This window comes from Episyrphus balteatus, chromosome 3, assembly GCF_945859705.1.
Source record: "Episyrphus balteatus chromosome 3, idEpiBalt1.1, whole genome shotgun sequence".
In the NCBI taxonomy this organism is placed as follows: Eukaryota; Metazoa; Arthropoda; class Insecta; order Diptera; family Syrphidae; genus Episyrphus; species Episyrphus balteatus.
The window spans coordinates 112393912-112514115 of NC_079136.1; the positions used below are offsets into that span (position 1 = coordinate 112393912).

Genomic DNA, 120204 nt, shown 5'->3' on the forward strand with positions numbered 1-120204 from the left:
CCTTTTTGTTATGGTTTGTGGGTGTGGCACCTTACTATATGATTCATATAAACTGAATTGAAAGTGTTCAGAGAAGGTTCATGAGATTTTCGTTGCGTTTTCTTTCATGGTCCGATAGAATTGTCCTTCCTCCATACTCGGATAGACTTAAACTTATTAATTTACCATCACTTTCAGTTCACAGAGAGTATTTGCAATTATGTTTTATAATTGGGATAATAAGAGGCTCAATATCTTCTTCAGTGTTGGATCGACTGAATTTTAATGTTGGGCGTGCTGGTTTAAGAAATAGGTTACCAATTTGTGTAGTTTTTAGTAGATCTAACTATGGCGTCAATAGCTCTATGAATCAACTAATTAATATTTTTAACAAAAACTTTCATATAATCGATTCTATTAATGATAATGTTAAATCCCATAAATTCAAAAAATAGCTTCTTTAATCAATTTAATTAATTTACCAGAATGTTGTTTTTTCTGTTGTTATTTATATTAGTACATTTAGTTTCAATGTTAACATATGTATATTTTATTGTGATTAATTGACAATTATTACTCATATATTGAGTTTAAGTTTAATGATTCCATTGTTAGTATTTAAGCTTATTTCTAATGTTAGCATTTAACATAATAAATAAATATAATATACAGCTATTTAGGTGTCATTTTTACTTTTATTTTTATTAAAATCCTCAACTGCGAACTACATTATATTCTAAACTAATAAGAAAATTTTAGTTCGTTGAGTAAAATATGGTTTCTTGTGAAGAAAAAATATAGAATATTTAATATTTATTGAGAAACTAGCCGACCCGGCAGACGTGTCGTCCTGCCCCTTCTGATGGATAGCAAAATGATATTATTTTTCAGCCTTCAATTCAAATTTTGGGTGAGAATAGTATAATCTAGTGGTCACTGGTTGTTCCTAAAAATTGATGCATGATAATGTTCTTTATTAAGAAGGTAATAAAATTACTTTACGTGTGAGTATCACATAATCTTCAAACACGATTTTCATAATAGGCTTATGGTCAAAATTCTCATACCAATCTCATTTCTTAACGTCTTTGTCCGAAGTTTAATTTCCATATAATATTGCGTAATCTCCTTTGCATAGAACCCAAATTTTCAAATGCGAAAAATTTCAAGATATGATGGCTACCGATCCAAACTTGTTTTTTTTTGCACACAATACAATTTGTGTAAAATTTAATTGCACAATGCATACTTTCTTTAGGGTCTTCTGGCAAGAAGAAGGAAACAAAAACGTCTTGGACCGACATTCTTCCAATCATGAGAATTGTTCTGATTTTTCGGTATACCATTTTTTTTTGTTATAGATGATAGGAAAAAAGTTATTAAGGAATCAAGATGAAAAACGCATTAAAGAAATGTTAAAATGCGTCTGGCAAGCAGAAGGCTGAAACAAAAACGTCTTGGACTTGCACTCTTGTAATAAGGAAAATTTTTCTGATCCCTTGGTATTTTTTTTGGTTATAAATGATAAGAAAAAATGTATTAAGGAACCAAGATGAAAAACGCATTAAATAATGTTAAAATGCGCCTGGCAAGCAGAAGGCTGAAAAGATAACGTCTTGGACTTACATTTTTGCAATCAGGCAATTGTTCTGATTTTTTTGATTTTGATAAAACGTCTTGGACACACATTTCTGACACCAACTGACCATCCTATATTGTTTAGGTATATACAAATTTAAGTGGTTATCACTTCGATCCCAAAATCGAAAAAATGACCATTTTCGAATGCCCACCCCCGCTCCGCTGAAAAAAAAAACTGCCAGACGAATGAATTTGATATAATGCTGTGTATAGATATCTACAAATACATGTGCATAAAAATTGGGTATCACACCACTCCTAAAATTTGATGCCGGCTCTTAGACCATTTCTGATTATCAGCAATTGAAACTTTTACGCTTAATGAAATCACCATTATTTTTGCAAAGCGGCTACTTGCTACTATCCCAGATTAATGCACACACAACGCCATCTTTTCGTACCAATGAACGGAGCCAACAAACCATGGCATGTTAATTTGTATCCGTGGTTGTTTTTATAGTCACTCTACTATATTCAGATAGAACAAAAAATCCAAGAACATAAAAATTAGTCCGGTCATTCTTGGTGTAACAATAATATTACGAAGATTTTATTAAAAACTAGCTGACCCGGCGCGCGTACTTAGTTACGCCTCTTCTGCTATTTACTTCCAATTTGGAGTGTGTCAACCTTTTCAAAAAAAAAAAAAAAATAGGGCCCATTCCAAAAAGATAAAAAAAATTTGGTTGGACCACCCTAACAACTTAGAGGAATGAAAAATAGATGTTGGCCGATTCTCAGACCTCTATCCCAGCCATTTTGGAGGAGTTTGGTAACAAACACTGCGACACGAGTATTTTATATATTAGATAAAAAAAAAAACGAATATTATGTCTGTTTGGGTTCTTTTTGGACAAAAATATGAAACCTGTCAAATTTTAAGGAGTGGGGATGAAATCCTCTCAGAGAAAGAAAAATTGTGTAAAAGTTCCTAAACGCTTTTGGCACAAAATTTTCTGCTACTTTTTCTAAAACAAAAATGTAAACAATAACGCCAATAATTGAAAACAAAAATTAAGAAACGAAAAATATAAAAACATTTTGTTTTGTTTAACAAACACATTTTTTATTTATTTTTTTATAAATAAGAAATGAAAAACAAAACAAGAAATGAATAATATTAAAAACACTTTGTATTGTTTTTTAAACACTTTTTTATTACTTTTTTGTATCTTTTCGCGAAAGTTCTTCTATAGTAGGTGATATTCGTATTTATTTACCTTTTAAACCAACCTTCTCTGGACTTCCACAAATAATATTCAAGACCAAAATTAGCCAAATCGGTCCAGCCGTTCTTGAGTTTTAGCGAGACAAACGAACAGCAACTTATTTTTATATATAGAATTTTTATATGTACATAAAAAGGTAAAAAAAATGGGCACCGGTAGGGATCGAACCTCGGTCTCCAGCACTTGTACGGTTTTGGTGATCCCTTTACTCAGAGCAAAGAATAGGTGATGGTCGAAAGTGACAATTAAAAAAGGTGAAATCAACTATTATCTTAGCCGATTCCACCCCAGGCCATACAACACCTCCTGCCATACAAAAACAGTTGAAACAGTTGCATATTATGTTTTGCAAAGCACTGTATGTCTTACCATGTTGCTATCGTGTTTTAAAGATTGCGGGTTTTAAGTCCGGAATCCCTGCGTCTATTCAATTTCATCACTTGTGGATGAAGCATTTAAAGGTCAGATTTAGGCAGAAGCATTTGAAAATCCCTTTCTTATTCTATAATCTTATGTGATTAATTATTAGCTTTAGCGTTACCCAACGTGCACTAGCGTGGAAATAGCCTCTCAGATTTGAACGTTAAGGGCCCTGAAAAGAATCATAGACAGAATCACTAACAAAATTTAGCAACCAACCATTTGGAAAACTTTCCAAAAAATTTGAGTTTCTGAGAGAAAAATGAATGGCATATCCGTACCGATACCCGTATATCTGGAAAAGGTTCGGTTGAATATTTTTAGTTGCTTTATATAGTTTTGGTGCTTTGCGTGCGGTGTAAGATGGCGCACACTTCAGCTTTCTCAATTACATTTGGACTCAGATACTTCAAAAACATTGAAATGAATTATCTTAGGTTTTTTTTACGGTATTTTCCCAGTTTGACCTTCAAATGACTTAGACTCGGACTAATTGCATTCAAGGGATCCTAGATTTTGTTTTAACGTCCTTTAAAACAGCCCTTTTTCAGAGCACTTTTATCTATCATAAAATTCATGAAAATATCCCATTTTTGAGGGCCTTATTGTCTATCGATAGACGACTTTTGAGGATGGTCGATTATTGAAAATGACTTTTGGTATTGTGAATTCCTATCGATAGACGACTTTTGTCGAAAATCGATCCTCGAAAATTTTTTTTTTTTTTTTTTTTTTTATAATGAACGCGCACTAATTTAATTTTGGTGTCGTGAAATTCTGTGTCGTGAAGTTCATAGTTCACAGTAGTAAATATTTGTCGAAAGAGATACACAATACGATCGACTTCATCGCATCGAAAGTTGAACGACACTCGCAATAAGGGCCTATATATCAGAAAATCTTTCAAATTTAAATAAAGTACACATTTATTTTCATAATAGTTTTCTTTATTCCTATGATTTATTGTTCATAAAAAAAAGTAACAACAATTTTAATAGGTATAGGTACCTACCTATATTTTTGTTCTTTTCATTAATTGAGACGTTATTGTTGTTTTTTAAAAAATTATTTAATATTTAATTTACAATTAAAAGTTGTGCGTTTGTAGTTTTTTATATCAGTAGGTATATAATTATATTTTATTAATAAACCTTTAAAATGACATTAATTTATCCCATTTGCCATTTTTGTTTTAAATTATTATTTTGTATTAAAAATTAATTCATTTTGAGAATTGTACGTACTAAAACTCATTAACGAAGAAGAAATCATTTTTAAAAATAAATAAACAATAAAAATCAACACACAGCACCGTTACTGCTTAAAATAATTATACAATTGTAAAACTAAACAAACAAAAATTACTACTTTTTCTTATAACCATACGAATTAATTGCAACATATTCCTGTTCGCAAAGTTTCATCAATTGATACCATTGGATTCCATCGACTCGTTGTTGTTCCAAGATACCATTATAAGCTGGTGGTAGGCATTTTGGAGAAATGTGCTTATGCAATGACTCCCGATCGTTGCCATGGAAATAAATGCGGGAACGCAACTTCTCCCTGAAGAATGGCTTAAACAGAGCGAAGACTAAGTTAAAGATTTTTGGTTGATTGACAATATGAATTGCTTTCACACGCAGCGGTACAGAGTCCTGAAAAGAAAAAATAGGTTTATTTTCATGATAAAGGTGTATTGAAAAAAAAGTTCTTACTTGTAACCAGTCTACAATTCTCTTGGCAAATGGTGGTGTAAACTGCCAAGTTTGTGACATACTCAAACCATCCATATCGAATATCACAATAGCTCCGGCTACTTGAGTTTCTGGCTCGAGCATAGCAGCTTCGAGGAAGAGAACACAGCCTTTGAAAACTTCATCTAGGGAAACTTCCTTGTGCTTCCATTTCTCTATAAGGAAAAATATCAGTTAAAAATGTGGTTAGAACATTTTATATTAACAAATTAGGTTTTTGGGTATTTCTATCTTTATTTATATGATATTTATTTTAAAAACTGTTATAACTCACTTCCAAGCTCCAAAAGTAAGATTCTCCTTCCGAATTGATCGCGATTGGGAAAAACTGTTAACACATTCGATTTGAAAATGTTCTCTTCTCGACTCGGTAACAGATTATCGTAAATGTCACAGTGCTTCAATTTAAAGGAATAATAGCGCTTGATCTATAAGAAAACAAAACAAAAAAAAATTAAAATTAAAATGAAACACACAAAAAAAAAAAATAAAAAGCAGTGTAAAAACTCATTAATTTATTGTAAAAATGTACCCTACAGTTTATTTCTTTCATACGCGGAAACCAACTTCTAAAATTTGTGCATTACACACTGTAAAGCACTATTTTGGAAACTCAAAATTTTTTTACTGAAATGAAACATTTTTGACAAAATTTTGTCGAGATCACAAAGTTGTGATGCAAAAGCAGTGATGCGTTTGCGAATTAATCCATATTTTTTTTTTGCTGTGACATAAAAAGTTGTTATATTTGTGAATTGCATACATTTTTGTAGGTAATGCGTCACAGCAATCAAACTCGTTGAAAAAAAATTCAAAAAAATCCTACGTACTGCACTAGAGAATAGTATTTTTAAGCTCCACACAAAATTTCAGCCCAATCGGTTAAAAACTGTAGGAGTTAGTTGGTCGCCCGATGGGAGCACAGGATTTTACTATCATCCTGAACTACACCGCCATTTAAAAAATTTCACATCATTAAAAAATTTAACATAAGCCTATTCTGTTTTTCATTAATATACTTAATTAAACTAAACAAACACCAAAAGAAAATAATATTTCTTCTTTGTTTTATACGCTGATGAAAATGACGCTCGATTTCATGGTTTACAAGGTGTTATTACCCCTTAAACCGTAGTTCTTAACAAATCGAATAGGGTTGGCTTTTAACCATACAGCAATCATAAAAATTCATGAATTAATTTTTCTGACTTTGCTTTAAAATGAGTTTTTGTTTAATTTATATAGCCAAAAAATGTATTTCTAGTAAAAATGTGGCTTTTTTGCTATAGCAATAAACCTTGCAATTCACACTCGCCCTTATCATGAATATCGTTCGTATCGGAAATTTTCAACGATTCCTGAAAAAGCAATCACAAAATCCGATCGTATTGTCGATTCGTATGAAATCTTTCATTACGAGTGGATTCTGTGATTGTTGTTTCGGGAATAGTAGCAAATTTCCGATATGAATAAAATTCCTGATAAACCTACTACTTGTTTGCCTTTTACAGATAGGTGAGACTTCGAGTGAATAAAATATACTGCAGTTAATATAAACTCAGAGCATTGTTTGAGTATTTTATAAATTAATGTACCTTCTCATATTTAATATGTTGATTCCGGTTAAAAAAATTTATTTAAGCTTCATTAATTCGTATAATTAAGATTAAAACCACATTTTTGAATAATAACAGGTTTCTCTGATGAAGATATTTTTCTTTTTTTTTGTCCCTACAACAAAGTACATAATATGTATAATGTTTTGTTTCAATTTGTTTTGACGCATTCATATGAAGACAATCACGTTAAACATGAGTAACTTGTGTCATTGTCATATCATCCGATTAATTTTTATTTGCATATTTTTGTCGTACAAACTTGTAACAACCCCTTAATTATTTACTTAATTATTTGGCACAAAGACGTTAAAATTGTTTTCTTAATAATTTATTGAAGTGAGAAAAAACTATTTATTTTATTGATCTTACCAAGTCTCTTGCACTTTCTGGATAAAATTTACAGGGTCTGAGAAATCGCACCATATATTCATCATTGTCTTTTGGATATGTGAATTCAGTTTCCTCTGAAATATAAAAAAAAAGTGTTAAAATTGATCAGTCAATAAAAGTTTATAAAGTAAAGTAAAAGCTTTTATAACATCTGCAGTCATTTATTTATACATTAAAAACCGTAAAATGTCATTTCCATTAAATTTAGCTTTTGTGACACTTGTTTTTATCAACATAAAATGGCCAAATTTGTACTACAAATTGGACATTAAGCCAAATTTGTTCTACTCTTTAAGTAAATTAAAATAATAGGTATCTCACTTGCTGTGATTCAGTCAATTATAAACTTGATTTAACAAAATTGAAACAATAAATTAAACAAGTTTAAATTTGAAATAAGTGCAATGAAATTTGTGCTTGTCCGTTATTTTGATTTTATGTCAGCTATTAAAATTCAAGATGACTAATATCTGAGACACTGATAGGAAGAATGAAACTGAAGTAAAAGTAAAGCTGTTTCATCTCTCATGCTTTTTCTGCAAACTTAATTATTAAATGTCTACAGTCAACCGGGAAAAATTTGAAAAGTTTTGACGTCCGTTAAGTTTGTATTCAGTATTGAATACTGAATAGAAAATGTGTATAGGTGTTTGTCCTTATCATACAAATTAATTTGTTGGGATGATAGCATGTCGGAAGCAGTAGCCATCTTGGAAAAGACGTTGGTACCGTTTCACTTCACTTTTACTCATTTTGACCAAAAATGACTATGACAGATTGTAGAACTTTAACTATGTATCTATAAATTGAGCCTTAAATCGTTATTGTGGCAATAATATTGTAGAAGCATTACCTGTACCTGTACATGTTACCTAGAGTAACTCAGGCGTATACGTACTTTTTTGTATTCAAATTCAATTTCATTCAAACTTTGAAAGCATTTTTTTCTGATTTTTATATTATGCTTTCATTTTTTAGTTCATACGATCATAAAGTTTTGAAGGGGTCCCATTGAACTTGTCGAAAGAGCAAAGTCAAGTCAACATTGATTGAAAATTTCATACTGTATAGCTTAATTTAAAATAAAATAAAAATACTGACACCGACATAAATGAGTAATGAATGGAAACTTTATAGTTCTTTATGACATTTGTCACCATTGTTTTTATAAGTTTTTATACCTTTTCTGATGAATTGTGTACAAATTTATTTACTCACATTGATGCCTATCAACTATACATCAAAACCTAATAAGGTATTATGGATCATCATGCAAATAAAAGCCCAAGTTGGAGTAACTACCTAACCTTTACAAAATCCATTAAATCACACGGTATCGAGCATCATAACGCTATTATTAGCTATTATTATTGCCGCACAAACTATTGCTGCTAAGTAGGTGCACAAATAATTATTATATACCTATTGGATTTAGTTGCGCCTGAGAGGTAAGAGTGTAATTATATTTATAGGTGTCATTATTATTAGTAATTATTCAACATGAGACTATTTTTTTTACTCAATTATGATATGAACTTTGAACCCGTCATGCTAATACCTAAAGTTTAAAGTTTAAAAAAGATGATTCGCATGTTATCCAGGCTTTAATTTAAAATACCTACATCAAAAAATATCTGACAGAAGAATACCGCAAATTGTCAGGTGGTGTGGTCTAATGATTACATCGCTGTGATTTTTTGATTGAAATGAATTATTATCGATCTATCGATAGATAGTTTTATAGTATTATAATGTTTCAGGTCAAGAAAAAAATGTAATTAGAATCAAATTGAGTGTGTTTATTTATAAGTGGTACAAGGCAGTGTTACTATACAGGAATTGAAATAATTTAAACTTGAATTTAGATATAATTATTGTAATGATTGATTTGTTGTAGTAATTCTACAGTTAATTAGGTTCATTTGCTATGCGCAATCAATTGCGAAAATGGTCGTTTCAGATGTCGTCAGCTGTATAATGATTGCACGATCGTAAAACTTTGAACTCTAATTAAAGTCTGAACAATAATTGTAGATACTTATTAATTAAGAAATATTAAAATTAATTAACAAATGGCGTTGGTGCATGAAATCGAGTTACTCTAGATTCAAGTTCAAGTTATTGCATTGACTGCTTTTAAACGTTTTATTTTGCATCTGCAACTTTTTTTAGAATTTATTTCTGCTTTTGAAGGTTGCAATTTTAGCTTGGCATTCCACTTCGTACCTCGATTATTAATTACCTATTAAGAATACCAAAAGGTAAAAAAAAGAAATTTAAGCTCAAGGAATTTTTTCAAAACTTGAAATTCCACTAATAATACTTCAAACTTAGCCCTCTCTAGAGAGATTTTAGGAATTGCATAGGAATCAAACTTGTTGACTTCAACAATGTTACTAAGTAATGATACTTAGTCCAAAAGTCTTTTGGAAAAAAATTTAAAATACATTTTTCCAAAACTCCTGTTCAACTTTCAAGGTAGGGACCTTATCATTCTGTTCCAGCATCAGTTAATCTCAAATAAGCACATCCAAACAAACAACTTAACTTTTTCAACAATTTATCATTAAAATATTTTGTGGTAATCACTAATTTGTATTCATTTTTTTTTAAACTTGTAAAACAAGTCAACCCATATTAATTGACTTGACTGTAAGATAATTTAACATTTATAATGAAAAATCAGAGACCAGAAATAACAGTCAAGTTTTATTTTCAATCGGTTTCTCTCTGAGAGTTACCGCATTACTTTAAATAGTTTCGGTTAAGGTTTGAGATGGTTGAGATTTTTACAAAAAAATAAATGGAAAAGGTCAACCTTTAACCGTTTTCGCTGAAAATAAATCAAAAATGGTCTTTATTTTGCAAAAATAAATATGAAAAGGTGTTTTTTCTAAGATTATATGTATTAAATAATGTATGAACTAAATAGACTCTCAAAGTTCTTTAGACCCAAGATTATATTATCTCTTTTTTTCGTTTAAAGTAAAATGTCAAGACGAAAATGTGTATTCCACTGTGATTTGAGTCGCTGATGGGACGGCAAGCACAACCAATGCAATTTCGAATATTTAAGGAGACCGATGTTCTAATTAATACATTGGCAGATGAGACTTATTTTTTTCTCCCAGCGATAAATGAGGAGCTGATTTCCAAAACCAGCTATCGGAAAAAAATCGGAAAATGAGATATGCATGTCATTTTTTAGGTCTTTTCAACGCGCGTCTGATTCAATCAAAAATAATTTTCTAAACAGCACACAGAGATAGTTATTCAATGCCAAAAAACGACTTTATTTCCAAAACAGCCTATTGAACACCAAATGTTTTTTTCCAAAATGGCCTATGCAAAATGTTCTTTCCAATAAGGCCTATTCAGTATAAAAAATATCAATTTGGCGTATGATAAAATGTCACATTACGATGATGGAGGAGTTACAGAAGTAGTTTTCGTCATTACTTAGTTCCGTCCGTCCATCTGTACACCGTGTTAGGACCTAAACGGTCTAACGATTTTTAATTAAATTTTGTGTACTTAAGGGTTTTAGTAAATAATATTAAGAATCTGTGTTTTTAGTTTTTCTCAAAAATTTGGATATAATGGTAAGGGCTTTGTGGTTTTTTGCGAAAATTTACTTATTTTTTATCTTATTTCGTACCAATTTTGTTCAAAATTTTCAGAATGTTATTTCTTATCATTTAAAAAAATGAAATATAGAGCTATTCAAATAACCAAAATAGACACTCCAAATTAAAAGAGCAAGTACGTAAGATCCAACAGCGCATTTTAATTCAATTTCATTTATAAAAATGTATTTTTGTTTCTTGTTATAAACTAAAATACTGATATTGATAAAGGTTTATTTACAAAAAATTAAAAAAAAATCGTGATTTTACCTGCAAAAGAAGATTTTTTGAATAGTTTTACTTCCAAAAGAAGACATGATTCAATTATACTTCCAAAAGCAGATATACCGACTTTTTAATAAGGAATTTTCAATATTAAGACTTAAGATATATTTATTTTGAAAACTTTAATTTTATTAAAATTTCGTAAAGAATAAATTTGTAGAAGATTATTTTGCTCTATATCTTCTGTATTACGAAGTAAAGGTTTTTGGCATTTTACTCAAAACTACCTTCAGGTCAGATAGCTGGTTTTGGAAATCACCTCCTCAAATCTCACTGGTTGACCCAAGCATAAAAAATACAAAATAAAGGTTTTTCTCAGACCTTGACCGAAATTTTTCTTTTTTTAAAAATAAAGGTTATTGTATGACCTTTATTGAAAATGGCAACAAATAAGAGTTATTAAGGAACCTTTCAAAAGGTTGAGATTTATTTCTGATCTCTGTGAAAAATTCTACATAACATATTTCCGGCTGTTTTTCTTGAGATTATTACAAAAAAAAGTCGACATAATTATAACTCTTTAATGTTCAACTTACGTTCCAGCAATTTTTTTAAATCTTCAATGGCTTTCTTCTTTACTTCGGGCGTTTCTCTTAATTCATTTTCAGCTATTGCTCGGGCATGTTCTGGTAGTGCTTCTAGTTCAAATGCCAATTCAAAATCACCCAATTTAATGGATGGCAGTTCTGGTAGTTCAGATAACATCGTAGGGACTCCTAGAATTAAAAAAATAAATTCGATAAAATTAGACTTTGAGCTCTAATATGTTAATATTTATTTGAAAAGAAAAAAATAATAATAATAATAAAACCGCATTAACTGCTTGTTTGTATTTAGTGCCATAGTTGATTGCGGAGCTTCATTTCAGTGGCAATTCTCTTTCTCAGTACTTAATTTGTAAATAGATGATTTATCATAATATTTGGTTTTTATTTTAATTTATTTTTATAATTGATTAATTAGCAAGTTAATCTAGCTTGTGGGTTAAGAAAAAAGTAAATAGGTATAATAATAATTTCTACAGATAAGAGTTCAAATAAAAACACTTGTCACGTGTTAAAAGTTTCCGTTTTCTTTTCATTATGCACACGTGTCACATTTGTTCTAGGTTTAGTTATTTTTGCTTCCCAAGTGTTGAAATTTTCCACTATTATCAACCTTTGGCGAAACAAGTCAATGTAGCACTCTTGAAATGTAAAGAACTTCAGAAAATTTTACGACTGATCCACCTTTAAAAAAAAAAAGCGTGAGTCTTACTTTTTTGAGAAAGACTGGTAGCGTAGAAAACTTTGCAGGGACTTTTCTGATTGGATATATATCACACTCTTCTAACGCAGAACTTCTGCTTTAGTGGAACAGATTTCATTTTACCACCTAACCTATACATGGAACTATTTTTTTAATGTACAAAATGTGAAGTAAAGTACTAATTCGTACTTCGCCACCTCCAAAAAAACACAGCTATTTCCAAATGAGTTTCGTTAAAATTGAAATAAAATCAAAATTTCCTCCTGTTATTTCCGATTAACATTTTTTTATCACATTGTTTTTATTTTCAAGCCTTAATAATATTCTGATACATATTCTTATTTAATTAACTTCCCAAATAAGCTTTACCTTGATGTATTTCTTGTTGTCTTCTCACCAGGGGCGTACGTTGAGTTGTCAGGGCCCGCCCCGGGGCAAGACTAAATTTTTGGGGCCCCTTTGATATAGAAAATAAGAACAAATAAAAAATTACGTATACGCCCACTTATTTTTTTTGGGACCCCTGATTTACCTATCATTTATTGGTCGCTAAAATTATGTAAGTAATATTTTTTGGGCCCCAAGATAATATGTAATTTTTCTTTCAAAAAATCAATTTATTTTTTGGGACCCCTGAGGTAATAATTTTTTCTTCAGATGAAATATTATGTGGCTGGCTACCAATTCACTGAAAAATATAATTTTTCTCTCTTGTGTCCGAAGAGATTCATGTCAAGTATCTTATCTTTTTGCATCGATACTTTTATAACCAGTTGCCTTCGGGGCACCGCCCCACTTGCCCCAATGGTGTGTACGCCCCTGCTTCTCACCAAAACAAAGTTAAGGTGTGGGCAAATTGTTTTCATTGAAAGCCACAAAACCAGTTTAAAAACCGACTTAGAATGATGTCTACCTGATGAATCAATTTATTTATCACCAAAGGTAATATAATATTCTTCTGGTGTTTAATTTTAATGTGTGCCAAAAATTTCCATTAAAAACAATGGTTATAATAATGTCTGAGTATACTCTGACGTCATATGTGAAGTTTCTCTTTATTACAAGCTCCAAATTTAAAAAAAGCTGACCCATCCTTCAAGTTCATTTAACTTTTTTTATTATTCCGATTCCCAGTACCTATATTTTGTGTATTTTTATTTTATTAGTTTATTAATTTGTATGCACAGCACTTGTATTCGCTAATTTTAATTTCATCTTTTAGTGACTTTTGCAAATCACCAAGTCAAGTATGCAAACAAAAAATTATCATCTTTACCCTTGACAATGAAGATTTATCTTTTCATTTGGGTATTGTTGTTGAAAATTTTAAAATTGGTATTCGTAACTCGTAAATGATTTACAATGATATTTTGTTTGTTTTTTTTCGATCCATTTATGTATGTAGGTATGGCATGAGTAAATGTCAAAAGTCATTTTGTTTTTCTTTTCCTTGAAGAAGAATAGAATTTTACAGATTAGTTTGTTGATTCTGAGATATATGAACAATATCAACAAATGAAAGAAAAACAATGAAATTGTTTAACATTTCCTCTAAGAGGAACAATCAAGAAGCCAATCAATTTTGTACATAAAGATAAAGGCGATACTAATTGATTACAAATAATAACAATAAGAATTGCAAATATAAAAATTCTTAAATACAGGGTGTCCCACAGTCACCGCCCCAAATGAAAACCATGGATTCCTGGGGTCATTTTAAGTCGAAAAACTTAAGTGGTAATTTTCTCGTTTTCGTCCCGTTTTCGAGTTACCACGGTTTTTATGATTTTTGCTCTCTTGTCCTTTAACTGGCCTTATCTTTGCCAAACTACGTTGGATTTGAAAGATTTTTTTTACAACCAATCAAGAATTTATTACACTTTAAGTTTGTCTCAAAACTTTTTTTTCTGCGGACAACCGTTTATCCACAATTTTGCATCGAACACAATTTTCTTCGTTTTTTAAGTTGTTTTTTACACTTTCATATCATTTAAGTCAAAAAAACACGTTAATGAGTATTGTTTTTTTGTGCTTTTTATTAAAGCCCAGTTAATTTTCATAAAAAAAATAAGTTTCATTTCATAAAAAAGGCTACTGAAAGTAATTAAAAAAAATAAACAAACTGAGTGAATTAAAAAAAAAAATAATTTTTAAATAAAAAATTAATTTAAATGAATTAAAAACTTTTTCTGAGCTGTTGTGGTTAAGAAAAGAACAAATAGATAAGGCTTAGAAAGAGTTTAAATTCATTTAAATTAATTTTGTATTTAAAAATTATTTTTTTTTTTAATTCACTCAGTTTGTTTATTTTTTTTAATTACTTTCAGTAGCCTTTTTTATGAAATGAAACTTATTTTTTTTATGAAAATTAACTGGGCTTTAATAAAAAGCACAAAAAAACAATACTCATTAACGTGTTTTTTTGACTTAAATGATATGAAAGTGTAAAAAACAACTTAAAAAACGAAGAAAATTGTGTTCGATGCAAAATTGTGGATAAACGGTTGTCCGCAGAAAAAAAAGTTTTGAGACAAACTTAAAGTGTAATAAATTCTTGATTGGTTGTAAAAAAAATCTTTCAAATCCAACGTAGTTTGGCAAAGATAAGGCCAGTTAAAGGACAAGAGAGCAAAAATCATAAAAACCGTGGTAACTCGAAAACGGGACGAAAACGAGAAAATTACCACTTAAGTTTTTCGACTTAAAATGACCCCAGGAATCCATGGTTTTCATTTGGGGCGGTGACTGTGGGACACCCTGTATATAGTAAGCTAACTTTAGGCTTTGTTAACTCGTAATAATTTCGTCTTCCATAAAAAATATTCAATTTCACTACCAAAATTCTAATTAAGGTGACTCCTAAAGTATTTCGATGTTACAGTACTTATCGGTTACTAAATCTAGATTAAAAGTGGTTTGGTCTAAGGCTTTTCTAAATCACAAGTAAATCTTCTTAAAGACGATTCGGAACCTTTTCCATGAAATAAATTAATTACAGTACCCGTATTACCAGATTATTATAATGGTCAAAAGTTTTGGTTATCGAAAAATTGCGATAACGTTTTCGAAAGCGATACTCGTTTATGGTGCGAATACTTTTGGCGGTAGTGTATCTATCGTTTTGGCATAGATTTACTACTTTTCAATAAAGAAATAGTAATTAAAAGCAACTTTAAGTAGGTACTTAGCAGTAGATAAATTATCCCAAAGGAACGCAGCTAAAATTTACTCAAAATACTTGTTTACTTTTCTAGGTCGAATGTTAATTTTTATTTAAAAACATTGATTGTATTGATTGTATTTATTAGAGTAACTAAAGCAAATTATTAGGGAACCCGGCCGAACAGCTCTGATTTTGACGATTTTTTTTTTTTCAAACGTAGGTAATTAAAAATACTTTAAAGTCTATAGATTAAAAATTGCCGGTGTTGCCGTATTGTTTTTTAAAATTAAAATTAAATTTTTTTTAACAAAACCATTTTTTTTGCTTAAATTTCATAAAACAAATTATAGCAAAAGATTCTCTAGGTAATTTAAGGAAAATATATATAAGGCAGTAAGGGACAATCTTCCATCGTTTAAGCGATAAATGCAATTTTCTAACATTCTGACCTCAAACACAAAAAAAATATTTTGAAAACAACGGCAACACCTACAATATTTTAAAACACATTTTTAAAAAGCCAGAAGCTCATTCTTATCTCTTAAATTTAAATCCACTAAATTTAATCAAGACTTTTTGAAAAAATGGTCCTCAAACTCAGAATTCAAAAAAAAAAAAATGTTATTAGAAAAATTTAAAATGACTTTTTTCAAACTTTTTCTAATAAAATATGAATTTATTTAAAAAAAATTTTTGGCCATAAATATTATCAGTTGAATTTCGAAGCAAAAAAGGTAAAATATATCACACTTTTGAAAAAAAATGAAAAATTACTTCAATTTCAATGGTTTTTTTTTATTAAAACTGAATTTTTGCATTGAAATAATTAATTTTCTCAAAGACTGTGGTAAATAGGAACTTAAAATTTTTGCTATTTAACTTTCAACAGTAAGGGTTATTAAATGAATAAAAAATAATTTTATGTTCAGATGTTGAACTTTAAAAAAAAAATAAGTTACATTTTTTTTCAAAACTTTTATTAAAAAAAGTTCTTCGAAAATGAAATACTTTTTAATTTTTTTCATAAACCGTAATACATATTGACATTTCCTTTTATAATTTGAAATCATAATAAATGCGGCCAAAAAAATTTGAAAATAAATGCATTTTATATTACTACCAATTTTAAAAAACGACATGTTAATTTTTTCAATAATTTTTTTTTTTCAAAAATCTGAGTTCAATTACCATTCTTTCAAAAGCCGTTCATTCAATTAACTTAATTTTAATTTTACATATATGACTAAGCTTCTAGCTTTTAAAAAATGTATATTTGAATATTGTAGGTGTTGCCGTTGTGTTCAAATATTTTTTTTTGTGTTTGAAGTCAATTAATAAGAAAATTACATCTAGCGCTTGAACTATGGAAGATTGTCCTTCACTCCCATATATTTTTTTTTCTTGAATTTCCTAGACAATCTTTTTGCATCAATTAATTTATGAAATTTAAGAAAAATTTTTGAAAAAAATTTGTTTTTGTTCACAAAAATCTTCAATTAAATTTAAAAAATCAAAACGGCAACACCGACAATTTTTAATCTATAGACTTTAAAGTATTTTTAATTACCGACGTTTGAAAAAAAAGATCATCAAAATCTAAGCTGTTCGGCCGGGTTCCCTAATATTGCCAATTTTTGAGCTTTAGTTACTCCACTAATTGATTCGAAATAAATTCGAATTCAAAAAAGAAATAAGTCAGAAAAAGTTTGTTTGACATTATGATTGTTAAATATGTAGGTACATTATATGAACATAATCGAAAACCTTAATTTTGACAAACAAATGATTTCTTATGGAGAAAAGATTCCTAAAATACATCGTTAAACCCTTTTTACACACTTCTGCTGAATTCAATGGGAGTTTATGTTTTTGGGTTTTGAGGCTGTAAGCCTAGATCTTAAAACTATCTGGATAATCGATGAGGCAAATTTGATTAAAATTAATTAATTAAATTATGAAATTAAAAAAACACCCAAACAATCAACCAAAAAATGAAGTTTGACAAATTTGACGTTTAAAGGTTTGAATGTGTGAGTGCTTCTGATTCTGGATTCTGATTTCAAAATCAGAAGAGAAATTCTCTTCTTTCCAGAAGAAGAACTGTCATCCGACACCAACAAAACACTTTCAGAAGCATCCGGAAGCATTCCGGACAACCAATCGAAAACGACATAACATACATGTTTTCAGTAATACTGTTCTTATGCATTTGGTGCTACAGACCCAAAAAAGAATAAAAAGAATTCCGCTTGAATTCAAAACTTATGTAAATCTACAAATTATGATTTTTAACTAAATAGCTTTATTTTTGTGAGATTCACCTAATGTTTTTTTTTTTATAATAACGAAATGTTTATCGCTATAATTTATGCAATAGTAAAAAAACAAGGATAGGTAGGATGTTTCTGATATCTAAGAGATATCAGCAATCTGATAAAGTTTAATCCCTAAAATTCCTAATTTGTAACAAGAAAAGAAAATACAACTTCGAATCAGCTCAATCAGGGGTGAAATCGTCTAACGCGATAGTCGATAATTGATAACACTGGTCGGCAACAAAAATAGAACTTAAAACAAACCATACTTTTCTATAGGAATTTTGTGTGCTGATTCCGAATCCGAAGTCAAAATTTCACTGGCATGTCAAGTTTTCGAAATATTTGAATATTAACAGGTCAAAAACGCGTTTTTTTGGTACTTTCGGCATTCATCACCGTTAAATTATTTTTTCGCAAAACTACTTATGCAATCTTCAAAAGTCATATTTTATCGTCTTAAAAACGTTTATTTTTTTTCAAAATCATTTTTTTCTAAAAGATATTTGATATAGAAAGGTATGATATCTCAAAATCTTGGTGGGTAAGGTTAGTTTTTGGCTCTTTATAGCTAAAAATGTAATGAGCAGAGCTCAAAAATTAGACGTGATGGAAAAAAAACAGTAAACTGTTTTGAATTCAGCACACTCAGGCATCAGGTTTATTAAAATCACCTTACAGAGTTCTTGCTCCCGACTTTTTTTTTGTTTTTTGCCGACCAGTGTAATCAAAATCGACTACTTTTGGAGCAAAATTATTGTTTTTTGACTAGCCAATTCCACCCCAGTTTCTTTTGTAGGAAATTCTTCAAATTACAGAACCTTAAAGTGGCTTTTAAAAAAATGCTACATTTAATGTCACACACTTTTAAATACCCGCTATAAATTAATTAAATTAATATTGAAACAAAATACCAATTACTTACTCATTTTGACAACTTTTAACGTAATCCACTCAAAACCGCAATTAAACTTTTAAATTTATTATTTTCGCACAATTCTTTTTTATTTCTTATAAAACAGTAATGTTGGTATCCTTCAAAATAAAATGTAAAAATTAAAATTAATTAAATAGCTAGATTATGTTAATTTTTATGATTCGCGAAACGACTTTCGTATACAAAAACGAACGGAATATTTCTTCCGGATATTAAATGAAATAAAAAAAACTCTTGCCTTGATTAAGATAGACTTATGATAAAAGTCTGAATATTCTAATTTATTTAGTTTCTGAACAAAAAATATTTTGAATGATAAATTTTATATTGTGATAATGGTCAACCACTTATTACTGCAGTTTAACTTGTAATGCAACTTATTTTGGAATCTTCTGTGGTTTTGTAATGGGCACTCCCATGGGTCATCTGTCTAAAACCGGTGTTGATGGCCTTAAGATTGGTCATTCGTCCAAACAAACAGACACCCAGACATTAAACAACAACAATTGTTTGAGCTAAATTTAACGTTGTTTGCAATAAAATTATGTGTTTTTGTTGATATTATTCTTTTTTTGCCTTTCTTTTCTTTCACTTTTTTTCTTGACACTCAAACTCAAATGAAAATCAGTGACAAATAGAAACAAAAACACAAGAAAATACAACAAGCAACAACAAAAATAAGCCAAACCAGAAACTGTGTCAAGGTCTTGAGAAACCCAAAACGAAGATCGTCGTCCCAAGAAATGGGTTTAAGTGTTTTTTTTTTTGACGATAGGGCAATTATTTTGAATAACCTTCTCAAATGACTGACACTGGTATTGGTCTTGAATTAGCTTCGACCAAGTTCAGCTCAATGAGTATGAGTAAGAGTAAGGTGTTTAAGAATAGAAATTAAAATAATATTTTTAGATTTCCTCAAATTAATTTTTGTTTTTTGGAAATGTTATTACTTTGGTATATTTAATAGGAATCTTAAACTGGCTAGGTATATGATTTAATAGGAGAATATCTTTATTTTGCTTCCGACCCGACGAACGTTAAGATCGAACTGGACACAGACAAAATCATGTGAATGTCTTTAAACCTACAAAAAAAAAAAGATCAGAGTAGCTATACCTTAACTTGTCTGAGAATAGTTGTAAATCTGGTTTTTGGTCTTTTTATTGTTATAGAGATTATCAATTGATTCGTTGAGAGAGTATCATTTTCTTGTTATAGGGAAGTCACCTCACAATCACACAACTAAATTGGCAGATCAGAGACTCTTGAACTTCATTCAGCTATTTGTTTGTGTTTATTTTTATTATTGACAGTTATTTTAAGAGGAGCATTTGAAAACAGTGTACTTTTGGCAGCACTGTTCACTGTAAAGTAGGTAGAAGTGGTAACAGGTGAAGAGAATAAAATGTTTATATTAGTTGAAGTTTAGATAGAGAATTTGTTTAAAAAAAGATGTAGTGAGGGGATATAACTTGCATTATTTCAAAACAAAGTACAGAATAAAAAAAGTGCAGAATATCGTATAAATATTACTTTTTTTTATTAAAAGTTTGGTTTTATAAATTCTTATTTATTATTATCTACTTTGAGGCGGTCGAAAAGAGAATACATAAAATTAAAACTATCACGAAATCTAATGAAAGCACTAAAATCATCCGTATTATTTCAAAGAATACATTTTTCAACCATAAAGCATATTAATAAGAGAAATATAGTTTAATTCTTTAATGTATTTCACATATTACCCATTACATTGTCAAGAAACAAATGTCGACCAGGGCCCCTGTTTTTTAACTTTTATCACTGGCGATAAAATGTTTCAATGACTTTAAAATTCATTTTATCTCAACTTAATAAAAGAAATTTGGTTCAAAATCTTAATTTCTATGTTCACAACATTTTATTTTAAAGGAGTAGAAACACGTTTATCGCCAGTGATAAAGTTATAGAATATCCCCTATTCTGTAACTTTATTACTGGCGATAAACGTTTATCCACAGATCATATTTTTATTACTATGTTGTATTTTTTCATTAAGTCTTCCACTATAGTAACTATAGTTTTAAATTCTTTTACTATTTATTATTTTTTTTTTGTCTTTTAATTCTTCCGACTTTTTAGGATATGAAAATAAAACATACGTATTAAACAATTTTATAAAACATCATATTATTGGTAGTTACTGAAAAATTGATCCTAAAAAAATGCTGTATTAATACATATATGAATTTTTCAATATTTCAATATTGAATGAGATATCTGATTATGATTAAGAATGAGGGTGAAAATGTTACGTATACACCCCATTGTCCTATAGATTTTAACTTTAGACAACATGTTTACATTTTTTAAAGAACATTTGATTTCTTGTAAAACTCAACATAAATTCCAATATAAGCCGTGTTTTTCTACAAATCATAATAAAAAATAATTATACCTACTCAAAAACTTTTTGACTGAACCCATTTTAAGTAGAACATAAAATCTTATTTACTACTTTTTCCTCTGCGTAAACTGTCTTAAGGTTTTATGTAGAAAACTTAGGGCCATTTGCTGAATCGAAACTTAAATTTTTATGTTGAACATAAACTCTTATTTCCTACTTTTTCCTTTGCGTAAACTGTCACATAATGATTTATGTAGAACTTAAATGCTCAAGAGCCGTTTGCTGAATCGAAACTTAAGCATTTAAGTTCTACATAAATCCTTATGTGACAGTTTACGCAGAGGAAAAAGTAAGGAATAAGAGTTTATGTTCAACATAAATTATTTAAGCTTCGTTTCAGCAAACAGCTATGTTATTTTAAAAAAAAAAAAAAAAATATATTGCTTGAAATTCAAGCTTACCTTGAAACACAAAAATGTATATTTACACAAATTTTTCACCCCAGGCTCTATTTATTCCTTCCCACATCCCACTTCCTTCCATCCGCTGCAATCGATTATTCTTCTTATCTCTACCAATAACATGCAGCTCATCATCAGCGAAACCTCGATTTGTACTTCACACAGAGTATAAATCGTGGTTTTGCTGATGATGAGCTGCATATTTCGAAATGCATTCGGTGTTTTAAATGTTGCAAAATTATGTTTATTGCGGTTTTTGACTTCAAAAAGAAGATACGTTCAGAATTATTACCCTTACTCGGTAGTCGGTACAGCTAACTGCCCAAAAATTTTCAAGTTTTTAAAATTTCCAGAAAAATGTACATACTTATATATATCAAATTTTATGGATTTGGGTTCATTAAGCTCAAAAATCAAATTTGTTTCTTTTTAAAAGCTCTAGTTTTTGAAATAATTAATGTTTCATATTAAGGGGCTTGTTGATACTAATTTTTAAGTTTTCCATATTTTGAGCGTTTATTAAAATTTTTCAGTAAAATTATATTAAAACTAATGTATTTTGGCACAATAAGCTTGAAAATCGCATTCGTTTTTTATAAGAGCTCAATTTTTTATAAATATTTTCGTTTTTTTTCACATTTTAAATGTTTGTTTTGTTAACATTTTCCAGAAAATGTTCATCAAACCTAAAAATCACATTGGTTCTTTTGTAGGAGCTCTAATTTTTAAGATATTTTTATTTTCTCATTTTGGGGGTAATTTCGTCTGAGACTTACATACATAAATGTCCCAAGCTTACATTGACATCTATACATTCAATCGGAATGTTTATTAAATTGTTAATATTTCAAAGTAAAATAGCGCACAAATAAATTATGTTATTTATTGAAAAGAAAATATCGCAAATAAAATACAACACCAGCGGCAAATAAAGCCAAAGTAAAAATTCAAATAGCCCACCAAAACTTTCCAGCTAACCCCATTTTAGCGATATTAAATAACTGAGGTAAGTTATTGTTGAATTGTTTGCTTTCGACGAAATTCACATGACTGAATCCATGAATATTTTAAATCCTTGTTTTTTTTGTTCTTGAACTTTAACAACCAACAACCAACAATAAGATTTTTTGTCCTTCCTCGAAGCTCTAGAAAGAAATAAACAATCAGCACAAATGGAATATTTTCCCAAGGATAGTGAGCTTATAAAACTAAACGCTCCATTTTATTTTCAATGGCAAGCCTTCCACATTGCCGAATTTAATAACCGTCAGGCAACGTCATCATCATGTGCTTGCACTTCCATTACAAATGCAATTTAATGTGAATATGCACTCGCTGCAATCACATTGTTGATCCAAAAGTAACCACATCTCATGGTGGATTTTTCCATTAAATCAACAAACCGGAAATTTAACTTGAACTTTTTTTGAATACATATACGTGATACGTGAATCACTTTCATTTAATAAAATCACAAACTAGCAGGCACTATAATTTAAGGGGGGCTATAATGAGTAGTACATTTTTTTTCGTTTATTATTTATTTGCAAAAGTCAAGGCCGTAACTTGCATTGTAAAGTGAGTGAAACCATTTAAATTAATTGATTTCTTAATTTGTTTATTTACCACATAGTTATTAATTAAATTCATTAATTCATTGTTCTTACCTTGACAATCACAAAGCAACAAAAAAGCAAGTTATCACACTTTTCGTTAATATTTTTTTCTAATAGATAGGTCAATGTTTGAAGACTAGCGCAGTCGTCCTGAACACACTCTATTTTCGGTCGTTTCAAACGAGATGCTTGAACCTGAATGAAAATAATTTTCATGAATGAAAGTTTTATGCTGGAAAAACATTTCCCAGCTAAAAAAATGAGATAAATGTCACGATGAACGGGGGAAAAGGAGAAAGTGACTCCAAGGATTTGGCCTTGAGTGGAGTGAAATGAGTCAAACACGTGCTAAAGTCAATATGTGTTATATCTACTCTTGTACTTTGTTTGTGGTGAAAATCGATTTTTGTTTCATTTATTATTCAAAGTAAATAAATAATCCAAGGGGAAACATATTAACAGTGGTTTAAGTGTGGTGTAATAGAAATATTTTATGACATAAGAGATTTTTCTGATATTATTTAGAATGAGGGTGAAAATGTTACGTATACACCCCAGTGACCTATACATTTTTACTATAAACATGCTTAGTTTAGATTTTTAAAGAACATTGCATTATTATGTAGGTAAAACTCAACATTGAATTCAATATTAGCCGGGTTTTTTTTCTACTCGGGAGTTACTCATTTTTGACACGTAAAAAAATTATATCTACAAGTAAAATGTTTGTTTTGTTTTTGTTTTAGGTAGGTACCTACTTATTAAATCAAAGTCTACAAAAAAGTTAAAAACTAATGTTAACAAACAATCCGACTATAAATATGTACATATTTGTAAGTCATGAATTTGGATCACAAAAGTTTGTATTTGTATAAGAAAAGATCCATATTATAATGAATTACCATGAATACACCAAGTGAAGCATATCAAGGAAAATAACATTTTTGTTTACTTTGGTTCATTCATTTAAATTAATACAAATAATTATATTGAAATACTATCAAAATCGTGGAAAATTAATCCTTGATGAACGAACATTCAATTACACTGTGTAACACTCAAAATATACGCGAGCGGAGACCTATCACGTTTTGTCGCACTGATTACGAAACGGTATTTAAAAAGTCCCTAGCACCCCCAAAATCTGGAGTTAGGGGCAAAAAACGGTTTTTTGAACCTTCACCCATTGAAAAAATTCTAGCTTTGTCAAATTTTTACCCATTTTTGATTTGTTTATAGTTTCTGATAGAAGAATTAAACCTTTTTACAAATGTATAAAACATGTGATTCGAATAAACCACCTAGAATTTATAAGCTGTCAAAGTTCAAAAATTCCATTTTTTTCTTTATTTACCCAACTTCGACATCAATTTAAAGTATGTTTTCAAAACAGCATGCTGTTTTAAAAATATATTCTTAAATAATATTTATTTCCAAATGAAACGAGGTATTTTTTATGAAAATATTATTTTGGCACTTAGTACGATAACTTGGGCGCCAGGATTTGATAACAATTTTTTGTAGAGGAGTTCAATACAATCATTTTTTAGTATGGGAGGGGGGTCTATCTTCCCCCCTTTAGGAGGGAGGGGTAATTTTCTAAAAAAAATTATTAAAATAAAAAAAATTATTAAAAAACAATGGCCACACTTACACTTGTAAATGATACCATTTCCGAAAGGCATAATTATACATTTAATTCCAATTTTTAATTCAATATGTTTCAACCAATTGTTTTTGAAATAATCGATTTCAAAGCTAAAAATAGGTGAAAAAAAAATTTTAAAAAACTCATTAATTACTATTTTTGTCCAGACTGTGAATTTTAATAAAAAATTGACTCATGCTGAAAACTGCCTCAATTGATTCCTTATCGAACAGTGAAAGCTATATGTTTCTATGCCTTCTAGGTTTTGAGAAAATTGAAATGTATGCGTTAGTCTTCACTCATACTATTTTTACTTGCGTTTTATATTCTTAATATTTCTTTACTGCATCCTATTTGAATAAATATTTCTTGTCACTATGTCGTATAAGTTTTCAATTGGGCTTAGATCGGTCTACATGAAGGATACGGCAAACGTTTGGTCCCACTGATTTCAAGTCATTGGCATGTATTGTTTTTAATGTGTGAATTGGAGCATTGCCTTGCTAACAAATAAAATCTTTCACTCGCGAGTATAAGTATCTCAAAATTTTTCATTCTTGACTCTTCCAACATCAAAATTCGAGCCGGTAAAAGTTAAAATCATCTCGACTTTCTTATAAACTCCCACATTGGGCCCTATCATGAATCTCCAGGTGAATTTTGTTTCCCTAGGAATATTTTTTACCCTTGGAATTTTTTGTGCGATCATGAATCTCCCTCGAAATTGATTTCCAGGGAACAAAAATCGTATGCAATGACATCTAAATAATATATTTTTAAATTCCGAGGGAAACTTTTTATGAACATTTTCGTTCCCATGTTTAAAACATGGGAAACATTTCCCAGGAAAATTTTTATTCATGATGTCTTTCAAGACATACTGAAAATCTTAAGCATTTCATCCTTTTGATGCCTTAAGAAGAGATAAGATCTTTAATTCGTTGTACCTATTCACAGCAAATAAAATTTAATTAAAAAAAAAAGTTACGTATACACCCGAGTGATCTATGCAGATTATATTTCTAGTAGTTTGATTGAAATTCAAGTATGAACTATGGATTTCTACATCCTGGTGGTATCTATGGTATTCGATTTTAATACCTATTTCAGGGAATTCTACAACGCTTAAAATTATTCCACAAAACAAAATGGTTTAGAGTTTTTGGCTAAATTTTTTTTTCTATTTTCTAACTAGAAATCTAGAAACCTGTGTCCAACATGCTTTTTTGTTTCAGTATCCTCTGATTTAAATACACTAAGGAGTAAAAAAATGGAATCAAGCTTTGTGTTCTGTAAAAACTATAATTAGTCAGGATGTACCTAATTGAAATACATGTATGTTAATTGTACCATTAACAAGCTAAAAAAAAAGTTTTAAATCAATGCTAGGAACTTAAAAACCGTTTTACTTTATAAAGATCCAATCAACATAAATGAAGAATGTAAGGAAAAAAGACTGAAATTGAAGCAGAGAGTATCCAGAAAAATTAACATTTAAAAGAAAAATTAAGTGCAATTTATTCACAGATAGCGATGATACTATCGTATGCATTTTTATGTTTTTAATATTGTTTTGGATATTGAGGGCACTCAGAAGTATTCTATGAAAAATCAAAATTCATTCATTAAATTTCACCACAATAGTTTTCCTTTCATGTCCGGTTTATTTCGCTTTTTCGCACATTGTTTTTGATCTTTTGGGAACTGGTTCTTCAGAGTCATATCTTTTTATCCTCTACTTCCTCATAAATTACCATAGTTTCTCCATAGTATAAATCCAACTTTCCTCTAAGTAAATCTTTGGATTACCCAGCTCAACCAAGTAGAACCGAGGACTTAAGCTTTACTTTCTGCATTGTATTTCAGTGAATTTCCAAGTAAAAATATTACTAATGATATTACATTATTGAATCGGAATGTAACAACAAAACATCACCCTTTTTAATTTAAAATTATAAAAAAAAGTCACTTTCCGGTCTCCACACGCAATCCAATAAAAATGTCACACGATTCTATCAAACAACTTCTCTTTTTGTATTCATAGTTCTTATTGAATATTAAATTAAATTAAGTACTTTATCGACGTCAATTTAAATTCATTTAGTTGTTATATTTTCTTAAAGATATTTTAATAATTTATAATTCCTGAACTTACCTTATTTTTTTATTTTATTTATTTTTGAATCCAATAACGATAAAAAAAAAATAAAACACTTTTTTAATTTAAATTCGCCTTCTAGAACGTCAACCCCGGCAACTGAATTTGAAATTATCTTGTAACTACAACACGCGTTTGATTGTCCCAAAGTCTAGTTCTCAAATAAAACTAAGGAAATTAATTAGATGCGGTTAGGTTTTATATAAAATCGACTATTGAATTTGTTCTATTGTACTGAAACACTATTTTTACTGAAAAGAGGCGTCTACGTGCAAATCACACAAACTTTTATCTCACTATTAGTGTTGTAGCTTATTTTTAAGGCTGATCTTAACAAAGAAAAGGTCAGTACTGGGGTGAAATATTGTCATTAGTGACTAACGAAGAATCTTTGATTTTCTTATAATTGATGCAGCAAAGATCACCAACGATTAATCGATTAAATTAATTTTCATGAAAAATTGCAACTTTTGTGGAAGGAAAACAAGTGCCACTCTGAGGAAATACACGCACTGACTGAAAAAAGAAAGACTTTGAAGTGGAACATAAGCCCTTCATGGTGGGTTAGGCGTTAGTCGAGCGTTTACCCCATTTCTCCAGACTTTTCTTTGGACAAATAGACTATATTAATAGTATATGCTATGCCGCATATACATATGGCAATAATGTGTGCCTTATTATAATTTTCTTTTACTTTTCGTTTTGATTTTATTACGATTTATTTAGAATGCTTAAGTGTAGCACGTTTTATGTAGATGAGGAGAAAAAGTGTATTCATTGATAGTCTGTAGTCAAAAAAGATATAAAAACTGCAAACAAAAAAGTTGGAACTTTTATTTGAATTAATGATTAGATTTATTCATAAATTTTTATGGTTTTTTTGCAACATCTTTTACGCATGGCAAAGGCTTACCATATCACATTTTAAACAATAACACAGGTCGACAAAAATAAAAATATTTTTTGTGCTTGGGTTTAATTTGCACTTTTTAGGTTCATGGTAAACCAAAAAAATAGATAATCACCCTTTCTCCTCCCAAGATTTGCTTTTGTGGTGTTGGGAGCAAAAATACAATTTTCATACCCTGTGAGCCTAACTCGAGTCTTATGAGCTATAGTGCAAGAACCGTGCATTGTACAAAAAAAACTGTAAAGGTATAAAATGTAGATAATTTAAAGCTCTACATTTTTGCCAAAGCACTTTATTCGACTGAAATTATAAGAAAAAAGTTATCATGAATACAAGGGTTTTTTGCTCCGAAAAAACCCTGTTTTGTTGAGTTCAAACTGTAATATTTTTTTATCTAACTTCAAATTTGGAAACTTTTATACTTTTTTGAAAACTGCAATACCGGGACAAGTTTTAAAAATAATAAACCAGAGCCACACAATACAAATTTCTGTCGTCTTGTTGCTCTGAAATAAAAGTAAGAAATTGAGTTTTTATGAAACTCGGAATTGTTAATTAATTTGCTGAAAAATGGCGTATGAAATAAAAAATATTTTTATTAATTAATTGTTTCTTATTGTTAGGCAATGTTTAAGTGAAAGAATTGTAAAAAAACAAAAATCAATTATGGGCAGAGCAAGCAAAATACTGTTGCAAAGTAGGGATTTTTCGAAATTCCACAAGAACTGTAAGTAGGTATTTGTGATGAACAAGTTACCAAATTTTGAGAGATCTTAAGTAAGCTTATCAGCCCATTTTGTTTAATCCATTACTTTTTAGACACCCTGTACATGCAATTAAATAATAAAAAAAACTATGCAAACAAATTAATTTAGCTTTTCAATAAATAAAGAATTTCAATATGAACTAGTTTGGCTACAGTTTGGATACAGTTATTTGTGTAAGCAGTTATTTTTGTATAGTAAAAATATCATCAGATTGAATTACTTTTACCATAAATATTGAAAATAGAAGGTATCAAATGATGCCTCAAGCTCCCATTTGATAAAAATTCGAACAAAACGAAAATTTCGATTTATTTTTCTTTTTTCTTCTTAAATTTCCTTTTTTTTTATTTTTCTGAATATGAATATGAAAATAGCATAAAAATGAAGAAAACAAAACAAAAATCAGCCAAATCGGTTAATACGTTCTCGAGTTTTTGCCAAAATTACGCACGATAATTTTTGTAAAAGATAGATTTACTGGAAAACTGGAAATTGCTCTGCTGACCTCAAAAGCAAATTAAAAAAAAATATATTTTCCAGATGAGTATCAATATATCTATCATAATTTCATATTCACAACCCAACCACAAATTTCGTGTTGACCTGTGTAATTTATTTTAATACAAATTTTAATTTAATGAAGATAATATTAATACAATAATGGAGCAAAATTTTAAACGATTTAGTAAAATGCTTAAATCATTTTAGTAAGTTACTAAGTCAAACAGCAGACTGATTTTAAACTTAGTAAATTACTAAAATGGCTTTAGTATTTTACTAAAAATTGCAAACAAAGTATTCAGCTTTTATTTATTGATTAATAACACTGGTTAACAAGGGTTCTGTTGCCGAAACAAAAATATACTTTTCTGAAGGTTTTCGGGATGCTGAACTCGAATCCGAAGTAAGAAAAAATTGATCAGCTCCAGTTTTTTGAAATAATACCGTTGGAAAATGCAAAAAAAACATTTTTGACTACTTCGGACCTTATTCTTTAATATAAGGAAAATTGTTAGAAGATATTTAGTAACTATAAGAACTATTTTCCTTCTTTCAAGAACTTTTTAAATCTTTCCGATATCTTTGTTATTGCACGAGATATCTTAAAATGAAGTTAGTGGCTTTGGCTTCATATATCATAAAGGAGATAATGACGTTATAATTGCTATGGTAGATATAATATGCCAAACAACTGAAGATATCTCGGGCAGTAAAAAAGATATCGGAAAGATTTAAACAGGTCTTGAAAGAAGGAAAACAGTTCTTATAGAAACCGTTACTAAATATATTCTAACAAATTTCCCTATATAAAAGAATAAGGTCCGAAGTAGTTTGAAGTAGGATTTTCGGTAATATTTATAATGGGAGCTGATCAATTTTTTCTGACTTCGGATTCGAGTTCAGCACACCGAAAACATTCAGAAAAGTATATTTTTGTTCCGGCAACAAAAAAAAAGTTTAATTTTGTTAACCAGTGTAATAATTAGATAGGATTTCTAGGCCCAAATCCACAGCGGATTAGATATATGTATCTAGCTTATTAGTTTTTTTTACAACAGAGCCTTGTTGAAGATATGTGATATTCAAAGGACATTAAGCAATATGCTTAAAGATCGATGATTCTCTTTTGAGCTAGTTTCCTTAATTTCATACACCTTGCTTAGAGTGGGATGATTAACACCGGTCTTGTGTTGTGGGAGATCTCTCGTGTCTCACTTCTTTTACCTACAAACAGCCCATTCCCATTCTAAAAAGGATCATAAAATGTGTTTCATCCACTCAGGATTGAGTATTAATTTAAGTTTGATATATTCAGTTCTGTGCAATGAAATTGTTTCCAATTTAAATATAATGGACATTTCCATCGTTACGGGTGTAAAAGAATGCATTTTTATTTTGTCTCAGCTTCTAATTTATGGATTATAACCTTGTTAAATTATTGTCGGCCTAGCGAGGAGCGGAAAACTTTGCGATTCCGTACGAATCATACTTCCAGGTGTATTTCCGACAGGTGAAATCTCTCTGATTCGAATGAAAATGGATAAACTTCCTCTCCAACGGATACCTCGCTAGGGCCAGGTATAATAGTACCCAGAAACAGAATAGCATAATTTAACACTGGAACGGCTGGAACACGATTACTAGGGTAGATATGGCCAAACATGCATTATTGCTGTCTGCAATTTTAAATTCTACATTTCATTAGTTCATTCAGGAACAAAAATTTCTTTACAAAATTATTATTTGTTTAAAAAACTTTCAATATATTTCTCTTATGTTATGATATTAACTGATACATTAAATACAAACAAATAAAAAAATGTATATACAAAAATAGATCGTTGGTTTATTTGAAATTACATAAAGATTAATACTAAAACTAGAAATTAAAAAAAAAAAAAACAAAAGATAAACAGATAAACAAAAGAATTAGCTAAATTTGTGACAACAAAATATCTGTCTTTTCTTAAATATTATTAGTTTAATTTAATTCATAGAGAATTGACTACACTACAGGTTGTTATTTACAATTATTGTTTTATAAATTTATTTATTATATATATAAAGTTATAAGTACATGTCAAGCACTCGGGATATTTGTCATTATTCTTGTATTCTTTTTTTTTTTTCTTCTTTTGTTTGTAAATTTTGTCTTTATCTTGGAAATGGAATTCAGTAAGAGTGTTGTTTGGGGAAGAAGTCTTTTGATTTACGTTTACATAAATAACGAAATAATAATAAATTATATTAAAAAAAAAAAAACAACATAATATTATGTGATGTTGTACATGTAAATATAATTTTAAATTAAATACCAATTAGAAATTTATAAACAAAAAAATAAAATACGACACCACACGGACGGACAAAAAAGGATACTTTTACAAATATTCGTCAATCAGCAATGAAAAAAAAAAAAAAAAAAATTAACAAAGCATTTTCAGACTTATTCTACTTTGGTCGAATCTTTTCATACATAAACTTTTGCAAGCGATTATTTTTATCTGGAATTGTTAGTTTCTTTTTATTGAATTGGAATTGTGCTAGAGCAAACTCGTACAGATCGTTTTCCATTTGCCAAATTTTCGAGTTCATTATTGCGGCAACGGTTTCTTCGCTGGGAGCAATTTTCCAAGAAGTTTGTCTAAGATGTGATTTGTTTGAATGCTGGTAGTGCTCGCGAAAACCTTTGAATATTCTAAATTAAAAAGAAAATCAGTTTTTTTTTTTTTAATTATAAGGCAAAATAATTTTATATAATTACCTAGGAAGGGAGCGCTCAAGAAGATCTACAAAGTCTTCCATTTGTTCTGTGACACCAACAAGAAAATATTCATTGACTAAGTTACGTTTAGCCTGATTTAGAGCCCATTCACTGCCAGGTTCCCTGTAATAGATATTTATTGTGAAATAATAGAGAGACATTGCGAGAACAATGTGTTTCTGCCTATTTGGACACAAACGATTTTTCTTAATTTTTTTTTTTCTAAACATCTTCAAAGATCTTAGGGCCTCGTCACACAGAGCTTTTTTAATACAAAGTTAAGATTTTCATACTTTTTCAACCAATGAACATTGATATTAGGATAATATTACCAAAAAGTAAGCAAGTCTGAAAGTGGTGTACAATGAATGAATGCTTATAGACTAAAAAGTTTTGTAAATATTTTTGTTTGGACATTCTATAATTATCTCGTGTTACTACTATTTTATGCAATATTTTAGTTCTTATTTCACTTGATCAATAAAACATTCACGAGGAATTCAATTAACTTACCATTGCATATAATAGGTTTTTGGTGATTTTGATAATATGCGACGGTATATTAAAAAGGACCATAACTATCGTTAGGGTTGTTTGATTGGGTCAATTTTGATGTCTTTGCATTTGTCTCTAATTGAATATCTAAACACTCCACAAATATAAAAAATTAAACTTTAAAGCATGGTACGTATCCTATGCCTTGGCAGGATATCGCTAGGCAAATCATGTGCAAACTGTTTATATTATACCTTTAGGAAAATATAACAATCAACTGATATAACGATGAGGGTAGGTCGACGGGATCTTCTACTATTATAAAAAATAAAGTTTTCCAACCTCGAGCGACCATTTTGAATAGAGATAAAAAAACTATTTTTTTTATAATTTGCGCCCACTAAAAGGGTTTTGGTTACACTAAACATTTATTAAAAAAGTACGAGACAAGCCTTAGGAAAAGAGGGAAGGATTAAAAAGCAGATGCCGTCAAATTGCTTTTGCAGTTTTGAACTTTAAATCGGAATCCACGTTCTTGTAATACGACTAAAGAAAGAATTTCTGTACCTGACATTACGTCTGACATTTGGCTCAAGTATGAACTGATGGGCATTCCTTCAAGTACGAGTATTAAGGTTGAATTGTTTAAGGGAAGGAATGCAGCTAGCTAAATACATATTACATTAGAACCTTAAAAAAAATATAATATAAAATAAGGAATCTAGCTGGAAAAAATTAATACCTCCTGTTAGATAGACTTTTTTTTCTAAATAGTTTTAACTTAATGAATGTGAATAGATAAAATTCTAAAAGAGATCTTTAATTTCTGCAAAAGGTGGGTCAAAATAGTGAAGAAAAAATGCATTTTTATGGTATTTGAACTTATGTTTCCATAAACATATTTTATGATTTACTGATTTCAATTTGATCTGTTTCGAAATAATAAGAAAGGTAGGCCTAAAAACTCCTGGTACAAGCAAATGCAAAAACACCAGCATTCAGTTGGCCTTAGAAATGGAACAATACAAAACCGGGAGGCTTGCCGCCGATTTCTGAGGTCAACCCGGCGAACCCCACAAGCGGATCACTAGTGTGAAGCAGTAACGTGGGATCCCCTCGACATCGAGATCATAACAGCGCCGAGAAAAAGGAAGAAGAAGAAGAATTTGATCTGTTTCACAATCATAAAAAATGGCATCATCTTTAAAAATTTATCTGCAGATAATACAAAAAAGTAATTCCTTTTTGTGTAATGCAAACTTGAAACATAAGGGCCTATTAAAAACATCTGTTTTTGTATTACCCTTGATTTTTTCTAGTAAATACTGCTCTAAATTTCTTCATTTCCCTATTTCTGGCCTCTTGCATTTGCTTCCATTTAGCATTGAACTTCTCAAATTGATGTTCCGACAGAAAAACATCATCATCATTAGTAATGCCTCATTAGATGAAAATTCCAGTGGTTCAGTGATTCCAGGGAATCAGAATTTAATCTTTCATACATTTTGATCCTTTACTCGAAGAAATTTTCGATAAATCCTCGGAAAAAATCGGAATATGCTTTTCCAATTTTGCGAAGAGCGAAATTGGATAGGTGCAATTAAGAGGCTTTTAACCTTCCGTTTCTTATATTTTTACCGCAATTTCAATTTTTAAAAATTTTCTACTCTTGTTTCACCATCTACTGTTTTTGTTAATTCAGAAACCACATAATCTTGGTCAAGCAAGATGAAATTCATGTTTAAGAAGTGGTCGAATTTATTTTTTGTTCCTTTAATTTTTTGGGGCTAGTGTATTTTTTTGTTGAAGTTCCACCTCCGAAGGACAAACGAATATGAAATACTGAGTGTACTTTCATTAGCGAAATAATTTAGTGCATTAGAAGTTTCAGGGAGCAGACTGTTAAAAAAAAATGAGGGAGAGAGTCGGTGACAAAACTGAGCCCTGCCCCTGGTTCACAAATGTGTTTATTTTATGGGTTTCAGACTTCAATCCATCCAATACAACTTGAAAAAACTTCTGCCGCCAGTATTCAGTTCGAGTTTGGCCAAAATACAGAGCTAATCTGACTAAAAAAAAAAACATAAACATGCCAAAACACTTTCGACAAGGACGGTACTCCTTACAAATGTTACTATAAGCATTAATTTCTGTAAACTTTTATCTTAATTAGATAGAACCAAATCAAAATATCTTACCAACATTCGGCGGCATGACCACAAAAGAAAGGAATCTGCAGCCACATATTCTTCGGATCACAGTCAGGTTGTTTGGATTCGACACATTTGTCAAATGTCTAAAATAAAAAATTACATCTTAAAAACCCTAAAGCTAATAAGGTTATATTATTATACTCACCATTTTATTGCCAGCCTTTTTACGGACTAAATTCGGTCGATAATTGTCCCCGTATCGCAAAAAATAATAATATGAAACTAATCTATCTAAAGGCTTACGAACTATATTTATGTAAATTGGTTTATGTGCTATTTGGAATCTGTAAGAATAAAACAACTTATAACCAATATAATACAGAGATAAAAAATTAAGTAAATATACTTGGAGAAGTCAAGGAAAGCCATATGACCATGATAAAGTGCCGGTTTCATTTCTCGCCACTGTGTAACGTTTCTCACAAATGTTACCTACAAAAATGAAAGATAAGAAACATTTAATTTGATCTTCTTCGTTGGCTATAGGTCTGATTTGAATGTATAGTTTATCTATTTCTCTGTCAACGCGTCGAAGAAGATTGTAATCACAATCGAAACGTCGCGACGTTTTCTTCAGGACTCTTAAAAAAATATTTCTAAAAATTTCGTATAGCCTGTCATAGATCGGATATTAATAACGGACATTCACAAAAAACTGCTCGAGCTTTACATTGTATAGACGAAGAACATTGACCAGGTTATAACAATGTAGATATTTTACAGACAGAAAAGCATTATAATAAAGAATGGTATTAGAAATGCAACATATTTTAGACACAAAGAATACTGTTAATAGATCAGATTGTGAAGGGCTAAGCAGTATTTATAGTCACTTGGTTAATAGGATTTTTTAAGTTTAATTAAAGCTGCGTTCCTTTGGAAATATTTATCTACTACTTAGTACTTAAAGCTGCTTTGAACTAGTTTTTCAATATAGCAAAAGTAGTTCAAAGTAGGGCAATTCCATTATCGCAGGTGCAACATTTATACTCTTTCGTAGCTTATTTACAAACAAATACAAAGATATTTTGATTAAACTATAACTTGAAAGGGTAAATTTAAACCTGTTTATTGTTGATTTAGCTATAAAATTTAAATTAAATAAGTAAATCGTCACTAGGAAGAGTTCAAAGTGCGATCGCGGGTGCAACAAAATCAGTCCTACCTTTTTAGATCTAAGGCCCAATTTATTCACTTTCCATTATATTTAAAGACTCCATTAAAAATTATAAAACTGTCAAATCGCATACAAATTTAAAAATTTCCCTTTTATAATGGAGATTTTAAATTTAATGGAGAATGAATAAATTGGGCCTAAGTACAAAAACATAAAAGGCTGTAAATTTTCAAACACTTTTGATCTTTTACTTACATTATATCGAATGACCTTTTATCAATAATCTTAAAACATAGAAAATAAATAAGAAAAAAAGTACAATGAAAACAATACAAAGAGGAGTTTAAATTCGAAGCTTTCGCGGGTGCAACACGTTTGCAATGCAACTGAAAATAAGTAACGGTAAGGAATATACCAACAAAATACTATTTTCTTGTATACAAATAAATACCTACCATGTGTCACAACATTTCTAACAATTAAGTTTAACCTCAATCTGTCGGTAATGGAAATTTTGAGCCTGTATTATCAGCCATTACATTAGCAGTTCGTACCGACTCTTTTGCATTAAAGCCTTCCCAAGCGAAAAAAAAAACAAATGTTTCTGTTAAATTTGGCCTCGTTTTTGCTTGTTTTTATTAAATACAGTTATATATTTTACTTGCTATTATTAGAAAAAAATAACAAATATTGAAAATTAGAAATTATGCCGAAGATCGTCTCTAGCGGAATGGCCAAGTAGTTTTAAGTAGTAAGCAGTAGATAAATGTTTCCAAAGTAACGCAGCTTTTATCATCAGATTAATTTCTTAAATTTAAATTTGATGGGAAAAAATGTTTTGAATTTTTTGTCAAATGATAAAAAAAACTTTTTTTTATTTTGAAATTTCGATGATTGAAAGCGTCTTTTTCAAGACATTTTCTTAGCCCAGTTCCATTGGAGGTGGTAGTATACAAATAGTAGATGTTTTGGTTAATCTAGCAGTGTTGCCAGAATGTTTTAGAGGCAAGGAGCCGATTTTGAAAAATCTTGGAGCCAAAAGTAGCGGCTTTCAAAAATGGTCAAAAAACACGCAAACAATTTTTTGTGTTATGAGATTTTTGATTTTTTTTTTAAATTTTCAGATAACTTTTGCTTATCAGACTTTAAGTATAATTATTTGTTTTTAATTTTGTTCATCATCCCGATTTTCACGCTCATTTACAGGGATTAAATTAAATTTGCAATACGTAAAAATGAAAAATGTATGCAAATTGGTTGTCTCTATTCACATCTTTGCTAGGGGAAACCGACGATGTTACGAATACCAGAGTTACGGGTGACAGAGTTACGAGCGTCAAAGTTACGCGAAACCGAAGTTACGAAAAACTAGAGTTACGAATTCTAAAGTTATGTTAAGCTATGACATATGATTTTTGGGTTGGCAACAATTCGCTGGCTGAGAATTATAGGGTTGTATGTCAACTCACCTTAGTTTTGAGAAAATCGATCTCAAAGTTTTTTAAGGCTGGTTTTTGGATAAAATAGTTTCATAGCAGTAAAGTATTAATGCAATCTTATAAAGGACCCTAAACAAATCAAAAAACCATGAAAAAAACATTAATTTCATCACAAAAAAGGATTCTGTGAGCATTTTTGAAAAATGACATAGAACCTGTTTATGAAAAAGTTTGTAAAAAAATTTGAAAAAGGTTCTATGTTCAACATAGAAACTTATAGTTATAAGGAGTTTACATGTAATAAATGGATTTTATATGAAAAAAAGTGACTTCATCGTGAAATAGGCTTTGATTTATTCAAGTTTTGCACAAAACAGTCAAATTCTATTTTAAATAACAGAAAAAAATACCACCATGTTATTGCATTTATAGAAATTTTACATATTTTTATTAGAAATGTTATTAATTTAAGAGGATTGGATTAGAGAAGTATAATCTTGATTCTAAGTGCTTTATTTGTCTCCATGTATAACGTAAGTAAATTTGCTTCAAGTTAAAAAAAAAGTTTTATTCGATGAAACTATTAATAGAAATAAACTAATATGTAATTGTAATGATGAATAACGAAGAGTTCACTTCGGTTAGTAGAGTAAAATCTTGACCTTTGAAAAAAAAAACACTCAATTTTTTTCCAACTAAATACAACTAAAAATTAGTTAATTTTTTGATTGATATTTTTTTTTGGGTGCCTATTAAGGTGCAGTTTCTTTATTCTAGTATATCTTGCCATCGGCTTTAGGTTTGTCCAAAGGTACTTTTTAGGTACTTTTTGAGTTTTGACTTTTTTTGTTTTGAGTTAAGGAATCTAAGTGTTTCTTTAACTTTTGGTTTATTAATAAGAACTATGAAGTTCCCAACCTCGATTATGAAAAAGAAGTTTTCAAAAAATCACTTCCAATTCTTGGCACACGAAAAATATTACTCTAACTTAATTATAATGTAAGAATATCTAGGTTAGGTAATCCGAATGAATTATTGCAAAAGTTAAGGTTGGATAGTACATATTTTGGTTTAAAGAGTACAGAACGAGATACAAAAATTCTTTGCTTTTTAGCAAATGCCCTGGAGTGAAATCCGCTAACTTGATAGTTGATAGTCAAAAACGAAGAATTATGGAGCAAAATCGTCGTTTTTGACTGTCAATTATTGACTATCAAGTTAGCCGACTCCACCCCTGTTGTTCAATACCAGCGAAACATCGAAAGATCTTTTATTTTTACGTTAGTTAAAAAAAAAGATCATTTCCATAAGATTTCATTTTGAAAAATTTGCGTAAAAAAGTTCTATGTAACTTAAATCAATGCATTTTTTTGTTTGAAAAAAATCAGTAAAAGGGTTCTATGTTGCAATTTGAATAACATAGAACCTTATTATATTAATACATTTATGTGAAATCATGAAAGTTGTATGTCTTTTTTACCTGTACCGTCGCCATTAATTTTTTTCACATTTTTTTTTAAATTTTATCTGAAAGCCGCTGAAATTACGAAAATTTTGGTGTATAAAACTCATTTTTTGTATTTTGTATGAAATACACCCTTATAATTCTCAGCCAGCGAATTGCTAGGAACGATATTTAATTATGGAAATACAAACAAGAGATTAACATTTTTCTCATTGGTCAGAACTAAATGAGTAAAGCGAAAATGGGTGTTATTTAATCTTGTAAAATTTTGATTAGATAGGTATAGATATACATACAGGGTGTCCCAAAAGTAATGGATCAAACGAAATATGCTGATAGGCCAACCTTAGGGCTCTCAGAATTTGGTAACTTGTTCATCCCAAATCCTTACGGTTTTCGATTAAATGCAGTTTTTGTGAAATTTCGAAAAATCCCGACTTTGCAACAGTATTTTGCTTCCTCCGCTCATAATTGATTTTTGTTTTTTACAATTCTTTCACTAAAACATTGCCAAATAATAAGAAATAATTATTTAATCAAAATATTTTTTATTTCATACACCACTTTGCTGCAAATTATGTAACTGTTCCATGTTTTATAAAAACTCAATTTCTTACTTTTATTTGAGAGGAACATCCCGAAAAAAAAATTGTATGGTGTGATACTGGTTTATTATTTTAAAAACTTCCCGTGTAAATGCAGTTTTCAAAAATGTATTAAAATTTCCAAAGTTAGAATTAGAACGAAAAATATTACAATTTTAATGCAAAAAAACAGGCGTTTTCAGAGCTATTTAACAAACAAAAATCGAGACTTTTATTCAAAAAGAAATAAACAAACAACAGTCGAGGAAATGTTTTTATTTTTCTTTGTAATTTTTTTCTGAAAAGGCCTGTTTTGTTGCATTTAAATTGTAATATCTTTCGTTCTAACTTCAAGTTTGCAAACTTTTATACATTTTTGAAAACTGCAATAACACGGCAAGTTTTTAAAATAATTAACCTGTTACACACCATACAAATTTTTTTCAGGGTGTTGCTCTGAAAAAAAATTAAGAAATTGAGTTTTTATAAAACATGGAACTGTTAATTAATTTGCAGCAAAATGGTGTATGAAATAAAAAATATTTTGATTAAATAATTATTTCTTATTATTTGGCAATATTTTAATGAAAGAATTGTAAAAAACAAAAATCAATTATGAGCGGAGGAAGCAAAATACTGTTGCAAAGTCGGGATTTTTCGAAATTTCACAAAAACTGCATTAAATCGAAAACCGTAAGGATTTGGGATGAACAAGTTACCAAATTCTGAGAGCCCTTAAGTTGGCCTATCAGCATATTTCGTTTGATCCATTACTTTTGGGACACCCTGTATATGGTTTTGTTTTTGTGAGAAGATCGCAAAAACGTTGAAATAGAAAAAAAAACATAAGTATACTTATGTCATAATTGAATTTAACTTCTTATTTGTCCAACTAATATAGCAAATACGTATTTTTTTTTTTTTCTATTAATTATTATAATTATTCATATCGTACTTTGTAATACCCACTTTGTTATTATTTATATTAAAATAATAACTAAACCACCCCTTTTTTTTACAAACGTTATTTTGGTGTTTTGAACTGTTGTTGCAATTGTTGCCAACCTAAAAAATCACATGTCATAGCTTAACATAACTTTAGAATTCGTAACTCTAGTTTTTCGTAACTTCGGTTTCGCGTAACTTTGACGGCCGTAACTCTGTCGCGCGTAACTCTGTTATTCGTAACTCCGTTACCATTTCCTTTGCTAGATTTTTGCTGTAAAAAGCTTTGATTTCAAAGGAGCCTTAAATAGTCATGTTCAAAATTAAAAGAGCCAAATTCCGATAAATCGGAAATCAAAATTTTAAGGAGCGAGTGAAATGTTCTAGGAGCCTGTTTGGCGATAAATATCTGGCTCTGGCAACACTGTAATCTAGTACTAATATCTACTCAGGCTCTTCTTCCCGATTAGATACGATTTGTATTGTATTCGTTGAAAGAGCGTTCCTTTGAAAATCGCAAGTAAACTAATAATAGTACTTTGCCACCTCCCAAAGGAACAGGGCTATTATTTAATTTTGAAATATCTAAATGTCAGACCTTTATATGTACAAGAAAAAACGTTCCATTTGAATATGATTATGCTTATTTATAGCATATATTAGAAAAAGTGTTAAAAAAAAAAAGATTTGGGAATAGTATTAAATCAGCGGTTCTCATTTACTTATCACTTTGATTACATGGTAAACAAAGCGTATAAGACGTTGGGTTTTTTGAAAAGAAACACTAGAAAGTTCTCGGATTCTTTTGCACTTAGATTTCTTTATATAGCCTTTTTTAGGTCAACTCTGGAGTACTGTTGCGTGGTTTAGAATCCATACTATGATTCTCATTCGTATAGGATTGAAGGAATTCAAAAAAGTTTTACTAGATACTGTTTTTATAAATTAAATTGGAAAGCCACAATATGATGAAGGAGATATTTTTCAATTATGTTGGTAAAAGATTTAATCAATAGCCACATTAGCTGTCCCTATTTACTCGAGCGAATTAACTTTTACTTCGTGTAGGTTTTTACCTCACGGAGACCTTTTCAAGGTATAATTATGGTAGAAATGAACCGATTAATCGTTGCATCAGAGAAATTAATGTAGTTATTGATCTCATAGATATTTGGATGCAATGTTCTAGAGATACGTTTAAAAAGAATCTTATGTCGATATTAATGTTATAGTTATTTGTTAAATTTATTTTCGTTTTATATTTTGATCTATTAATTGTTGATATTTATTACATATCTGTATATATGTATTTTAGGGTGGGTCAAAAAAGTGGAAATTCGTTTTTTTGATTTGGCGGAGGATCTTCTAAACGGTTAAAGCAACCAATTTGATGCCAAGGACTTTTTTGTAGAACATTTAAGCCCCTACAATATTCCATCTTACTAATTTAATAATAATGACTTTTCAGTGAATTAGAAAATTGTAAAAAAGTTTTTATATTTTTGGTAAACTATAAAAAAAGTTTAATAAGACCTTTTTTGTGGAGCAATCTGTTTCCTACAAGAATATGTCATGCGCGTTTGATTATTATAATTTTTCAATTTGTTACAAAATTAAGAACAAAAATCGAATTTTTAAAGATTTTCTCGATTTTTAAAAATTTTCTCGATTTTTGAACCTCAAATATCTACTAAACGGTTAGATAATTCTAAAAAGTGTGTTTAACCTTTTTTGTAGAGCGTTCAATTTTCTACAAGAATATGTAAAAAAATTGGCTAAAAAGCTTGATGTAAAAATGGAAAATTGAAAAGCGGAGGACCTTCCCATTAAGATAAAGAGCTCATATTTGGTGAGTATATTCTAGAGGTGTCTAGCAATCGAGTTTTCGAGGTACCAAATCAAAAAACGAATTTAGATTTTTTTTTGACCCACCCTAATGTATTTATATTTATATTTATTTTACTTTAATATTCTATATTATTATTTATAAATTAACTTAATGTAATCTAAAAGAGATATTCTCATATTGATGAAAAATAAACTAAACTAAACTAAATATTTAAGCATATAGAAAAGCAATACAAAAAAATCAAACAAGAGTAAAAATCAGGCCATTAGGATAAAAACCTTAAGATAGGTATACATTTTATATATAATAGCAATTTTTAGAAATATTTTTCTTAGTCCTGAAGAAGATTGTAACCACAATCGAAACGTCGACAGAGAAATAGATATACTATCTATTCGAATTAGAAATATAGCCTACGAAGGAGATCAAATTATTTTAATAAAGAAAGGTCACGAAATAAAGAAAAAAAAACTATACTTATGCCCGTGGTACACCTAGCGTTAAACGCACTCAACGCGAATTTAACAAATTAATTATAAAAAAACGACGCCACTATACGTATACTTTTTAATTAATTCGTTTAGCGGCTATCTCCAACTGTCTAAAACTCGTTGTTTGAATATAATTGAAAGCACCATTAATTAGAATTTAAGGTTTTAAATTTGCGTTGAATGCGTTGAGAGCTAAGTGTACGACGGGCATTAGTTTACCTGATTGGGCAATGATAAAACATGCATATTGGCCGTGACATTAATGTGCAGGACATGGAATCGATTCTTTTTGCATAGATCGTAAGCAATATTGACAAAGCTAGTCGATCCAGTTTTCGGCACACGATTATACAGAACCACCAGATTCTCGTCATAGTCGTAATCTTGATTTAAATTATTGCTAGCTAATCGAACGGCCTTTGGCGCAACTAGATCAAAAATGCAAAGCAGAACAAAATTTCATTAAATTCAATGAATAATTGAAATCGCGCGATTAGGTTTTGAATTATTTATATAAAACAATTTGTCATACCATCATGGAATGTCTCTAGCCGGACTTCGGAATACAAAAACCAATAACAGATGCAAGTTGTGACCAAAATTCCGGTGATAATAATGCAAACCAGTGGCCTTGTTGTTGATAACATTTTCAATTTTCTAAATCTCATTGGAAGTGCATTTTATCATTTATATAAAACTTTGAATTGTTTTGTTTTCGAGAATTTTGTTTGTAATAAGTTGTGCGAGAGTTGTACTTTATTTTTATTTAACTGTAATTTAGATATAAGGAGGTGGTGTTTTGTTAAACATTGCAAAAATATTTTTTAACTTTGCTTCGTAGTTTTCTGAACTGGAATTTGTCATCAGCAGGGAGAAAAATAACAAAATTTTTGTTTTCCAATCACTCAAATTTCCAACTCAAAGGTGGAATTTGACAGGTTCTTGGAATGAGTGAGAATTTCAGAATGACAACTGGAATATTTTTTGACGTTTTGAATTGTACAGCGGCTGGAAAATGAAGATGTTCAGTGAATTCTTATGGGGTTTTCGTTTGGTAAATTTATATTTTGATCCTATAAATTGATTTTTTTTTTTTCGTTACGAAAGTGCCGGGCTACACGGTGATTTTTCAATCGCCTAACCAGTCAGGTTGTAGGCAAAAAGGGTGAGGATTTTCTTCTTTTTGACGATTGTTCCTAGAAAATATAAATTGGAACGTGATTGAACAACACAACACTGTGTATGCAGGTACAAACGAATACGTTTTCAGATTGCTGTTTATGTGTATATTTGTGCCTGTGAACCAGGCAGCGATCGCAGTATTCAAATATTGATTCCACCGTTGATTTTTGTTCTTATCTAAAGATGAGCTGGACTAATAAATTAATTCACTTAAAATTACTTGCATTTGAATTAAAAACTTTTTTAATTCTTGCTTGAAACCACAAGAAACTACTATAAAAAAAAAAAAAACAGATGGATTCCACTAAAAGAGGGGTAAATCTGCCAAAAAATCCAGATCTGGAAAATTGATAAGATCAAAAAATAAATCAATTTTTTTCCAAATAAAGGCAAAAATTGTCAAAATCTGTTTTTTGTGAGATCTTAATCAAAAAATAAATTGATTTTTGTACCAAACGAAAAACCCATTATTTTATTTTCCAGAAATTATTTGGCTTTGGAAAATTTACAAATTTCAAACTTAAAATGAGATGATATTACATACCATTAAATTAACTAGTAAGTTAAATATGTATGGAAGAAAAAGAAATAACAACATGGCAAAAAGGGGGTGCATAAAGGCTTTACTATACATTAGCCACTTTTTTTTCTAGCTCAATTGGTTTGTGAAAAAGAGTACAAAAATTATTAGGGGTATTCACGATCCGAAGTAACACTAGTCTAGAGTATCATTGCAAAAGTGCAAAAGTGTAAAATCTTACAGCACTACAACAACAAAATATACGGATTAAAATTTTAGAACAGTCTTGCTCTTTAGCTATAGATACACATGCAACATAAAAATAGAATAGAGCAAAATTGTTTTTGACAGGGCAGCTAGCCGTCTCTTCGCCCATGATATTTATCTCATTTATTCTGTTTATAATGGTGTCGCCACTCATGCCCCGCTATTTTGTTTCTTTTGTTGTAAAATAATATGTGAAAATTAATAAGCCCGAACAAAACTAAGAATTAAATTATCAAAAATGGGAAAAAAAGAAAAAGAAACGGTGGAGGGACAACCCCGAAAAAAAATTAGTGAAGCTGATATAAATAGTATGGATTTCGTTCATGCTTCAATATTTACTATAGATAAGAAGAGGTGCGTTCACAATCTATTATAAAAAATAAAGTCATGTTGCAAAATTAAAATAAAAAACAACTAAAGAAAATTCAATAACTCAACATCTTATAATAGCCCATAGCCCTGTTCCTTAGGGAGGTGGCAAAGTACTACTAGTAGTTTACTAGCGATTTTCAATGTAACGCACTTTCAACGAATTCAATACAAATCGTATCTACTCGGGAAGAAGAGCATGAGTAGATGATAGTACTAGATTAACCATATTAAAACTCTTAAAAATAAAAGAAATAAGGCTTGGGTGAAGTTTAATCGATTTAGGACTGATGAAGCTTTAAAGAACTATAATGAACTAAAAAATGAATTCATAAACTACTCAAATCTTCTTTACACGAATTTTATATCAAAAACTGAAAATGAATTAAAATCTAACCCGCGTAGTTTTTGGAAATACGTAAATTGTAAGAGGAAATCCGACGGTTACCCAAGTAATATGAGCTATCTTGACTCTACAAGTCAATACCCTGAGGAAATATCCAATATGTTTAGTGAATACTTTAAATGCGCTTTTGAAAATAATTCTTCTTGTGATACAAATAATATTTTCACTATTGATGAGTTTTCACACCTTAACTCTATTGATTTTTCAATTTCTGAGACAACTATCCTTCAGTACATATCAAAGTTAGATGAATGTTTTAGTCCTGGTCCTGATGGCTTGCCTTCAACAGAATTGGTCTTAACGATCAATTTCTTATGTGGTTGGATTCATATCTCAAAAATAGATTAAATAGTGTTATTTTTAAAGGTGAACGTTCTAAATGTTTTATTGTCAACTCTGGTGTACCACAAGGTAGCCATCTTGGTCCTTTACTGTTTGTTTTATTTATTAATGATCTTCCGTCTGTCTTAAAAAACTCTATGTCTCTTATTTATGCTGATGACGTGAAAATTTTTCGAAAAATTAACTCAATATTAGACTGTGAACTTTTACAAGATGACTTGAAAAGATTTTGGGAATGGTGCAATAATAATCGTCTTTTTTTAAATGTTGAGAAGTGCAAGTCAATGTGTTTTACGCGTAAGAATAACTGGTTTGTCCATAAATATAACTTTAACTCCTCTGATTTATGTATTTTGTCTAGCTTTACCGATCTTGGAGTAGTATTAGACTCAAAGCTTTCATTTATCGATCATTTTAATTATATAATAAAAAGGGCTAATAAGACACTTGGCTTTATTAAACGTTTTACTCGTGAATTTCATGACCCTTATGTCCTTAAAACCCTCTATGTTTCGTTTGTGAGATCAATTCTTGAATATGCGTGTGTTGTATGGGCACCTTATTACGCGACTCATATCAACAGATTAGAATCCGTTCAAAGAAGGTTTATGAGATTTTGTCTACGTTTCCTTCCCTGGTCAGATAGAATTGTAATACCACCTTACTCTCATAGATTACAACTTATAAATCTGCCATCTCTTTTTGCTCATAGAGAGTATTTACAGTTCTGTTTTATCATAGGAATAATTAATGGTTCGATTTCAACACCATCGGTCCTTTCCCGATTGAATTTTACAGTAAGTCGTTATAGTGTAAGAAGACAAATGTCACTTTGTAACATCTTTAGTAGATCAAACTATGGCGCTTATAGTCCTCTCAATCTGTTAATTAATGTATTTAATAAAAACTATGTTCTTATTAATTCCTGTAATGATATTGTTAAATCACAGAGTATAAGGAATATGTTTTTCAATCAATATCGTTAAAAATTAATTTTTTATCCAATGTTAAATGTTAATCTTAAATCTGTACCGTTAGTATTTAACGAAATAAATAAAAAAAAAAAAATAACCAAAACATCTACTAGTAGTAAACTACCACTACTTGTTGTCAATAATTTTCATTTCTCAAATAGCTTCTTAATAGAACAGATTGTTTTTGTTTAACTGCGAATAAACCATTATATAATTCTTTTACCTTAATTGTTTTATTTAACCAAGAGAAGTTACAAAAATTTCATCGACTATTCTGTCAAAGTCAAAATAAAAAAAAATAAAAATTAATTTAAAATAAAAAAAAATCAACTGAAAATAATTTTAAAGCAAGAAATAAATGAATTAAAAGTGAAAAAACCCTCAACACTGCTCTTGGAGTCAAGAAAAATGCACAGGACAGTAAAAAGTAAGTGACAAATGAGTGAAATGTCTCCAATTTTTCGCTAGAGCTTCGTACTGAAAAACGAAAAGCAAAACGAAATTTTTCGTTCAAGATTTCGTTAACGAAATTTTGTATGGAAAATTTCGTTTCGCATCCCCAAGTAACAATTTAGCTTTCATAAGGGTCAATGCAAGCTATTTTTTGACTTGTTTAAGAAGAAGGACATGTCTTATGCAAATCATTTTGGCGCACATTACCGAATTTCCCCAAGACCTTCCTCCACAGGCAATCCACAAGCTAATAGCTTGTGACGAACAGCGTAAAACGACCTTATGCAGGCCTTTTTACAAAACAATGAAACATTTTAGGGAAACTATAGCTTCGCTAAGGAAACTATCATTTGCATTGGATGTTATAATAAGGCCTTATGGAGGTTGTTATAAGATGTTGAATTTATGAATAAAAAAAAAAGATTTTATTGATTTTTTTTTTCTTTTAATTTTTTTTCTATTTTGTTTTTTCTTCTTTTTTGGCCATGTCAATGCTCTTCCTGTCGTTCTGAAATGGGAAGAATTTTATTTTAATTGAAAAAGAACACATTTTTTTTTATTTCACAAATGGCCCCGCCAGGAATCGATCCCACGTACCTCTGCATACCAAGCCAGCACCTTACCATTAGACCATATTCGAATATTAAAGATGAGTGGCAAAAAGGGAGCTAATTGAAACCTCACATAAAATGCCATGTTTTTTCTAAAGTGTTACAAACATTGCATATCTGCAGGACAAAAGCTTTGCATACTTATTGGTGAAAAACATTGCATACTTGAGAGATGAAAACATTGCATACTTACAAGAACCTCGTGGAACAGGTCTTATCAAAGCCTTCTGTCACTTGAAAATAGAAGGCTTCTTTAGAACGGTTCAAACAGGTCTTATAAAGGTCTTCTTTAACTTCTATTTACAAGGCTTCTTCTAAACACTTCCAGATAGCCTTAAGGAGACCTCCTTTTTTTCCAAAATGGATGATTTGCGTAAGTAAGCCTTAAACTAAACTTATACAAACTATAGCTTGCCAAATCGAAGAAAATGGACCTTACGCAAGTAAAATTGTTACTTGGGTCAGCAGCGTACTAGGCTTAAGATCGCTATTTTTAATTTTTTCAGTGTGATTCCTCTGAATTTTGTACTGGGAAAGTTATCAGCATGGAACAAGCACTTTAGGACTTTCGCCAAACGATGCTATTGACGTTGCTGCTGCTTGTATATTCTGTGTTGAACGATACAAATACATTTTTGGCAGGATGAAAATTTTAGCCAAGGTGAAACCCAAATTTTAACGCAATTCACACCATTGTATATATATTTCTATAGTACTATCATGAAGTCGAATTTAGTATTAGTTCAAGTCACCACTATTTTGAGGTGGCGCTCAGTGTATGTATTTCATACAAATTCTGCTTTTTTAAGCTACCACCAGAGTTCCTGAGATCGTTTCATTTCATGATATTACTATGGAAATATCCCTACTAACAATTTTACTTCTATAATGCTTTACAGAAGCAACAATTGCATCTGTAAAGCTTTATAGAACCAAAATTGTTTGTCGGGATATATACAATAGCCCTGTTCCTTTGGGAGGTGGCAAAGTACTACTAGTAGTTTACTAGCGATTTTCAATGGAACGCACTTTCAACGAATTTAATACAAATCGTATCTACTCGGGAAGACGAGCATGAGTAGATGATAGTACTAGATTAACCAAAACATCTACTAGTAGTAAACTACCACCTCCAATGGAACAGGGCTAATGATTCACACATGGTCTTAATTTGTTTGCACCTTTATCTAGTATAGTGCATACCATGCCTAATGTCTACGAAAATATCCCTCCATTTGCGAACACTACTCTCTTCTCTCAGCCAGTAAAAAAATTTCTTCATCAAACTCGCAAAGTCGATGGTGAAGAAAAACTTATCACTTTTTTGTATACAGCGAAAATAAAAAGTCACTCAACCAAGCCGCATGCTGCATTTTAATAAAAAAAATCTAAAACTCTAATTTAAACAATCAATTTTCCATCTACTAATCATCAAAATCCATTAAACAGCAATCCACTTGCAAATATTTCATCACACCACATAAATAAAACAACAAAAAAATGCCTGCAGTCGTTCGTGTTAAACGTCGTATCGACGAAGAACCTCTCGGAGCCTTTGTCTTAAATGGCAAAAAACGTCGCCTCGACGATAATCATACCACACTCGGAGACACAGAACAATTGGATCTCTTTGCGACGAATAAAGATGAAATTTCCACAATTCTCAAATTTGCTGGAACCGTACAATCACAAGTAAGATCTTTTTTTACTTTATAAAATTACCTTATTCACTCTCAAATTTCAACGACAAAAGGACGAAAAAGTCACAACACAAATTGCCCGTCTCACCAAAGACGAAGCCATAGAACTCGCCAAGAAGCACCGCCAACAACCCGTCAATGTGACAGAGCGTGGTCGTCAGGAAATGCGCGCCCAAAGCAATGAGAACCGCTTCAAGGTTGTCAATTGTTTCCGCGCCATCGACACAGATGCCTCCGATGCTGCTCCCAAAGAAATCACAATTGTTGACATTGAGAAACAGCCATTGCCAATGGTTACAGAAAACGAGGCAGCCAACATAGCCACAACCAGTTCAAATGGAAGACAAAATGAGTCAAGGACCGTGGAGACATTCACTCCAACAGATGGCGATGGCTATGTCTATGACTTGTATCTGCCAGAGAACGAACAACAGGCCGACGATGTCGACTACACGGACAACTATCTAAGGTTGGTTTTTCAAGTCGATCAGATATATTTCACCAGTCGGTTCATTTAGGTTGTATTATCCATTTAACTACTATCGCTAATAGATAAATTACACACACTAGACTACTCTACTTCAGTACTCTCTAAACTCCATTTAAAAAATCCGTCGAAACTTAAAACAAAAAAACAAAACAGAAATGAACTGAAAAAAAAAAATCCTATCTTACAACAACTTTGTCGCTGTGGGCGGACTGTTTTTTCTATTTATATAGATTTAGGCATAATTCGTCTGATTCTTTTTGTTTTTAGTTTAATTAATTGTTTTAAACTTTTTTCTACTGATGGAACTTAATGTTTAAGTTTTTTTTTTTTTTTTTATAAAATTATTTGTTAGATCTAAGTTGATTTTTTGTAAAAGAATGAAAATCAAATTCGTATTTGTGTTCGTCGTGTTCGTCTCTGGGTAACTACTAACTAACTATCGCTAGCCAAAAAAAGCAAAACACTTTTAAAGGATCCTTCCAGAGAGCAGCACAGAAAATTAAGTAAAAGAAAATTTCATAATAAGAAATAATTCTTGGTTTAAATCAAAATTTGATCAAAGAAACCACAAGTACTTAAAAAGAAATTAAAGAAAAAATAAAATAAATGAAAAAAAAAATTATAAAAAATTAAGATGAAAGAAAGATGATGTTTTGTTTCATTTAAAAGAAGCCTTGAGAATTGAGATTGAATAAAAAAAGGGTGGAAAATGGAAAATGGTTTGTATCTTATTTTGGTTACCAAGTTTAATTTCTTATTTTTTTTTTTAAATGTTTAATTTGTGTTATAATTTCGAATTTTTAATTCTATTTCATACAATTTACATTTCTAATTATTAGAATGTACTACTTTGCTTTTTAGATTTTGAGTTGAAAATGTATGCCGGTGAAAATTAAAATACATGATGACTTTTTTTTAGGGTGACCAGCGCCTTAAGGCGACGTTACAATCAATTGTGGATTTGGACCAAAACTCTACTCTTAGCCAGCTGCTTCTAGTTTTGCACGTCGAGTTGATTGAGATCCTCTTTCATTTTCATGTGCCACCTTAGACTAGATCTTCCTCTACTGCGCCGTCTCATGGGTTAAAGTTTAGGCTCCTATTACGGTTGTCAAATATCAACATGATACCTATTTGATATTTTTATCAACAATATGAATGAATCGGTAGTACCGTGATCGACTATCAAAATTTTTGATTGATCTATTAATTGTGAATAGTTCTTTTGATAAACTCGGTATTATGGATATAAATTTTCCATTAATTTCAAATTTCTTCCCGATAGATTTTTTAAATATAATTTTTTTTACTAAATAAGGCGTTGTTGGATATTTTGAGTCAAATAAAATAGGTTTTGTGAAAAAATTGTATTGCAAAAAAAGGTTTATTTTCAAGTGTCCGTGAAAATTGTCTACTATAGAATTATTTTTTAAAGGTTCCGAAAATGATGAGGAAATTTGATTTGAGGAACTCATTATAAGAAGAAAAATACACGATGCTTAAAATCCATTCGACCTACTAGAAAAAATATGTGAGTGGTTTTTCATTCATGCTCATAGCTCCACAAGTCTGGTTAGTTGATTTCTGTTGCTAACTATTCTAGCCCTTAATCAAGTAAATATTTGTTTACAAATAAAACAAATCTAATTAAATAAAATTAAATCTTAAGTTTACCAACTTTAGAGTCGACTTCAGCTCAAATGTAGAACCAAAAGTTGAAGAATTTGTTTTATTCACAAATTTGTTTCTTAACTCCCTTGTTTCAAACCTTTAGTTGTCCTACCTACAGTTTTAGAAATATCCCTGAGATATTTGTGACAATTATTTAAAATACTGTCAGTTTTGAATGATTCTTAGATTAATTTTGAAGGAAACAAAACAAAATTAGCGACAATGCACTAAGAAAACGCTTAAAAACAGCAAAAGAACTCAAAGTAAATCATTGTTCTGAATGTTTTGTAAGAAGGAAAAATGCATTTTTTCAAACAGATTTTTTATTTTTTTTAAGTTATTCAACACTCACTTTGTCACTTTGTTTACTTATTTTGTTATGAAAAATTTCTGGCTATGTAGCTTCGCTTGTCTTCTTATCCTGCCTTCAATCAAAAAGGTTGGTGTGTAGCTAATTTTCCAAAAGGTTTTTATAAGAATTTCCTTCATCTTCTTAAAAATATTTGAGTCAAACAAAATTGACACAAAAATAAAATTAATATAAATGACATTTTGAAATAAATTCTCAAGTTTGCTCGGCAAACTTCTAATATTTCCGGGAGTTGAGAAAATCTAAAGTTGATAAACTCTAGATTTAATATTTGACATTTGAAAACTTCAACTTTCAGTGAATAAAACCAAATTCTCAAGTTGAAACTAATGGCGTTTTTAATTGGCAATCCGGAATTGTTCTTCGATTCGGAATTCCAATTGAACAGTTTTTTTTTATTCCGAAGAATCTGAAGTTTGGTGTGAATGTATTGTTTGAGTTTAACATGTTTCACATATATGTGTATTCGCGCCAAATTTCATTTGTATTTGTGCTGCAAACATTTTGTACTGCTGACATTTAAATCTATGAATGTGTGAGTGATTCTGCTTCTGATTCTGTTCTTAAAACCAGAAGAGAAATTCTCTTTTTTTCAGAATCAGAACTGTCAGTTTTGCCCAATTGAACGCATTCAGATTGCTTTTTTTTGCTTCCAGATTGCCAATTAAAAACGCCATAAAAATCCTAAAGTTATATTCAACTTCGACTGAATAAAATCGCCTTAAATGACTTACATTTTTTTGGAATAACAAACCGCAAGTTGAAAAACCAAGGCCAACAATGACGAAATAAATTATAATGTGAAATGAAACGTCAAAACAAAAATAGCGCCTATTCACAATTCTATTTTGATCAGTGTTTACAATAAAGAAAAAATTATCAATTGACAACTGTAATACCAAATTTTGTATCAATTGATAAGTTTATCGTCTATCTATTAATTGATATTTGACAACCGTAATAGTATTGAAATATTAATTCCGTACCGCAGGTACAATCCAAAATAAAAGTATCTTTATTTTAAAGAATAAATATTTAACAAGCTTTATTTAGATAAAAATAATTTATGAATGAAAACGATAACAAAACAAACTTGATTTATAAATCAATAAGTAAATTAATCTAAAGTATAACAACAAGTAAATAAGTGTAAAGTAATATGTATTGAACGTAACTATTAGTTTCCAACACTCCTCCTCGTTCAATTAATATTACATTTGTTTCTTAAATAATTGTGTTTAGTTACTGGCAAGGGTTTTGTTAAAAGATCTGCTACCATATCTTCTGTTGAACAATATTCACAAATAATAATTTTATTTCTAACTAAATCTCGAATTGTTTTATATTTTGTGTCTATGTGTTTAGTTCTGTATGAAAATTTATGGTCTCGAACTAATTCTATGCAACTTTGATTATCTTCGTAAATCAGTGTAGGTTCTTGAATTGGTTCATACATTTCTTGTCTAATCCATTTCGCTTCTTTTGCAGCTTCTGATATTGCAATAAATTCAGCTTCGCATGTGGAAGATGCTACTAAGTTTTGTTTATTACATGTCCAGCTTATCGTCCCGCCATTTAAGAAAAATATTCTTCCATTATTTGATTTTCTTTCAGTTTTGTCATCTGCCCAAGTCGCATCAGCATAACCATAAAACGATTGGTTTTCTGCATCCAGCTTACTCACCAGTAATTTCATGTAACTTGTCGCTTTCAAGTACTTTACTACACGCTTGAGTTGATTCCAATCTTGAGTTGTTGGATTTGAAACTTTCTGTGCCAATATACAAATACTTGCTGATATGTCCGGTCTGGTATTTATTGATAAGTATAATAATCTTCCAATTAAACGTCTATATTGAGTATTATCTTCAAATGTATCATTAGATTCTATTTTGAAATAGTTTGTATCCATTGGTGTTCTGGCCGGTTTTGCATCTTTCATTCCAAAGTCTGTAGCTATTTTCTTTATGTAATTAGACTGACATAATGAAAAATTTCCACTTGAGTCTTTTGAAATTTCCATTCCTAGGTAATGTTTAATAGGCCCCAAATTTTGAAATATGGAATGGCATTAAACCAGGTATTGATAGTTTTCAAATTTTTGGTTCTAAATGCTATGTTCATGTACCAGATGTCAAAAGACGAAAATTAGACAATAAAAGTAGCGAAGCGATATTTTTAGGCTATGATGATAGAACGAAAGCTTATAGAAAGAGGGCTTTGCTTTAAATAAACCATATCTCTACCATTTCACTAGGTTTAAGATCAAGATCAGGAAAAATAATTAAAATAATTTACTCTATAACATTATGGTTATTTGTAGAAATTAATCATTAATATTTTTTTGTTTGTTTGTGGAGTTTGCAAATTAATCGGTGATTGGAATAAATTAATAAACACTTTAAAAAAATTAAATATTGCATCCAAAAACGAATAAATTCTCCAAAAACGAGACCTATTTAGCTATCGTTTATTTATAGGCTATTGATTATGTCGAAAAAAAAACAGGGTAATAAGGAACTAAGACGTTCACGGGTTTTTATTGCAGGAATCGTTCAATGGGTTATAAAAGAAGATAAAACCGCGGAGTGCTATTAAATGAGAGGGTGGAAACTGAAGATAGGGGTGCAAAAGCCCCTTTTTTGGTTTTTTCAATATATCTCGTAAACCAAGCAAAATTTTGATATATTGCACATAAAACTTTTCGTACAGAATTAAATTTTCTATTGGAATAATGTTTTTTAAAAATTGAAAAAAAATATTTCCATACCAAAATAGTGGAAACAATCATAAAATTTTTCTAAAAAAAATACTTAAAATAAAAAAAAATTATTAAAAAACAACGGCAACACTTACAGTTTTGATTGATACTTTTTTCAAAAGCTAGAATTATAAACTTAATATTAATTTTAAAATGAAGTTATTTTAATCAATTGTTTTTGAAATACCCGATTTCAAAGTCAAAACCTGTGAAAAAAAGTTTAAAAAGCACATTGAGTACAATTTTCACAAAGACTGTGGACTTCAATACGAAATTGATTGACAAAGTAAACTGCCTTAATTGATTTCTTATCAAATCATGAAAATCATAATGTTCCTATGCCTTCTACTTTTTGAGAAAATTGAAAAATAGACAAAATACTTTCTTTATCGGAATCACTCGTTTAATTCAAAAACAATTGATTAAAATAGCTTCATTTTAAAATTAATATTAAGTTTATAATTCTAGCTTTTGAAAAAAGTATCAATCAAAACTGTAAGTGTTGCCGTTGTTTTTTAATAATTTTTTTTTATTTTAAGTATTTTTTTTAGAAAATTGCCCCTCCCGCCAAAAAGGGGGGACATTGACCCCCCCCCTCCCATAGTAAACAATGATTGTATTTAACCCCTCTACAGAATCTCATTATCAGTTCTTGGTGCTTAAGTTATCGTACTTTCCCCTCAAATGTTTCTGTTTTACTTGAGTTAAACTAAAAATGCGAAAAAAAAGCTAGATTAAAATGGCCATACTTCGGTTAATTTTCAATGAAAAAATTTAGTGAGTACAGCATTTTGAAGGAAATTTAATCTTCTTTTTTTCTTTCTAGCAACGTTTATGTCTATCTCAACCCAAAAAAAAATGTTCAAGTAAAAAAGCAAAAAAACTCAAAAAATCGATTTTTTTGATATTTTTTTTATGATTGTTTCGACTATTTTGGTATGGAAATATTTTTTTTCAATTTTTAAAAAACATTATTCCAATAGAAAATTTAATTCTTTACGAAAAGTTTTATGTGCAATATATCAAAATTTTGCTTGGTTTACGAGATATATTGAAAAAACCAAAAAAGGGGCTTTTGCACCCCTATCTTCAGTTTCCACCCTCTCATTTAATAGCACTCCGCGGTTTTATCTTCTTTTATAACCCATTGAACGATTCCTGCAATAAAAACCCGTGAACGTCTTAGTTCCTTTCTAAACTACATAATCAATAGCCTATTATTGATGATTATTGAGAAAATAAAAAAAAAAACAATTTCAATTTCTGGAATCGAACCTCGGACACTCGAGTAAGAGGCAACTACTAAATCACCTAGACTAACACGACTTCTAAGGATACGAAAACTTTTATTTATATAAACTATTTAGGAAATATTGAATCAGAATTGATTTAAAATAGCTTTAAAGATTCTCAAACTGTAAAACGATTATCATCGATTCGATTATCGTTTTTAAAATTACGTAATGACCCCCCTGATAAGTAACTGAAATTTTCTGAAGTGATTGCAAGACTCGAATTTTTGATTCTTTTAAATAGCTATAAAAATTGTTGTTGAGCAATCTATGACGAATTCCACGGTAAATCGATTGTCATGAATCTGCAAATGCAATAACAATTTAAGTCTTATTTATTTTCATTCACAGTATTCGTGCATTTGAAGATCTTGTTTATGAAGATTGTTACAACAACGATGAAGAAGGCGAAGAGTCCGAAGACTCAAATGAAGAAAACTACTTCGGCAACGATTACCCCGAGGAGGAGGACGAGGACGATACAATTGATTTCCGAGATATGCGAAGAGCTATTGAATCTGTGAACATCGGTATGTTGCGAAATAATATTGGAAATAAAAATAATCAAAGAATTTGGATTTACAGGTTCGAGTGATGAAGGTGAATTGTCAAGTGACGAAGAGAATGAATATCATCCAGCGCGGAGTGGTTTTATCTTTACCGTTGATGCTGACGATGAAGACTTTGAAGATGATGTTGATTTCCGTGATGTGGATCGCTATGGAACTGCATATGCGAAATATAAGAAAAGAATTTTAGAACAAATGAGAAATGGTTCTGATAATGATATTGATGAATCTGGCCAGTATGATGATGATGAAAACACTGATTCTGATTAAGTTAAGAATTTTCGAATAAAGTTGCTTTGTTATTTGAATTTATTAAAAAAAAATGTTGTTTTCATATTTTTAATTAGATGGAACGCGATGTTTTACTTAAATGTAGGGGGAATATTAGATAAAGTTAGACCTATAATAATCAAGGTCGATTAAAAATTCTTAGATTTTGAGATCTATTAAGTCCATGTTTGATCGCGCAAAGTTTTACTTTCACACCTCCAATTTTATTTTCCCGATGTCAAATTTTGATTTTTAAAATAACCAATTTGTCCCTATTTCACTCCCCCAAAGTGAAAAGACCAACTCCCAACTATAAAGAACAAGGCTTGTTTCTAAAGTTTTCATATCTTGAAATATAACCATTCGGAAGTGTTTTAATTTTGTTGAAGATTTGTTTTTGAACATTTGTTAGAAAATTCAAGATTTCCTTAGCAAGCTGCACAATAGCCTAATTTTGTTATAATTTTGTCTATAGACAAAAACTAAAGAACTTAATACAAATTTCCAATGAAAAGAATTTAATGACGTTATATCAAAAACAAGTTAAGGACAACCGGTTAATTAGTTTTCGAGATATTTTGGGCACACATTTAGAATGTGTTCTCACGCAAGGGTTTTTTTTCTTCAGAGTCAGCTTTCATTACTTAACCATAATAAATTCTAGGTGGTTTAACCGAACCACTTGTTTGGACATTTAGAAAATGTCTAAATGCTTTCTATTCAAAACTGTAAAGAAATCTAAAATGGGTACACATTTGACGAATCTAGATTTTTTTCAATGAGTGAAGGTCCAAAAAACCTATTTTGCCACTAACTCCAGATTTTGGGGGTGTTACGGAGTTTTTAAACAACGTTTCGTAATCAGTGCAACTAGCTCTACAAAACGTGATAGGTCTTCGCCCGTATATTTTGAGAATAACACAGTAATATTAATGATAAATAAAAAGTAATGGTTTGTTGTTCTTTACATCATAAAATGTTTACTCTGCTAAGTACTGACAAAAACACCGCTTATGTATTCTGTGCAGTTGATTAAAGGAAAACTGTAAGACACTTACTTCTCTTTTTGTTCATACGAACCTGCAAAAAAATGACCTAATTATGCATATTAAAACTTTTAAATTTAAGTTTTCATACAAAGTCACTGTGGCGTATACGCACTTTTTTTGAAAAATTAGTTTTGAAAAATCGCCCAACAGCTGTGAGTTCACACTATAATTAATAAATTAAATCAAAAGCTTTCGAAACTAAAATGAACCTACATAGTATGTAGTTTTTATGGTAACTCATCTCAGTCAAATTTTGGATAGACAGAAGTAGGTACTCGTTTGTAATGGTTTGCAGGGACTTTTTTTTAAGCTTATTTATTTTTGCGCCTTAAACAACAGGTAATAGTAATTGTTTGTTGTTGTTTACATCATAAAATGTTTACTCAGCTTAGTACTGTGTTACCTCAAAAAACACGGGTTATGTATTCTAGGCAGTTGATAAAAGGAAAATTGTAATACATTTACTTCTCTTTTTGTTCAATTCATTCGAATTAGTATAAAAACTGACCTATTTATGCATATTAAAACTTTTAAATCTAAATTTCCATACGGTTTCACTGTGGCGTATACGTACTTTTTTCTGAAAAACTAGTTTTGAAAAATCGCCCAACAACTCAAACTACAATATTAATAAATTAAATCAAATACCTTCACAACTAAAATGAACCTACCTACATAGTATGTAGTTTTTAGGGTGACTCAGCTCAGTCAAATTTTGGATAAACAGAAGTAGGTATTCGTTTGTAAATGTTGTTTACAGGGACTGTTTTTTACAAAGTTGTAAATTTTTGACTCTTAAACAAAAAAGGATTACTAATAATAAAAACTGAATGGTTTGTTGTTGTTTACATCATAAAATGTTTACCCTGCAAAGTACTGAGTTGCCACAAAAACACGGCTTATGAATTCTAGACAGTTGATAAAAGAAAATTGAAGACATATACAGGGTGTCCCAAAAGTAATAGATCAAACGAAGTATGCTGATAGGCCAACTTTAAGGCTCTCAGAATTTGGTAACTTATTCATCCCAAATCTTTACGGTTTTCGGTTTAATGCAGTTTTTGTGAAATTTCGATAAATTCCGACTTTGCAACAGTATTTTGCTTTTTCCGCTCATAATTGATTTTTGCTTTTTACATTTCTTTCAATAAAACATTGCCTAATAAAAGGAATAAATAATTAATCAAAATATTTTTTATTTCATTCGCCTTTTTCCTGCAAATGAATTAACAGTTCCATGTTGTATGAAAACTCAATTTCTCACTTTTATTTCAGAGCAACACCCTGAACAAATTTTTTATGGTGTGACCCTGGTTTATTATTTTGAAAACTTGCCATGTTATTGCAGATTTCAAAAATGTATAAAAGTTTCCAAAGATGAAATTAGAACGAAAAATATTACAATTTGAATTAAAAAAAACAGAGATTTTCAGAGCAAAATAACAAAAAAAAAAATGGAGGCTTTTATTCAAAAAGAAATAGGAACAAACAATAGTCGAGAAAATTTGTTTATTTTCCTTTGTTATTTTTTTCTGAAAGACCCTGTTTTGTTGCTTTTTAATTGTAATATCTTTAGTTCTAACTTCAACTTTGGAATCTTTTATACATTTTTGAAAACTGCAATAACACGGCAAGTTTTCAAATTAATAAAAAAGGGTCACACCATACAATTTTTTTTCAGGGTGCTGCTCTGAAATAAAAGTAAGAAATCGAGTTTTTATAAATCATGGAACTGTTAGTTAATATGCAGCAAAATGGCGAATGAAATAAAAAATATTTTGATTAATTATTTATTTCTTAATATTAGGCAATGTTATAGTGAAAGAATTGTAAAAAACCAAAATCTATTATGAGCGAGGAAGCAAAATACTGTTGCAAAGTCGGGATTTATCGAAATTTCACAAAAACTGCATCAAATCGAAAACCGTAATTTAGGATAAACAAGTTACCAAATTCTGAGAGCCCTAAAGTTGGCCTATCAGTCAGCATACTTCGTTTGATCCATTACTTTTGGGACACCCTGTATAACCTAATTATGCATATTAAATCTTTTAAATTTAAATTTTCATACAAATTCACTGTGGCGTATACGTACTTTTTTCTGAAAAATTAATTATAAAAAATCGCCCAACAGCTGTCAGCTCACACTACAAATTAATAAATTAAATCAATAGCTTTCAAAACTAATATGAACCTACATTTGTATGTAGTGCATATTATGACCATTATATGCACAACGGACGCTATCTCTGACCTCTGACGTTATAATTAATAAATGTAGAATCTAACAAAACTGCAATGTTTTCACTGACCGTTGTCTCTCAATAACCTTTTCCAACCCTTTTAACATATAGAAAGCTTTTTTACAAACTATGCGTTCAACTTCATCATACTACACTACAGACAGAACGCAATGGTGCTTAAAGCTTAGTATCTGTCAGTTCGTCTTTGAAGTAGGTCGTTGGTCCAAGTTTTATGAAGAGATTTGTTTGTTTAATTTTTTTCCATTTGTTTATTGGCAGTTGTCAAATGCTCATTAATATTTAATAAACAGCTTATCTTAAAATTTCCAATAACATTCTTATCAAATTAGCAAACGATTAGATTTGTAAAAAATTAGCTTGAATATTAGATTTTGTATACAAATCACACAAAGAGTGAAAGAAACTGCGACCTCCTAATAAGAAATTAATACTTCGTGCAATCACCAATGGTGTTGATAGTCGACTTATTTCATTTATAGAAACATAATCGGCTCTTTTTCTTCTCAATCTTTTGAAACGAATAAAACAGCAAATATTTTAATTTGTGTAAATTATTTGAACAAGAGTGCAGTACTGTGAACTCAAAGTGGCAGTGGTATTTAGAATTTTTAATTACCTTTGTAAAAAAGGAACAGTTTATCGCACAATGTCTACGTTAACACATGACGGTGATCAACAAAAGTGAGTTTAAAAAATTATATTTTTGGTTATTTTTATAAGAAATCTATTAAAGTCATTTCCAACATGAGAGCAGAGGTAGAGAGTGAACATTAAATATTATTGTGATGATGTTTGTGGAATTAGTGCTTGGGGTGAGATTATTGGTAAAAACAAAATAGTAAATAAACGATACAGCTGTTCGATTGTGGACTGTGGACAGGGAGCATTAATATTGATAAGCTACATACTAGGGTTGCCATATGCACAAATTTCATTGTCAACTGTGACTTGAAAATTAATAAATGTTATTGTTTTATTATTTTAATATCCATAATGATTAGAAGTTTTACTTTAGGGCAGCGATTAATTACAGCACTTACCCCATTTTGTTTACAGAAGCGTCTTTAAAGTTTAATAGTAGCAAGATATAAACCGGTTATGCTGAGTTTGGTTAAAAAGAACTCCTAAGTTATTGAGCTTTAGTTGAGTTACCAAATGAATCGGAGGTCTTAACGAGACGGGGACAAAACCTCTCGGATTATTTTGAAGGGTTTTCAATTGTTTAAAGGGGACTCTTACGGACATATTATTTACTAGTTAAAAAAATACATCTGGATGTTAAGAAATTTAAATGTCAAAAATAAATCCAAATCTTTAATATTAAATTTTTTAAATCCAATCTCGTTAAATCCAAACATATTTAAACTGCTCTCTGGAGATCTGTTTAACTTTATAAATGTGAAATTCATTTTCACAGTGTTCAGTTGTTTTGTGAAATAAAAATATAGATAAATGCAAATTATACCTACAAAATTTATTGAATAATCACATAATTTTTTTTTGAGTGAATAATATGAACAAAAAAAATAAATCCTTGGATTTACGAAATTCACATTTAACGGCCATATTATTCATTCTGGATTTAGTTTGGATTAAAGTTAATTTTAAATCCAATCGCTTAAATCCGAATTTCATAAATCCAAGGGTTTAATTTTTTGTTCATATTATTCACTCGAAAAAAATTATGTGATTATTCAGTGAATTTTGTATAATTTGCATTTATCTTTATTTTTCTTTCTCAAAATACTTGACGAAGCAACTGAACACTGTGAAAATGAATTTTATATCTGGATTTATAAAGTTAAACAGACCTCCAGAGAGAAGTTTAAATTTATTTAGATTTAACGAGATTGGATTTAAAAAATTGGATTTAAGATTGGATTTAATTAGTGAATATTATGGATTTGGGTCTATTTTTGACATTTCAATTTCTTTACATCCAAATTTTTTTTTTTTAAACTAGTGAATAATATGGCCGTAAGTGATTGAATTTAAAATTAAATTTAATCCAAATTAAACCAACGGCATTTATGTGGCACGGTTTAAATAAAGCAGAGATGATTTTCTCCGGAAAATCATGCCTTCACTTATAAAAATTGGGTATCAATATTACCGGTGGATAATACGGAATTATTTTTGCATAAGAATAAAAGAGACCATTAAAAGAGAGATATATGGACAAAGAAGGACCTAGTTTTGCAAGAAAAAGCTTCAAATCTCAAGAACCCTTTCGTAACGAATGGCTTACAGACATACAGTTGTGTTCAAAATAATAGTAGTGGCTGCATCAAAAAAACATTTTTTATAATTACGGTGTTTCTACGGTTAAAAATTTAGTTTCTTTGATGTCAAAGTTTGTAACGGTCAATTACTGATAAATGTATCATAGTTTCAAAATGAAAAAGAAGGTTCCAAATAATTTTTCATTGACTTTTGGTTGTTCTTTCTAATTTGACCTGTTCAAAATAATAGTAGTTAAAGTTATTTTTGAAGAATTTAAAAGCGGTTTATAATAAAGAATATTTATTTTTGGTTTAAAAGTAAGTACTCATATAATATGAACAATTTTTCAACAAAAAACGATTTGTTTCGGTTTTAATCTATTTAAAGTTCGAAGAGCAAAACACTGCAGTTCGGATAACGGAAACTTTTACGAAAGCTGCTTGAAGAAGGGAAAACCTACTTGGAAATTCAAGGTTATATAAGGATGCTCCCCTACAATGGTAGCCAATGCAATAAACTCAACGAAAAACCCGAAACGTGCGGTAGAAAAAGAAAAAAGACCGTCGTAGATGGCAGGCGTATTGTCCAGATGAGCAAAGTTGAGCCTTCTGCATCGTCGTTTCAAATCCAGAAGGCTTTAACCCTGGATTGCAGTGCAGTGAACATTCGGAGGCGACTGTTAGAGACTAATTTGTACGCTTGAAGTTCACATAAAGTACCGCTGTTAACAAAGAAATATGTTAAAATACTAAAATTTTCGACCCTCCATGTTTAACTTTTTCCGTCGTATACTTTGGAACATATTCCGTATTGGGTGGACGTCGGACGTATTCTGGAGATCCAGTACCACCAAAGAGGACAAATTTGCTCGCATCAGTAAACAATATGTTACGCTATTACTTCGCTGGCCAGTTTATGTAATCTTTTACAAACTGGATACGCTTTTTAACATGTTTCACAGAACTTTTCGTGGACTTCAAGCGTACAAATTAGTCTCTAACAGTCGCCTCCGAATGCTTAAAGCCTTCTGGATTCGAAACGACGATGCTGAAGGCTCAGCTTTGCTCATCTGGACAGTACGCCTGTCATCTACGACGGTCTTTTTTCTTTTTCTACCGCGCGTTTGGGGTTTTTCGTTGAGTTTATTGCATTGGCTACCATTGCAGGGGAGCATCCTCATAAAACCTTGAATTTCCAAGTAGGTTTTCCCTTCTTCAAGCAGCTTTCGTAAAAGTTTCCGCTATCCGAACTGCAGTGTTTTGCACTTCGAACTTTAAATAGATTAAAACCGAAACAAATCGTTTTTTGTTGAAAAATTGTTCCTATTATATGAGTACTTACTTTTAAACCAAAAATAAATATTCTATATTATAAACCGCTTTTAAATTCTTCAAAAATAACTTTAACTACTATTATTTTGAACAGGTCAAATTAGAAAGAACAACCAAAAGTCAATGAAAAATTATTTGGAACCTTCTTTTTCATTTTAAAACTATGATACATTTATTAGTAATTGACCGTTACAAACTTTGACATCAAAGAAACTAAATTTTTAACCGTAGAAGCACCGTAATTATAAAAAAATGTTATTTTGATGCAGGCACTACTATTATTTTGAACACAGCTGTATATGTGAGCTCTGTACATTGAATCACATCAAACACTGATACAGCCTTTCTAAATACATATAATTTATACCCAAGACTGAAAAAAAACTTCAAAGAAAAAAATTTACCGGTGAAAGTTGAAAATTTCTGCCCTTTTAGAAGAGCTTGAAAAAAAAAAATTATTTTTGCACGGTATGTATTTATAAACTTTTCAATGTTAAAAATGCATTAGGCTTAATAGAGAATATATTGTAAGTAAAAACTAAAGACATGTTAAATATCGTCCCCCTTCCGCGAACTGTTTGACCCACCTTCGTATACAAATGTATTCTTAGAGAAAAGAGATTGTTTTTTGTCTTAATAAAATCATATACATAGTTGAGAGTAAATAAATTAGTATTCTTTAAAAATCACTCTAAGGCGCGATTTATTCACACTCCATTAAATTTAAAGTTACCATTTAAAAAAGGATTATGCGATTTGGTAGTTTTCTAATTTTTAATGTGGACTTTATATGGATAGTTTATATTTTGTAGTATTTTTATTTTATAGGTTACCTACTATAGAGAATGCTTACAATAATTATTCGTATCTTGAGTTACAGGTACAGCCCAAACAACTGAAACAATTTCGGTAGTTCAAACTTAGTAGTTGTGTGTGTTTTGGAAAATTCCCTTGATGGGAAATTGAAATTTTATTTTTTAGGAAAAAATTAATGGTACCTCTATGACTAAAATTGAAAATCTTGTTTAAAAAAAAAACTTCTCTAAATGGCTTTATTAATAACTTTAGCAAATAAGTTCCAATTTTTGAGATATACAAAAAATGTTTTTTGGTCCAATATTAACATTCTCACTTTCTCCTAAATGACTCAAAAACATTTCAATTTTTTTTTTTTGAAAAATTGATTACCATTAAAAAACAATTTATTTATTGCATTATTAGGCATTGTATTATAAATAATTTGAATAAAAATCATAAGATTACGTTATTAGGGTGTGGTATTTGTGTGGGTGTGTGTGTTGGAAGGAGTTGACTAGCTATATCCTACCCTGTATCTGGCTAGTGCCTTGTAGAATTGCTCTGCTAATTAAATGGTATGTGATAATACAGATAAAAAAGAAATATTTTTTTATTTTCATTCCAGACCCAACAATGGCAATATTCTTGATGACAAAAGCATTTTTCCAGATTTCAAATTTGGACCACTTACAAATTATAGAAACAAAGCGTCATTTTGTCACAAACGCATGAATGTTGCATTGGAGGGAGAAGATTTTATACGTTTTAAGGTAAAAAGACATTCCTACATTCGGCCCTAGCGAGGTAATCCGTCGGAGCGGATTTTTTCCGATTTCATCCGAATCAGAAAGTTTTTACCGGTCGGAAACACACCTCGAAGCATATTCGTATGAAATCGGAGAATTTCCGCTCCGACGGATTAGCGCGCTAGGGCCGATTACTTTGTACGATTCAATCAAAATTCAAACCATATTTTATTTTTTTTTTTTTTTGTATCTTAAATTTTGAATTTTATAAACATTTTCTTCACAGCATCGTATGTGGAGGTATATGGAATCTCATCCAGATTTCGAACATGAATTGGAAACACCTTCTTTAGATCGCCAACGACAATTGTCCAACAAACGAAAGGACCTCATCTGGAGTCAGCATTTTTACACTGTCAACGATGTAAGAGAAAAGTTTTTGGTTTAAACAATATTTTACACCTAAAAGTACTTCTCTTTTTAGTTCATCAGCAATCCAAAACTTTCCTACGCCTTTACCGAATCCATGTTCAACTACGATGTCAGCTTAGCTGTAAAGTACTCCTTGTCAATAGGAATGTTCTCCAGCGTGATATTATCTCTGGGAACTGATCGCTTGCACAAATATGCCGAAATGATCACAGAGGGAAAAATTGGAGGTGCGTTTGCTTTGACTGAGTTCTCGCACGGTACAAATGCTCGTGGGATGCGAACTCAAGCTACTTATGACCCAAAGACTGAGGAGTTCATTTTATATACTCCTGATTTTGAAGCAGCCAAATGCTGGGTGGGAAATCTCGGTAAGACATGTACACACTCAATTGTCTATGCTCAGTTGTATGTTCCTGATGGAAGCTATCAGGGTCTAAATGCCTTTTTGGTGCCCATTCGTGATCCTAGTACGTTGTCAGCGTATCCTGGAGTCACAGTAGGTGATTTAGGTGAGAAGGTCGGGCTAAATGGAGTTGATAATGGGTAAATAGTTTGGATTTTTAATTTTTTTGTTTTGTCAATACTGATTGGGACTATTGAAGATTTGTGATGTTCCACAATTATCGTATACCAAAAGAGAACCTCTTGTCCAGAACTGGAGACGTTGATGCAGATGGAAACTTTAAAAGCAAGATTAAGGACAGTCGAAAGAGATTAGGTGCTTCATTAGGAGCACTTTCCGCAGGAAGGGTCAGCATTTGCTGTACGATTATAAAAATTTTGTAAAGAATTTTATTAAAACTTATGTATTTTTAGCCATTGCATATGTTGCTTTGTGCAAGGCAATCACAATAGCTGGTAGATATTCAGCTTGCCGAAAGCAATTCGGGCCAGATGGCTGTTCAGAAGAATTGCCAGTGCTTGAATACCAATCCCAGCAGTACCGCATTTTGCCACATCTTGCAACTGCTTACGCCATTAGAGTCTTCTCACTTTGGTTAGGAAAAGAAAGCGTTGAACTTCAGATAAAAACTTTTATGGGCGAGGATGTATCAAGCCAGGGCATGGAACTGCATGGTCTATCATCGGCTGCAAAACCTGTCTGTACGTGGGCTGTCCGTGATGGTATTCAAGAATGTCGAGAGGCTTGTGGTGGACATGGGTATCTCAAATGTACTGGAATCGGTGATTTGAGAAATGACCACGATGCTAACTGTACATACGAGGGCGAGAATAATACTCTAATTCAACAAGCTTCAAATTGGCTGATATCAATTCGTCGCGGTGAAAACAACTTTGAAGAAGCATCACCAATGGGATCGGTTAGTTTTCTCAAGGACATGGATAAGATTCTTAAGAGTCAAGCTGAGTTTCAAAGTGTCGAAGGGGCCTTAAATGAAGACAGTAAGAAATAGCTTATAACGGATTTTAAGATAACTTTTAAATCTTGTTTTTGTTTTAGGTCTTCTTCATGCTCTTAACTGGTTGTGTGCCTTTCAACTAGATCTCGCTGTAAAGAGAGTTGAAGATCTTCAAAAAAGTGGTCAGAGTCCATTTGAAGTTCGAAATAACTCACAAGTATTCATAGCAAGCAATTTATCAATAATATATGCTCAGGTAGGGAAAATAAAAAAGTTGAGTTGAGCAAAGTTCAACGATTAATTTTGTATAATATTTTATAGCGGACTATTTTCTATGTTTTCTACAAATTTGTTCGTGATTTGCCAGAAAGTTCTGAAAAGGATGTTTTGAGAAAGGTACTATCATTTTATGGAGCTAATTTGGTGATGAAGCATTTAGCGTTACTCTATCAGGTAAAAAAACAGCTTAAACTTTTTGAATCTTTTCTAACGATTGAACATTTATTTTGCAGGGAAACTTCTTTAAAAACACGAATCAGGCTGAATTGTATCAAAAAGGAATTTTGGTTTTATTGCCTGTTTTGAAAGATGAAGCAATTAGTTTGATTGATGCAATTGCACCCACAGATTTTTGTTTGAACTCACCACTGGGATTGAGTGATGGAAACGTAGGTTTCTTAGAAATGTTTTCATGTTAAAATCTTTGTTTTTAATTATTTTTTGTTTATTTTTAGATTTACTTGAACTTACAAAATTCAATCATGCAAGCACCAGATGTGCTAGGACGTCCAAGTTGGTGGCGAGAAGTTACTCATAAAGAATTTTTGCAGTCTAAAATTTGAAGAGATTCAACAAGGGTGTGGGATAATATTGGTATAGCTACTTTTTCAAAAATGATTTGAAATCCAGTTTTAAGCACAATGTTTTGTTTTAATATTTTGTAAGTCGTTATGCAATGAAGTAATAAAATGTGTTTTTGTACTTGAGGTGGAAAGGAAGTAAAAATCAAGTGGAATTTTTGTATGTTTTTTTTTTATACTAGTGATGCTGCCTTGGGCGTACGCACGATATTGATCAGGGAGGGGCAGTGGTCAATGTGAAGAGCAAGTTTCACTGTCGGGTAAAAATCGTCTGCTTCTTGTAGGATATCGCACAAGTCGAGTTTTTGAAGATATTCTAAAGATAATTTTTTATATTTCCAAAAATCCAAAGAAATCCAGTATGATCAAAATTTTCTAATTATATTGGATTTTGACAAAATACACAACCGGGTCGCCCTACGTTCTTGGTTTTATGGTTAGGTATTAAAATTTCTAAGAATATTAAAGTTTTATATAGCATTCATTTAAGAATTATTTTAATTTAATTGTATCATTAGTTTTATAAAAAAATGTATTAAAAGTTGTTTTTAATCATACGAAATCACCTTTGTAAATGGTTTTAATCTCCAAACTGGGTACCTATTTTTTTTTTTTAATTTTGGGAACCTCTTAAAAAAATAATGTTTTGTGCATAAAAACGCTCAAAAATTTATTTTGTAGTTTTGAAGATATTTTTTTTTTACATATTAAACCAAAATTTCAAGAACATTCATTAATCCGTTTTATAAAATTGATTTAATATTTATAAAAAAATTATATTTAAAAAACTTTTTTTTAATTTTTAAAACTAGAATGAAAATTTTCATTGAAATCACTTAACTAGTTTAGGAGAAAGTCAGAAACAAGAAAATGGTTCTATGACAGGCACCGTTAATAACGGTTGAAAAAAAATATTTGTATTTAAAAAATAGGGCAATATGTGCAGTATCCATATTTTTTCAATTAAAATCTTAAGATTCGTTCTTGAGGAAAACAAGCTTTTCCAATTAATAAGAGGACACCAGCGTACAAACGGGATCAAATAAATTTTACAAAAACCTCATGCGAAAATTAACAAAACTAGTCATATAACATTTTAAAAGTGGCAATCCAATTTTGTTTGGTTTCAGTATCAACTTACCTTTTATTTGACATCAATTTTAACATCTAACCTTATGAGCCAAGTTACTCGATTATTCCGTCTCAACGCGAGGGTCAAGCATGAACGTTATTGTCCGAAGTCTTTAAACTAGCCAAACCAGAAAGTATTTTTTGCAACTTTCTTATTAACCAAGGACGTCATCATTAAATCAACTTGATTATTTTCTCATTTCTATTAATTTTCTAGAATAAGTTTCATTGTCCAACATTTTTATTTCAAGTCAATATAACAGTTTATAATGTGCTATTTCGTAACTCACATATACCAAAAATCACAATCGATCCTTGAGACATTTAACAATTTTGTTTATTACAATAATTATTTTTTTTTGAAAATTTGAAATAAAAATATAATTCCAAGGAAAAAAATATATAAATACAAATAATTTACTGATGTTATCTTTAATACAATAAGTTATTACATTTTTAATGTAAATTTTCTATGTAAGCTTAAGATCACAGACGTAGTTTTACTATTTTGTGTTTTTTTATTTTGTTGGTTTTGTTTATCTTAAGACGATTCATTTAATTTAAAAGTGCGTTTGTTTCTGTTTTTATAGGAAACTATTATTTAAATCTGAGAATCCCGATCCTGATTGATCTACATCATTGTCATTTGCATTGAATCTTGCTGATGGTTTGTTATTATTATCTCCAATGAAATCTGTTTGCTCTAACATTGGTATCTGTTGGGGTAAATCACTTGTTGCCCAAAGATACAGATCCAGAGTTTTTTCTGTGCAATCAGCAATGAAACGAATAAATGGGCGGATGTCGCCTTCGTTAGCTAACTGGAGGAAGTGATAATACTTGTGACTGGAAAGACATCATTAATTTTTTATTTTGAAATTAAGTTTGATTTTTTGGGTTGAGTTACCGTTGTTGCTTTGGTATTATTACGGGGGGATAGCCAGCTCTCATAAGCATTGTGTTCATAAGAAGACGCGAGGTTCTACCATTTCCATCGATGAATGGATGAATGTGGACAAGTTTGTAATGAGCAAGTGCAGCATGTCTAGAGAAAAATAGAGGACTTTTTGTATAATGGACTACTTTGTTTGCAAGAGAGTAAACAAACTTAATTGGATGCAACGACATCGTTTCTCCAGAATTCAGCCATCCTTCGAATCTTCGCATAAGAATCGAAAGATCTCCTGGGCCTGGTGGTGTATGGCCACCGACATAAACTTGAGTTCTACGGAATTCTCCACCTTCAATGGGATCGACATGACCCAAAACCCTTCGATGGATCTCCATTATGTCTTTTAGAGTAATTTCCATTCTGAAAAATTATATATTTTGTGAACTCATCCAGAAAATAAAATTATTTTAAAACGATTAACATTTAGGCCCATTAGCTCATACGAATAATAAATTTGAATTTTAGCTAGGTCGAACATAGTTCTTATGTTTTATGTACTTAGTTGAGTCTAAATTGCTACAAAAATAAGTTCAACTTAGCAATGATTAACTTTCATATGAGAAATCTCTGAGAACTGCAAATTGAAATTTCAAATCAATTATTTTTTTTTTCGAATTTTTGAGCAATTTTAGCTAAAGTATTGTTAAATTTATCTTTAAAGGAGAATGCCCAAAAAACACCTAGCATCCATACGAATGAGCTAAGGTTGATAACGCTGTTATCTTGTTTTTGGTTAAAATGCACATGATAGACAAAACACCCACTGGAATTATGAGGCCGTGGGTAATAACATAAAATGATTTGTATCTTGGATGGTTTTTTAATTAAGACGTATAGGAAACCCTAAAATGAAGTGCATCAACAATGCCGTTTTTTGTTTTTGATATGGATGGTACCTAGAAAAACACATTATCACATCATACGACAAGATTAAGTTCAAGGTGGTTTAAATGCACGTAAAAACCCATACTTTAGGTGCATATTGTGGTGATATGAACCCACTAAACTTTCAAAAACCAAATAATTTGGTTTAAGCCATGGAAGATCTATCTGATAGTAACAGTTTTTTCTAGGATCAATCCTGATGTAAAAAACTGCATTTTAAATGCACTTTATTTTTCAGCTACCCTCCTAGGGTCTGCAAAAATGTTATATCTTATGCATCCAAATCGAAAAGTGTTTTGTGAATTTATTTGTGTGCGTCAAAAATATTTGTCATCCTATATAAGAAAATATAACCAGAGTGGTTAACATTGCTCGAAAAATATGTATGTGCGGAAGTTTTAAAAATTTGTAGATTGTAAATTTAGTTTAATTAACTGTTATTGATACATATAATACTGTTCATTTTATTTCGAATTCATAATTTTTTAAGAGGAATTCTCTCTTTTTATACTGATTGGGACTATTGAAGATTTGTGATGTTCCACAATTATCGTATACCAAAAGAGAACCTCTTATCAAGAACTGGAGACGTTGATGCAAATGGAAACTTTAAAAGCAAGATTAAGGACAGCCGAAAGAGATTAGGAGCTTCATTAGGAGCACTTTCCGCAGGAAGGGTCAGCATTTGCTGTATGATTACAAATAACTTTTAAAGGCTCTATTATTAAAACTAATGTATTTTTAGCCATTGCATATGTTGCCTTATGCAAGGCAATCACAATAGCTGGTCGATACTCAGCTTGCCGAAAGCAGTTCGGGCCAGATGGCAGTTCAGAAGAATTGCCAGTGCTTGAATACCAATCCCAACAGTACCGCATTTTGCCACATCTTGCAACTGCTTACGCCATTAGAGTCTTCTCACTTTGGTTAGGAAAAGAAAGCGTTGAACTTCAGATAAAAACTTTTATGGGCGAGGATGTATCAAGCCAGGGCATGGAACTGCATGGTCTATCATCGGCTGCAAAACCTGTCTGTACGTGGGCTGTCCGTGATGGTATTCAAGAATGTCGAGAGGCTTGTGGTGGACATGGGTATCTCAAATGTACTGGAATCGGTGATTTGAGAAATGACCACGATGCTAACTGTACATACGAGGGCGAGAATAATACTCTAATTCAACAAGCTTCAAATTGGCTGATATCAATTCGTCGCGGTGAAAACAACTTTGAAGAAGCATCACCAATGAGATCGGTTAGTTTTCTCAAGGACATGGATAAGATTCTTAAGAGTCAAGCTGAGTTTCAAAGTGTCGAAGGGGCCTTAAATGAAGACAGTAAGAAATAGCTTATAACGGATTTTAAGATAACTTTTAAATCTTGTTTTTGTTTTAGGTCTTCTTCATACTCTTAACTGGTTGTGTGCCTTTCAACTAGATCTCGCTGTAAAGAGAGTTGAAGATCTTCAAAAAAGTGGTCAGAGTCCATTTGAAGTTCGAAATAACTCACAAGTATTCATAGCAAGCAATTTATCAATAATATATGCTCAGGTAGGGAAAATAAAAAAGTTGAGTTGAGCAAAGTTCAACGATTAATTTTGTATAATATTTTATAGCGGACTATTTTCTATGTTTTCTACAAATTTGTTCGTGATTTGCCAGAAAGTTCTGAAAAGGATGTTCTGAGAAAGGTACTATCATTTTATGGAGCTAATTTGGTGATGAAGCATTTAGCGTTACTCTATCAGGTAAAAAAACAGCTTAAACTTTTTGAATCTTTTCTAACGATTGAACATTTATTTTGCAGGGAAACTTCTTTAAAAACACGAATCAGGCTGAATTGTATCAAAAAGGAATTTTGGTTTTGTTGCCTGTTTTGAAAGATGAAGCAATTAGTTTGATTGATGCAATTGCACCCACAGATTTTTGTTTGAACTCACCACTGGGATTGAGTGATGGAAACGTATTTTTCTTAGAAATGTTTTCATGTTAAAATCTTTGTTTTTAATTATTTTTTGTTTATTTTTAGATTTACTTGAACTTACAAAATTCAATCATGCAAGCACCAGATGTGCTAGGACGTCCAAGTTGGTGGCGAGAAGTTACTCATAAAGAATTTTTGCAGTCTAAAATTTGAAGAGATTCAACAAGGGTGTGGGATAATATTGGTATAGCTACTTTTTCAAAAATGATTTGAAATCCAGTTTTAAGCACAATGTTTTGTTTTAATATTTTGTAAGTCGTTATGCAATGAAGTAATAAAATGTGTTTTTGTACTTGAGGTGGAAAGGAAGTAAAAATCAAGTGGAATTTTTGTATGTTTTTTTTTTATACTAGTGATGCTGCCTTGGGCGTACGCACGATATTGATCAGGGAGGGGCAGTGGTCAATGTGAAGAGCAAGTTTCACTGTCGGGTAAAAATCGTCTGCTTCTTGTAGGATATCGCACAAGTCGAGTTTTTGAAGATATTCTAAAGATAATTTTTTATATTTCCAAAAATCCAAAGAAATCCAGTATGATCAAAATTTTCTAATTATATTGGATTTTGACAAAATACACAACCGGGTCGCCCTACGTTCTTGGTTTTATGGTTAGGTATTAAAATTTCTAAGAATATTAAAGTTTTATATAGCATTCATTTAAGAATTATTTTAATTTAATTGTATCATTAGTTTTATAAAAAAATGTATTAAAAGTTGTTTTTAATCATACGAAATCACCTTTGTAAATGGTTTTAATCTCCAAACTGGGTACCTATTTTTTTTTTTTTAATTTTGGGAACCTCTTAAAAAAAATAATGTTTTGTGCATAAAAACGCTCAAAAATTTATTTTGTAGTTTTGAAGATATTTTTTTTTTACATATTAAACCAAAATTTCAAGAACATTCATTAATCCGTTTTATAAAATTGATTTAATATATATAAAAAAATTATATTTAAAAAACTTTTTTTTAATTTTTAAAACTAGAATGAAAATTTTCATTGAAATCACTTAACTAGTTTAGGAGAAAGTCAGAAAACAAGAAAATGGTTCTATGACAGGCACCGTTAATAACGGTTGAAAAAAAATATTTGTATTTAAAAAATAGGGCAATATGTGCAGTATCCATATTTTTTCAATTAAAATCTTAAGATTCGTTCTTGAGGAAAACAAGCTTTTCCAATTAATAAGAGGACACCAGCGTACAAACGGGATCAAATAAATTTTACAAAAACCTCATGCGAAAATTAACAAAACTAGTCATATAACATTTTAAAAGTGGCAATCCAATTTTGTTTGGTTTCAGTATCAACTTACCTTTTATTTGACATCAATTTTAACATCTAACCTTATGAGCCAAGTTACTCGATTATTCCGTCTCAACGCGAGGGTCAAGCATGAACGTTGTTGTCCGAAGTCTTTAAACTAGCCAAACCAGAAAGTATTTTTTGCAACTTTCTTATTAACCAAGGACGTCATCATTAAATCATCTTGATTATTTTCTCATTTCTATTAATTTTCTAGAATAAGTTTCATTTTCCAACATTTTTATTTCAAGTCAATATAACAGTTTATAATGTGCTATTTCGTAACTCACATATACCAAAAATCACAATCGATCCTTGAGACATTTAACAATTTTGTTTATTACAATAATTATTTTTTTTTGAAAATTTGAAATAAAAATATAATTCCAAGGAAAAAAATATATAAATACAAATAATTTACTGATGTTATCTTTAATACAATAAGTTATTACATTTTTAATGTAAATTTTCTATGTAAGCTTAAGATCACAGACGTAGTTTTACTATTTTGTGTTTTTTTATTTTGTTGGTTTTGTTTATCTTAAGACGATTCATTTAATTTAAAAGTGCGTTTGTTTCTGTTTTTATAGGAAACTATTATTTAAATCTGAGAATCCCGATCCTGATTGATCTACATCATTGTCATTTGCATTGAATCTTGCTGATGGTTTGTTATTATTATCTCCAATGAAATCTGTTTGCTCTAACATTGGTATCTGTTGGGGTAAATCACTTGTTGCCCAAAGATACAGATCCAGAGTTTTTTCTGTGCAATCAGCAATGAAACGAATAAATGGGCGGATGTCGCCTTCGTTAGCTAACTGGAGGAAGTGATAATACTTGTGACTGGAAAGACATCATTAATTTTTTATTTTGAAATTAAGTTTGATTTTTTGGGTTGAGTTACCGTTGTTGCTTTGGTATTATTACGGGGGGATAGCCAGCTCTCATAAGCATTGTGTTCATAAGAAGACGCGAGGTTCTACCATTTCCATCGATGAATGGATGAATGTGGACAAGTTTGTAATGAGCAAGTGCAGCATGTCTAGAGAAAAATAGAGGACTTTTTGTATAATGGACTACTTTGTTTGCAAGAGAGTAAACAAACTTAATTGGATGCAACGACATCGTTTCTCCAGAATTCAGCCATCCTTCGAATCTTCGCATAAGAATCGAAAGATCTCCTGGGCCTGGTGGTGTATGGCCACCGACATAAACTTGAGTTCTACGGAATTCTCCACCTTCAATGGGATCGACATGACCCAAAACCCTTCGATGGATCTCCATTATGTCTTTTAGAGTAATTTCCATTCTGAAAAATTATATATTTTGTGAACTCATCCAGAAAATAAAATTATTTTAAAACGATTAACATTTAGGCCCATTAGCTCATACGAATAATAAATTTGAATTTTAGCTAGGTCGAACATAGTTCTTATGTTTTATGTACTTAGTTGAGTCTAAATTGCTACAAAAATAAGTTCAACTTAGCAATGATTAACTTTCATATGAGAAATCTCTGAGAACTGCAAATTGAAATTTCAAATCAATTATTTTTTTTTTCGAATTTTTGAGCAATTTTAGCTAAAGTATTGTTAAATTTATCTTTAAAGGAGAATGCCCAAAAAACACCTAGCATCCATACGAATGAGCTAAGGTTGATAACGCTGTTATCTTGTTTTTGGTTAAAATGCACATGATAGACAAAACACCCACTGGAATTATGAGGCCGTGGGTAATAACATAAAATGATTTGTATCTTGGATGGTTTTTTAATTAAGACGTATAGGAAACCCTAAAATGAAGTGCATCAACAATGCCGTTTTTTGTTTTTGATATGGATGGTACCTAGAAAAACACATTATCACATCATACGACAAGATTAAGTTCAAGGTGGTTTAAATGCACGTAAAAACCCATACTTTAGGTGCATATTGTGGTGATATGAACCCACTAAACTTTCAAAAACCAAATAATTTGGTTTAAGCCATGGAAGATCTATCTGATAGTAACAGTTTTTTCTAGGATCAATCCTGATGTAAAAAACTGCATTTTAAATGCACTTTATTTTTCAGCTACCCTCCTAGGGTCTGCAAAAATGTTATATCTTATGCATCCAAATCGAAAAGTGTTTTGTGAATTTATTTGTGTGCGTCAAAAATATTTGTCATCCTATATAAGAAAATATAACCAGAGTGGTTAACATTGCTCGAAAAATATGTATGTGCGGAAGTTTTAAAAATTTGTAGATTGTAAATTTAGTTTAATTAACTGTTATTGATACATATAATACTGTTCATTTTATTTCGAATTCATAATTTTTTAAGAGGAATTCTCTCTTTTTATACTGATTGGGACTATTGAAGATTTGTGATGTTCCACAATTATCGTATACCAAAAGAGAACCTCTTATCAAGAACTGGAGACGTTGATGCAAATGGAAACTTTAAAAGCAAGATTAAGGACAGCCGAAAGAGATTAGGAGCTTCATTAGGAGCACTTTCCGCAGGAAGGGTCAGCATTTGCTGTATGATTACAAATAACTTTTAAAGGCTCTATTATTAAAACTAATGTATTTTTAGCCATTGCATATGTTGCCTTATGCAAGGCAATCACAATAGCTGGTCGATACTCAGCTTGCCGAAAGCAGTTCGGGCCAGATGGCAGTTCAGAAGAATTGCCAGTGCTTGAATACCAATCCCAACAGTACCGCATTTTGCCACATCTTGCAACTGCTTACGCCATTAGAGTCTTCTCACTTTGGTTAGGAAAAGAAAGCGTTGAACTTCAGATAAAAACTTTTATGGGCGAGGATGTATCAAGCCAGGGCATGGAACTGCATGGTCTATCATCGGCTGCAAAACCTGTCTGTACGTGGGCTGTCCGTGATGGTATTCAAGAATGTCGAGAGGCTTGTGGTGGACATGGGTATCTCAAATGTACTGGAATCGGTGATTTGAGAAATGACCACGATGCTAACTGTACATACGAGGGCGAGAATAATACTCTAATTCAACAAGCTTCAAATTGGCTGATATCAATTCGTCGCGGTGAAAACAACTTTGAAGAAGCATCACCAATGAGATCGGTTAGTTTTCTCAAGGACATGGATAAGATTCTTAAGAGTCAAGCTGAGTTTCAAAGTGTCGAAGGGGCCTTAAATGAAGACAGTAAGAAATAGCTTATAACGGATTTTAAGATAACTTTTAAATCTTGTTTTTGTTTTAGGTCTTCTTCATACTCTTAACTGGTTGTGTGCCTTTCAACTAGATCTCGCTGTAAAGAGAGTTGAAGATCTTCAAAAAAGTGGTCAGAGTCCATTTGAAGTTCGAAATAACTCACAAGTATTCATAGCAAGCAATTTATCAATAATATATGCTCAGGTAGGGAAAATAAAAAAGTTGAGTTGAGCAAAGTTCAACGATTAATTTTGTATAATATTTTATAGCGGACTATTTTCTATGTTTTCTACAAATTTGTTCGTGATTTGCCAGAAAGTTCTGAAAAGGATGTTCTGAGAAAGGTACTATCATTTTATGGAGCTAATTTGGTGATGAAGCATTTAGCGTTACTCTATCAGGTAAAAAAACAGCTTAAACTTTTTGAATCTTTTCTAACGATTGAACATTTATTTTGCAGGGAAACTTCTTTAAAAACACGAATCAGGCTGAATTGTATCAAAAAGGAATTTTGGTTTTGTTGCCTGTTTTGAAAGATGAAGCAATTAGTTTGATTGATGCAATTGCACCCACAGATTTTTGTTTGAACTCACCACTGGGATTGAGTGATGGAAACGTATTTTTCTTAGAAATGTTTTCATGTTAAAATCTTTGTTTTTAATTATTTTTTGTTTATTTTTAGATTTACTTGAACTTACAAAATTCAATCATGCAAGCACCAGATGTGCTAGGACGTCCAAGTTGGTGGCGAGAAGTTACTCATAAAGAATTTTTGCAGTCTAAAATTTGAAGAGATTCAACAAGGGTGTGGGATAATATTGGTATAGCTACTTTTTCAAAAATGATTTGAAATCCAGTTTTAAGCACAATGTTTTGTTTTAATATTTTGTAAGTCGTTATGCAATGAAGTAATAAAATGTGTTTTTGTACTTGAGGTGGAAAGGAAGTAAAAATCAAGTGGAATTTTTGTATGTTTTTTTTTTATACTAGTGATGCTGCCTTGGGCGTACGCACGATATTGATCAGGGAGGGGCAGTGGTCAATGTGAAGAGCAAGTTTCACTGTCGGGTAAAAATCGTCTGCTTCTTGTAGGATATCGCACAAGTCGAGTTTTTGAAGATATTCTAAAGATAATTTTTTATATTTCCAAAAATCCAAAGAAATCCAGTATGATCAAAATTTTCTAATTATATTGGATTTTGACAAAATACACAACCGGGTCGCCCTACGTTCTTGGTTTTATGGTTAGGTATTAAAATTTCTAAGAATATTAAAGTTTTATATAGCATTCATTTAAGAATTATTTTAATTTAATTGTATCATTAGTTTTATAAAAAAATGTATTAAAAGTTGTTTTTAATCATACGAAATCACCTTTGTAAATGGTTTTAATCTCCAAACTGGGTACCTATTTTTTTTTTTTTAATTTTGGGAACCTCTTAAAAAAAATAATGTTTTGTGCATAAAAACGCTCAAAAATTTATTTTGTAGTTTTGAAGATATTTTTTTTTTACATATTAAACCAAAATTTCAAGAACATTCATTAATCCGTTTTATAAAATTGATTTAATATATATAAAAAAATTATATTTAAAAAACTTTTTTTTAATTTTTAAAACTAGAATGAAAATTTTCATTGAAATCACTTAACTAGTTTAGGAGAAAGTCAGAAAACAAGAAAATGGTTCTATGACAGGCACCGTTAATAACGGTTGAAAAAAAATATTTGTATTTAAAAAATAGGGCAATATGTGCAGTATCCATATTTTTTCAATTAAAATCTTAAGATTCGTTCTTGAGGAAAACAAGCTTTTCCAATTAATAAGAGGACACCAGCGTACAAACGGGATCAAATAAATTTTACAAAAACCTCATGCGAAAATTAACAAAACTAGTCATATAACATTTTAAAAGTGGCAATCCAATTTTGTTTGGTTTCAGTATCAACTTACCTTTTATTTGACATCAATTTTAACATCTAACCTTATGAGCCAAGTTACTCGATTATTCCGTCTCAACGCGAGGGTCAAGCATGAACGTTGTTGTCCGAAGTCTTTAAACTAGCCAAACCAGAAAGTATTTTTTGCAACTTTCTTATTAACCAAGGACGTCATCATTAAATCATCTTGATTATTTTCTCATTTCTATTAATTTTCTAGAATAAGTTTCATTTTCCAACATTTTTATTTCAAGTCAATATAACAGTTTATAATGTGCTATTTCGTAACTCACATATACCAAAAATCACAATCGATCCTTGAGACATTTAACAATTTTGTTTATTACAATAATTATTTTTTTTTGAAAATTTGAAATAAAAATATAATTCCAAGGAAAAAAATATATAAATACAAATAATTTACTGATGTTATCTTTAATACAATAAGTTATTACATTTTTAATGTAAATTTTCTATGTAAGCTTAAGATCACAGACGTAGTTTTACTATTTTGTGTTTTTTTATTTTGTTGGTTTTGTTTATCTTAAGACGATTCATTTAATTTAAAAGTGCGTTTGTTTCTGTTTTTATAGGAAACTATTATTTAAATCTGAGAATCCCGATCCTGATTGATCTACATCATTGTCATTTGCATTGAATCTTGCTGATGGTTTGTTATTATTATCTCCAATGAAATCTGTTTGCTCTAACATTGGTATCTGTTGGGGTAAATCACTTGTTGCCCAAAGATACAGATCCAGAGTTTTTTCTGTGCAATCAGCAATGAAACGAATAAATGGGCGGATGTCGCCTTCGTTAGCTAACTGGAGGAAGTGATAATACTTGTGACTGGAAAGACATCATTAATTTTTTATTTTGAAATTAAGTTTGATTTTTTGGGTTGAGTTACCGTTGTTGCTTTGGTATTATTACGGGGGGATAGCCAGCTCTCATAAGCATTGTGTTCATAAGAAGACGCGAGGTTCTACCATTTCCATCGATGAATGGATGAATGTGGACAAGTTTGTAATGAGCAAGTGCAGCATGTCTAGAGAAAAATAGAGGACTTTTTGTATAATGGACTACTTTGTTTGCAAGAGAGTAAACAAACTTAATTGGATGCAACGACATCGTTTCTCCAGAATTCAGCCATCCTTCGAATCTTCGCATAAGAATCGAAAGATCTCCTGGGCCTGGTGGTGTATGGCCACCGACATAAACTTGAGTTCTACGGAATTCTCCACCTTCAATGGGATCGACATGACCCAAAACCCTTCGATGGATCTCCATTATGTCTTTTAGAGTAATTTCCATTCTGAAAAATTATATATTTTGTGAACTCATCCAGAAAATAAAATTATTTTAAAACGATTAACATTTAGGCCCATTAGCTCATACGAATAATAAATTTGAATTTTAGCTAGGTCGAACATAGTTCTTATGTTTTATGTACTTAGTTGAGTCTAAATTGCTACAAAAATAAGTTCAACTTAGCAATGATTAACTTTCATATGAGAAATCTCTGAGAACTGCAAATTGAAATTTCAAATCAATTATTTTTTTTTTCGAATTTTTGAGCAATTTTAGCTAAAGTATTGTTAAATTTATCTTTAAAGGAGAATGCCCAAAAAACACCTAGCATCCATACGAATGAGCTAAGGTTGATAACGCTGTTATCTTGTTTTTGGTTAAAATGCACATGATAGACAAAACACCCACTGGAATTATGAGGCCGTGGGTAATAACATAAAATGATTTGTATCTTGGATGGTTTTTTAATTAAGACGTATAGGAAACCCTAAAATGAAGTGCATCAACAATGCCGTTTTTTGTTTTTGATATGGATGGTACCTAGAAAAACACATTATCACATCATACGACAAGATTAAGTTCAAGGTGGTTTAAATGCACGTAAAAACCCATACTTTAGGTGCATATTGTGGTGATATGAACCCACTAAACTTTCAAAAACCAAATAATTTGGTTTAAGCCATGGAAGATCTATCTGATAGTAACAGTTTTTTCTAGGATCAATCCTGATGTAAAAAACTGCATTTTAAATGCACTTTATTTTTCAGCTACCCTCCTAGGGTCTGCAAAAATGTTATATCTTATGCATCCAAATCGAAAAGTGTTTTGTGAATTTATTTGTGTGCGTCAAAAATATTTGTCATCCTATATAAGAAAATATAACCAGAGTGGTTAACATTGCTCGAAAAATATGTATGTGCGGAAGTTTTAAAAATTTGTAGATTGTAAATTTAGTTTAATTAACTGTTATTGATACATATAATACTGTTCATTTTATTTCGAATTCATAATTTTTTAAGAGGAATTCTCTCTTTTTTCCAAAAACAAATGTGCTTAAGTAGAACATAAGGTTCAATATCATGGAGGTGGAAAATTTCGAGGACCGAATTCCTACAAAATCAACTTTGTTATATGATAAAAATTTCATGCTCAAATATTCCCTTCAGACATAATTTGTCGGTCCATGAACGGGCAGAGCAAAAAAATGTATATTTTTCAGTTTACCCCAAAATTAGTAGGTACTAGAAAAACGTTCCTCGAAATCAAGGTGATCTCTTCAAAACGACTTTAGTAGTCTTGAAATAGTATCAATGTGAATGATGTATCATTATATTAAGATAGTGAGGCTTAAATAAATCAAATATGACTTTTATTTTCCTGGTTCAGAGACCAATTTCTACAAAAAAATGCTTCTTATGCATGTTCGAAATACTTAGGCCATAAGTAATTTTTTGTTTTGTTTTTTGGTAACTTGGTGTAAGACCACATTATTTATTCAGTTTCTAAGAGCGTTCCCTGAAATGACGTTCCCGGAAACGCCTTTTTGACCTTAATTTTTTTTATTTTTTATATCACAGAGTAAAACGAAATGTTTTTGAGATTATATTGTAGTGGCCTCAACTTTTGATTATAATATTACCAAAAAATAAAATTTTAATCTAAATATACCCCAACACAAGCGTTCCCGGAACGACGGTTAATTGATTTACGCTACTTATAAATCAAACTAAAACTAACATAACATACATTCAATATATTTATCCATACAAATATTTGTGGAATGATAAATCAATGTAATATCAACTTTAAAATGTGCTTGTATTACCATTTGTACGTTAGATGATTAAAATATTGACACTTTAAGAAACTTTGGCACGGTGCGTAATTTTTCTTGGGGCAACTTTTATTAATGTATACAAAATAACAATTTATTTTTTTTGTAAGAGATGTACTGTACACATTTATGAAGAGTATTGTGTTAAGAGTATTGGTTTAAAGAAAAGAAATATTTAAAAATAATTGACTTTAATGTGTTTTTAAGCTATTTGAATTTCAGTTTTTGAGTTGTGTACAAGGAAATGTCCGGGAACGCTTTTTTGAGAATATTAGATTAAATAAAAAGGAATAGAAACTTTTCTAACCCGAAACATTATATATTTTCACATGCGTGGCTGTTATTTTAATTGGTTAATGAGAAAAAACCTTTATTTAAATGTTATTTTGATTTCAAAAAATGCCTGGACATAAATACTTATGCTCTGCTATTTCCTCCCCCTAAATTATGTTCAACTTAGAACGCTTTATGAATAAGACTAAATTACTTTATTACTTGCAAACCGTTATGTGTAACTAAGTACTTTATGTTCCACTTAAATATTTAAGTATCGTATGCGCAAATGTGCCTTAAACATTAATTTATAAAAAAAAAACACTTACTTGTTAACCAAACTGGCATTAATGTACTTCATGGCCAAGTCAAGACCCAGAATTTCATTGTGCTCATCAATTGACTTGCCATCGATAGCCATTCTAGTTTCTAAAATCGATCTGGTCTGAGCCAAAGTCATGGTGTTACCCTCTATTCCAACTGAATGATAAATGTGTTGAAAATAAGCTTCTTTCTTGGCTCGTCTCAAGGCCGAATTTGCTTCGTGAATGGCAGATAGAGCATCTCTCTTTCTGTCCAATGTTTGAAGACGCCTCTCGTCGATAGTTTGAACTATGGATGCGGTTCTTTGGCGATTAGCTAATGCCTCACTATTACTGGGATTGATTGTCAATGCCTGAAATTAAAGTTTAAGTAATTAAAACCTTATAAAAGGCAAACAAATAATGTACTTGAAAGTAATATTGATCTGCGGTAAGTATATCTCTCCTGTTGTGTTCGAGGTATTCTCCATATCTAACTAGGACCTCTGGATTCTTTGGCGCCAAGGCAAAAGCATGTTCAAACAGTTTCATTGCTTTGTCATCTTTGCCTGACGCCTTCATCTCTTGAGCCAACTTCAGAGAGCGCAGAGCCTCTTTTGTATTTGCTTCATGTTCGTGTGAATCGTCATCATTAAATCCACCCCTTTTATTGCTCAAATGGGTTGGATCTCTTCGTGAAATTGTTGTAAATTCATCAATAACTTGTAGATATCTCTCGTCGGGAACATACATCAATTGGGAATGTTTGTGATTGAATCCATTGCGGAAAAATTCGAAAAAAACCAATGATACGAATGTTCCAGCTAGGAAGATGAGAATATTGATGTAATGCGACTGTAACATCTTCCGGGTTGTTTGCATGAAACGATTGGTGTTAGAAATTGCTACAAACATGACGCGAATTCAAAGTATTTTGGGATATTCTTAAAATCATTATTTTGTAAAGATAACACGTAATTTGCCTTTAAAGAATGTTAAGTGTTTTGTGTAGGAAAACACTTTTGGGAAAGTTTTTTTTCTGTTTCTTTTTTTTTGTTGGCAAAATGCGTGAAAACTGACGTGTGCTTTGTTGACAGCTGTAGCTGTCATCATGTTGTTTTTTTGTCAAAAAGAAAACAGATGAGGGGAACATTTCTGTTTTGGGAAATTTGTTATCTGTTTATTTAAGACACAAATCGGAAATAAAGATTTTAAACAATAAACGGAAAACATTTACGGTGGCAGTTAGTGGAAAAAAAACCGTTGAGTTTAAAAACTTAATGTGTTTTAATTTTCGCTAAAAATGTAATAATTTTATTTGAAGAGCTTAGAAAGAATACTGGACCATGACAAATGGACCACAACAAATACAAACATGCTAGTATTGAATTTGATTTTTTTTCTACCCCTTTCGAGTTTGAAAATAAATTATATGCACAAATGTAGGTTTAGTTTGTGCATTGACAAAAAGTTGCCGTATTAAACTTAATTACTTCAGTATAGGATTTACAGTGGCGACAAAATAAATAGCACATGTACCCTAAAATTTCTAAAATTAACGTTTTTTTGCACTTTTTTAACTTAAAAGAGCTGTTTTATTAATGAGGAAGTAAGAACACAGATATATTTGATTTATTAAAAAATAAATTAAGTACATTGAATTCTTTAACAAAAAATAACAACAAAATCATTAATACAGCTCAAGTTTTTTAGGACAAAATAAATAGCACACTTCCTAAAAACAAAAACAAATTACCAAAAATTTTAACACAGTTAAAAGAAAATAACTAGTATTTGGTTGGGTAACCCTTATTATTTATCACAGTGTAAAACCAGCGCACATAGGAGTATTGTCATCAAAAACCTGGCCATAATTATTTTTCGTGGTTTTTGTTATTATTTCTGTTTAAAAGAGTATTCCTACACAGAGAAAAAATAAGGCAGGGATGACTATGCTTCTGGTATATTTAACTTTATTTCTGGTATATTCAACTTTATTCTGATTAAATATACTAGAAGTAAAGTTATCCCTGGCGTTATGTTTTCTCCGTGTACAAAAAAATACAATATAAACCTAGTTTTTGTTATATTTATTTTTTTACCTAAAAACTAAAAAAATTGATTAATGGCCTGTACTTCGCCTGTCGACATTATTTTTCTCAAAATTTTTTCCTCATCCCTAATACGCAATTCTCAGTTTCTTTTCTCTCTTCCCCAACCTTAATTAAATTCACCCAAAATAAAATACACTAATAACATCAGTAAATTTAATTTAAAAATAAAAAACGTTGCATAAAGTAAGGAGTATTTTCTATCAGAAAGTGAAAAACTAATTGACCCTCGATTCTCTAAAGAGCACCCAATTTTTGTTGCATTGTGTTAAAGAATATATAAACTAACTCATAAGTTTCAATTCATAGCAGAATAACGGGGTATACTAAAACAAAATCATTAAAGTTCAAATAATAACTTACCAAAAATATCAAGTTTTTAGATACTAGTTCTAAGTCCGAATTGAAATAGAAAAAACCATCTCACATTTTCAAAACTTTATTAATATCGTTAATAAATAACTGAAAAAGAATTCTCCATTTAATTTTTTTTAGATTTCTATCACAACACTTCGATAGATGTAACCGTTAACTTTGAACTCATTTTTTAACAAGACACGATCGAAAAACAAAAAAATGAGTGCAGCATATTGACACAGGTTTATTTTGCACCCACTTTGCCAAACTTTTTGGTGTCAATTTTGATTTTCAGAAAATCGACTTATTAACTTATGCGGTTAATAGACGTAACAAGACTCCGCAATCGTTCAAAAGGTACTGAGTACCAAGCTCGTCGAAGTTCCTCCCAAAGTTTGTCCAAATTTGAGGTATCAGACCTGTTAATCCCTTTTCCTACGTCACTCTACAAGTCCTCAATAGGATTCAGATCTGGGGACTGGCTTGGCAATTCATAACACCGATTTTTTGGACGGATAGCAATTGTTTCACAGACTTAGTCTTATGTTTTGGATCGTTATCCTGTAGAAATGTCCACTTTAAAGGCATTTCCTTCTCAGTAAAAGGTGGAATAGTGTCCCTTAGGATTTCCTTGTATAATAATATAATACCCTCTATCCGATGAAATGGCCCCACACCATGCCAAGAAAAACATCCCCAAACAAGAATACTAAACCCCACCATCCTTAACAGTCTATATTTTATACTGCGGGTCACATTTCAACTGCCCCACGCGGGGAATTTCCGTATGGGGCATTTGAAAATGCCCCATAGGGGGCATAAGAAGCTGTATTAATGATTTTGTTGTTATTTTTTGTTAAAGAATTCAATGTACTTAATTTCTTTTTTAATAAATCAAATATATCTGTGATCTTACTTCCTCATTAATAAAACAGCTCTTTTAAGTTAAAAAAGTGCGAAAAACTTTAATTTTAGAAATTTTAGGGTACATGTGCTATCGCCACTGTATATGATTTTAAAGAATTTATTTTCTGTATATTGACGAACATAAAATGTGACGAAATGCTAAAGAATCTAGGTGTCCGAGACGAAGGGGCCAATTTGTATGGTTTGCCTTATGTCGTTTTCTATTGACGAGATTCAGAATGAGATTTGTGAATCTGACAGCTGCAAGGGGTGGTGAAGAGAGGAAAAAGTGGAAAAATCTCAGATTTCATGATCTATTTGCGTCTTGAGATTCAAAAATCTGAATCTGGATTTTTATCACACTCCTCTGTTTGACATTTGTCTGAACATTTGTTGTTTTTTCATGAAGTGAAGATGACTGTATTATTTTTTTTGATCGAAAAACTGAAAAAGTGGTTATGGAGGATGGAGCTTTAACTCTTGAAAGAATGGATCGATTTTAATAATTTTCTTAACTATTTTGTTTCTTGCATGTCAAGGATTAAAACTCATAGTAAATACAAAATATAAAGATATATTGAAATACATATTCCATTTTTGTTTAAAGAAAAATGGTTCAAAAAGACTAAAAACAGTAGTTTTTGAAATCATAGTCAATTTTAGCCGTATTCAAATTTCATTGACATCATGATTTTCAATAATTACAAACCTTTTTTTATTTTAATTAATTTTTGTAAGATAAATGCATACAATTTTATTTTGGCAAATATCATCAATAAAAATGAAATTGACTTTATTTGATCCAATTGTTTGCGAATTCTTTATGAATTAATGTATAATTATTATTCCGCACTCGCCACCTAAAAGCTTTGACAACAAAAAAAACATCCAACAAATGGATGGAGAACAAATGGCGCACTTTTCAATGACAGCTTTAAGAGTTTTTTCTATGTATCAAGGGCACTGATCTCTATTGGGGAAAATTCCTAGAATTCAGTATTATTATTACCTTAGTGTAAGGTAAAATTTATTCATAGAATAGTTAAATTTGTAAAATATGTTTTACTAGAATCTTAAAGTGAAAAGATTCATACACTTTTTTAGTTGAAGGTATATTTGACTCTACGTAAAGAAAATATTGCTACTCGTAAGGTATATACTACTTTAATTTGTTCACCATAATTTTCTTGTAAAAATTACTTTACGGATTCAAGAAATATTCAATACGTAAGGTAAATTTTACTTAAAATCTAGGGCTTTTTACTTTAATTACCTTACTAGTCATATGGAGTATAAAATAATATATTTTTTTTTTCTCCGTGTAAGCTTTTGTGACTTTGATAGGTTTAAAGTAAAGATTTTGGGACTAAAAAGCAGTAGGTACACACACGCTCAGTACAATTTTTTTTTTTTGACTCATAAGATTTTTAAAAGTGATGCCAAAATCAAGCAAAATATATGTGAGTCTGAAACATTTTTTTTTTAATTCTCTCCAAAATGGTTGTTTTTAAAAGAAAAAAAAAAAAAATAAGTCAGAAATTTTTTTTATTTATTAAAAAGAAAAGGTTTACTTGTATCTTAAAACCCGTTACATTTACAGACCATTGGAATTATAAAAGAAAAGATATTTTTCTTAGCAGCACAAATTAATGTCCATGTTAAAAAAAAAAGATAATACATAAGTCGAAAGTCAACTTTGTAGGTACTAGTATAAACTCTGTTATTGATAATGATTGGATACAAATTTAAAAATTTGAAGGGAGTTTTTCGGGGCGATATTAGGTTTCTTGCGTTAACTTTTTGATCAAGTGAAGAAAATGTGTTTGATAATTATATTTATTTGAAAAGGAAAACCCCGTGTGTTCAATTTAAGTATCAAATAATCTTTCATTGTTGTCAGAAGTCAGTTAGAAGACAGCAAAGTTTTATTTGAACCAGTACGTAAAACTTGATTGACATGTCTTAAATCCCCTTCATCCGGAAATGATATAAGAATGACAAACAGCTTAAGATCAATAATCAAAAGATCATTATCACAAACAAGTCGAAATAATAACAATATTAAATAAATGATTTAAAACAAACATTTGCCAAAAAATATTCCCCAAAATATTCTAAGAACGAAAGATGCAAGTTGAAAATACCCACAAAACAATAATGCAAAGTAAATACATCATAAAGTAAAGATTTGAATATTAATGAATCAGTAACAAGATCCGTCTAACAAATTATTATGATAACCACTTCTCGCCATACCAAACATTCTTAATTTGTTCTACAGATAATTCTTCCAGTCAATATACCTTTTTCTATATATTTAATTAAGCATTCATTTTTAATCCGACTTCTTTAGTCAATTCATATACAGAAACCAAAAACCAATTGTTATTCATTTCTCATATTGTCTATCAATCAACACAAAACAGTTGGGAACTTCCAGTTTCCAGATGATCCAGTCCCACACACCTCTCTATAACAAAATCGCATTGCACTATACTCAGTGGATTATGCCTGAGGTCATTTTGTACAAAAATTACCTAAGATCTAAATATAGCAATTGCAATCCGTTGTAATAATAAAATTGTTATGGCGGTTGCGTGAATCCAGCTTGTATACAGTCTACACTTCAAAAGACAAAAAAAGCGACAAGTTTACTCTCTCATCCATATTCAAGATCACTGTCATCGGTAAGTTCTATAACATATGTGAGATTAGACAATCTTATAGAAAACCGCACAAACATTACACACAACAGGACAGAAAAGCTCAGCTGACTAAGATCGCATCTAGCCGGTAATAATTGTTTCATTATTATTTATGGTTTTGGGGCGCACAAACTGCCCACAACCTGTCTGTCAACGTAGTATCTTGTGGTTAGTCAGAAGAAGAGCAGGACCGGGCTCCCAGACCTGAATATTTATAAGGCCCTACTTAAATAAAGAGAATCTAATAAATTAAGTGAATATTCTTTTAAGACCCAAGCTTTAATATCGAGAAATAGTTTAAAGCTTTAACCGAAAAACATTCCAGTTAACAACGATAACATTGCTTACCTATTTACTGTTGAAGAGCCCTCTTAAAATCCAAGTTTGCCTAAATACGGCTCTGGATGATATTTGTTCAGAAATATATCAACACAAATAGTTTAAAATTCTAGGTAAATATAATGAGATTGCCATTTGGCCAATAGCAATTGATAAATTTATGAAAACATAAATACTTCCTTCAAAATGCAAACAAAATCTAAAATGATGTGTCAAAAGCGAGTTTTATTTGTTTACAAACAACAAAAAAATTTTATTTGGAAATTTGAGGTTTAAAAAGGTCTAAAATCTGTGATAAGCAAATGTATCGATTTTTTATTAATGAGGATCAAAATTATTTATAAGATACAACAATGAGTCAATGGTAAACCGGTCCGGTTGTTTGGTTTATTAGTATGATAATTTATTCAATATGTCTGTTATGAACCGGCCGGCGCAGGTCATTTTTGCTTTACGTTGTGACCAGGTGCTTTGTCTTAAATAAATCATAATATCTAATTAATAAAATCAATTAAAAAGCGCCACCGTTTTGGTGGAAAGTTATAAAATAATGATGATTTTGTTTAAGGTTAGGTACCTTCTATAGAAATTTGTATTAGATTTTGTGATTGTAGTGCAGTGAGCTAGTTTGCTATCAAATTTTAGATAACAATTGGCATGGCATTAATATGCAAATGAATGCTAAAAAATAATGGGTTTCACCATTTTTTGATAGATAATGAGAAAATAAGGGGTTTCTCTATTTTACGATTGAGACCGTGAAAATATAAGATTTCGCAATTCTGTCTTCATATCAGGCTAAAGTCCGAATAAATTTGATTTAAACATTAACAGCACTCAAAAACGGCTCTAACGATGTTGATTCAATTTTTTGTTTAAAATGGGCACGTTCAAAGACCTATCGGATAGGCTATCTGGGATACCCGTATCTGGAATATCTCTTCGAACGAGAAGCTATCCAGATAGCTTGCCAAAAAAGCTACACAAAAATATGTAAATATTGAAAAGAGGAAATTGTTTCAATTGAGCAAATTCCTTTGTTTTTATTGTTGCATAGTACTTGCACAATCGATTTAATTTTAAGTCTTGCAAATTAATTTTATTTTCAAGCCGAATAATCGCGCGAATAGAAATTAAAATGAAAAATAGCCAAATGTTTATCAGCTGATCACTCGGATACCTGAGGTATACCAAAAATTCTCGGATACCTTCATATTATTTTTTGACAGAAAATGGTTCGTTTCTTTGCTAATTTTTAACATTGTTTACAACAACAAAAAGCTATCCGATAGCTTTATGTTAACTGTTTGAACGTGCCCAATAAAAAAATATTTATTACATTCTTATTAACGGTACCTTTGATAAAACTGGTTTCTAATTTTCTGAACAGAAGCGTAATATAAAAATATTAAGAGCATAGAAGTGTTGTATCTTTAACTCACACGGTGAAAAAAGACCTCCTAAAAACAATCAGATTTCTGCCTGGTTTTTTGCCAAGATGACTTCCGTCTTAAATTAAGCTGACAAATGTTCTTAATTCCTTGAATGCGCAAATTTAAAAGATATTTAGGATCTAACCTATACTATAACTGTTGGGTCACTAACCGAAATTAAGTAGAACCTACCTGAATTACGCGAACTTTGAACACAAAAACATACCATGTGTGAGGAAATAGAAAATTAACTTTCACGATACTTACTACTTAGCGAAATTCGTACTAAGTACTACATACTTACAAAATATATCGGATAACAGCGTTGTTAAGACCAATTTGTCTTTATTTCATCAAGATCAATTTAAGAAATTTGGTCTTAATTCCCTTGGCCTAATTTCATGACGTTGATTTGGATTTCAAAAACGTTTTCTGTTCTAAATCCATATCAATCTAAAGCAATATTTTAAAAACCATGAGTCTATAAAGAGATGGTTTTTAGCTTCTATTGTTGGAGTTTATGACCTTCCATGCATAGCCGTAGCTAGGATTTCATTTCGGGGAGGGTTAGCTCAGACCAAAAATATTTTTTTTAAGAATCACAATACTTTGTATAAACTATATGTAACTGCAGTCGATTCTTAATAGTACTAAAGCAAATAAAACGAATAAGTTGGTTGATATACCTAAATTGCGAGCGTTAGCGAGCAAGAAAATTTTTGTGAAGAAACAAATTTTAACCATTCTTACGCTTTATACAAAAAATTATTTCGCACAATTTTATATATAAAACATTTTATGTATTCAGTTCTAAATTAAATTGGCAATACTTAAAAACAAAAATTTTAAATAATCCAAGTTGTTTGGCATGAGCTAATTATACTTCACTTTGAAATTTAACAATAAACTGAAATTGTTCAATTTTATAATTTGAAACAAAAAAATAACGAAATGTTGTACATACAATTTTAAAGTTCAAGTGACCTCAATTCCAAATTTATAAAGCGTTTCGCCTACTTAAAATAAAAATAATTTTAATAATTTTTTATTATTTTTGTTATTTTTCTTCGTTATTAAATGTTGTAGATAGGTACTACAATACTGAATAAATGGATACATTAATTTTCGCTTATATACTGGATTTAAGCTTAACATATAGAACAAAAGTGGGTAACAAGCAACTGAATATATCTCGGACTTTATATTTCAAAAACGAGATGTGGTCGAATATGTCTGTTAGTGTCCGACCGAAGCTTCGGATTCGGCCTTCGGCTTCGGCCGAATTCGCTCAAAAAACAGCAACTTTCGGCCAAACGTTCGGCTTCGGCTATTTTAGGCCGAAGTTTTGGCCGAAGCCGAAGGTTCTGTTTATTATATCGAGCATCGTAGGTACTAGGCACTGGAAAAAATTTCAATTTTTGAAATTTTTGAATATCTAAGAAAAGATTGCAATTTTTTCTTCGGTAGGTATTAAAAAATTTCAAAACAAATGTGTGCCATCATAGTAGCCGCCGAACAAAATTTCAAATTTTGAATTTTGGAGGAGAATTCTTGACTTTTTTTCAACCTTAGGCTTCGGCTTCGGCCGAACATTTTCTTTCAGCCTAATAATTCGGCTTCGGCTGAAAATCGACCTTCGGTCGGACACTAAAATGTCTGTCTTTGAATTCGAGTTCGGCACACCGAAACCCTTTGAAAATGTATAGTTTAGTCTGGGCACCAAAAACCTTGCATAAATACTTGTGGTATTAAAAGGGTTCTTCAAAGAGCATTTTAAGATGTTAGCATGGTGCTTAAGGAAATGGTCAAAGAGACATAAACTCGTTTTTTTGAAAAATCCCTTACCAAAATTTGTAATGGTCCAAAAAAATGTTGTTTTCCATTATAAAACTTCATCGACTTCTTTAACGATACAAAATTGGTAGAGACTTTAAGGGAGATTTTCAGATAGGTAATCAAATCACTAAAATACAAAAACAAACCATTTAGTGCTGCACATATTAGACTTATATTTGTTTATAATACATATATTTTGATTTTCTGAAAAAAAATTTCAACCCCATTAATTCCCCCCCCCCCCCCCCTAAACACGACTATGCTTCCATGATACATTGTCTTCGCCTAAATCGGGATTTTTTATACATTTATGAGTGTTGATCGGGCCATAAATATAAGCAACTGTGTTAAAAATCAAAAGTAGGTACTGGATTTTTCAAAGGACAAAAAAAATCACTGGAAAGGGAAACTCTGGTAGATTACACCGGCACACAAAAAAAAAAAAGTGTCATGAACCAGAAACCAGACCTATCTCTCTATATGTTTTTGGACACGCTGAATCCGAATTTGAAGTCCGTTTTGCCCGGTCACCCTCCAGTAAAAGTGGGAGAAAAGTGTAAAAAAGACCCCAAAAACTACCTTTTTTTGAGTTTTTTGCATATTACTCAAAACTGGAGGGTGACAGGGCCAAATGGACTTGAAATTCGGATTCAGAGGTCCCAAAAACATATAGAAAGATAGGTCTGGTTTCTGGTTCATGACACTTTTTTTTTTTGTGTGCCGGTGTTATTATCAATCGATTTTGACAAAGTAACATGCACATTATCGCACTATTTCAGTCAGTCCAAAAGGCTTTGATTCGAATTGAAAACGGAAAGTGAGATATCTTTGGTCAACAAGGTTTTTGCCTTTGAGACTACTATACTTTTTGCTGCATTGAACTTGAATTCGAAAACTGTTTAAATCTATCCGGTATCTTTTTTACTAACCGAGTTTAAGTTTAGGTTGATAAGTCAAATTCAAAAATTTAATTTTGTTGAATAGTGTATTTATTGTCATAACACATTATTTATAAATAATGTGTTAAATGTTGTGAAGATTAAAGACATAAGTTAATCTCTTTTGGCAATTTTCAATTCAAAATTCAATAGAATTCATAGTTCCTTTCCTTTCTACAAAATATAAATTAAGAAATGTACAAGTATACAAGAACAATTATATAAATTTTGATCTATAGAAGACATTTCTTTTTATGATTAACAGTTAATAAATTAATGATACTTTTTTTTACTCATACAAAAATTAAACTAAGAAAAGCGTAACTAACCTTGAGAAAAACCATTAACTTAACATAAATCAACACTTATTTATGAACTAATAACAATAAATGTTATTAGCTGCAATCAATTTTTACAGGTGTTTAGAAATTAGAAGTTCATACTTTGAAGTTACATCTTACAAATTACGATCACTTGCAAACTACTAACTCATGACATCTTCACATATGTACATAAATTAACACTTGTACACTATAAAGAGACAGTAGTTATATATTTAACATTTTTGAAATATATAATAAAAGGAAGAATATTAATAAATCTATTTTATAGTTCAATAATAATTAAAACATAGATTGCAATCGTGATTGAAAATTACCATAAATAATGACTGGGTGTCTAAATAAAAGCAATTATATTCACCTTAATCATTCAATTAGAGTGTGAATCAGCATCACTGGTCACCTACTTAATTCAGTATTTATCAGTGAACCAATAATTGCTTATGGTGACCATATTTCCGAATGGCTTTTCAATTTTAAACAAAAAAAATGGAAAAAAATCAAATTTTTTGTTCAAGATACTAATTACACTGGTCAACAAGGTTTTTGCCACAACAACCAAAATATACTTTTCTAGATGTGCTGAACTCGAATCTGAAGTCAAAAAATTGTTATTGGCCCCCGTTTTTAAAATATTACCGTTAGAAACTGTCAAAAAACGTCATTTTGGCTGTTTTCGAGGCTATGTTTTTATGTGGGGTAGTTCATTTTGAACTAATTTGTGACGGTGCCTATAAGAACTGGTTTTATTATTTCAAATAATGTTTAAATTTTTCCGATATCTCTTTTAATGCCCTAGATATTTAAAATTTCAGTAGCGGTCTTTGAATTAGAAACAACACAGGCCAACCAAATTAAACTTTTTTTGCCACAAGAACCAAAATATACCTTTCTAAAAGTTTTTGGGTTGCTGAACTCGAATCCGCAATCAGAAAAATTCTATTAGCCTTTGTTCTTGAAATATTACAGTTATAAAATGCAAAAAAAAGTTTTTTTTTATAACGGTAATATTTCAAAAACGGAGGCTAATAGAATTTTTCTGATTGCGGATTCGAGTTCAGTAACCCAAAAACCTTCGAAAAAGTATATTTTGGTTCTTGTGGCAAAAATTCTGTGACCAGTGACTTAAACTTTAGATTAAGTTTAGTTTCTCTTTGGCTTATTAATTGAAACTTAAGATATCTCGAGCAATAAAAAAGATATCGTTTTTGAAAGAAAAATATCTGTTCTTATAATCACCGTTACAAATTTGTTTATAATAATTTACCCCACATAAAAACAGAACCTCGAAAACAGCCAAAATGACGATTTTTAGCATTTTATAAAGGTAATATTTCAAAAACAGAGGCCAATAAAATTTTTCCGACTTCAGATGCGGATTCAGCACCCCAAAAACTATTAGAAAAGTATATTTTGGTTTTTGTGGCAAAAAAAAAGTTAAATTTTGTTGACCAGTGTTATTTAAATGTCTTAATTTTCCAAGTATGTATATTAAAAATGTATTTTTCATATTATTACTATTCTTATAACTTTCGCAAAAAAATATCGATTACCTATTTTTGAATTATAAAAAAGAATTGGTCACACTTCTTTGCAAAAGCTTTCTGCTACTTTTACGATCTATAGAAGCCGGATTTGTGAATGAAGATCAATTCTAGGCACTTAGCCTTTCAAAAATACACATAAATACATACAACTTTTACTCTTGAGCTGAGGTACATCTCGAATCGATTAGTTTATGGAGTTCTGGATTCTATTTTTAAGAAGATTTGATGACTCTTAAGAAAAGCTCTTGAGATTTTTTAATAGAACGGATAGAATGGGAATAGTATAGAAAGAAGTTTTTTACTTCTTTTCTTTTCACTATATAGACACAGTAATAACAATTGCAAATTTGTGCGTCATCACAAAAATCATCAAAATCTTTGATTCGCTTAAAATTCAGAAATACCAAATTTGATTTGCAAAACCAAGATCAGAAATAAATTAATTTATGTACATACACATTTACATAATTTATTTCGCGATGATAATGTACTCAGAAATAAATGCACATCAATCAAATTGTTTGGGTCAGATTCTTGGGAAATTCTATAAAATTATTTACTACACTGAACTTTTACTGATAAGCTGATGAAATGATTTTTTTTTTTTTTTTATTTTCATGAATGAAGTTCATATTTGATGTGTTTTGGGTTTGAAAATAGAAATTTCGAAATTCGGGTTTATAATGGTGGGGATTTTATATGTTGATTTGACACGGATGTTAAATGAATAATAAATAAAACGTCTTAGCACTTTTTTTTGCCTTCTAATATTTTGAATGTCAAGAATTGTTTTTTTTTCACTATAACGGACTTAATATTTCTACAGAAAATAATCCCGGATGTTATTTTGTGAAATATGGACACATCGGAAAGAAATGTACGGGTTGCCGTAACAAGTCATCAGTGTGTGCACCTATATTTACGTGCCGCTGTACCTGTACCGGTACCGTTTACCTCATGTTGGGCTTGGCTACACCGGAAGGTAAGCGATAGCGGTACGGGTAGCGGTAAGGCTAGGCGCACACATGCGATTTTAGTCGCGCGATTTTTCAGTCGCAAAAATGGATCACAAGGATTTCAATGCCTGTGAACACACATGCTTCCCGCGATTAAAAATTTGAAAATTGTGTCTGCAGTCATTGAAATTGTTGTCATCTAATTTGCGACTGAATAATCGCGCGATCAAAATCGCATGTGTGCGCCTGGCCTAAAGGTATTTGTATTAAAAAAATTCCACATCTGACGTTCATGTGTCAGTTTGGAATTTTTTTCATACAAGTACCCTTACCGCTACCGCATGTCAGCGTTACCACTTGCAGAAAAAAAGTCGAAGTAGATTTGAAGAAAAAATGGAAGTAGATTGAGAAAAATCGAAGTAGATTTCAAAATATAATTTTTAATAAAAATCCATCTTAAAAAAAAAATATTTTCTTAAATTTATTTAAGTTAAATAATTTAATTAGTAAAAACAACTACAACCAAAAAATTGAATTCCTTCAAACTCTATATTTTCGGTATAAATATTATTTCAATACATTATTTTATAACAATTTTTAGTCAAATATTTGGTTTTCTGCAAAAAGAAGTAGAATTGGCTTATATTTTGATAATTTGAAGTAGATTGTAACAGAGATTTTAAAATGAAGTAGAATTCGTTATTTTCGTGATGGTGCGAAGTAGGAAGTAGATTTAATTTTTTTTTGAAAAAAAGAAGTAGATCTACTTCAATTGAAGTAAAGTGGTACCACTGCCGCATGTACTCTTCGGTGTGGCCAAGCCTGTAAGGTACAAACTGTATGGAGTCAAATTTATATTTTTTTTCTAGAGTAAAATCTGATTTTGCGTTTCGGGATTTTGGTTTTTCGGTATTTTTCGTTTTATGGATTCTGGGTTTCTGGGATTTTGGATTTTCGGGATTTCAGTTTTCGCGATTCTGACCCCAACCTATTTAAAAGAACCTCAATATCTTTATTGTCCTTGAACTAAGAAAACTGTGGAATGGTAATTTTTCCCATACACGTGATAGGTAGCAAATAAGTAAAAACTCTCGTAAAACCATTTAAATTTAACAGTAACAATGATACTCCTGACCTGACATATGTCACTTAATTATTTTTGTAAAGTATTGAAAACAAAAAAAAAAAAATAATCAATCCATGACTCTATAAAATGATGCTTCTTAAAAAATATTAATAAACCATGAACTGAATATAAAACCCCCTGGCAACTTAACTACTTTAGTGATAAGTAGATATACTTTCATCTTTTCCAAGAAAAACCAAAATTCTTGTTTTAACATTTCCAAAAATCCATCCACACCAGAGTCTTAATATGAATCTATCATTTATTACGCAGACAATTGTCCTTCAAAAATTTAAGGTATCTTTTTATACAGGTAAATACATTTAACATCCAGCTGATTCATGAGCATGAAAGTCTTTTTAAAACTTCAATCCAACTTGTGTGCTGTCTTCTTGTTCGATGACTAAAATCTACAGATACAATTTCACAATAATTCTCTACTCACACTAATTAATCATCAGTGCTGTCGTCGTTTACAAACTACAAAGGTACTTTTGGTACTATGAAATGGTTATTAATTAGTACTTTCTTTTTTAAAATATGTAGGTAGTAGGTACTTATTATTTAATGTTGCTATTCTGATATTTATGTATGTTTTATGATTAATTGTTTAAATTTTGGAAACTCAACATTTTTTACAAAGCATGGAGAAGTGAAGAACACTGATAAAACAAAGAAAGGCCAGTTAAGTACTTTTGTACGTTATTTCGTTATCTACTAAAAATAACAATCGATTAAGAGAATTATAAAATGTTTCCAATTTTTAGTTTTAGTTGTCTTCGGTTTTTTTATTTACATTTAAGGGGATTATGCTTAATTTTCTCTAACACTCATAAAAATATATGGCCTAAAAATAAATGTCACTTAGAGCTGATTAAGCGCTAGTGGTTTCCTTGCTGAACGCAATCATCTTCGTATATATCCTCTTATTCTGTCTACACACTAGAAATACATTCGACAGCACTGAATGCTATAATCATCATAATCCTCGTCATCGAATCTGGTTTGTTACTTCCATGAAACACACAAATCGAACCAACAACAAAATCTTAAATAATAAATCATACGTAAGATAGAACTACTCGCTCTCAATCTAAATCTGTTCAAAAAAAGCTCAGGCATCTGTACCTACGAATGGATCATCTTTGAGATTTTTATTTAAGTTCCAAAACTATTGCGTACATCAAGTTAGTCCGCGACTTGCATCTATTCCGAACGGTTCTAAAAAAGAAAGATACAAAAGTATCTTTAAGACGTAACAAATAAATTTCAGCTTTCTCGCATGAGATTAATTCAGATAAAAGGGAGATTAACGATACTTTTAACGAATATCTTGTGGATTTGAAAATAAAAGTGCTTAAAAGTGAGTTTTGTTTTGGTTATTTTTTTAATCGATATTAATTTATTTTTTGGTGTTGAAACATGTGTTCCAGTATTTAAATTCATAATTGAAAATTATATGGAACAAAAAGGAAATTGATTGTAATTTTAATTGTCTCTCGTTATCACTTGCGTAGTTAGCTTCTTATCAATAAGTTTTGTGAATATACCCACTCGTAATCAGAATTGTGTTTTTTATTCTTAAATTCTGTTTTTTAAACTGTGTATAAATATAATATTAGAAATTCTTGTTTTTGATTTAAATCTAGCATGAGTACGTGTGTTAGGTAAGTGTCAAAGAACACAAATTTATCATTTTCCTGTCGGAAGTCTTGTAAACTATTTAAAATACGTTTTAAAAGGAAATAACATTTACATCAATTATAAATTAAAAAAATGAATTGATTAAAACCTGCAGAATTGATGTAGTTTGACAAAGCTAAGTGATTTAAAGAATAATCCATTAAATACATTTTTGTGAAGCTAACAGTAATGTGGATGTAATTAGAATCTGAAGAAAAGTCTAGGACTGCAACTTTCTCATGCGGTGTTTATAAACTAAGGAATATTTAAGAAAGTCGACATTTTTCATACGTATATTCATATAAAAAAAATCTAGGAATAATTGCCGTTATATTTTTCAATTCAGTCTATAAAATGAACATGAACATTTCAATGAATTGTTTTTATATATATAATTTTTTGTTTGTTCGAGTAACCTTTTTTATTTAAAATAATTTTCCGCTACACAAAACTGACAGTAGTGTGTAAATGTTTGTTATTGTTAAACGTTTAAAATTTTACTAACCTATACGTACATGTTACTAATAAATCACATAGAATTACCCACTAAATTTTTTAATGCAGTTTTATCTTCTCCACTTTTTATTTTAAAACTGATTGATCAATAAATCATCTTTTAGTGGTACTTAAACGGTTTAGCATTTTACTAAGGCCCAATTTATTGACACTCCATTATTTTTAAAATCCATTAAAAATTTGAAAAGTGTCAAATCGCATACAAATTTTAAAATTTCCCTTTTGTAATGGCGCCATTAAATTTAATGGAGTGTGAATAAATTGGGCCTAAATTGTTTAAAATTTTGAGCCATTATTTTTAAAATTATTTTTCTTGTGAAGTCTAGATATTTTTTTTTATCAAAAATTCGTGAATTCATCGATGAAAACATTTTCTTAAAGTCTTCTTCCTTAAACAGGCAAAAACAAAAAATTGAAGACGCTAGAATTTTTGCAATGAAACTATTATGTAGCATGTTTACACTAGAGCTCAAATGCTATAATTTCACAAATTATCTAATTTCCAACGCAAATCGTATAGAAGAAAAATTTAATTTGAAATTCGTACTGACTTAATTTGGATAGTAATGAAAACAGGCGTGTTTTGCTTCTTTGTAAATACAGATTTGAGTGATCAAGTAAGATTTTATCACAACATTTTGTAATCACTGCGACAAGCCCTGCAAAAAGGGTTAAGTCTTCATTTAAGTAGGTAATTTTTGAGTGATAAATAAATTGTTAAAAATGGCCAAATGAAATTAAGAAGATAGTGCAAAACTGCAAACCATAGGTACATTTGGATTTGTGGATGTTGACTGCAGCATTTATGTGGGAAAGATGTTGGTCGATTGTGCGATCTGACGTCGATAATGCAAGAAATATTTTCTTTTTATTTGATTTAATCTTCTTCTTAAGGTTTCAATTTAAACGATTAAAAAAATAAACAATTTATTGAAAATGTGCTGATTAACTGGTCTTATCCAAAATTTATTCGTTTAAAATTATTATAATGAATGTAAATGTATATAAGTCGACATAAAAATAGGAAATCTGTTTCATAAAGGCGACTTTAAAACCAATGGAGAGTCACATCGAATCTCCAAGTTTTCTTTTTACTATATAGATTTTGAGCTTAGTAGTTTTAGCTCCTTACAAAATCAATAGCTGAGTAAATGTATAAGGAATATTTTTTAAGTTTAAAATTTATATGATTGTAAGTAATTTCACCAAAGAAAATAATATTTCCATCCATGTAAGTTTTTCTTCCAAAGAGAAAATAAAATAAACTATTTTTATAACGGAAAACATTAGGTATACATTATTGAATATAAATGCACAGGTGTTAGCATTAAAAGTTAAAATCTAAATTCTGTCTCCATTTCTTGTGTCATTTTATAAAAGAAAATCTTATAAACTTATTATACCAAAAATAGAAAGTAAAATTTTTAAGAAACAACAAGGTTTTCCATAAGAAATTTTCACTCACTCTGGAAAAACAAACGTTGAAGCTAGACATATGTACATAAATATATTTAATATTAGAATAGAACTGTCGCGTGTCTTTGATTGTTGGAAGTTTATTTTTAAAGTTAATATGCTAAATTTATTTTTGAACTGAAAAAAAAAGAAATATTATTTTTAACTTAAATGACACATTCTGTGTTACACACCTCACTGCAGCATCAGTCACGTAAATATTCCTTCATGAAACGGATGCGAACGGTATTGTTGTTTTTGAATTTCATTATTTAAATTATTATAAAAGTTAATTTATTTTGACACTTTTTCAATTATAAGAAAGTAAGAAAAATAGAGATATTTAGTAAGTTAAAAAATATATAGTTTAACAATTTTGTTTGATTTTTAAGAAATTTGTTGCGATTGTTTATTATATACTTTATTCCATAGTTGTTGTTAAGTAGTGTGATTACTTTTTCAACTCAAAATAGAAGCTCTGTGCAAAGATCATTTTCAAATCTTTTGAAAAATAATAAATCTATAATATATTTATAATAATCTATAATACTAAAGTTTTGGAAATATAAAAGTGCCCGAAAATGTGAAAGGATACAAAAAAACTTTAACCAGCAAATTTTATTTATTTGTGTTTAATTGCATTAAGGGGCTATATCTAATTGTAATTTTGAAAAAAATCAAATATTTTTTTTTTGCATATTTTGAATGTACATATATTTAAGAATATTGTCCGAAAATTTCACATTGATACGGCAACTAGTTACGGAGAAATTAGCGTATTTGTGAATACGTTTTAACTTAGTTTACATGGTTCCCACAATTTTTAACAGCGTTTTTCTCGAAACGGTGTTTACAAAGTCAGTCAAATTTCCCTTAAACGGCTGAACCGATCGGCATAAAATTTTTACACGATCTTCTTAAGTACTTTTGCCAGGTAATGAAAGAAGGAATAATTTTTGTGACGATAATTCGATTTTTAAAGTCACTTTAAAGTGAAAAAATTCCTGGTAAAAAGCAATTTTTTACTTTGGGATGCCTCCATTTTGTCAAAAATAAAAATTTTGACTATTCCTTCGTTCATTACCTGTATTCATCTATTCTAAAACCGAATCTTTTGGTTTTTTTTTATTTTAAATAATTTGGTTCAGAGATATCTTGCTCACCGCCTGACACCTTTTTGAAAAAGTCCTCTAGAAGATCTACTACAAAAATAACAGAACTCCATATTTTTGTAAATACATCGCGAATTCTTAAAATAAATTAAATTCACTATATGTCCATTTATTATCTGTATTTTTTTTAATAGAAAGCCTCTTCACAAAAAATTGACAAAAAAGCACGATTTTTCGCATTCACAACTAGATAAAACCCCTTAAATATAACCAACTGAATCAATAATAATAATTTGAAAATATATTTTTAACTCAGAATTGGTTTTAAAAAAAATCCAAAAAAGGTTTATCTAGTTTATATTTAACACATTTTTTCGCAACGTTTAATGGTCTAGTTTGTTACACTGGTTTATAAAAACAAAATTTTATTTTGTTATCCAAAGGTCCACTTTTGCTTACTAAATTATGACACAAATTTTTAATGCTTAAATTTTTAGCTAATTTTGTTGCAAAAAAAAAAACACCTTCACTTTCCGACTAACAGAAAATGAAATCATTTCAAAATGGATAAGAAAGATTGAAATGGGTCAATGGAACGGTCAAAGTAAATTGCAAAAAAAACCATAAAAATCGTATTTAAATTGGATATTTAATTCTTAGCAATTTACTTAAAATCGAATATCGACTTTGATTCACAAAATAAGTTTGTTATGTTTGAAAAATTATCATTTTCTCTAAAACGTTCCTGTTTTTTCTACAGAATATGGTCAATTTTTAACCTTGATCTACTACATTCGTGCATTTTTTAATCTATAAAAAGCCTGATGTTATCTTACCAAAACGTTGATGTGAAATAATATTTGCGTGCGACCTTATTTTGTTTTGCAAATTTTGCATGATGTTCCATTAAAGAATTTTACTTACTCCAAATCCAAATTATTGGTTCCCCGAAAAAAAAAAAACAAAAGAATCTACAACAATCTTTGAAAAGTATGAATACATTAAACAAAAGATATTGTAGATCAAAGGAACAGATGTAAAACTGTAGCAACTCAACTTAGCCTAAGCTACTTTAAACCAAAGATGGCTTTTGGCATTATTGCAAAACCATGCGCCCAGTTCGGAAACTTAATTATATACTTTTTGCAATTTAAAAAACCATCTTCTCATTAACCAGAACTATTATATTTTGGCGACACAGTTTCAAGAGTATTTTATAATAATTGATTTCGCTACACATATCATCCTTATCAGTCTTATTGTTCGGCCTCATGATCTTTGTGGCTGGCATATCTTTGACTATTTAAAGTAGCTTATCAATTTTTCATTAGCATTATTTTAAAGACTAGCGAAGCAAAAAGGTGGTCACAGATTTTTTAAAGAATCTTTTTTTTTTTCATTTTTTTTGAAGGGCGCTTCAACAATGAAGTCCTTGATTCTACTTTTCCTGCTTGTGGGAACGTATAGCTGGAGCGATGCCTACAACTATCAACGATCAAATTCTTACCACAGTTCGAGTTCATCTTCCAGTGCAAATTTAAATGCTGGCTGTTGTAAGCTTTCGCCATGGGCAAACGCGCATATTGATGCCGTCCAATCAATGGCTAACCAATTAAGACAGGCTTATAATGCAAGATCTCGCGGACAAGCCGCAAGGTACACTAATCAAGCTTGGAGTGGTGAGTATATTAATTTTATTTTTCGAAAACTTAAAACGTCATCAAATATTTTTTGTTTGTTCTAGAAAACTTTGCCATGTCAATTGGAAAGACCAATGACGAAGTCAACGCTCTAACTCAAAAACTTTCCGACCAAATTGTCGCTGATATGCATGCTGGCCGATTATCCTATGGAGAAGTTGCTCAGCCAAACTATTTCGAAGCAAAAGCAGCTGATGCTTTGGAAAAACTAGCTGATGACTCAGAATACGTTGACACTCAACAAAGACAAGTTGATCTTTTTGAGCCAGGAGTACCACAAGTTATGTCTGCAGTTGATCTTAGCAAATTTGACGATGTCAAACATTACAATTTTCCAACTGAGGTGAAAGTTGTCAACGGTCAAACTATCATTACTAACAAAAACTGCACAACAGCAACAATGCGAGGTGGAAGTGAATACAGTCCGATTGTGAGGACAGTTCGTGTGAATAGGACCACAACACACTCAACTGTACCGTATTATGTTTCTCAGGTAATTCCTCAAGGAATTTCTCAGGGAAATCCCTTTTTCAACCGTCAAGAACATAGCATCTACCGGCATTTAAATAAACAGGAAGCAACCGTTCCCAATTACTCACCACAAGTGACCGTCGATGATAGTTTTAGCGCGGGAATGAACCAAATGAACACTCATTACACTCCACCAATTGTCATTCCAGTAGAAGGTGGCGACATGCCTGAACCGATTGGAATTGGTAATCAGTATGGAATTCGTCCTGGTTCAACAGTGACTGTTAAAAAATACAACCGTAAAGTTATTACCGGACCTGATGGCAGACCGATAGTAAGTGGAAGTCAAAGCGAGTCGGTTTGGGATAATGGACAGCTTGTATATAATTATAATGCTCCATTTGGCAATAACTCCTGGACCAAGGACGATATGTGGAAGCGAGAGGAACGAGAAAAACTATTCTGGTTGTTCCAGGATGGAGTCATTAATAGTAAAGAACTAGAAGAATGGCAAATGAACCAAGAGGAACGTTTACTGGCTTTAGCTTATAGATCTAACAGAACTCTGGAAGAAATCGAAGAATGGCAAAGGCAAGAGTTAGACCGTTACAAGGTTTTAGTCAATCAATACAGCGTAGAAAATTCGAACCTTAAGGAATGGCAAAGACGTGAACGTGGCCGAATTGACTGGCTAATTCACCAAAATGGAATCTCCCGAGAAGAACTAGAACGCTGGCAAAAAGAGTACAATCAAAAACTTGCTATCCTTGCCGCACAATATAAAATTTCAATTGAAGAACTCAAGGCCTACCATCGTCAAGAACTGAACCGTCTTCATACGATCTTCAATCAGCAGAACTCTCAAATAAACAGCAGTCGCCAGAGTAATATTAACATCTTCCAGAAACAAGAAAGTGATCGTTTGAACAGCATTTTGCAGCAACACAATTCTACAGTGGATCAGCTAAAAGAGCAGATCCGACGTGATCAAGATCGTTACAAGTCTTTGGCACAACAATACCAAATCAGTGTTAAGGACCAAGAGACATTTTTCAAGAACGAATTGGAACGCTTGACCAAAGTTATCAATGATCAGCAAGCTGAAATGAGAAGGATCACTGATTGGCAAAGATCAGAAAGAAGCCGATTGGAGGATATAATCCGCCATCATAATTTGACTGTGGGAGAGTTGGAACAAAAAATGAAACTCGATCGAAGCTATCTTCAGACTTTGGCTCAGAAATATCACATTAGCATGGAAGAACTTGAGAAATGGCAACGATCTGAGCTGGACAGACTTCATGAAACTGGAAAAGTGAATCTGCAGAAAGAGTTGGAAGAATGGCAGCAACAAGAAAGAGCTCGAATGTTGGCTATCATTAAGAAGAACGATCTTACCATCGAAGATTACGAATCAAAGATTGCTAACGATCGTGCTAGACTTCAACAATTGGCATCAACTTATCAAGTGCAGGTTGAAGATATCGAAAAATGGCTCAAAGAAGAAGCTCAAAGATTGAAGAACGAAGGAGTTTTCTCAGAGGTTCAGAAAAATCTAACCATTTGGCAACAACAAGAACGAGATCGCCTACAAGCGATTGTACAAAACAATGAGTTGACTATTGAAGATTTACAGAATAAGATCAGTAAGGACCAAAATAGACTGTTTACATTGGCGAATACCTACCAAGTGAGAGTTGAAGAAGTTGAAGATTGGCTTAAGAAAGAAATTCTTAGATTACAAAGTCAAGGCCTGGTGAAAGCGGAAGATTTGCAAGATTGGCAAAAGACAGAAAGAGAAAAGATTCTTCAATTAATTGAAGCAAACAAGCTTTCAGTTGAAGATTATGAGAAAAGACTATTGAACGACAAATCCTATCTGCAACAATTGGCTACACAATACCATGTTGAACTGAAAGATATTGAAACATGGCTACGCAAAGAATCTGATCGGCTTCAGAGTCTTGGTTTGATTGAGGAGGAGAAACTAACCGAATGGCAAAAAATCGAACGAGAACGTCTCCTAGGTCTCATTCAAAAGAATGAACTATCTATTGAAGATGTCGAAAAGAAGATCAAGGCCGATCAAGTGCATCTCTATTCCCTAGCTCATCGGTATTCAGTACGTGTTGAAGAAATTGAAGAATGGCTAAAGAAGGAGGTTTTGCGTCTTCAAAATCAACAGAATATTGAATCTGCAAGTTTGAAAGATTGGCAGAAAACCGAACGTGATCGCATACTGATTTTGGTTAAGCAAAACGATTTGACAATCGATGAGTTTATTCAAAAGATCAAAACCGATCATGCTTATCTTCAGCAACTGGCACAGCAATATAATATTCGCATTGAAGAAATCGAAGAATGGGCTAGAAATGAAGGAACACGCCTTGAAAGCCTTGGACTTATTAGACCAAATGCAGCTTTGACCGAATGGCAGGAACTTGAACGTGATCATGTTCTTCAAGTGGTTCAAGGTGATGATCAGTTATCACTTGATGAGTTGGAAGAACGTTTGAAAAACGATCGTGCTCATCTAATGAGCGTGGCTCAAGAATATCAAGTGCAGGTACAAGATATCGAAGAATGGATTAGAAAGGAACTTCAACGTCTACAAAACCAAGGAGTTGTTCAAATTGAAAAACTTAAGGAATGGCAACAAACCGAACGCAATCATTTGACAGCCTTGATAGCTCAGCAGCAAGATGGTTTCTCTGTGGATGAGTTCGAGAGACAACTCAAAGCTGATCGTCAACGATTGCAAAACTTGGCCTACCAAAATAATGTCCAGGTTAAGGAAATCGAAGAATGGATTCACAAAGAATTGGCCCGTATGAAAGCCCAAGGACAAGAAAAAATCGACAATCTAACTGAATGGCAGAAGAATGAACGTGATCGTTTGTTAGTTCTTGCTCAGCAAAATAGCGATTTGACTGCTGCAGAACTTGAGAAAGAACTACAAGCTGATCGCAATCGCTTGCAGAATCTTTCTTGGCAGTATCATATTGAAGTAGAAGAAGTCGAGGAGTTTATCAGAAAGGAAATTCAAAGACTTCGAGATCAAGGAAAATTGCATATAGAGAATCTCAGTACCTGGCAGATCGATGAACGTAAACGCCTTCAGGATCTAATGCAGATGCAGTCGCATTTGAGTGTTGAAGAAGTTGAGAAACAACTCAAGGCTGATCGCAATCGTTTACAACAGCTTGCTAGGCAATATCACATCCAAGTTGAAGAAGTCGAGACATGGATTCGTAAGGAAGCCGATAGACTAAGAAATCAAGGTGAGCTTCACATTAGCAGCTTGACAGCCTGGCAACAGAACGAAAGAAAGAGAATCCAACAACTTATTCAAAACAACAATGATTTGACTGTTGAAGATCTTGAGCTGCAATTGAAGGCTGATCAAAACAAGATTCAACAGCTTGCTAATCAATACCATGTTAGTGTGGAAGAAATCGAGGAATGGATCCGAAAGGAATTGCAGCGTTTGAGAAACGAGGGCAAATTAGAAATAGAGCACTTGAATGCTTGGCAAAAGTCCGAAAAAGCACGTTTAATTCAACTAGCTCAGCAGCAAAGTCAGCTTACACTTATGGAATTCGAAGAAAAACTTACCGCTGATCGTAGACGTTTGGAACTCTTGGCAAACCAATATCATATTTCCGTTCAAGAAATTGAAGAATGGATTAAAAAAGAAGCTGAACGTTTGGAAAACCAAGGAATTATTGGTGATTTGAAGGAATGGCAGAAACTGGAACGTTCCAAAATCCATGATATGCTGCTGCAATCCAATTTGACAATTGAAGAATTCCAAGAAGAACTGAAAAAAGATCGTAGCCGACTTCAAAATCTGGCTTTTCAATATCAACTAACCGTTGAAGAAGTCGAAGAATGGATTTTGAATGAGGTTCATCGTCAAATTAAACCCGAACCTTTGACTGTTTGGCAGATTGGGGAGAAAAACAGATTAGAAAATTTGATTCGAGGAGAAGATTTAACTCTGGATGAACTTGAAAGAAGAATTAAGAATGAAAGAAGTCGCATCAATCAGTTAGCTATTCTCTACCATGTAACTGTTGAAGAAATTGAAGAATACATTCGATCAGAGGGAAGACGTTTGATTAAGCCACAACCATTAACTACCTGGCAAATAGATGAACACGAACGCATTTTACAACAAATTGGTCAACCACAGAGTCTTACAATTGAAGGTCTGGAAAATCAAATCAGATCACAGCGTTATCGTTTGCAACAACTTGCACAACAATACCACATCACCGTGGAAGAAATCGAAGAATGGATAAGGAAGGACGGAAGACGATTGATCAAGCCCGTTTATCAACCTTCTGCTGGATATGCAAGCCCCTGGCAACAACACGAACGTGAATATCTATTAGCATTGGTTCGCAACAATCATATTACAAAGAAGACAAACTTTGAAGACCGTTTGTCTGAAGATAACATGAGAATGGCCAATGTTGCTGCTCATTATCAAATCACAGTTGAAGATATCACCGATTTCTTGAGAAACGAATATCAACGATTGCTTCAGCAAAATCTCATTTCTGATGGTGAAGATACTATTGTTGAAGTAGCCCAATGGCAAGGACCTGAACAAAAACACATCGAGCTTCTTCTGCAAGAACATACATGGTCTATTGAAGAACTTGAACGGGAACTCGGCAAAGATAGAGAGCGTCTTCAGCAATTAGCCAATCAGTACCACGTAACTGTTGATGAAATTGAAGAATGGTACCGCTCTGAGTTGCAAAAGTTACTTCAACAAAAGAAATTACAATCAGAAAACCTCACAGATTGGCAAAAACGTGAAAAGAATCGTTTGTACACTACCATTACTCACCAACAAATCAGCATTGAAGAATTAGAAAGACAATTAGAGAGCGATCGTGCAGTTTTACAACGTCTTGCTGCCCAATATCGAATTACACTCGAACAATTGATCAACTGGCAACGTAAAGAGCTTGAACGTTTGTCCAATCTGGGCTACGGAAAACCTATTGAATCGGCCAGTCTGAAGAATTGGCAAAATATCGAAAGAAAACGACTTCGAACAATTCCCGTCAAGGTTATCATAACGAGGGAAGAACTTTTAGAATTCATTGAATCAGATAGATTATTCCAAAATAATCTGACAGCCAACTATGAAGTTTCCCCTCAGGAGCTTTTTGAATTCCAAAGTCAAGAGTTGCTAGCTATGCAAAACGAAGGTCTTTTGGAAACTTTGAGGTTAAACCATCTTGAAGATTGGCAACGTCGTGAACGAGATCGCCTATACAGTTTGATACGTACCCAAAGCTTCTCATCCAAACAATTGCCAGCATGGCAGACTGATGAGAAAACAACAAGAATTGCTGCTACATATAACTTGCCCGCATATATCTTGAGAAACTGGCAAAAACAAGAGATAGAACGCATTGAAAATATTGCCAAGCATTATAAAATGAGTCTAAACGTTTTGGAGGACTTCAGATTTAGAGAAATTGAACGTTTACAAATGATTTCCCACAAAGACTATGTCGCCGAAGCCGCCTACAATAACTGGTCAAATCGGGAAGATACTCGTTTGAGAGCGTTGATGGGTCGAACTGGGTTATCAGGAGCTCAATTAGACAAATGGCGAAGAAAGTTGTACCTTTTGGCACAGGGACTCATTGACTTGAACTTCAATGAAGGTGGATATGGAGGAATCGAATTGAATACCTCTACATCCGCTTCAGGTAAACGCAACGAGACTATCAGCAGTGACCGGGGAGATCAGCCACCTCAGGTGTATCACGAGCTAGAAGAATCGGAACCAAGTTTAGGATATGCATCTGATACTATGCCACCAATATTGTCAGAGTCTAATCCACCACCAGCCGCTTATCTTCCATCACGACAAGATAAATCACAACACGGTTATGATTCAGGTCACCCGGCCCCAGCTCTCCGTGCCCCTCTAACCACCGCGATCACCTATCCTCAAACTGTTGGAAACGAATACACGCAAAGAATCCATCGCAAAAAAGAATACACATTCACTGCCCCAGTTGTCCCTGATGATACCTACCAGCATGATCGGTATTCATTAGGTCGTGGTTCACCATCTTATGGCAATCCCAATGCTCATCAGAATTATGATGACGATATGGGACAACAAGCTCAAGTTGAAAATTGGAATTCCTATTCTGACTATGAAGGTCAGAAGAGTGAGAAATTCGAAGATTATGGCCAACAACAACAAGTTGATATGGGACATCTGACCGCTGAAGATCTTGGTCAACAACAACAACAAGAAGAGCTTGGACATTTGACAGCTGAAGAAATCGGAGGTCAACAAGTTCAACAAGAAACCTATCAACATTCAGCATCAGAACAAGTGTCTTACAGTCAGAAGCCTGAGCAGAATATGGCTCCAGTGGTGGGATCAAGCGCAGCACCAGAAAAAGTTGTAAGTATAAAAAAATTATAACTTAAAGTATATTTTTCAAATTTCTATCATCTTTTTCAAAAGGTTGTTGCTGCTGAAGCTATCACAGAGAAGCCAAAATCTATATGGGGAAAGGCAAAATCATGGTTTGGTTAATAAAGAGACTGCTGAAATATTCACACATTTTAAAAGCTCATATGGAATTCTAAATGTTGTCAAGAGTGAATATTTATTTTAAATAAAACTAAATTTAATACTTGAAAAATGTTAAATGTCGAAAGCTAATATGCCATACTATTTTTAATACTAATTCTTGTTTCCTTAAAAAAAATTAGTTTTTATACTGTTTTTGTAAGTTTGTACCTACCAATTATTTGTTTTTTTTTTTTGTTTATTTTTATTTTATTTCTATGGACACTCATAATTGTAGAAAATTTATGATTTTTTTTAATTAAACGATGTAAATTTAATACAATAACAATGATCTTTTAATTCCTTAGAACAAATTAAAAATGAAGTAATGAATTGTGTTTTTTAAGAGTCCTCACTTACAGTTTTAAAATCGATGCACTGGAACTAAAAGACACTTTTTCCGAAATACTTATTTTGAAAGTCCCGGCATTTAACAGCTCTGTAAAACGTTCTCTTAAAAGTATAAAATCTCATACAAGGAATAAAATGCTGGAAGAAAGGTTTTTCCAACTCGCTATAATCTCCATAGAAAAATCATTTCTAAAGGAAATTAAATTAAAAAACATTTTCTTTGAAGAAGTATTAAATGTTTTTTTGAATTGTTTGAAAATAAAAAATTTAAAAAAAACGACAAAAAAATATAAAAATAAAAAAAATATAAAACAAAAAAAAAAAAAATTAAAAAAGAAAAATTAGAGTCAGAAAACATAAAAAATATAAATTCAGAAAAACAAAGTGAAAAATAATTAAAAAAAAAAAAAATAGGACCTTTATCTATCAAGCCCTCGTCGGCGTCGTGATCCTGGATTTGAGACAAAAGATCATCAAAATCGGAGTTGTTCGTCCTGGTTCCTTACTACATATTACCATTTTTTTAGTTTTAGTTACTCCACGACTGCCGAGTACTTGCTTCTATTGAATAGAAGCATTCAAAATTTTGTAGATCTTCTTAGCCAATTGAATAGGAGTAAACATGTCAGTAAATAAATACATTATGCTTATAATTAAAATTAAAAAATTAAGCTAGTGTTGCCCATTGGAACAAGAACAATGCATAACTAAAACATTTTTTTTAAGTTTTGTATTCTTTTATTTATTAATAAATATGAATATGTATTCGTATATACAAAATATTTACGATTCTTTCTCTTTTCTGTTATTTTTTTCTATTTAATTGTTAAATTTTGTTTTTTTTTTTCATTATATAATAAACTCAACATAATTTTTAACACTGTTCATTTGTTTTTTTTTTTTTTAATATAATTTAATTTTTATAAAAATCATAAAATAATATTTTAAAACCATCTTCAAGCTTTTTATTTTAGCTTTTCTTACATTCCTATATAAATATTTTCATCCATAAAATTCATGTATGAAAAGATAATGAAATTTTTTCATCTCCAAAATATTAATTAAAAAAAAAATAAAATAATAATAATAGTTTTAGAGATATGTCTAAGGTCTAGAGGCAAGAAGAACAATTAACAACTATACAGGTAGGTATTTTTTTCACATTTTCTATTCGAACATTTCGTTTTGCTTTGTTTTTATTTTTTTTTTTTTAATTTATTTAGGGTGGGATTTAAATATTTTACCAATAAAAACAAATTAATTTTAGCAAATAAGTAAGAATTTTTAATGCTTAATTTAATTTAATAATACAATTTTTTTGGAAGATAGTTTTTGTTGTTTGTAATAATTTTGCACGTTTATATGTTTTTCTAACTCAAGAACCATTTTTTATATTTATGTTTTGTTACCTATACATTAAATTTGAAAATAAATTTTGAATTTATTTTATGCTTTGTTATACTAGGCACTTTTTATTTTTGTTTTTGAGGCTATTTTAAAGAGATAATAATGAAAAAAACTAAGAAATAATTTGAATTAATTTTATAAGTAAAAAAGAATGAAATTTGCTGAAATGCGCGCGTTTAAAATTAAATTCGAAAATATAATTAATTTTAGAATGCAATAAATCCAAATGATCTGAAATATAAAATATTTTGCATTTTGACTTTAATAGATTACTGATAGTGATAATTGATGTGATAGAACAAGTCTAACAGAAAAGCAAATGATAGTTTTCGGCATTTAGTAATTCACGCAGGCATTTAGCATATTTGAGCAACTAATTTGATTATATTGAACCTGGTCACTTTCGAATATTTTTGATCGTTAATGAAAAGGGTATCGATTTCTATTCAAACTCTGATTTTATTCAAAGATTATTCAAAATGTGTACTAGGTACTGCCATAAAAGAAGTTTTGCAATGTATTCTTCAGAATAATTGATAATTATAATTACGATTTTAAAATGAAATCGCTTAGCATGACTTTTATTCTATTTATCGAGATCAGGTTTGTAAAAAATCATTTTTTTCAATGCCATTATTTTCATTACAAATAAAAAAATATTTATTACAAATACAAAAAAATTGCATTAAAAAATTTATATATTGGAACTGAAAAAAAAAAAAAAATGTATTGTAACTGAAAAATATTTCCTATACAACAAAAAAAAAAAAAAACACATTTGTTGCAACTAAAAATATCTTTTTAGCATTTAAACAAAAAATGTTATTGCAACTGTAAAATATTTGCACTGAAAGTAAAATTTTTATTACAAATGAAAATATTTTGGATAAAAAAAACTTTTATTGCAAATAATAAATTTTCTGCATTGCGTACATTACCTAAATATTTTTGTTTATTATTCGTCAATTTCTTACAATTTTGACTCTTTGGCCTTATATTAGGTTCAATTTTATAGTTGAAATAATTAATATATGGTCAAATAATGAAGTTTTTAAGAAACTCGACGAATATAAAAAAATGCAAACATTTTGCATTGAATTTTTTTTTTCAATGCAGAAAATTTTTTATTTCCAATAATATTTCTTTTAATGCAAAATATTTTTATTTGTAATACATATTTTATTTTCAATACAAATATTTTTCAGTTGCAATAACATTTTTTTTAATGCAAAATATTTTTAGTTGCATAAAATATTTTTTTTTATTGCAAATATTTTTCAGTTGCATTTAAAATTTTTTTCAATACAAAATTTTTTTTGATTGCAATAAATATTTTGTTAATGCATAAGAAAAACAATAACGAAAACGAATCCACCAATGTAATTAAAGATTTTCACGTTTAAAGACCCAACTGAGACAGTTTCGGTACCAATAAGCAAAAATTGATTTGTTTGCAGAATATTTTGGTTTTGTAAACTTGCATTTTTTTGGTAAGCTTTTTCGGAGAATTTGGAAATCATCAGTGCTCAATTAAAAAAAAAATTATATTTTTAAAAACTAATTGATTTTATATGCAGTTCTATTGCGATTGTAAACATTCAAATGATAATAAATTGGTAACAATTTATAATTCAATACCTTTAAACTAAATTATATGGTTTTTGAAGATATATTGGTCAACTTATGTAATTAGGTTGCATTTGAACTTTTGAAGATATATAAATTTATAGATATATGCATAAGACGTAACTGTTAAAGAATTGATTGAAACAAAATAATTTTAACTGTATGCAAAATAAAATCCATTTGTTACTTGTTTCAAATCAATATGACTCTTAGCCTTAATCGAAATAAACAAATGGAAGTTGGACGGCATAGCGACTTAAAAGATAAATCCCTAAAAAAAGTTCCGTAAAAATTTCGAGCAAAAAAAAAAACATTCTTAGCAATAATTTATAAATATTTTTTATAGAAAGAAAATCAGTTTATCCCGACGACGATTTTTTGTTTGTTTTTTTTTTTTTTTTTTTTTTTTTTTTACTGTCGATTAAATCAACTATCGCCATTATTGGGAAATTCAATTCCATCCAGACCATCGCCAGTCTCATTTAGTACCTTATTCTTGAGCATTTCGATTTGATGCAATAATTCCAGTGTTTCGTGGTCCAAATTATCATCTTCAAGGCGCATTTGATTTGTTTGCTCTTCATCGATATCCCATTCGAGAGATTCAGGAGTAGAAATATGCGACCAGCTAGTTCGAGATGAGGTACGTGTGAAATTTTGTTGTTGTTGCTGTTGTTGTTGTTGATGGTGTTGTAGATTCGAGTTACTTTTGGCCATTTGTGAAGTTGTCATTTGTTCATTGAAGGCTCGATTGTGTTGTTTTGGTAAAGTACTACATCCATTACTATCATCTGATGGTGGTGAATTGAAAAGTGGTTTATTGTCATCACCACTGGTTTCGCCATCATCAGCATTCATATCGTCCTCAGCGCCATCTATGAAGAGCCATGATCGAGAGAGACCGCGATTTGGATGATGTTGATGGTGGTGATGCTGACCGTATTCGTGTTCCCATTCTAGATCGAGGGAGGAACTGGTGCGTGATGATACAGCCGGGACGAAAGTATTGGTCGTGGTGACATTATTGGCGGCCGTAACTAGAAGTGTTTGAGCATCAAGGCTTTGTAATTGTATGTCCGTGCTAGAAAAAAAAATTATAAGATAAATTGTGAAATAGAGTAGGAAAATGAAGTTAATTACAGTTCTGTTGTGGGTGCCCTGCTCAGCCTTGAGTAATTTAAGTCCTGACGTTCCATAAACTTGTCTATGAATTGTTTTCGATTCTATAAATTGAACAAATTTTTGTTATAAAAATAAAATAGAAAATTGTGTGAAGATGAGATTAGAGCGTTTTTTAGAGCTGACGTACGTGACGTGAAGTTTAGTTATTTGGTAAGATAATAATTTTGACGCAAAAACCTTACACTATTGCGTTGCAACCTTACTCACATCTTAGGTTCACTTGTTGACGTTCGCCACGGTTCCTATGTGGTGCAAAAATATTCTTATCGAAAAACAAGGTAATCTCAACGCGACTTTAAAAACACTTTTTATTTGACGAGCTTCTTAGCAAAACTTCTTACACAACTTCTTACAAAACTTCTATACAATTGTAAAAACTCAAAAAGGCGTCCTTAATAAAAAACGATTTCCAGAAGCTACAGTTGTTGGCAGTAGTAAACTTTTATAGAAGAAAATTTGTTAGTTGGGTAAAAATATTTTCAGGACTTTTTGCCGAATTTCTATAGGGACAACATCAGTATATTTCTAGATAATATCCCGAGAAAAGTTACATTGTATATTTCGTACCTAAGGTATGGTATAGGAACGTTAAAGATGCCGGAAACAAAATTTTCCGTTGAGTTCTAAACTGATACATTTCAACCTCGAATTTAAAACTCTGGACTTCAAAGATGAATGAATAATAGCGGTACCTTTTGTCAAATAAAAAAAAATTTAAATCTTTTCATATAGACACACATTCATTCTGGATGGATGCATCTTTGGATAGTTTTTTAAACTGTCTATGTCTAATAAAACATATTCATTAATCTAATGAATATAGAATAAAATGAAAATTAACTCCATTTCATTTGAATTCGTGTATAGTTATCATTTTGAGCTTAATTTTCCATATAGGTATTTGAATTTCTAATGTTCTTCAATTCTCACTTACAAATTTCATTTAAAACTTTTCATGCAATCTGTTCTTATCACTTTTGATCTTTACTCTTTGCTTTGTTTGTAGTGTCAATGGTGTGGTAAGTTCTCACGTACAGATTCTTGCTCTCGATTAACAACAGAATTCACAAAATGCAAAAACAACACACTATTGTGGGAGTTATATTCAAAACATAAATTTTGTACGAAAAATTCCCAACCAAAGTTACGAATACAAGGTATGTACTGAAAATTTCAAATTCCCCAAAAATTACTTTTTTTTTTTAAAAACTCAAATTGCTGCCGTTTGTTCACCTCGAGTTCTTTCCTTATTTCGATTAAATTCTGGGGACATTGAAGAATTTTCAATTTTTCAGTGCAAAATTAGTTTTTTGAATTTTTGCGTGGAAATAGATAATTTTTTGTATGTATAAAGAACTCTATAGGTGGACAAACGCTTGCAATTCGTTTTTTACGTTTATCTTAAGCGTTTCAGGCCCAATTTGTTGATTTTAAATTAAATTTAAAATCGTGATAAAAAATTTCAAAATTAAAAACAAAATTCATTTATTCAGTCTCTTTTAAGAATTTTTTTTGAAGTTTGACATCATTAACTGATTGAGCATTAAATTAAAAAGTCCGTTTAGTTAAAACGCCAAATTCGCCTTTTAAGAGGAATTTTTAGAGCAAATGGAGGTTTTAAACAGGATTACTATTTATTCACTCTCCGTTAGCGTCAAATGCCATTTTATTTATTATTTTATTTTTTTATTTATTATTTTAATTAAAAAATAATAGTCCAGACTAGAATTTTTTTGAAGGCTTGCCAGAAATTTTTGATATTTATGGGTATGAGGGTTAAATGGACAAATGGATTTTTAATAGACAAAAATTCGAAGAAATTAATGCATTTCTTATCCACTTCGCAGAGCGCAGAAGAGAATATCTTCTCCACTTTAATAAGAACACAACTAGTGAAACTAATCGGTGTTGAGATGATGCGTTATATTAATCATCTCAAAAAATTGTAATATTTTCAGTCTTTGATTTTAAATTTAAATAATATATTTAATTTGACAAAATCGTAGCTTTTGAAAATTTTATTTTTCAAAAAAAAAAAAAAATTCCTAGGATATTTTTAATGGAGTTTCAAATTTAAAGTTTCCATTAAATGTAAAGACTTTAACTAAAGCAGAGTGAATTAAATGAATTTTTATGTTTCAATGCTGAACTATATAATTATTTTATTTATTACCTTCTTTATTTTGCTTCTTTAAATTCATATTAAATTAAAAACGCATCTTTTTATTTTAGAAAATTATTTATTTTGGCCTATATATTTCGAGGTCTTACTTGCCTCATCTTCAGGGTCTAAAAAATAATTACAATGCGTTTTAATAAATTATATTAACAAATAATTTGAATTAAAAAATAAATTACCTCAAAATATTATTAAAAAAGATGAACGATTTTCTAAAAAATTTTTTCGACATTTAAAACAATTGAAAAATCAAAAATTAATTTTAATAAAAATTTTAAAAATTCCTTAAAGTATTGTTCAAAAATTATTATAGAAATTTAGAATTTAGTTACTTTGCACATTTCTATTAACTATAAGATTATAATAAGTAAGACCTCGAAATATATAGGCCAAAATAAATAATTTTCTAAAATAAAAAGATGCGTTTTTAATTTAATATGAACTTAAAGAAGCAAAACAAAGAAGGTAATAAATAAAATGAATTTTGAATGATGTATACTTAAAGGCGTCACTAAAACGATAAATTTCAAAATTTAATGGAGGCTCAATAAATTGGCCTTTAGACCATTTTTCATTTTTTCAGATTTCTTATAATCATTTTATCAAAAAAACATTATATATCCTAACTTCTATTCATGTACGCATAGGCCAATGCATACATATAAAAAATGTTGTACTTACCTTTCGCCTAAACTTAATTATTCTAAAAATATGTTTCCGTTCTTTGTTTTTTCGCCTCTGTGTCTTGGTGTCATCTTCATCGTCAGTCATAAGTTCAGTCTCGTGTTCATCTGTTGAACGCCATCTATTGGTGAAATCGAAAGAACAAGAACAAGAAAAAAGTCAGTGTAAAGTACGAAAAAAAGGAAACAAAAAAATGCTCATAATAACAATAAAAATATCAAAGTCCTATTAAGCACGTATAGAACTACCTTTTGTGGGAAAAATCAGTTCAAGGATGCTCTCGAACATGGTCAAATGAGTGTTAGGCGAGTGCGGGGATAGTATTGGTAAACTAAAGCAACTCCCGCAACCATATTGCATTTAACTTAATTAACGAAAACAACAACAAAAAGTGGCAGCGTATAAAAGATAAAAAACCATATTCGCTCTGCTTTTAACCTTAATTGGTTCTTTTTTTTTTGCAATTTAACTACAATGCCATCAAATACTCTCAGAGGCGAGGGTGGCTTTTAATAGAGAGGAGGAAATGTTATTATAGTTGTAATTAAATACAAACAGATATATAGGATGACAAATAACATGCACAGGCACACGGAAATGGGAAGACATAACTAATGTGTGTAATGTAAACAGAGAAAAGCAGCCTGCAGCATGTGGATATATCGATTTAATCAGAAGTGTAAGGACTCGAGACTTTGTCCCAAGATATCACCTACCTACTATTTGTTAGGTCGTTGGCTTTTCCCTTTTAAAAGATGATGGGGGCAACATCTTTCACTCACCTTTTCAAACAGGAGCTCTTATCCGCAATACAACGACCCATACATGCTCCCATTCTAACAACTTCTGCTGATTCAAAAGGTGGCGCTTTTGTTGATAGTGGTGGAGGTTTTGATGATGGTGCTGGAGAGACTGGGTTTCTATCCAGCTGCAAATCCATTAGCGTTTTCGAGATTGTCCATATTTTGGCATCCTTTGTGAAGATTTGTCAGACAATCGAATTTAACTAAGACGGTTCTTGGCATCTGAACAATGGTGAGGGTGACATTTTGAAAATGAAGAGCTTACACCAGCGTTATATCTACAGACGAATTGGGGGTGGATATTTTTTATGAAAGGCGACAAGAAACTTTTTTAGATAATTCTGCAGTATTTTATTTTTTTTTTCACACAAATATTCACTATATATTTTTGTCTTAATTACTTCTGGTGACCAATGCAGCGAAGGTATTGCTTAGATGGAAAAAAACCATTTTTTTTTTGACAGATGACCAGCTGATTTGCAGACAAAGACGGGTACAGCGTAAAGGTTTTGTCTGTCACAATTTGAGGGTGGCAGATTAATGGCGATGTAAGAGGGTAGTAATTTTGGCGCATGTCCTTTTGTAATGTTTTGACGGAAAGTTGTCAGTTTTAGCTTCCATTATTTGAGTTGAATGAAACTGCACAAGGATTTGACAATATCTGTCATTTCGGGTGGTGAGTAGGTAACTAAATATGCTGTGGTGATTCCTAAGACAGGGTTGTTAGAATAATTCCAAATCAGATAATATGTTGAGGAAATTAAAAAAACAATTACTGCAGTATAAACACAATATTATTTATTATAAAAAAGTAAGTAAGTATGCAAAAAATTTAAAAGTTAAGGTCGTGCTACAAATTTTCACTTTCAATTGAGGAAGATTTCATATTTAAAAGTAGAAAACATTTAATTCAACTTACAAGCGATTTAACACACATTTAGTTGAGTTTCGATAAGTTTGGAGTGCAGAGTTGAACAATAAGAATGCATATTATTGAAA

General features: G+C 30.7%; 10 protein-coding genes across 16 annotated transcripts; 4 read left to right on the forward strand and 6 right to left on the reverse strand.

The window, feature by feature from the left end:
- Nucleotides 1–4210: 4210 nt before the first annotated feature.
- On the reverse strand, nucleotides 4211–27093 carry LOC129913998 (alpha-tocopherol transfer protein-like). Of its 4 annotated transcripts, XM_055993017.1 has the most exons (8): nucleotides 19560–19631; nucleotides 18848–19124; nucleotides 18598–18707; nucleotides 11483–11662; nucleotides 7015–7109; nucleotides 5301–5454; nucleotides 4988–5181; nucleotides 4211–4927 (listed from the first exon to the last, which is right to left on the reverse strand). In XM_055993017.1, exons 3-8 carry the CDS (start codon nucleotides 18599–18601, stop codon nucleotides 4634–4636), a joined length of 921 nt encoding a protein of 306 aa, XP_055848992.1. In that variant the 5' UTR covers nucleotides 18602–18707; nucleotides 18848–19124; nucleotides 19560–19631; the 3' UTR covers nucleotides 4211–4633. The 4 variants fall into 4 exon arrangements, with proteins under 4 accessions (XP_055848992.1, XP_055848990.1, XP_055848991.1 ...); XM_055993015.1 differs by lacking the exon at nucleotides 18848–19124 and having other exon boundaries at nucleotides 19560–19701; XM_055993016.1 differs by lacking the exon at nucleotides 19560–19631 and having other exon boundaries at nucleotides 18848–19494.
- Nucleotides 27094–30992: 3899 nt separating this feature from the next.
- On the reverse strand, nucleotides 30993–51916 carry LOC129913826 (heparin sulfate O-sulfotransferase). The gene is made up of 8 exons (XM_055992708.1): nucleotides 51756–51916; nucleotides 42951–43426; nucleotides 42638–42846; nucleotides 34875–34960; nucleotides 34674–34812; nucleotides 34514–34611; nucleotides 31821–31943; nucleotides 30993–31754 (listed from the first exon to the last, which is right to left on the reverse strand). The coding sequence occupies exons 2-8, from the start codon at nucleotides 43084–43086 to the stop codon at nucleotides 31508–31510; spliced, it is 1038 nt and encodes a 345-aa protein (XP_055848683.1). The 5' UTR covers nucleotides 43087–43426; nucleotides 51756–51916; the 3' UTR covers nucleotides 30993–31507.
- LOC129913824 (probable RNA polymerase II nuclear localization protein SLC7A6OS) lies at nucleotides 48795–56724 on the forward strand. 2 transcript variants are annotated; one of them, XM_055992706.1, is made up of 4 exons: nucleotides 48795–49234; nucleotides 49296–49711; nucleotides 56178–56356; nucleotides 56412–56724. In XM_055992706.1, exons 1-4 carry the CDS (start codon nucleotides 49043–49045, stop codon nucleotides 56663–56665), a joined length of 1041 nt encoding a protein of 346 aa, XP_055848681.1. In that variant the 5' UTR covers nucleotides 48795–49042; the 3' UTR covers nucleotides 56666–56724. The 2 variants fall into 2 exon arrangements, with proteins under 2 accessions (XP_055848681.1, XP_055848682.1); XM_055992707.1 differs by lacking the exons at nucleotides 56178–56356; nucleotides 56412–56724 and adding an exon at nucleotides 49761–50374 and having other exon boundaries at nucleotides 48796–49234.
- A 3417-nt stretch (nucleotides 56725–60141) lies between these two features.
- LOC129914030 (peroxisomal acyl-coenzyme A oxidase 3-like) lies at nucleotides 60142–72996 on the forward strand. 2 transcript variants are annotated; one of them, XM_055993060.1, is made up of 10 exons: nucleotides 60142–60659; nucleotides 64956–65100; nucleotides 65363–65500; nucleotides 65561–66051; nucleotides 66111–66271; nucleotides 66325–66912; nucleotides 66971–67125; nucleotides 67191–67322; nucleotides 67382–67537; nucleotides 67604–67878. In XM_055993060.1, the coding sequence occupies exons 1-10, from the start codon at nucleotides 60625–60627 to the stop codon at nucleotides 67709–67711; spliced, it is 2109 nt and encodes a 702-aa protein (XP_055849035.1). In that variant the 5' UTR covers nucleotides 60142–60624; the 3' UTR covers nucleotides 67712–67878. The 2 variants fall into 2 exon arrangements, with proteins under 2 accessions (XP_055849035.1, XP_055849034.1); XM_055993059.1 differs by lacking the exons at nucleotides 66111–66271; nucleotides 66325–66912; nucleotides 66971–67125; ... (1 more) ...; nucleotides 67382–67537; nucleotides 67604–67878 and adding exons at nucleotides 71227–71387; nucleotides 71443–72030; nucleotides 72089–72243; ... (1 more) ...; nucleotides 72500–72655; nucleotides 72722–72996 and having other exon boundaries at nucleotides 60146–60659.
- Nucleotides 69112–70190, reverse strand: LOC129914031 (protein adenylyltransferase Fic-like). The gene is made up of 3 exons (XM_055993062.1): nucleotides 69969–70190; nucleotides 69768–69905; nucleotides 69112–69706 (listed from the first exon to the last, which is right to left on the reverse strand). The coding sequence occupies exons 1-3, from the start codon at nucleotides 70169–70171 to the stop codon at nucleotides 69445–69447; spliced, it is 603 nt and encodes a 200-aa protein (XP_055849037.1). The 5' UTR covers nucleotides 70172–70190; the 3' UTR covers nucleotides 69112–69444.
- A 1227-nt stretch (nucleotides 72997–74223) lies between the features above and the next one.
- On the reverse strand, nucleotides 74224–75311 carry LOC129914359 (protein adenylyltransferase Fic-like). Its single transcript, XM_055993563.1, has 3 exons — nucleotides 75090–75311; nucleotides 74889–75026; nucleotides 74224–74827 (listed from the first exon to the last, which is right to left on the reverse strand). Exons 1-3 carry the CDS (start codon nucleotides 75290–75292, stop codon nucleotides 74566–74568), a joined length of 603 nt encoding a protein of 200 aa, XP_055849538.1. The 5' UTR covers nucleotides 75293–75311; the 3' UTR covers nucleotides 74224–74565.
- Nucleotides 75312–76330: 1019 nt separating this feature from the next.
- On the forward strand, nucleotides 76331–78117 carry LOC129916292 (peroxisomal acyl-coenzyme A oxidase 3-like). Its single transcript, XM_055996155.1, has 6 exons — nucleotides 76331–76508; nucleotides 76564–77151; nucleotides 77210–77364; nucleotides 77430–77561; nucleotides 77621–77776; nucleotides 77843–78117. Exons 1-6 carry the CDS (start codon nucleotides 76355–76357, stop codon nucleotides 77948–77950), a joined length of 1293 nt encoding a protein of 430 aa, XP_055852130.1. The 5' UTR covers nucleotides 76331–76354; the 3' UTR covers nucleotides 77951–78117.
- A 1235-nt stretch (nucleotides 78118–79352) lies between these two features.
- Nucleotides 79353–83917, reverse strand: LOC129915900 (protein adenylyltransferase Fic-like). The gene is made up of 5 exons (XM_055995601.1): nucleotides 83249–83917; nucleotides 82847–83193; nucleotides 80211–80414; nucleotides 80010–80147; nucleotides 79353–79948 (listed from the first exon to the last, which is right to left on the reverse strand). The coding sequence occupies exons 1-5, from the start codon at nucleotides 83732–83734 to the stop codon at nucleotides 79687–79689; spliced, it is 1437 nt and encodes a 478-aa protein (XP_055851576.1). The 5' UTR covers nucleotides 83735–83917; the 3' UTR covers nucleotides 79353–79686.
- A 14678-nt stretch (nucleotides 83918–98595) lies between these two features.
- LOC129913667 (tiggrin) lies at nucleotides 98596–111213 on the forward strand. 2 transcript variants are annotated; one of them, XM_055992458.1, is made up of 4 exons: nucleotides 98596–98777; nucleotides 103592–103859; nucleotides 103925–110802; nucleotides 110866–111213. In XM_055992458.1, exons 2-4 carry the CDS (start codon nucleotides 103604–103606, stop codon nucleotides 110935–110937), a joined length of 7206 nt encoding a protein of 2401 aa, XP_055848433.1. In that variant the 5' UTR covers nucleotides 98596–98777; nucleotides 103592–103603; the 3' UTR covers nucleotides 110938–111213. The 2 variants fall into 2 exon arrangements, with proteins under 2 accessions (XP_055848433.1, XP_055848432.1); XM_055992457.1 differs by lacking the exon at nucleotides 98596–98777 and having other exon boundaries at nucleotides 103502–103859.
- Nucleotides 111214–114737: 3524 nt separating this feature from the next.
- LOC129916543 (uncharacterized) lies at nucleotides 114738–119647 on the reverse strand. The gene is made up of 4 exons (XM_055996547.1): nucleotides 119185–119647; nucleotides 118400–118523; nucleotides 115498–115580; nucleotides 114738–115438 (listed from the first exon to the last, which is right to left on the reverse strand). The coding sequence occupies exons 1-4, from the start codon at nucleotides 119340–119342 to the stop codon at nucleotides 114784–114786; spliced, it is 1020 nt and encodes a 339-aa protein (XP_055852522.1). The 5' UTR covers nucleotides 119343–119647; the 3' UTR covers nucleotides 114738–114783.
- Between the last annotated feature and the right edge of the window lie 557 nt (nucleotides 119648–120204).

Coding starts and splice junctions, on each gene's coding strand:
- LOC129916543 (XM_055996547.1), bottom strand. CDS start 119,342: ATGGATTTGCAGCTGGATAGAAACCCAGTCTCTCCAGCACCATCATCA. Junction 115,581..118,399: donor TAATTAAGTTTAGGCGAAAG/GTAAGTACAACA, acceptor TTCAATTTATAG/AATCGAAAACAATTCATAGA. Junction 115,439..115,497: donor AGGGCACCCACAACAGAACT/GTAATTAACTTC, acceptor TTTTTTTTCTAG/CACGGACATACAATTACAAA.
- LOC129913998 (XM_055993015.1), bottom strand. Junction 5,455..7,014: donor CAGAAAGTGCAAGAGACTTG/GTAAGATCAATA, acceptor GTTTTCTTATAG/ATCAAGCGCTATTATTCCTT. Junction 5,182..5,300: donor CTTACTTTTGGAGCTTGGAA/GTGAGTTATAAC, acceptor TTTTCCTTATAG/AGAAATGGAAGCACAAGGAA.
- LOC129914031 (XM_055993062.1), bottom strand. CDS start 70,171: ATGGAAATTACTCTAAAAGACATAATGGAGATCCATCGAAGGGTTTTG. Junction 69,906..69,968: donor ATGTCGTTGCATCCAATTAA/GTTTGTTTACTC, acceptor ATTTTTCTCTAG/ACATGCTGCACTTGCTCATT. Junction 69,707..69,767: donor ATAATACCAAAGCAACAACG/GTAACTCAACCC, acceptor ATGTCTTTCCAG/TCACAAGTATTATCACTTCC.
- LOC129913826 (XM_055992708.1), bottom strand. CDS start 43,086: ATGAGATTTAGAAAATTGAAAATGTTATCAACAACAAGGCCACTGGTT. Junction 42,847..42,950: donor GCTAGAGACATTCCATGATG/GTATGACAAATT, acceptor TTTTTGATCTAG/TTGCGCCAAAGGCCGTTCGA. Junction 31,944..34,513: donor GGTCATGCCGCCGAATGTTG/GTAAGATATTTT, acceptor TATCTATTACAG/GGAACCTGGCAGTGAATGGG.
- LOC129916292 (XM_055996155.1), top strand. CDS start 76,355: ATGTTCCACAATTATCGTATACCAAAAGAGAACCTCTTATCAAGAACT. Junction 76,509..76,563: donor AGGAAGGGTCAGCATTTGCT/GTATGATTACAA, acceptor ATGTATTTTTAG/CCATTGCATATGTTGCCTTA. Junction 77,152..77,209: donor AGGGGCCTTAAATGAAGACA/GTAAGAAATAGC, acceptor TTTTTGTTTTAG/GTCTTCTTCATACTCTTAAC.
- LOC129915900 (XM_055995601.1), bottom strand. CDS start 83,734: ATGTTTGTAGCAATTTCTAACACCAATCGTTTCATGCAAACAACCCGG. Junction 80,415..82,846: donor AATGCCAGTTTGGTTAACAA/GTAAGTGTTTTT, acceptor ATAATTTTTCAG/AATGGAAATTACTCTAAAAG. Junction 80,148..80,210: donor ATGTCGTTGCATCCAATTAA/GTTTGTTTACTC, acceptor ATTTTTCTCTAG/ACATGCTGCACTTGCTCATT.
- LOC129914359 (XM_055993563.1), bottom strand. CDS start 75,292: ATGGAAATTACTCTAAAAGACATAATGGAGATCCATCGAAGGGTTTTG. Junction 75,027..75,089: donor ATGTCGTTGCATCCAATTAA/GTTTGTTTACTC, acceptor ATTTTTCTCTAG/ACATGCTGCACTTGCTCATT. Junction 74,828..74,888: donor ATAATACCAAAGCAACAACG/GTAACTCAACCC, acceptor ATGTCTTTCCAG/TCACAAGTATTATCACTTCC.
- LOC129913667 (XM_055992458.1), top strand. CDS start 103,604: ATGAAGTCCTTGATTCTACTTTTCCTGCTTGTGGGAACGTATAGCTGG. Junction 103,860..103,924: donor CACTAATCAAGCTTGGAGTG/GTGAGTATATTA, acceptor TGTTTGTTCTAG/AAAACTTTGCCATGTCAATT. Junction 110,803..110,865: donor GCGCAGCACCAGAAAAAGTT/GTAAGTATAAAA, acceptor CTTTTTCAAAAG/GTTGTTGCTGCTGAAGCTAT.
- LOC129913824 (XM_055992706.1), top strand. CDS start 49,043: ATGCCTGCAGTCGTTCGTGTTAAACGTCGTATCGACGAAGAACCTCTC. Junction 49,235..49,295: donor CTGGAACCGTACAATCACAA/GTAAGATCTTTT, acceptor CAACGACAAAAG/GACGAAAAAGTCACAACACA. Junction 49,712..56,177: donor TACACGGACAACTATCTAAG/GTTGGTTTTTCA, acceptor TTTCATTCACAG/TATTCGTGCATTTGAAGATC.
- LOC129914030 (XM_055993060.1), top strand. CDS start 60,625: ATGTCTACGTTAACACATGACGGTGATCAACAAAA. Junction 66,052..66,110: donor CTAAATGGAGTTGATAATGG/GTAAATAGTTTG, acceptor GGACTATTGAAG/ATTTGTGATGTTCCACAATT. Junction 67,538..67,603: donor TGGGATTGAGTGATGGAAAC/GTAGGTTTCTTA, acceptor GTTTATTTTTAG/ATTTACTTGAACTTACAAAA.